The following is a 144,179-nucleotide window of genomic DNA, read 5'->3' as shown; positions in this document are numbered from 1 at the left end:
AAAGAAAAAGCCAGAAGTGGCGCTGTGGCTCAAGTGGTAGAGTGCTAGCCTTGAGCTGAAGAGCTGAGGGACAGCGCCCAGGCCCAGAGTTCAGGCCCCACGACAGGACCAAAAAAAAAAAAAATACTAAGAGAAAAAAGTGAAAAAATATGTGAAAAAATGTTCGTATGTTTGTATTTTACAGCCTGTTAGGTTACAGTGAGAGAATTAACTTTTCCCAAAAAACATTATTTATACTGAGGATGTGCTTCAAAAGGTAGGAGCTCCTGTCTAGTAAAGAAAATTATTCATAAAAATGGAAAGTGAAAGGAAAAGTACACAGAATCCTTTCTCCTGTGTTCTGGATCCATTTGTGTTACCTGCTTCAAGGCAGTTAGGTCTGTAACATGTCAGAAGGCTTTGCCCAATGTGATTAGAACATTCTTCCCATTTATGCAGCTGTTGAAGTATGGATTCCGAACCCTTACTCCTCCTTGAGCTGGTAAAGAGGGAATGTGGTATACTTCTTTACAAGAATATTTTGGCATATATAATAGCACAGTGATTTAAATCCTTGCTATAGGTGCTACGATATTAAGAGCCCCTGAAGAGCCTTGAGCTTTTGTGGAAGCAAAGTCTCTATAAATAGTAATGAGGTCAATTCCCTCATATTTTGAAGGGCATGAGTGAAGGTTTATAGAATGAGATGGAGCAAAGGGAGCCTAGACCTGGATGTAGTGATTTTCAAGTGTTTACAACACTTCTGCTCCTGAGACAGAGCAAGGTTAAACTTACAGTCCCTTTAAAATATGAGACACACATTTATTATTACCATAGTGGGTATACTCTCTCATTCTTTTACTATTCCCTGAAACCATTTCTACAGTTTATAGGTGGGCTTGCAATATTTTAAAAACAAAAAGAAAGAAACAAAAAGTAAGTCAGTGAAAGCAACAATTGAAATAGGTAACACAATTGTTATTTTGATGCAACTATGCTGTCATAGAAGAAATGTAGAACAATTTGGGACTTTAAAAAATCTTTCACTACTAGTTGGAGACCTAAAATAATGAGTACATAAGTAAGATACCTACTACTTGTGTGTCACAATTTGGGTTCTATGGCTTCAAACATAGTAATTTCAAAGGAAAACACTAGAAATCCAAAAAAAGGCAGTAAAAGATGTATCCAGATGCTTCTCCGAAAAACTTCATTTTACTAACATAATTCAAAATGGGTGTCAAGCCAGGTGCCAGTGGCTCATGCCTGTAATCCTAGCTACTCAGGAGGCTCTGAGGATCACCATTCAAAGCCAGCCCAGGCAGGAAAGTCTGTGAGACTCTTATCTCTAATTAACCACCAGAAAACCAGAACATGCTGTGGCTCAAGTGGTAGAGCACTAGCCTTGTGCTGAAGAGCTCAGGGACAGTCCACAGGCCCAGAGTTCAAACCTCACAACCAACCAAAAAAAATGGGTGTCAATCTCACTAATCATCAAAGATATGGCATACTTTTTTCCCCATGTAAATAGCCACTTTTTAATTTTTAATGAGCCTACTTAATTTTACAGGTGTATCAGGAGAGGCAACTTTTCGTTGTTGATGGGCTTGAGAATTGTTAAGTATTCTGGAAAGAAATTTGGAACTAATTTCAGAAAAAATGATCAATTAGTTATTTTTCAGGCAATTTATTCCATAGGAATAATCAAAATTTAGACAAAGATTTATACTAAAAATATGCATTATTGTCAATACTAGTGGCTTACACGTGTAATCTTGCCTGCTCAGAAGGTTGAAATCTAAAAGGATTGCAGTTTGAAGCCAGTCCAAGAAGGAAAAGTCCTTGAGAGTTTTATCTCCAATTAAGCACCAAAAATAAAACAAAACAAACAAATAAAAAAAAACAAGTAGAAATGTGGTTCAGTTGGTAGAGTGCAAGCCTTGAGCATAATAGCTCAGGGACAGTGCCCAGGCATTGAGTTCAAACCTCAGTACTGGCAGAAAAATAATTACTGTTAGGTGCTATAGCTATAACAAAAGAAATATGAAAGAACTTAAATTGGTCTTACCTTTGTAGCACTGTGCAAGGAACACATAGGAGAATAGCACAGTTGAAAGCATTACGACCACTTACTTTAATTCATCAAATTTGTAGGGGGGAAAAAAAGAAACTTGTACCTTGACATTAACTGTTAACCAAAATTTATTGCAACCTTTATTTTAACTACAGGTATAGTTTCAATGTTGAATGGCTCTTTTCATCAAACAAAAAGTCAGTGAAAATACCTTCTAATTCCAGTGTTAAAAATGTTCTATAAATACAATTAAATTCCTCCAATTTTATCCAAAGTCAGCTAGGACGTAATATATGCCTTTGAACCTCTATATGATTTGTATAACTTAAAAAATACAGCTAATTAACTAGTAACGAATATAGTAGTTACCTTTATTGAGTGCCTATGTTGTGCTAGGCACTAGCCTAGATATTCTACACACATAATTCATTCATACTTTCTCTCTTTCAAATATTTATTCAGTAGAGTATGTGACACCATTCATACTTCACACTGAGAATATGAGAATATGACAATGAGTAAGTCAGAACCACCTTTCAATAAGTGTCTCAGACTTTACTTAATTGCCACAGTCAACTCACTGTTGTCACCATTTTTAAAGAGGAAAATAGCCCAGAGAGATTAAATAATTTTCTTAAGGTCATACAGCTGACAAAGCATCTGACTAAAACTTTCTAAGTCTTTGCATTTGACTATACTGCCTCATATTAAATCATTGACTAGGGAAAGTGAGACATATTTATAGCCAGGAGAGCACTGTTGAGAAGCTGATAATCACTGATAATCCATGCCAGGGCCTTCTCATATATATTAGTTCCTTAATCCATTTATTATAAATGCAGGTTACTTACCAGAAAGCAATGCTCTTATTGAAACCAATATTTCCTAAACCACTTAAACAACACTTTGGAATTTGCCATTGGATTATCACTGGATTGGAATCTAAAAGACTCTGTGGTCAATATAAACAATTTTCCAGATGTTCTATCCAAAGTGAATGTAGCAATTTTATTAAATCACATTAGGCTGATTTTGTCTTCCTTTTAATTCCTTTGCATAAAAACCAGTGCCTATTATGTGCCTTAACCATTTTCTAAGTGCTTGGATAAAGGAATGAAAAAAATTGTACTCCAAGGACATTCCTATTAATATATATTAAGTCAAATGGTAAGAAATACAACAGAGAATAATGGTATGGAAGAGGATAAGGAATATAAAGAAACAGGATTTATCATTTTAAATAGAAACTCAAGGAAGGTATTATCTTCTCCCCAATGTTCTTATATTGGAATTTAATCCCCAGTATGCCAGTATTAAGAGGAAGAACCGTTGGGAAGTGACTGTCTCCAAGGTTCAATCTTCAAATATGGGTTTGCACCCTTAGGGAATACCTTGTTTGTCCCTCTGCCATGTAAAGATGCAGCAGCAAAGTGTCATGTATGAAGAATAGGCTCTCATAAGACATTAAATATCCAGGCTCCTTGGTCTGGGACTTTCCAGTCTCCAGAACTGGAGTCTTCCTCTCTACTTCCTATGTATTCTTTTATTTTGTAATAAATTTACTTTATTGGTATTATCAAGGTGATGTACACAGGGACTACAATTACATGTGTCAGATAATGAGGGCATTTCCTTTCTTCTGTTGCCTCACTCTCGCCCAGTCCTCCCCTCCCATCTCCGCTCATGAGTGGTATATATCACCTTCATCAGTATCTACTGAGTTCCCTTGCTGCACTTTTTCACCCTCTTAAGCATTTTGTTATAGCAGCCTAAATGAACTGCAACAAGTTTCATTGAAAAGGTGAATTTTAGCCAGGTGCAGTGATTCACCCCTCTAATCCAAGCAATTTGAAGGGTAGAAATCAAGAGAATTGAAATTTAAGATCAGTATAGGCAAAAAGTTAGTGAGATCCTTCATCTCCTCAATAAGCTAGGCATGGCTGTATGTGTCTGATAACCTTGTTATATAAGAGGCATAAATAGGAGAATCACAGTCTGAGGCCAGAACCAGGCAAACATGCAAATACTATCAGAAGAAACAACAACAATTTTGGGCCAGAAGGATGGCTCAACATGAGATCCTAAACTAAAATACTAGTACCTCCAAGGCAAAAACAATTTTTTAGCAATTTCTTCAAAGAATTGACCAAACAAGCCATATAGATATCCAAGCAAAAGACACATCAAGTTCAATATTGCTAAGGTAAATATATTGAAGCTATCAGAGGAATCATGATCAGAGAACTATCAGGCATCAGAGTATGTAGGTTCTACTAGGCATTGTGAGAAATTTGGATTTTATTCTCAGATACAAAGAAGTCATTGGAAAGTCTGAATGATTAAACTCTATTATCTGACTTGATTGCTTGAAGGATCCCTTGCTATTGTGTAGGAAATAGACCATAAAAATAGATAGGGTAGATACATGGAGATGAGATGGACTTGGTGGAAGATGTCTATTCCCATCAGAGTTAAAGGGATCATATGTGGGGATATGTGTTTATTGTAGAGTCAATGGTTTCTTCTAGCAGATTGGGTGTGAGATTTGAGAGAAAGAAGAACTCAAAGATGACAGTCAGGGCCTCACACTGTTGTTCTGGTTTGGTTTAGTTTTGTCTTGCATATAGCTGACACTCTGTCACTTAAGGGACACTTCCAGTCCAAGAATAACAAATCTATATGTCGATGGAAATGCCTCCCCCAAATTTCACGTGTTGAGAACGTAATCCTCAAACTCATCTGTTGATGGTAACTTGGATGTGGGGCCCTTTTGAAGTCATAATGGTTAGATAAGGCTATGAAGATGGGGGGGGGGGCGTCCCACGATGGCACCAGTGGTCTTATAAGGAGGTAGAGGGACTCAATGGGAGTCAACACTTGTGCTGTCTCTTCATGTGGTATCCTCTGTCATGCTACATTATGATATAGCTGGGAAGTCTTCCCAATATTCACACTTGGACATTTCAGCCTCCAGAACAATGAACTAAATAAACTATTCTTTATAAATCATGCCACTGTGGTATTCAATTACAACAACAGAAAACAGACCTGAGATACTTAGCCTGCAAGAAATCTTCCCAGGGAGAGAATACTGAAAGGGGCAACATTGATCAAGATGAACTGTATTAGCTGGGCACGGGTGGCTCACGCCTGTAATCCTAGCTACTCAGGTGGCTGAGATCTGAGGATCACGGTTCAAAGCCAGCCAGGGCAGAAAACTCCATGAGACTCTTATCTCCAATAAGCCACTAGAAAACTGGAAGAGATGCTGTGGCTTAAGTGGTAGAGCACTCGCCTTGAGCTGAAGAGCTCAGGGACAGCACCCAAACCCAGAGTTCAAGCCCCACAACCGACAAAAAAAAAAAAAAAAAAAAAAAAGATGCACTGTATTCATAAACTACTTTGTATAACTATTTAAAGATAATAAAAAATTCAAAGAATCCTCCCAATTTGCTTTCTTATTGACTTCTTGCCTCTCTGATAACTCCCCCTGTTACCAACTCATCCCCTAATTTCATTTCTCTGTATCTCCTTTCCAAGTTATTCACTAGAAATCTAAGTGGCTGTACACTTCAATTATTCTTCTGCAATGTTTCCTATCAATTTTATTTCTTCTTACTCCTATGTAACAAATTCTCAGTAGACTACAGCATCTCCATGGGAAGGTTCCAGAATTTTCTCAAGATGCCATTGCAAATAGGAAACCAAAATCATTCGTTAGCTTTGGCATTTGTAACATTTCTGGCAGTTCTTTGGCTTGTTTCCTCCATGTTTGGTGAATTTCTCCCAACTTCTTATTTCCCTTTATGCAGATGACAGAACACTCTGGGTCTTGGAATGCAATTGCTTTCTCTTTCATTCTGGCCTCTGTGTTGCTATGACTACCCATCTAGACTATTACATCTCAGGTGAACCTGCATTGGTGCAGCTGACTTCTAAGAGAGATCCTGTTTTCAATCTCTCCTGAGTCTAAGTCATTCTGTATAACCAAATACCTGGATAATGTCACTGACATGTAGATTTAATCATGCGATTGCTCTAGTAGCATGTCTTAAAATACAGTGCAAATCTTTAGCAATATGTTCAAATTTCTCCACCACCTGAGATTTTATAGGTTTAGTTTTACTTGTTCCATTGTGTCTGCATTCGATACTCATATAACATATGTCAAGCGTTTTCCTTTCCTTAGTATATACTTTTTTTCTCTCTCTCTTTTGATATTCTTTTACTGTCTACCTTCTTGGGAAATCATTACTATCAACATTTTTTTCACAACCAGGATTTGGATACACACACACACACACACACACACACACACATATTACACAAACTTGTCCTGCAATTACCTTTCCCCTACTCTATTAAGTTTAAATCTGAAGATGCAAGTCTTAAGTACAAGCAAATCTGAGGCATTGAAGCTTTCATAATGGCAGAAGTTATGATAAAGACCTGAAATCCAGACACAAGTAGAAAAAATTGTTTCAAGATTACCTTAAAAAAACACTAAAATAAAAAATAAAATACCTGTAAACATTAACTTTAGCCAATGTGAGTTACCAAGTTTGATATTTCTTTAAATAAAACTATTGGTAATGACAAACATCACAGATGGTTATTTTGTTCTGAGTACTTCACAAGAACATTCCAAACTTAAAAAAATATTTTAAAAGCATATGAATTATATTTTCAGTCTCAGAAATATAGCTAATAAGCTTATTTTTAATCAGGAAATATTTCTCACAGCTTCACAAAGCAAAGTATGTAAGATTATATCCACAAGCCTTGGGTAATCACTAATCTATTCATTTGCCATTTCTTCTATACAATTTTATGAAATCGATGCTAATGTGAGATTCTTCAGCCCCTCCCTCTGCCAGATGTCTTACTGCTAGGTAGGATCTACAAGTTCTGAGAGCAGCAGGCAGAGTGTTAGGTCCCCTCTGTAAGCACTGTGGCTTGCAATGGTTTACTAATCCAGAAAGTCTCCTATAAATGTAGTTTCAAAGTTATTAAAATTTCATCACTGTTACAAAAATATGCTTCAGTAGTTGGGAGCATAGCTCAAGTGATAGATAGTTAGCAAGTTAAAGGCTCTGAGTTCAAACTCCGGTGCTAACAGACAGACAGATTCCATAAAACAATGATCATGGAGCTATTTTTTTTTGTCAGTCATGGAGCTTGAACTCTGTACCTGGGTGCTGTCCCTCAGCTCTTCAGCTCAAGGCGAGCATTCTACCACCTGAAGATTCATGAAGATTTTTAAGGATAAGGTTCTAATGTCAGAGAAGTTTAACAAGTACTGTTTATCATCCTTCTTCTGGAAGAACCTGGCAGGGGGGAGGAGGGCAGGAATTCTACTTAACTTTGTCTAAAGAAACATTTTTCAAACTTATTTGACTGTGAAACACTTTCTTCCACTACTGTTTAGTTATACTCTGCAGTTTATTTGTTTATTTTGGCATCCATCAGGCCCATACAACACAATTAGCACAAATGATGAATGGAAAAAAGAATGTGAGCAAATACAGTCATTATATTCAATGTGCAAATGTGAAAAACAACAACAACAGGAAAATTGATGAGTTGGGCCAGGAAGAGGTAGGTGGGAGGAAAGGAATAATGGAGCAGGTGACTATCTTCCGGATGCACATAAGTGGACATATGGAAATAAAAAACCTAGTACAACTATTTGAAGATACTGAAAATCTTTAAATTAAACATGTCTGATGAAAACCCAGAGAAGCTGAGTACAGGGTACAGAGAAGATTCAAGGACCAGCATTTCTAAGGAATCAATAAGAAAGCAAAGCCCACTGGCTTCTACAAGTTCCTGATCCACAATATCAAGTTGCTGAAAATGTTGCAAATGTGATACTAATCCTGTGCAGAGCCAACTCCATGCTTCCTCCGAGAACAAACACAGCCGCCCCGCTGGCCATCAGTCACCAATCCCAGTGTTAGGCCGCTCAATAAACAATATGGTAGGTGGCGAATGTGCACATTGTATCTGTGTTTAAATAAAACCATAAATGGGCGGCGGGGAATGGTGGAGTAAATACAGTGATCCTCAGTGGTTAGGATATTAATACTAAGTCCCTATGTTTACTATGCATATTCACCTCTTTGCTAAGAAATCTGTCTTGTACTATAGTTTAAACAGTTCTAGTAAGTATATACTTCAAAAACCATTGTTTTCTTTTGTTTACAAGATCTAATGTATTCTCAATAAATACAGTAGCAAAGACATAGCATTCACTCATGGACAAGGATTAGTCTGTACTAAAATAGTTTCTTTACCACATAAACTATTTTGTTTTTTGTTTCTTATGTACTCCAGCAGACAGCACACTGTAAAGCCAACTGTGTTTACTAAATTTTTAAAATTTGAAATAAAATCCACTTTTTGTGTGTCTTCTACACCAGAAAGACAAAAAGTGATGCATTTTGTATTATGGATACACACATTCAAACAGCTTTTGTGAGCTGGTTATTTTCTAATAATCAGCGAAAAGTAATTCTAAAAAGAAGTATATGCATAAAGCTATTGTCAACTTAGGCTTCTCCTTACCATAGCTTCTCAGCTTTTAAAAAAATACCATGTTTCAATATAACTTAAGATCCAGAAGTTGCTTTTTATAAAAGGCAAGAGCCATGGTTGTTCTCTATAAAATAGTGTAGAGGTTGAATTGTGAACCAAACTATCTGCAGGGACTTAGACTCGCTATTCAAAGCTTACAGTCAGTCCTTAGCCATCCAACTGCTGGTGAAATAGAAAGATCCATCCAGGGAGCCTTGATTATAATAAATTATGGCTGGTTGTTTGGCACCATGTTGATGGCATCTGCACTGCAGCCCTGAGAAAAGCATTTTGAGCCAGAAAAACAGGAAAGGAGGGTGCAGGGGAAGAGGAGAAATGCACATTCTAAACTAAAAATGGAAACATAGATGCTGATGCTAACAAAGCTTCCTCAAGGAGAGTCCTAGGTAACGCATGCATAACTTTGAAGTGACCCACAAACATCCCCCTTTGAAGAACATTCCCTTTGCACCCAGATTGTATTTCCCATAATGAGAAATAGAAACCCTTGGGTTCTGCTCAAGTGAATAATATGCCACAGTCACAACACCACAAATCTAAATATTCCTAGCAAGCTCCTGCATTCCTTGAAGTCTGATTTTAGGGGTATTTTCTTTTTCAAACTTCACTTGGAAGGATGATAGAAATATAACCTGAAGCCCAAGTCCGGGTTTTCTTGAGCTCAGAATAGTATTTAAACATAAACTGTTCTGTTAATTGAATACCTTATTTACAGCCACAAAGAAAAAGAGTTATCACATACAAAACCATTTTCTAAAAGACTATCTCAAGCACTTACTGGTTTTTCACTAAATCTCAGGGACTACCATTCCATCTTAATCCCCTCCCATTTTCTAACTTCTAATATTGTTTTCAAATATGTTTGATTAACAACATTATCTTAAATATCTAATTCAGATTTATTATTTTTACGTATGACACACTACTCTGTGCACTCTCTGTAAATATGTGTACACACATAGACTAGCACATAAGCATTCATACAGTAATGATAAGCACCACTTGGGGGTGTCTAAATATCCTTCTTATCACTGTGTCACACAGACAGCACAAATAACAAATAAAGGAGAAAAAAACCAAAGGAGGCTCAATAACATGGGCATTAAGAGAATGTCACATCTGGAAAAGATACCGTATGTTTTGGAACTTCAATGTCTTCAGCTTTGAGACGGAGATAGAATAATACTAGAATCCACAAGATATATGAAACTGTTGGTCGACACTTTTGATGTTTCTACTACCATTATTATGAAAGCCCTTAAAATTGAAATTATTTTAAGATTGTTTTTCAAAAGAAATGTTACCAGTACTAAGCACAGAGAAGTAAAGGAACATTGCTAATATCACAGCCTAAATTACAGCCTAAATTAGAGCTTACCAGAAAGTATTCAGATTTCTGAGACTATTTTGTGTGTGTGTGTGAAAATACCATACAGAAGGGTTACAATCACATGGGCAAGGTAATGAGTGCATTTCTTATCAAGCATTGCTGCCTCCTCCTTTGTTTCCCCTTCCCTCCCTTCTCATCTCCCCCTACCCCACCCCCATCCCCCAGGCCAAAGTTGTAAAGTTCGTTTTTTGACATAACTTCTTGTACATCTCATTGTTGCAATGGGTCCACCTATATCCCTATTTAAACAATTTGTTTTTTCCCTTCCCCTCCACAAATTATACCAACATCAAATACAGTGAAAACAGGGGTTATACCGTGGGAGAGTGACACACAAAGCAACAAAGAAATAATCTTATAAATGTGTTAGAAACAATCACGTGAAAGAAAAGAACATTTGAATACATATCTTAGGGTTCATTTCCCTAACATCAACTTATCTGACCGTTTCTGCTTGTCTCTGAGACTATTCTTTTCTGATCATTTCTTAGAACTTAGCCAAAACCAAAAAGGCAACACTTCTAGAAGAAGTTAAAGAGTTTACCAACAAGTAGCTCCACAAACTTCCTGGTAGCCAAAGTTATGTGAGTCGTTATAAATATATGTACTGGATATATGCATCCCTTTAATTTAAACTTGCTTGTTCACTTTTAAAATTCTTTTAAAAATAAAAAGTGTTTCATTTATTAAAGATGTAACACATTACAAACATTCACTGTATATTAGTGTGACCCATAAGCAGAAAAAAAAACTAAAGAAAAAGGAAGAAAACAATAAATATGTATGTATATATGTGTGTGTGTGTATATATATATATGTATATATACATATATATATATATATGTATATATACATATATATATATATATTCCCAAAGTGATTTTTGCTTTGGTCTACTACATGTTTAGAAAATCAGTACTTAAAAATATCAATAATATTCCTGTCTTAAAAGTGTCATTTTTCATTCATTATCTATAGTTTCTGGGATGTGGAAAAAAATTCCCACAATTATTTCAGTAAAAGAAAAACAAAGAGCTTTTTGAGAAGCTTTAACTTGTATTTCATATTCAATGGATTTTTCCCCCTAAGACATTAAGCCAAATTTCAGATCTTCCATTTTTTATACAAACCTAGTAAACAGTAAATTATTGAGATATTTATTAACTAAAAGATTATCATTTATTATGAAAATATCTTGCCTACACAAAACTGGCTCTTATAACTAATGATTGTTAAATCTGAATGTTATTCTTTACCAAATTTACTGCACTAAACTATAATAAAAGTATGATAGCTTCTTTATAAGTCAAGTAGAAAAGCTATTAGAGTTGCGTCTAATTTTATTTATATTGTAATGGAAAGGTTTATAAGTGCTCTACGTAGCCTCAAGAGTAAATCAGAGTAAGTGCATCTAAGAGTGACTCTTCAGCGCAGGATAGTGAATATATATCCACTCCAACTTCACAGTAATCTTGTGCTGAACAGGCCTTGAGCCATAGGTCAGAATATGAAGAGTAATATTGCTTACTTCCTATTACATATAATAATTTCTTTTGGCTAGAGAAAAGCTATCTCAAATACATTTTAACAAAAAAAGATATATCAAGACAGTGATCATGTACTATGATTTACATTTTGCCTATTCTGGTTATAAGGCTTGAACTCAGGGCCTCAATACTATCGCTGAGCTTCTTTTGCTCACAGCTAGTGCTCTACCACTTGAGCCACAGCTCTACTCCTGGCTTTTTGGTAGTTTATTGGCGGTAAGAGTCTCAAGGACTTTTCCTATCTGGGCTTATTGAACCATGATCCTCAGATCTCAGCCTCCTGAGTAGCTAAGATTACAGGCATGAGCCACTGGTGCCCAACAGTGACTTACATTTTATTAGATTGTCTTGCTTGTTTTGTTTGCAAAAGTTACTCTTTTGAAGTGTAAAATGTGCCGACCAAATGATGAACACTTGTTGAAAATCAAGCAGTACTGGATACAAATAGAGGGTAAGACATTGTTAAAAAAAAAAAGAATGGATAAGGGACAAAAATACAAAGAAAAATTGCAGAACTGTGATGAAACCCAGCAGAGAGAACAAGCAAAAGGTAAACAAATATCTGACTAAGAATCAATATCAGAAAGCTTAGGTGTTATTTTGAACTTCAGAGTTATATTGGTTCCCTACATGCTATGCTTGTCTAATTATGGTTTACCTTATTCTCAATTAGCAGGCAGAGTGAATTACAAAAAAATTCTTGATGAAGTCCCTCAAGAGTTGGTTGTGTGTGTGTGTGTGTACTGGGGCCTTTTGCTTTCAGATGGCTGTTGTGCTCAAAGCTGGCATTCTACCACTTGAGTCACTCCTCCACTTTCCAGAATAAATGTTTAAATGAATAAATCCATGGTTCTCAATCTTTTACTAAGAATTATCCTATTGCCTAATATGTGGTCAATTCTTAACAAGTGACAACATGAAGAATGCAGTCTGGGGAACATCATCAAATGTATGCATATCTGCAAAAACATATTTATCAGACAGTGCATTATTATCATCATTATTGCATTATCAAAGGGCAAGGATTATATATGATATTCTGTGTCATAGTATTTCAAAGCTAATCAAAGGACAAATCTTCAACAAACATCTAAATTTGGAGAGAGCCAAAACTCAGATATTCAAATCCTCATCTTTGATTTAATAGTTTGAGTTAATTAAATGCATGGATAATATGAAGCTTGGACGCTTTACTTACTTGATCAACAGAGCACCCTTTCTCATCTTAAGCAGAGCAGTTAATGAGAACTATAGTAACAATATTAACTGATCATTTGTATGAACTCAGAAGTAGCAAACAATGGGATTAAAAGGTGAACTCCATGGAAACCAGGTTTTTTTGCCCAAAATAAGATTTCTGTTTGCTAAGGTAAGCTAAGAGGTAGGACACTAACCTGTCTTGCAGGGAGATCCCCATTCTTTCACATCACTGTAATAAGTACCTCTCTCTCTCTCTCTCTCTCTCTCTCTCACACACACACACACACACACACACACACACACACACACTGGACATCATTTACATGGAAAACAAAAATTTGTACTCTAAGTAAATACTTAACATACCTCATTAATGTTTTTTAAAATTTCAGGTGAATTTGAGCAAACATTGACAAAAGGTTTGAAACCTTGGAGGAGCAGAAGAAGAAGAGGAGGAAGAGAGAAGGGAAAGGGAAGAGGAAGAAGGAAAGGAAGAGGAAGAAGAGGAGAAGAGGAAGAGGAGGAGAAAAGGAAGAGGAGGGGGAAATTCTTGTCCAAAAACAACTTTGCATAATAGATTTTTTGAGTGGTCACCAAAAAAAATGTGTTGAATGACCATCTACCTTGAAACACTGATTAATTTCCAGCATTATTTTAAAATATTTAACAGTAGGTCAGAACTGTGGCTCCATTTATTTATCCTTTTGAAATAAAATCACACTTTCAAAAAGTTTAACATTAGTAGGATTTAAACTAGGGCCCTGACTGAACTAAAAATTGGAACAAATTAAAGCACAAAGTCCCTCTTGCACAATTTGGAAATCTAACCTTTAATTTACCAGACGTTTTGGTTTCTAAGCCAAAAGGTAAATACATATGGTAGTGGGGCCAAGATAGGGAGGCAAAGCCAGGCAGTGGTTCACACCTGTAAACCCACCTACTTGGAAGGTAGAGGTAAGAGGATCTTGGTGTGAGGCCAACTGGGGAAATTAGTGTGAGACTGTCTCAAAACCAAATGAAGCCAGGCACTGGTGGCTCACACTTGTAACTCCAGCTACTCCAGAAGTTATGATGTCAACCCAGGCAGAAAAGACTTTGAGATTCTTATTTCCAGGTAATCAGCAAAAAGCCAGAAGTAGAAGTGTATCTCAGAGGTAGATTGCCAGCCTTGACTAAAAAAAGCTAAGGGGGAGTGCTCTGGCCCTGAATCCAAGTCTCACTACCAGTACAAAGAAGAAGAAAAAACAAAGGAAGGGAAGCAAGGGAAGGAAGGAAGGGAAAACAGAAAAAGAAAGAAAGATGGAAGAGAAAAAGCAAAAAGCCTGGGAACATGGCTCAAGTAGGGCAGACCTAGCAAGCATGTGAGGCCTTGAGATCAACCCTCAGAAATAAATATGTAAATAAATAAATATGTGGGGGCCAGTTCCTAGGAGATCTTTGAGCATGGACTGTCCATTTCAAATCACATAATGGTCACGATGGTAAAGATGGCTTCGGTTTCCCCTTTTTTTGGTTCAAAATGTTTATTTCTCTATGTTGCCCATAAAATAAAAAAAGACTTATTCAGAGACAAATTTTCTGTATTAAAAATGAAAATTTTTGACATAAGCAGAAATGTTCAGGGTCAGATTTCTGGCTATGTAATTTTACCCTGTGTTTTTAGCAAGAAATTAAGAATTTTCTTTTCCAAACTCAAATTTTATTAGTATATGATCATTTTTAATGTGACAGAAATTTGAAGGACTAACATTTGAGAGAAGGAAAATTAAAACATCGTTTTCAAAAAGTCAGGATTGCCATGAAGTATTTCTGAGGACTTTAGAAAAGTAGTTCAATGACTACTATTTTGCCAGATCATTTGCCAAAATGTTGACATGAGAGTTTCCTGAAAACTTTGTATAAGGTTTCCAAAAGTTTCAGTAGGGAAATTGCTAAAAGAATAAACAATCGCTTCAATTGCATACAGTGAAGAATAAAGTCTACAGCCAATGTGCATATTCTCTGTTTATAGCTAGGAAGAATTTAAACTACTTTCCTAGCATTCCTTTTTTTTTTCCTTTTCAAGTATAAACTAACTCAAAAATTAACTAAAAATTGATGATCTAGCAGTGTTTCTCTGGCTGCCATACAGTATGGGCAATGAGTTCTAGACTCCAATTTATTGGTTTGTCAGAAAGTTTGGTTATTTTCATCAATTTAGCTTTACATTTCACATTCCTCTGCTTAATTGAAACCATGCAGACACATTTGGTTAGCATCCACATTCCTACAATAGTAAAAAGGGTACTTTGTTTCAAATTCTGCACAGTTTACCAGTAAGTTATATTTTCTTGCATTAACAATTAAATATACTGTCACACTTAATGGCAAGCCCTCCCTGATCTCCATTATCAATGGGTACAATTCAGTTTTGACAAATATGCAGTCAGCTAATGGGGGAAAGAACATTATCATAACTTTCTTGTTATAATTGAATAAATGGATTGCTGGAGACTAATTATAAGATTTTAAAATACGTTCTTTGGAAAGTTATGACCATTTTAGAGACATGTTTAATTCCCTCTATTTCTTACCCTCTGGGATTCTGAACCTAAGTGCCTACAGAAGATTGAGATCTGAAGGGCAAACCATAAATGCTACAATTGGTTGCTGTCTGTCCTTCCTTTTCAATCTCAATGTGGAAAGCAACTTGGAATGAGTTTTTGAAGTAAGAAACAGGATTTACCAAGAAACAAGATTTTTTTTTTAATTTTATTTTATTTTATTTGAGAACATACTGTACAGAGGGGTTACAATTACATGGGCAGGATAATGCATACATTTCTTACCAAGCATTGCAGCCTCCTCCTTTGTTTACCCTTCACCTCCCTTCCCAGCCTCCCCCCTACCCCCACCCAATCATACCCCCCCCCCCCACCGACATTGTAAAGCTGGTTTTGACATGACATTTTGTACTTCTCATTGTTGCAACAGGTCCACCTGAATCCTTAAACGACTTGTTTGTCCCCATCTCCTCCACATGTTATACTGACATCAAATATAGTGAAAGCGCGGGTTACACTGTGGGGGAGGGACATACAAAGCAACAAAGAAATAATCTTATAAATGCGTTAGAAACACATGCATGAAAGAAACAAAAACATTAAAATACATATTTGAGGGTTCGTTTTCCTAACATCACATTCTCTGACTTTTTCCGCTTGACTCATACCTATACTAGATATTGCAAATAAGGGAAACCATGGGACCTAAAGAAACAAGATTTTTATTTTCTTGCTTTAGTAAAGCAATTCCAAATAAGAATAAAGAGCAAATTTTTAAAAGCTTCTCTCTTTAAAATATGGTATTTTCCAAATTAATACCAAAACAATAGCCTATCTCCTTTCTCTGTGTGAAAAACATGCAAAGAATCAAGTAAAGGATAATCAAAATGGACCCAGCTTATCCATACGATCTGTAAAAGCTAGAATTGCCACTGCTAGGGACAGGTTACTCATGCCTTCGCAAATACCCTATTACTCTAGGCACGATTGCCACACTCTTGCCATTGCTATAACCACAGATAGGTGACATGAGTAGAACCTTGCATTGTTCTGCTGCATTCCAGTCACCCACTCACTTTCCTTGTCTTCCTTGCATGCCAGTATGGTCGAGCAATGAAGCCAGAGCAACTTTACTATGCTTGTCAAGCAAGAGCAAGGAGACCACACCAGTCATGGAAGAAAGATTGAGTGGCTATGTATCTCAAGAGAAGGTCTGCTTTCAAGCAGTGAGGAAGAGTCAGGAAAGACACCACACCAAGGACAAGACAAGACAGATATAGGTCACCAAGCTAACTGTTCTTCCTGGAGGATTCATGGGCTTGCTTGCCCTCTTGCCTTTTCACAAACCTACAGACCTCCCAGGATGTACGTATTAATCTCTCAGCCTAAAATGTTTTAAGTGACTACCCTAAGACTAAAATAAATAGGTGAGATCTTTCTCACCTCTTGTTGCCTTCCAGGTTATGGTTGCAACTCTTTTCCCATGCTGTTCCCTCTGAGAAGAGTAAGCTCTTATTCTCTGGGGTCCTCCTACTTCCTTTCCTAAAGCTGCTACACTTCCAGGTCTTAATTTAAAAGTTGCTTCTTCAAGATGGCACTCACTAATTCCTAAATCAGAACTCTTAGAGGGCAGACCTACCTTCAGTGCTTCCTTGAAACATTAACTGGATCATAATTTCTGCATTTTTTTTGGTCGGTCGTGGGGCCTGAACCCTGGGCCTGGGCATTTTCCCTCAACTCTTCAGCTCAAGGCTAGTGCTCTACCACGAGCCACAGCACCACTTTCAGTTTTTTCTGCTTATGTGGTGCTGAGGAATCGAACCGAGGGCCGCATGTATGCAAAGCAAGCACTCTACCACTAAGCCATCTCCCCAGCCCCAAGAAACTGCATCTTCAGCATGTTTTCCACATATTCCAAGGCACAGTCATTTCAGAAACATTCAGATTCTGAGATTATGATCTATATTTATCGTAACATATATTAAAAACTCCATACAGGGATGGGAAGGTGGCTCAGTGGTAGAGTGCTTGCCCTGCATGCATGCAGCCCTGGCTTTGATTCCTCAGCACCACATAAGCAGAAAAGGCTGGGAGTGGTGCTGTGGCTCAAGTGATAGAGCACTAGCCTTGAGGTGAAGGGCTGAGGGACAGCACCCAGGCCCAGAGTTCAAGCCCCAGGACCGACACACACAAAAAGACATACCATGCAATGAGCCATAGGCATTATGACCAAACATTAAGACCAAGCAAAGGGAATTCCATCAATCTCTGATGTGCATGAGCATGTGTTCATGGGTACTAACAACAGTCAGTTACCCCCATGCTGTGTCCTTCCTCCAGGATGAAATATTACGGTTAAAATTTACTGGGTATTTCCTTTATAATGATGTTGTCATTGCTTTTTTAAATCACCTCAATTAACCTTCAGAGACAATCCTATAAAATTGGCGCTATTATCTTCATTTTGAAGACAGCAAAACTGAACAGAGATATTAAGTGACACTCAAAGTCACATACCAGTATGTGCAGTATACATTGTATCTAGCATTGTGTGTCTCAGATGTAAACAATCAGAGTGGCAAACAGGCTTTCCCACTAAACTGTAGTCATCATTGGGGCAAACATGGTCCATAACAGGATCTCAGCAAACATTTGGAGAATGAATGAGGTCACAGTAAATCAGTTTATGACCAACAATTACAAAGCATTAGGAGGCTTATTGCCTACACTATGTCCTAGGATTCTGACGCTGTCTGTTAAAGAATTTCAAAGTTACAGAGCAAGGGAGATGTAGCAAATGTCAGAAGCCATTGAAATCTATGCACCTAAAAGTGTTAGCTTTTCTGCTTCAATAATTTTTTTTTTAGAAAGAGGTGATGAAAGCAAAACTGACATGCATGCTTTTGGCCAATGTAGTCATATACCCAAAAGATTAGAATCAACAGTGAGATAACAAGCCTCCATAAACCATAACCCATTAATTGCTTAGAAAAAGCTTTCCGTAGTAGAGGTTCCTCAAAAGACTCCACATAGAGCTCCCCTATGACCCAGCAATCCCACTTTTGGGCATTTACCCAAAAGTTTACAAACAAGACCACACTAAAGCTACCAGCACAACTATGTTTATTGCAGCACTATTTACTACAGCTAAGATATGGAACCAACCCAGATGCCCCTCAGTAGATGAATGAATCCAGAAAATGTGGTATATATACACCATGGAATTCTATGCCTCCATCAGAAAGAATGACATTGCCCCATTTGTTAGGAAATGGAAAGGCTTGGAAAAAATTATTTGAAGTGAAGTAAGCCAAGCCCAAAGAAACATAGGTCCCATGGTTTCCCTTATTTGCAATATCTAGTATATGTCTGAGTCAAGCAGAAAAGGTCAGATAAGGTGATGTTAGGGAAATGAACCCTAAGATATGTATTCGAATGTTTTTTTTTCTTTCATGCGATTGTTTCTAATGCATTTATAAGATTATTTCTTTGTTGCTTTGTATGTCCCTCCCCCATAGTATAACCCCTGCTTTCACTGTATTTGATGTCGGTATAATTTGTGGAGGGGAAGGGGAATAACAAGTCGTTTAAATAGGGATACAGGTGGATCCATTGCAACAATGAGATGTATAAGTCGTTACTTCGAAAACGAACTTTACAACTTTGATGCAGAGGGGGGGAAGAGGGGGGGGGGCCAGGGGAGCGGGGAGGATTAGGGGGACGGGGGAAGATGGGAAGGGATGGGAAGGGGAAACAAAGGAGGAGGCTACAATGCTTGAAATGTACTCATTTTCTTGCCCGTGTAATTGTAACCCCTCTGTACAGTATTTTCACAATAAAAAAATAAAAAATAAAAATATCTTCCCATGCATGATAGTGGACCAAGTTATAGCCCACAGCTTCAATACTGAAACCATCCATGTAACACAGACCCACTTACCACACAAGATAAATATCCACCTTTCTCCTCAATATCAAGTTGGCAGCTTCTTTCAGTTTGGACTGCAGTGGTTGTCCCTAATCATAGCTGTGATCATTCTTAAACATGAACCCCTCTTGAACTTCTTTTTTTTTTTTTTTTTTTGGGTCTGGTCGTGGGGCCTGAACTCTGGGCCTGGGAGCTGTCCCTCAGCTCTTCAGCTCAAGGCTAGCGCTCTACACCTGAGCCACAGCACCAATTCCAGCTTTTTTCTTTTTTTTTTTTTTTTTGCTTATGTGGTAGCTGAGGAATTGAACCCAGGGCCTCTGGCATGCAAGGCAAGCGCTCTACCACTGAGCCACCTTCCCAGCCCCCCCTCTTGAACTTCTTGTAACTGCTGAAACAGCATTCCCCACATACTATCTTCTTCCTGTCTTACTGTCAGGCCTACTTGCATTTCTGCTCAAGACCTTCCTAACTCCAGTTTTGTTGTTGTACAAGCCAAACTGTGAAAGCTCTCTGTAGGGTGAATATAGTACAGGGGTAAAAACTTTGGCTATACGTCATAGGGTCTCAGGCTGGCCCTGAAAATTAAATTTCCATAAGACAAAATTAATAGGAGTAAAGCATATAGATTATTTGCATATACATTGGGACCCCCCTGTCCCCATTAGAAAATGAGGAGACAGGCTAGGAAGGTAGCTCAGTGGTAGAGGACTTGCCTTGCATGCATGAGGTCCTGGGTTTGATTGCTCAGTACCACATAAGCAGAAAAAGCTGTAAGTGGTCCTGTGGCTCAAGTGATAGAGCACTAGCCTTGAGCTGAAGAGCTCAGGGACAGCACCCAGAGTTCAGGCCCTGTGACTGACAATAAATAAATATATATAAATAAATAAATAAATAAATGAGTCAAAAAAGTAACAAGTGCATAGGTACTAGGTTGAACCAAGAGAAGCAATTGTTCTAAAATATATGGAGGGTAAAGAGGAGATAAGAGTTATGTTAACGAGGTCTGTACATGCAGAATCTCTCAGCTACAGATTCTACGAATGTTTCCTTTGAAAATATTTTTCCCTTCCCCTTGGAAATTTTGTCTCCTGCTTTTAGGGAGAAAAGGTATGGTTAAAGCCCCCCCCCCCTTTTTTTTTGTCGGTCGTGGGGCTAGAACTCTGGGTTTGGGTGCTGTCCCTGCCTCTTCAGCTTAAAGCGAGCACTCTACCACTTGAGCCACAGCAGCACTTCCCATTTTCTAATGGTTTATTGGAGATAAGAGTCTCACAGACTTTCCTGCCCAGGCTGGCTTTGAACCATGATCCTCAGATCTCAGTCTCTTGAGTAGCTAGCATTACAGGCATGAGCCACTGGCATCCGGCTAAAAGCCACCTTCTTGAATCTAGTATTTTCAGGTGCTTTCAGCTCAAAATAATGCTTTGACAAAGTGGTATATTTGAGAGTGGAATAGTCTGCTAACCTTTACCTCCTTTCATCATGATACTGTACTTTAAAAGTAACTCTAAGCCAGGCACCAGTGGCTCATACCAGTAATCCTAGCTACTCAGGAGGCTGAGATCTGAAGACTGCAGTACAAAGCCAGACCAGGCAGGAAAGTCTGTGAGACTCTTATCTCCAATGAACCACCAGAAAACCACAAATGGTGCTGTGGCTCAAAGTGGTAAGTGCCAGCCTTGAGCCAAAATGCTCAGGGACAGAATCCAGGCCCTGAGTTCAAGCCCCACAACTGACCAAAAAAAATGTCAATCCAAAATACTCTGAATATAAATTTTGAACTCCTCATAATGCCTTGCAAATTCTACATAACTTCTTCATATGTGTCAGTCCAATTACTTCCCAAGACTCCCAATATAAACATCTTTATGATCTCCCTTGATCCAATTTCTCTGCTCTAAGGGAAGACAAATGTTTCACACCCAATATCTATTTCTTCTCTCTGTATATCCCAGGATCCATTTAGTGATCTCTCTTCCACATATTGTGGAAGAGTAGTCATGGCCACCGTAGCCTATGGAGCTCTCTCTCTTTACTGAATTTCCATATTGATTGTGAATATAGTCTACACTGACTTGTAGCTGAGTTTCCTAACTTCAGCACACAGTATGCATTACAACTCTGTCCACTATTTCAATCAGTTATTTTTTCATAGGAGAACAAAGATAAATTGAAATTTAGGTAATAAAATTTATGAATTTCCATAAAATTTCTCTCAATGGCCTAAATTCTTAAAATTTACTGTTACCTAGTGAACCAGGAAAACTAAAACCTGGTTGAAGGAACAGTCAATAAAAGTCACAAACAAGTAGGTCATAGTGGCAACTCCAGCATTCAGGAGCTAAAATGGTAGGAACATGAATTCAGGTCTAGCACAAGCTACAGAGAGACCTTGTTCCAAAAACAAAAAGAAAATCTGGAAGCAAGAAAGGGGTAACACTGTTCAAAATGTAATATATTCTTTACCTGTCTTATGTAACTGTAACCCCTTTGTACATCACTTTTATAATAATAAAAAATAAGAAATAAAAGCATCACACAAATGCCACGTTAGCTCCCAGGAACTTGTCCATTTCTCTCTTCTACCATCCAGAAGTTACATCTCAAAATATTCCTTTGCTTCTGTGTTTAGCTCCTTCCAGAAGATAATTTATTTCTTATATTCACTGAATATTTATATATGCCCTTTAAAAAACAAATTTTTATAATGAGAAACATACCTTCAAGAAGTATTTCCACAACTCATATTTCACCTAGCTAGGGGTTGCTGACATTGATAAACCACTCAACTCCTGCTTTTTAATGTATAAGATCATCAGGCAAGTTCAATGAACTACAATCTATGTGTACATTGGGGCACATTTGGCGACCCTTATATTTGGTCTATAATTAGACTTCTCCAAAGTAGTATTTTACATTTATTAAAGACTTTACTCCCCAGAGTCTTTCCAATTATATTACCCACTTACATGAGGGAAAACTGGACAGTTCATCATTGTCAATAGATTTTTCTAATAGAACAACTTTAGAGAAAACAATATCACATATTTTTTGTTAGTAACTTGATTTCATTATCACAATATCAGATGGATTAGGATTTCTAAATTTTCATATTAAATAAAGATGTAATTCAGATTTTTGTCAATTTGAAAATCCTAAAAGAAAAAGTAAATAAGATTATAAAAAATCTAAAATAAACATCTAATTAATTTATTTAAAACATGACATATACATTATTTCCACAGCCAGTATACATTCATAGGTAGCAATTTCCCTAAAGCATTGCCTTCTATATCTTGTTTATATTTTTAGCCACTTCACTTTTTATAGTCAGATACCAGTATATTTAAAATGCTATCTTAAAATTGTAACTTTCTTTGAGGAGTTTAGTATGATTTTCTTGAACTCTTGCTTTCATAGATGTTTCATAAGGGTTATAACCAGAAGTGAAGTCTTGGAACTTTAGTAATCAACCCATTTTTCATAACACAATATAACTAACTCCCTTAGCAATATGGTGCTAAGATCAGCAAAGTAAACTTTCCTCCATTGTCTTTGGCTGTTACTCTGAGTTTCCTTTCAAAGAGACCACAAAGTAGGGACCGGCCTTTTAATAAGCCCCATAGAAATAGAGTTTGTAAAAGTTATGAGAACAGAGAGACTGGGGGGGAAAAAAAGCAGAATGGTGGGAAAGGAAGCCGACACACAGAGGTAGATAGTCACCAGAATCAATTTTGCACTAGTTTATGAACCAGGATATTGGAGAAGGAGAGTGAGGCTCAAGAATTGGAGCTAGGAGAAGGGATTGTTTTTAATATAGTGTTTTTGCTTTGGTTTCCACTTTTAATCCTGCAGTGTTGAAAGCACAGCTTTCACAAAGACAATCCTATAGTCAACATTATAAATCACTCTCCTAGCCTCATAAGCTGACGGTCTGCAATGAAGATTTGAAATCAACACTGTGCCCCATTTTTATAGCCAGTGATAGTGGGATAGAGAAAAAGGAAGAGGGAGGAGAAGGAAAAGGAAAAGGCGGGGGAAGAAGAGGACAAGGGAAAGAAGAAAGGATAGAAGGGAAAGGGGAAAAGAAGGAGGGAGGGAGGGAGAGAAAAACCTCTAAATCTTTATGGTTAGCTATAGAAGAAAAAAACAAAAACAAGATACAGTGCTTTTTTCTCAGAAAAAAATATATATAACAATACTATTTGAAGCTATTATTTATTGAGTGAGAGTTCAATATCTTGGCCATGAATCTCTATTGACCTTTTCTAAAATTAACAAATGTAGGAAACAAAGTAATTTAAAATGTTTTTAAAATTTTGGGTAAAAATTGGCTTACCACTTCAATTTTTTTGGTTTGTTTGTTTGTTTTCGTCATGGGGCTTGAACTCTGGTTTGGGCCTGGACTATGTCCCTGAGCTCTTCAGCTCAAGGCTAGCACTGTACCACTTGAGCCACAGTGCCACTTCCAGTTTTCTGGTGATTCACTGGAGATAAGAGTTTCACAGACTTTCCTGCGTGAGCCACCGGCACACAACATCACTTCACGTTTTAAAAAACTAATAAGTCTGCTTTAAAAATTCTAATAAGGCCAGGTGCCGGTGGCTCACACCTATAATCCTAGCTACTCAGGAGGCTGAGATCTGAGGATTGAGGTTCAAAGCCAGCCTGGGCAGCAAAGTCCGTGAGACTCTTATCTCCAATAAACCACCAGAAAACCAGAAGTGGTGCTCTGGCTCAAGTGGTAGAGCAATCGTCTTGAGCTGAAGAGCTGAGGGACAGCACCCAGGCCCAGAGTTCAAGCCCCACAACCGACAAAAACAAAGAAAAGTTCCAATCAATATAGAGTGTTCCCAGTTATCTTGAAATTTTCTTGTACGAAGCATTCACATAGATCAGCACTTCAACGGTTCTTTACATATCACACTAACATTCACATAGGTCCATGTATGGAATCCAGGCTCCTACCAATCTGTAGAACAAAGTATAAAAACCCAAGGACCAGAAAAGGGCCAACACTGCCTTAAAAATCAGTAAGAACATATATTGCAAAAATACATTGCATGTTTACAGATTTAGGTCACTTTCAGTGTTTTTTTTTTAATTTTGTATACATTGTATTGCTAGATTACTGTAACTATATCCAGATACTATATTTTAAGTGAATGATACAAAATAAGAAAATGTCTAATTGTAGATCATTGGGTTAGAAGTCTTGAACTATGAAGAAAAAGTTGAAAAAAGTAATTTCTGAGACATTTTGAGGTAGAAAATGTAAAGTCAGGATATAATACTATATGTCAAGGATTGAAAGAGCAAGATTAGTTTCTGCTGCTTCAGAAAACTTAACCAGTCAGTTTTGCTAACATATTTTACTCTATCTGGAGCAAAAAAGAAATGGCAAAAAGAATAAAGGGGACCAAAAATACTCCATACTCCTTGGAATTTTCAAACAGGAATTGTCTGATCATATACTAAGAAGAATGATACAAAGATGCTTAGCTTTTAACTCAATGCTATGATTTTGTACATATAAATGCATGCTCCTTTGCCAAACATAGCTTTTTGTTTTAAAAATTTAGAAATCAGAAAACAAAAAATTCTTTTTAAAATTTTAGTCTAATATATGACAATGCTACATATCCATCCTTTATTCTTAATTTTATTCTGAGCTTATGACAGGTTACTGCACATTGGATGTTGTTATGAATCATATAAGGAAAGGCAATAAAGTTAAACACCATTTATGTTACTAAACATGTTCATAATAGCTCAGAAATAATATTTTTAGCAGGTAAAAACTATGTTATAGTCAGCATGATATCAGAAGTGTGTGTGTGTGTGTGTGTGTGTGTGTGTGTGTGCACAGTTCCTTGAGTTTAAACTCCAGCCTGGGTGCTGTCCCTCAGCTTTTGTCAAGATTAGCGCTCTACCACTTGTGCCATAGCTCCACTTGGCTTTTTTGGTAGTTAAATGCAGCTAAGAGTCTCAACCCTGAGCTGTCTTCAAACAATGGTCCTAGATTTCAGTTTTCCAAATAGGTAGGATTACAGAGGTGAGCCACCAGGACCCAGCTGAAAATATTTTAAAATATGAATATTTTTAAATATGAACGGTAATATCAGAATTTGAGGTTGGAAAGGTTTATGCTATCATTAACATTTCACAGATTTCCATATGCCATTTCTTTTTTTTTTGGGGGGGGGGGGTCCAGTCATGGGGCCTGAACTCTGGGCCTGGGCGCTGTCCCTCAGCTCTTCAGCTCAAGGCTAGCATTCTACCATTTGAGCCACAGCGCCACTTCCAGCTTTTTTCTTTTTGCTTATGTGGTGCTGAGGAATCGAACCCAGGGCCTCAGGCATGCAAGGCAAGCGCTCTACCACTGAGCCACCTTCCCAGCCCTGATATGCCATTTCTATATGTAAAAGAAGGCCATGCATTTAAGTTGGACCACATCATAGAGACATAATTCAGATTCCTTTGTTCCTAAAACTGTCTTTTCTGTGTCACTAATTAATCCATCTAACCATTATTTTAAATGTAGAATTAATGTCCTTACTATAGACATTTTAATACATGTTTAAATACATCTCCATACATTACATGTGCTTTAATTGGACTAACATCCTACTATACAACCTATCATTTAAATATTTCTGTGTTGTACGTAAGGAATTATTTAGTGGAGATTGATTAGATTTTAAGGTTTTTTTTATGAATGATTTGTATTGCCTAATTCCCTCCTTTCTTTCACTAGTGATTGTATTTGTATTTCCTCATTTTCACATAGTAACTAGTAACTGCTCCTAGAGTTAGAGGCATACTGAAAATAATCCATGTCTAGAATCTAAAATGCATTTCCTATTTTCTTCCATCCCTTTTCTTTTTTCACTTTACTTTATTGTTATTTTAAAGGTGATATACAGGGGGATTATAATTACATAAGTCAGGTAATGACTTTCCATAAAGTGTTTTCCCTTCCCACACTCTCTCCCAGTCCCTCCCTCCTGTCTCTACCCATGAGTTGTGTATAATTCACCTTTATTAGTGTCCAGTGGGCTCCACTACTGCACATTTTGATCCTTTTTCCTTTGAGTTATGTACTCTCCCTCCACCCTCCCGAAGATATTCGCACATATACACCATACCTAACGAAGACAGGATCATCAAAAAATAGAAAAAAATTAAAAAGAGATTTCTTGTTTCCATCTGATCTCTTGTTCTCTTTGATATGCAGAAATTAGATCTAAAATACACTAGGATATGATAAATTATACAGGATTCTAGATACTCACACACAGTGAGACCAAAAGAGGAAACTCTTAGGAGAGAAACACAAAGGTGCAATCATTATGTGCCTCCATCCCGTTTCTTTGGTTAATTTTTTTTCATAGCATTTAACACTCCCTGACATTAACAGGTCTACATCCCTTTAGGATCAGTTCTATTTCAGAATTCAGCTTTTCAGGAATTTTTATTAAACTTCATGGAACACTTCTATCAGAGTTTGTAACAACTGGGCTTCGTGGTTCTAAGATCAATATTAGTACTTCCATAATCAAATATTAGTACTTCTTTAAATCTTTGCATTGATATTCCCACTTAAATAAAGACTACAAATTGCTTCACCTTTCTTTTTTTTTAGTATATACTTTTTATTGTAAAGATACTGTACAGAGGGGTTACAGTTACATGAGTAAGGTAATGAATACATTTCCTATTGTACATTGTTACTTCCTCCTTTGTTTTTCCCTACAGTCCCTTCCCACTCCATCTCCCCAAGTCCTCCCTCCCCTAACCCCATCACCCTACTCCCCACTGCCCAAGTTGTAAAGTTTGTTTTCAACATAGTGTCTTGTACATCTCATTGTTACAATGGGTCAACCTGTATCCTTATTTCAGCATTTTGTTATTTCCCTTCCCCTTCCCAAATTAAAAAAATGTATATACAAAATGCAGGGCATAGGAATCAAATACAGAGAAAACAGGGGTTATATCATGGAGGAAGAACATACAAAAGAAACAAAATAATCACATAGTACATTAAAAATGCCTTAGAAACAACTTGCTTCACCTTTCTTCAGGTCAGATTTCACTGCCAGATGAGTTCATTTCAGGTCAGTTTTGCTGCCAAATGAGTCAGGAAATACCTTTCAGTTTGAAAGCTTTTGAATTTCAAAATCATAGACATGGGATTGTAAATCTGTAAACATTTGTTCTGTTTTCTATTTATTTCTCCACCTAAGATTTAAGAATTATGGATTTATATTTGGTCTATCTTTATTTACTGTGCCTCCAAAGTCAAGAATAATATGACATATTTCCAATAAATACCTGTAGAGTGGATGAATGAATGAGAGCTGCCAACAGAGTTGTGCCAAATAAGGGTAATCGATCATTTATGCTAGAAACTTTAGCTTAAATAGTAAAATCAAGAGTAGAGTACAGGCTACGGATTGATGCAGAAACTAAAAAAAAAAAGACAAAGTTACATATGGAAAGAAAAGTGCAGACACAAAACATTTATGTAAGAAGATACCATGAGATAAAAGTTACAGAACTAGTTGCTCCTACATAAGCAGTATTTATTTTTACAAAATGTACATGAAACATTATTGAAATCCCATTGCCCTCTGCATATGAGTTGAGTTTGTTCATTTGTAAAGATTTGTCCATATTCTTGATAGTCACTTGATTTCTAATCAAAATGAAGATCTTCTAGGGAAAATAATGATATTTTCCCACTGTGAAACATTAATCATAAGCTAACTCTTAAAAAAAAATAAGTAAACTCATTTTAAATATTTTCTCACAGACACAGAGACAAGCTTCACAAAACAGAAATTTTAGTATTCTTGTTTCCTTTGGACTTAATTGTTTTAGGTACTTTCTAGCAGGCTGAAATCTTTAATTTCAAATGCCATGACATAGACAATCTAAGTCCAGTTGGATTTGAAGACCTAACCAAGGTGTTTACTTCCCTGGAAGTAAGTCTTATGGAACAAAAACTTGACAGAGTAATTTTCATTACTCTTACCAGTACAAGAGAAAAGCTTCGCTACTTTTTGATACTGAGCTCAAGATTATATTTAGAAAAAATATTTAGAATATGAAAGACTGTAAAAGTAATCTGAGAAAGTCTACAACCACCAAATAAACAGACTAACTTCGTAACAATTATACTTCAAAGAGAGTAGATGCCATCATTCACTTACAAAAACAAAAAATAGAGGTAAATCACTGTAAGTCCCTGTGATTCCATGAAAAATATGTTTTAAAAAAGTTTAAGTAATAATTGTAACCCCTCTGTACAGTATTTTCACAATAAAAAACTTATTAACAAAAAGTTTAAGTACCAAATGGAGCCTAGGCAAAGCTACTCACCCAGCTTTCCTAACAAAAGGAAAATTGCTGTCGGGGTCTAGGTAATTGATCCATGATTATTATCACATATATACACATGATGTGACATAGTATATAAAGTACTGAAAGTGAACATCTGGATCTTCTGATGTTCTTCCTGAAAGGAACAATGGAACCCTAAAGACTTAAGTATGTATGGTACCTGAGTCAGTTTGCGGAGGGGGTTGGGGGAAAAGGGAAAGGAAAGAATAAAAGGCTAATAGTGGCGTTTTCCCCCTAAAGCCATTTGTTAAGCTAAAAGTACTCTGCCTCAAGGCTGGCATTTAACAGGTTTGCCAGGAAGCCACATTTATCACACCAAGAAAAAAAAAACAAAACACCACGAAGGAGACAGCATGATAAATACTTTGTTTCAGGATCCATGGATAGAATGTCCAGGAACAAGGATAAGAATTTATCTCCTTAAAACCTGGGACCTGGTTCAACTAAAATCTTAGCAGTTTGCTTCTGAACACCCAACCTAGTCATTGATCTAAGACATTAAATATATTTAATTACATGATGCTTCATCACATTCTTAAAAGGCTGATAGAGTTGTTCACTGATCCAGGACACACATGCTAGTTATTTGTTATGGTGATTACTTGCTTCACAGAGTCCCTACCCTTGACCCAGCCCCATAGATCAATGTCAGGGCAGGGGAGATCACCAGCAACGGACAGCATGAACCCTCTCTTCAAGGTTAGGCTTTGGAAGCTAATAGCTAATCCTACATTCTGAGATCAGATTGGCCTGGCTTTGAATTTTATCTCCAAACACAAAGTTGTGTGACCTTTCGTGACTTAACCTCTGGAAACCTCAATTTCCTCACACATAAAATGAAACTAATTATAAAGTATGCCCCAAAGGATGTTTGTGAGTTGAATATGTGGTACACGTGAATGTATATAGTACATAGTAAGTGTTCAAGAACTAGTACTATTTCTATACTACTATTTTATAGAACTTTCCTTTTAAACTGATGTCAGATTAATTTGCACTCTACTCATTGCCTCTGTTAAACATGTAGACTGATACCTGCAGAATTCTAAATGCTCTCAACAACAGACTGCATCATAGAAGGTCCATACAATGTTATTCCTAACAGTTGAGTTTTATGCCAAACAAATGTCCATAAGTTTGTACCTAATCTGTTATAATAGTTGTAATTGTTATCCAACTTTTGCAATTCAATAACTAATAACTAAAACTAAAGAGCTTGCTGGGAAACTCAGTTAAATATATTTAAAAGTTTAAGTATAAAAATGATTTCTGCCAAACAAATGACAAAACAATAAAAAAAAGGATTATAATCTAAGAAGTACTGCAATTAAATTGACTCATGGGTACTTTAAAAATCTTTACACATTTTAAATAAACTACAAATGGAAATTGTAAAAGGTGTCTTTTAGATATTACTAATGGAAGTAACATCTAATGATCATTGAAAGTCCCAGCTGAAACAGAGAAAAACATTTCTAATAGCTGAAGAAATACTGTTAAAGTCATTAACCACTCAGGAGAACTTTTGGTCAGTAGACACATTCAGTGTCACAGAAAATACACTTAGAAACATATTCTAGATTTTTAGAGCTCTTGAGTGTAGATTTATATATATTCTCACAACAAAAAGGAGCATGAGATATAATATGTATGTTAATTAGCTCAGCCTAACCATTCTACAATGTGTACATACACGAAAACATCATAAATACGCACAATATTAGCTTATCAAATAAAAATAAATGTGTGAATTTTTTAATAAATGTTAATAGGTTAAGGAGAAGGAATTACTTTAGCAATCGTGGGAGGACTTGTTTTTCTGTGATTACTCACAACCATATTTACTCACACTAATGATAGAGGACAGAGTAAAAGTTCTCAATAAGCCATGCTAATAACTGGTAAAATCACCTGGAGAGTTTTGCCATAAGTATAGATTCCTAAGACTGTGTTCAGTAGTGTGATTTAGTAGGTGTGAGGGAGGGCTCAAGAAACGGGGGGAGGGTAGATGCACCTGATGGATAACTAGGTAGGAAAAATAATGACATGGAGCAGTTCTGCCTAATCAAAACATAATGTGAAGCACAGATAAGATTCACATTTTCTAGAAGCCTCATTTTAAGTGAAGTCTCTTAATACATTGTAACTTCATAATAATATACTTTTTCAAATTAATTTTGAAAAAAACTCCAAATAGTATTATTTCAATGTGTTGTCAAGTTAAAAATTATTAATGAGCCAGGTACCAGTGGCTCATGATTAAATAATAGGTTACTGGCTACTCAGAAGGCAGAGACCTGAGGATTTTAGGTCCAAGCCTAGGCAGACAAATCTAGAAACTCTTATCTCCAATTAACCAGCAATAAGCTGGAAGTAGGAGTATAACTCAAAAGGTAGAACTTCAATCATGAGTGAAAAAGCTGAGCAAGAGTTCAAGACCTGACATTCAAGCCCTAGTAACAGCAAACACACACAAAAAAGAAAGTAAGCCAGACACCAGTCGTTCATGCCTATAATCTTAGCTACTCAGGAAATTGAGATCTGAGGATCGAACTTTAAGGACAGCCAGGGCAGGAAGTCTGTGAAACTCTTATCTTCAATTAATCACAGAAAAGGCCGGAAGTGGAGCCGTGGCTCAAGCATTAAGAGTACTAGCCTTGAGCAAAGGAGTTCAAGACAGCACCTAGGCCCAGAGTTCAAGCACCAGTACTGCAAAATTAAAAAAAAAAAAAATTAAAATAAGTTATATCGCATTGTCTTAACTTGTACCCAGGCTTGGAAATCCAAGGTATGTTTACATTTGCAGCACTTCTCAATTTGTACTTGCCCCTTTCTAAGTATTCAGCTGCCATATAGAGTGCTGGCTACCATCTTGTGAAGGGAACATACTAAAAAAAGGTAAACCATCTTAGTGACGTTGGTACCTTCATAATAGTACTGTATATTTTTGTAAGTAATATTTTTAATTTATGTTTTTATTATTCATATTTTATTTATTTTTTAAAATTATATTCTTCTTATCTTTAGTTGTACAAAGGGCTTATCATTCAACAGTACTATAGTTTAAAGGTTTATCATAATTAAGTGCTTCAGGAAAGGGGATGATAAATTTGGAAGGTTAAGTGGTGCTGTGGCTCAAGTGGTAGAACGCTAGCCTTGAGCTGAAGAGCTCAGGGACAGTGCCCAGGCCCAGAGTTCAAGCCCCACCACCAACCCAAAAAAAAAAAAATAGAGATAAATTTAGAAGGTTAAAAAAGACTGAGGGCTGGGAATATGTCTAAGTAGTAGACTACTTACCTAGCATGCATGAAGCCCCAGGTTCCATTCCTCAGTAAACAGAAAAGGCCACAAGAGGTGCTATGGCTCACGAGGTAGAGTTCTATCCTTGAGCAAAAAGAAGCTCAGGGACAGTGGGCCAGCCCTGAGTTCAAGCCCCAGGACTGGCGAGAGAGAGAGAGAGAGAGAGAGAGAGAGAAACTGAAAGAACATGGAAAGATCAGAGTGAATATCACTTAACTGCAGTTTTTGCACTGTGAATTGAAATACCTACGTAAGTATTTAAAGGAAAACAAATGAAACATAACTATGTACACCAAAATAGTTTATAAACTTTAAAGAGACAAGATTAAAAAGTTGTCTACTGCTAGGAATGTGACTTAGTAGTAGAGTGCTTGCCTAGCCATGCATGAAGCCCTGGGTTCAATTCCTCAGTACCAAATAAACAGAAAAAGCTGGAAGTAGCACTGTGGCTCAAGTAGTAGAGCATTAACCTTGGGCACAGAGAGGTTCAAGGACAGTGCCCAGGCCCTGAGTTCAAGCCCCAGGACCAGCAAAAAAAAAAAAAAAAAAAAAAAAAGTTGTCTGCCAAGCCAGGCACCAATGGCTCATACCTATAATCCTAGCAACTTACAAGGCTGAGGTCTGTGGATTGAGGTTCAAAGCCAGACCAGTTATAAAGAATTGTACTCATTACCTTGCTCATGTAACTATAACCCCTCTGTACAGTATTTTCACAATAAAAAATGTACCAAAAAAAAAAAAGCCAGACCAGACAGGAAAGTCTCTGTGAGACTCTTTTCAGCAATTTACCATTCAAAATCAGGAAGCTGGGCAGTAACTCAAGTGATAGAGCACTCGCCTTGAGCACAAAAAAGGAGGCTCAGTGCCTAGGTCCTGAGTTCAAGCCCCAGAACAGACAAAAAAGAAAAAAAAGTTTTTGCCATACTATTCTACTTTTAGGTCTAAAAAACAAATTTCCTGAAGAATTCTTGCTTATCTTTCAGAACTATTGAGATACCAGTGGCACAGAGGAGTATAGTGCTTTGTCTCATAGTGTCCAGTCCCTTCCAATGATATTGGAGAAAAAACAGGCTCTTGAACCTACACATGGATATTCCTACAATGTCTCAATGACCAACGATGCAGGGCACAGTCCTAGCTGTCTCTGAGATGTGAGTTAACCATATATGTTTAAGAAAATTTTGTTTACATTATCACCATTGAAGCCCTCTTGTATTATTAATATATACCAGTTATAAAATCATAAAAGGAAGAAAAGGAATGAGGGATAGAGTAAGGAAGAAGGAACAAAGAGGAAAAAGAAGGGAGTGGGAGAGAAAGGGAGGAGAGAAGGAAAGGCTAGAGGCATTATTCAAATGGTAGGGCATCTGCCAAGCAAGTTGAAAACAGTAGATTCAAGCCCCAGGGGGCTGGGAAGGTAGCTCAGTGGTAGAGCGCTTGCCTTGCATGCATGGGGCCCTGGGTTCGATTCCTCAGCATCATATAAGCAAAAAGAAAAAAGCCAAAAGTGGCGCTGTGGCTCAAGTAGTAGAGCGCTAGCCTTGAGCTGAAGAGCTGAGGGACAGCACCCAGGCCCAGAGTTCAGGCCCCACGACCGGACCCAAAAAAAAAAAGTTAAGATCAAGCCCCAGTACCACCAGAAGAAAAAGAGAGAGAGAAAGAGAAGGGGAGAGGAAGGAAAGGAAGAAGGGAGAGACAGAGAAAATAATGAGGTTAGGAAGAGAAATATCTTTATAGTCGACTGCCCAGTGTAAAAGCACACAGTAGATGCATTTCTAAATGTTCTACTGTATGCACGTACTTCTTGCGTTATCTCACAGTTATTATGTTAGTGAAAGTATATTTTGGAGGCTGAAATAAGTTTGAACAATGACTTTAATATAGAACTGATGCACATTCTCCTTTGAGAATTCAAATAATGCTATGTTTTGTTCTGTTTTGTTTTAATCTCAACAGTACAGTATTCTAGCCAGGAATATCACAGCCCATAATGCCGTAAATCAAACAAAATATTTGGGAAAGAAAGTTCCTTAATTCCTCACCCAACACTTACATCAATTTGAGAATGAAACAAATTCAATGTCAGAGGTTAATAGACATGTATGAAATATCATATTACAGACTTATTAAACAATATATAAAATTCTATAGAAACCTAGTTTTTCATCTCAAGATGTTCTTAAATTTACATATAAATCTATTATACTTTCTATGTGCTTTTTCTCATTTTTTCCCTCACCTGAAGAATACAGATGACTCAAAATTAATTTTTAAAGCAACTACAGAGATATTTATAAAATTATATTAATTCACTTTGAAAGTGAATTATTTAATATACTAATTCATGAATACATGAAGGTAATGGTAGAGATTGTCTACCTGAGATTACATTTGATACTTGTTTATCAAATAAAGGCACTAGATTTTTACTGATCTGTCACCTATACTTTCATTCTGGTTAAAATGTTCATGGAAAGTCAGGATCCAAATTCATAAGAAGTACCTTCACAATATGAAATTTGGTTTTACATTTATATATACAACTCATAACAGATATATATTTATGATTAACAATTTAATAAACTTTTGTAGCTTCTTTAGAGATAGATCCAAAGGTATTTCAAATTTTGCCAATTAGCTTTTAGTAATCAGATACTCAATATATGTTTTGAATAAAATTTGATAAGTACTATTATCAATTAATAGGACCAATCAAAGTGATAGTTAAATAAATGAATTACTTATACCAAGAACAAAGGTGTCAGTTTATAAAAGGACAGTAATTTTTATTTATTCCTTCGTCTAATACTTTTCAATATACAGCGTCCTTTGTTAACATGCATTAAGTTAAAACAAATCATTACAATAATTGGTTCTTCATGTTCAATAATACATACATGCAAACACAACTACAAGGTGAGTATACACATTTCATACCATATATTAAATACTGTGTTGCCCAGCTCCGGTGGCTTGCACCTCTTGTCCTAGCTACTCAGGAGGCTGAGATCTGAGGATAGCAATTCAAAGCCAGTTTGGGCAGGAAAGTCCATGAGGCTCTTATCTCCAATTAACCACCAGAATACCAGAAGTGGCGCTGTGGCTCAAATGGTAGATCACATGCCTTGAGCTGAAGAGCTGAGGGACAGTGCCCAGGCCCAGAGTTCAAGCCCCATGACCAACAAAAACAAAAACACTGTGTTGACTCCCTATGTGCTAAACCTGCTCCCTCCACAAGTACATATCAGTCTTCTCTGCCATTGTTCTGCCAATGGACAAATTACTTCTCAAATTCTGAGGCATCTAGGGTTGTGGGGGGTTTTTCTTTTCCTTCTGTCTATTTTGGGTTCCTCTGGCTGCATAAGCACCTCTTATTTATCCGTCACAGACTTCTTCCTTTTGAGAGATATTTCCTTAACACAGATGAACCGGTGGTTGCCTGTTTGTTAATCCTATACAACAAATAAACATCAGGCAAGAGTCATAAAACATATTAAATAAATGTGGCAATGAAGTGATATGAGGCCTGAAGATACAGATGCCAAGGAAACAGAAAAAAAAGAGAGTTACTATCGTCAGCTTTCTATAAACCTTGGGCGGCTGGAGCTTAATATTGCAGAAAGGGCATCATCCATCTGTAAACTTCCCCACAATGTTTCCTACTTCATTTTTCCATCCCATGATCAGCATGGATCAAGCATGGATTTAGACTATTTGACATCTAGTCTGCTTTATTCTCTGACTATTTGCAGATGTCTACTTTCAGTAAATGCACATGTTCTCTGCTGGGTACTTTACATTAGAACTTGGTCTCATATTTCTTTTTGTGTCTCTGTGCAAACTCTATAATCTCTCCTATCTTCTTTAGCTCCCACAGATCATATTCACTAGAATGTGTTCATATATCTGTGTTCGTATATCTAGCAGGAGAAGTATGGAGTACTCAAACTGGAATGAGGTTTAATGGGGGGGGAAAGACTGTTTACAAAAGGCAGTTTGGAGAAATGGTAAAGGATGCCGTTAAGTCCAAGGCCAACCAACAATACAAAAATGTTATTACATATGTAGCTATTAGTCACTGTCCTCTTGTTCTACAAAAGCTAGGTTAGAGAGCCCTGAGACTACGCACTCTCATGGCTATCTAATCAGCATAACATGCTGACTTTTTTTTCTTTTGCAGAGATGTTCTTTTCTGCTATTCTCACATGGAGTTGTGAGTCATGTTTTCATAGCCCTCACCTCCATGGCCACAGGGATTCGGCTGGAGATGAAGTAGTCACTAAAACTAGACTTCGAATGTTATCTTGCTCTAATTAGTCTCTGACTGAAGAGGGCTTATTAAAGTCCCTGCCTAGACATTTTGAATTTAAGCTGTACACTGGTGGCTCACACCTATAATCCTAGCTACTCAGGAGGCTGAGACCTGAGGATTGTGATTCAGAGCCAGCCTGGGTGGGAAAGTCCCTGAGACTCTTATCTCCAATAAACCACCAGAAAACCAAAAATAGCACTGTCAAGTGGTAGAATGCTTTCCTTGAACTGAAGAGCTCAGGGTTAGAACCCTGGCCCAGAGTCCAAGCCCCATGACCAACATAAATAAATAGATAGATAGATAGATAGATAGATAGATAGATAGATAGATAGATAGATAAATAGATAGATAAATAAAAATTTGAATCTAGGTGAACCATTCCATTACTTTCTAGTTATGACTGTGGAGAGCTGAGCATGGGAAAGCTTGGTGGCCCTGATTTGATCTGTCACAGAGGAGTCTAGGGTGAGGCAATAGGGCTTTTCATAGTCCCTTGTTTGCATCGTGCTCATGACTTTCACAGGCGTGATGTATTTCTCATTGCCTGAATCTTATTTTTCTCTCAACCTACTGAACTTTTCTTCTCCCTCTTTAATATTTCAGATCCAAAATTATTTTTTCAGAAAGCCTTCCATTACTTCTCTGTTTGTAAAAATGAAAATTATATTTTAGTAGAAGGAGGCAAAGATAAACTAATTATAAAATTAAAATTATGCTATTCCTCAACCCAAACATGCAGGTTCCCTTAATTATTCATTTTATACGTTGATGACACACTATCTAAAACTTCCTCTTTACAGTCTATATTAACCTTTGGAGTAATGTGCCATCTATTCAATATGCAAAGCAGCTTTCTTCCTTTTTAGTTATTTCATGAATAAACTAATTTGCAATGAGAAAATCACTATTTTATCAATCATTACCCTGTCACATTATTCAATTATCATCTTTCCGGAATCAAAAGTCCCATTTTAGTCTAACTATATTTAGCAGTGCAAATCATATCTGGAAATCCCCTGTACATGAAATATGACAAACATTCTTGTTAACATTCTCATTTGTGTGTGTGTGTGTGTGTGTGTGTGTGTGTGTGTGTGTACACAGAGCTTGAACTCAGAGACTCAAGCTCTTGCTTAGCTGGCATGCTACCACTTGAGCTACCCCCCTAGTATATGCTGTTTTGCTGACAGATTAGAGATAGAGTAGACTTTTCTGCCTGCCTGGCTCCAAACCATGATCTTTAGATCTCAGCCTTCTGAGTAACTAGGATTACGGGTTTATCACAAGTATCCAGCTGAACAACACCATTTAAATTTTTATTTTATTTTATTGTAAAGGTGATGTTCAGAGGGGTTCCAGCTACATAAGTCAGGTAATGAGTTCATTTCTCCTTGAACAGTGTCACCCCTCCCTCATTTTCTCCTAGATTTTCCCCTTCTGACCTCCTGACCCCTAAGTTGTATAGTTCATTTCCAACATAGTGTCTAGGGAGTATCACTGCTGAATTAGTTCACCCTTTTCCTACTGTTTCTGTATTTCCCCTTCCCCTCCCAAAATCAGATAAACACATATACAAGAGAAAGGGTACAGAGCCCAAAAACAGTGACAAAAGGGAATAAACCAAAGAAAATGAAAAAAAAGTCACAAAATAGTACAATAAAAAAAACACCTGTAGTTTCCATTTCTTGGAGTTCATTTTGACAAGCATTATTGTATATGATCATATGCACACAGCTATTGAGCCTTTGTGATCCTCTCCTAAGAATATCCTCCTTTGGTCTCACTGTTTGAATGTTTGCTGTTTAATTAATCATGTCAAAATGTAATTTTTTTTCTTACTGTCCATTGGGTTTTACTTTTAGATTTATAGGCACATTCTAATTGTTACAAAAGAAGGATTTTTAATCATTCTTTGAACAAAAGACTAATTGGGTTTGGTAGCTCATGCCTATAATCCTAACTAGAGGTTGAGATCTGAGCCAGCAAAAAAAATATGTAATCTCCAATTAACTAGCAAAAAGTTGGAGTAGAAGTATAGCCCAAGTAGTAGAAAACCAACCTTGAACAGAAAAGCCAAACTAGAGCATAAGGCCTTGTGTTCAAGCCCAAAGACTGGCACAAGAAAGAAAAACAGCACATTTTATGAACCATGGGAAAGGCATGTTAAGAAAGTATTCTCCTTGGAGTCTTGATAAGGTGGAAGGTATAGATGGAGGAGGAGAGTAATGGAAGGAGTGAGTCAAATTAAGATGCAATGTACACATAAATGGACATTTTAAGTTAAAACCTTTTACAACTAAATATAATTTCAAAAAAAGTTAAAAAAGAATGTTCATGCCAGGCACCAGTGGCTCACGCCTGTAATCCTAGCTACTAAGGAGGCTGAGATCTAAGGATCACAGTTCAAAGCCAGCCTGGGCAGGAAAGTCTGTGAAACTCTTATCTCCAATAAACCACCAGAAAACCAGAAATGGCGCTGTAGCTCAGGTGGTAGAATGCTCACCTTGAACTGAAATGCTGAGGGACAGCACTCAGGCTCAGAGTTCAAGTCCCACGACCAACAAAACAAAAGAAATTCACTATTTTGAAGGAAATCTTAATCAAATGTGCAATCTATAGGTTAATCTGGAATGGACAAATTAGGAGCCAGAAGAGATAAGAAAATGCAGAGAAAGAAAAACAAGAACAAAGAACTATACTGTCTGACCTCACTGCTCAGAAAACTAAATTGCAATAGAAAGAATATACAAAGAACCTAACTTCAAAGAATGAAGGTCACAGACTCAGACTGGAAATATTTAAGTAACAAAGAAAATTTACAGAAATAAAAAGTAAAATAACAAAGGAGGGGGTAACAATGCTCGACAAGAAATGTACTCATTATCTTACTTATGTGACTGTAATCTCTCTGTACAGCCCCTTTACGAGAAAATAAAATGTTTATACATTTTTATTGTAAAGAGGCTGTACAGAGGGGTTACAGTTTACCTCAGTAAGGTAATGAGTACATTTCCTATAGAGCATTATTACCCCTCCTTTGTTTTTCCCCTACTATCCCTTCCCTCCCACCACTCCAACTCCTCTCCTCCTCCCCTCCTACCCACCCCCCCACCCCACCCCACCCCCGCCGCAAAGTTGTAAAGTTTGTTTTCAAAGTAGGGTCTTATACATCTCATTGTTACAATGGGTCAACCTCTATCCTTATTTCAGTTTTTTGTTATTAAGAAAATAAATTTTTTAAAAAGTAAAATATCACATTAAGTACTGAGTATGCAAATAGTGAACAAAACTGAATTTTCTATTTGAAAAATGCTGTTCAGAGCACCAACAGCTCTAAATGGTCACAAGCAATGCTCTTAACGAGCATGTTATCTACAAAAGCACAAACCCACAGTGGAGAGCTGAAACCAAGAGCAGGAATCTGAACAGACACAAGGTCCCAGGGGGTAGAACAGTTTTCTATAATCTTTATAAATAATCTTTAGACCTGCTTCTATGGACCCCTTAGGACGGGGGCCCTAATAAAGTCCATGGACTCTGAAAGTTATTTATAAAACTTTTCTGAGAAGGTTATACAAATATATTGTCTCAAGTACTGTGTAACGAAAAGTTATAACCTATTCCTTAGGGGATATCTGAGTTTTAACAGATCTTAAAACTATCTTTATATAGGTTGATGTTTTACAAAAACAAGTAATCCAACTGTATTATTTGTGTGTGTTTGTATATATAAATATATATATATATATTGTGTATATACACAAACATGTATCTGCTACTACAATTCTATATAATAATAATAATAAACACTACAATTTATGTCCCAAATACTGGACTAAGCCCTTTATGTACTATATGACAATCCTCACAAAACATGATAAAACAACTATTATTTTTCCTATGCTAGAGAAAAATAATTGAGGTTTATATAATCTATTTCCATGTTGTCTCCCAAATACTAAATGGAAAAGCCAGGATTCACAACCAATCTCCTTTGACTATATATCAGTGTGCAGACATAGCTAAATGTAGGAAGGTAGGCACATTTGTATGTATATACCTATATTTGCATGTATATATGTATATAGAGACACCCACATGTGTGTGTGTGTGTATATATATATATATATATATACACACACACATATCTAAAGTATTTTTTATTTATTTTTTTGAGCCAGTACAAGGACTTGCACTCAGGACCTGGGCTCTGTCTCTTACCTTTTCTGCTCAAGACTAGTGCTCTACCACTTGAGCCACACCTCCATTTCTGGCATTTTACTAAGTAATCAGAGATAAAAGTCTCATGGGCTTTACTATCTAGGCTGAGTTGGAACCATGACCCTCAGATCTTAGTCTCCCAAGTAGCTAGGGTTACAGTGGTAAGCCACCAGCACTTAGTTACATTTGTTTTGGGCAGTCATGGGGCATAAACTCTAGGCCTGGACACTGTCCCTCAGCTCTTTAGCTCAAGGTTAAGGCTCTACCACTTGAGCCACAGCACCATTTGGGCTTTTTCTATTTATGTAGTGCTGAGGATTTGAACCCAGGGTCTCGTGCATGCAAGGCAAGCACTCTACTACTGAGCTATCTTCTCATCGCATACATTTTTATTTTTAAAGCCATTGCATTCTGTTCCTCAAGTTATCACTTTTCATATGGACTGATATGGAAACTATAGGAACCCTTACTAACCAATCTGATGCCCAGTGGTTAGCCTACAAATATCCCATTTTAAAGACCTTAGTATAGCAAAGAAATAAAAATGTTACTATTGTCTTTGTTCATCATGTCTGAATTTACCTAGTATATTTTAAAAGAAAAACAAAATAAGTTTTAAGATCAGATATGCCCTCCCCACTATTTGCGGAGCTCAGAAAAAACTCCTGGATGCATTATGATTAAACATCTATGGTTTTCATTTATTAATACTCACACTCAACTCATTATTACTGATACAGTAATCCTACCAATGATATATGTTGCCAAGTAGTAGACTAAATTTCAGGTTCACCTTTGATTTTCTGATGAGTCCATAAAAGCTATATTTATTCATTCAATAGCCTCAGATTTTAATGGAAAAAGACTTAGTGTATTAATAAAATGTTCTGTTTAGTACACACAGTCAAATATATATACTATAGAAGGACTACTTACTCAAAGTAGTATTTTAAAATCAATTATGGCCTGAAGTAAAATATATGCAGACATGAGAACATTAAATTTTAAAGTTAATTAAAGTTGTCGAGAGAAATCCATAGTTTAAAGGTAAAGTTAGGGAAATTATATCTAAACAAGACTTCTAAGAAGAGAGAATTATAAAATGAAGATAAAAACTAGAATGAAACTCTCCAATTTAAAAAAAATGTTCTGACTCTTTATTAATTAGGATAAATATCTAACATAGATGGGCATCAAGAAAAGTTATGTTTAGGCCTTGATTTTCTTGCTTAGTCAGTAAACTTTGTGTGTGTATGTGTGTGTGTGTGTGTGTTTTATTGTAAAAATGCTGTACAGAGGGGTTACAGTTACATGAGCAAGGTAATGAGTATACTTCCTGTTGAGCATTGTTGTCTCCTCCTTTGTTTTCCCCCACCATCCCTTCCCTCCCACCTCAACTATGCCCCTCCACCCCTGCCGAAGTTGTAAAGTTCGTTTTCAACATAGTGTTTTGTACATTTCACTGTTACAATGGGTCAACCTGTATCCCTATTTAAGCATTTTGTTTTTTCTCTTCTCCTGTCCAAATTAGAGAAGTGTATATACAAGATGTAGGGCACTGAATCAAATACAATGAAAATAGGGGTTATATCGTGGGGGGAGAACATACAAAGAAACAAAAAAATCACATGGTACATTATACATTAGAAACAATAGCAAGAAAGAAAAAAGGTATTTGTGTCCCTATCTTGGGGTTCTTTTCACTTAACATCATCTTATATGGTCATATGTACATAGATTTTGGCCTTTTCTGCTTGTTCTACACATGTACTAGTTACTGAAACTAAGGGAAACCATGGGACCTATGTTTCTTTGGGCCTTGCTTACTTCACTTAATATAATTTTTTTCCAAGTCTTTCCATTTCCTAAAAATGGGGCAATGTCATTCTTTCTGATAGAGGCATAAAATGCCATTGCATATATATATATCACATTTTCTTGATCCATTCATTTACTGAAGGGCATCTTGGTTGGTTCCATATCTCAGCTATGGTAAATAATGCTGCGATAAACATAGTTGTGCTGGTAGGCCTTGTTTGTGATCATTTCAAAAATTCATGTGGAACAATAAAAGACCCAAATAGCAAAAATGATCCTTAACAGAAACAACAGTGTGGGAGGAATATCAATACCAAATTTCAAACTCTACTACAAAGCCATAGTAATCAAAACAGCTTGGTACTGGCACAAGAACAGACCTGAAGACCAATGGAATAGAATTGAAAACCCAGAAATGAACCCACAGACCTATAGCCACCTAATCTTTGATAAGGGAGCTAAAAAAAATAGAATGGAAGAAAGACAGCCTCTTCAGTAAATGGTGCTGCCCAAATTGGTAATTCACCTGTAGAAAACTAAAGCTAAATCCTTATATATCACCCTGCACCATAATCAACTCCAAATGGATCAAACACCTCGAAGTCAAAGCAGACACCCTGAAAACATTACAGGAAGGAATAGGAGAAACCCTAGGTCTCCTTGGCACAGGCCAAAATTTTCTTAATAGAGACCCACAAACACAACAAATTAAAGAAAGGTTAGACAAATGGGATTGCATGAAGCTGCAGAGCTTCTGCATGGCAAAGGACATAGCCAGTAAGATCAATAGAAAACCCACAGATTGGGAGAAGATTTTAACTAGCCATACAACGGACCAGGGTCTCATATCTATTATATACTTGGAACTCAAAAAATTAAATCTCCAACAACAAATCCTCAAAGAAACAACTGCCCAATAAATAAGTGGGCTAAAGACTTAAAAAGAAACTTCTCTGAAGAGGAAATAAGAATGGCAATAGACACATGAAGAAATGCTCAACCTCCCTAGCCATAAAAGAAATGCAAATCATGGGGCTGGGAAGGTGGCTCAGTGGTAGAGCGCTTGCCTTGCATGCCTGAGGCCCTGGGTTCAATTCCTCAGCACCACATAAGCAAAAAGAAAAAAGCCGGAAGTGGTGCTGTGGCTCAAATGGTAGAGCACTAGCCTTGTGCTGAAGAGCTGAGGGACAGCGCCCAGGCCCAGAGTTCATGCCCCACAACCGAACCCAAAAAAAAAAAAGAAGAAGAAGAAGAAAAGAAAAAGAAATGCTAATCAAAACAACACTGAGATTCTACCTCATCCCAGTTAGAATGGCTAGAATCAAGAACTCTAATAACAGATGCTGGAGGGCATGTGGCCAGAAGAGAACCCTACTGCATTGTTGATGGGAGTGTAAACTTATTCGGCCACTTTGGAAAGCAGTATGGAGGTTCCTCAAAAGACTCCACACAGAGTTCCCCTATGACCCAGCAATCCCACTTTTGGGCATTTACCCAAACAATCAATAGTCAGTCAACTTTTATTTTCAAGGTATTCTTGCAGTGCTCTGTTCAGCTTAATGAAGGGAGCTAAAATGGATTACAAATTCTCTACAAAAAAAAAAAAAATGTAAATTTATTACAGCTCTACAAGGTGCTTTGGTGAAACACATTCCAGGTCTATGTTCCTTGGATATTGTCTATCAAGGAAAGGTTCAAAATTTAACTCCACAAAGGGCCTGGAGGCCCATGGATTTACCAATCTGTCATTTTTCTCTGTATCACTAATAACTGTAACAAACACATATCAATAGTTTGTACTCCTAAAGTGTTTCTGTTGATCTGCATTGTTAGTTTCTCATTTACTAATATTAATATCTCTTTAAAGTTTGAAACTGGCTGGGCACCGATGGCTCATGCCTATAATCCTAGCTACTCATAAGACTGAGATTTGAGGATCACAGTTCAAAGCCATCCTGGGGAAGGAAAGGCTGTGAAACTCTTATCTTCAATTAACCACCAGAAAACCATAACTGGCACTGTGGTTAAAGTGGTAGAGCACTTACCTTGAGCTGAAGAGCTCAGGGAGAGTGCCCAAGGCCAGAGTTCAAACCCCCTGACAAAAAAAAAAAAAAAAAAAGAAAGAAACTGAAACTGTCTATTGTTCTAAGAAAATTAATACTACTGCTATCAACACAGAGAGAGAGAGAGAGAGAGAGAGAGAGAGAAATATATTAACAATCCCACAGCTCTAAAACCAAGCATGCTTAGTTTTCTAAAGCCCATAAAAATCTCAACATCTGACCAATTTTGTTTTTACAGGAACAGGGCTATTACACTGGAAAATATGCATAAAAATGTGCAGCATTCAGAAGCACTGAACAGCTTTATTTCACATTTGTTTCCTATGTAGGAAGCACGCATTCCTATATCCTATGCACATGATAGCACCTGCTGCTATAACTCTATGCTCAGTCAGCTCCCAACCTTCCCATTTTAGAAAGGCTTCATATGAGCCTTTCTTGAACTGCTGTAGAAATGCTGCCATCTCCTGTTCATTGTATAAAATACAATGAAATTACCCCCTAAGAAGAATGAAACAAAATTTAAAAAATTTTTTTTCAAAATGACAGTCCTATGAGTTTTGTTTTAAATTTCGTATTTTTAATTATAATTATTTTGAGAGAATTTGTGGTTTATTTGAACATTAAATTGGTAGATTTGAGTTTTTGAATATTTTTGGTATTATCAAAATTTCAATCACCTATAAACATAAAGCATTAAAAATTAAAATCATGCAGAGAAGATAGCTAGCTCACGCCTATAATCTTAGCTATTCAGGAAGCTGAGATTTGAGATTCTTATTCAAAGACAACCCAGGCAGGAAACTCTGTGAGACGCTTGTCTCCAAATAAATACCAAAAAAGCTGGAAGTAGAGCTGTGGCTCAAGTGGTAGAGCACTAGCCTTGAGCAAAGAAGTTCAGGGACAGCTCCCAGGCCCCGAGCTGAAGGCCCAGGCTAAGCACAAAAAAATTAATAATTGTTAGTTATATTGGTTTGTAAGATTAAGATATTCTTAAGAAATAATTGTCTCTTTAACGATTCTAACTCTATAAACACCAACGTTAAGACTGAAGATCAAGGAAAATCTAACAACTGCACAAGTAGAAATTGGTGTCTTACCAAAGCAGATACAAAAAATAATAATGTTTCAACTATTCAAAATAGTTTTATTCAATAAATCACTCTTTCCTGGACAAACAGCTTCCCTGACTTCCTTTGTCATTAAATGTCTGACTGGCTATCTGTTGTGGACCTCTGTTCTGGAGATTTCACTGCTCAGAACACCTGCTGTGATCTGGATAATATCAGAGAGTACCACCCAGAAAACTTCAATGGACAGTACAGCGAATGGATAGCCCAGGAAAGATTGTGTTTCTACACTTACCTTTTGTATGAACGTTCTTTCAAATCTGTGCCTACCTTTTGTGGAAACAAAATGAATTATCAGCTTATTTATAGGGCTCATTCTTGGTATTCTTAACCAACATACACACAATCAACTGATGAAACATAAATGCCTACTATTATAATTTTCAATAAAATGACAAATACTATAATCAGTTTACTCACTGGTTCCCAGACTTCTTGAAGTCTTTCCTGACATCTGGGGCTCTATCTTCTCTAGTGAAAATTAATAGAATCAATTTCCATCACTTTTTCCATCTAGATTTTTTTCTCCCATCAGGCCTCTTCCTTCTTAAAGAGTGATTGTAACTGCAGGTAGAAATCATAAGAAGAAAATATTGTCATATTAGGCCCAAGTTCTTTCTAGACAATAGAGACCATCTCCAGAAACATCAGAAGAAATAAAGTTACATAATTATTTCTAGAAATAACAGCCAATAATGAAGGCAAGATGGCTATTCTCAGGTTGGGCTCAATGGTAGAGTGCTTGTCTTGTATGCATGAGGCCCAGGGTTCTATTACTCAGCACCACATAAGCACAAAAAGCTGAAAGTGGTACTGTGGCTCAAGTGGTAGACCCCTAGCCTTGAGCTGAGGAGCTCAGGGACAGCGTCCAGGCCCAGAGTTCAGGCACCACAAGGGACCAAAACAACAACAACAATAACAACAACAACAACAACAAAACAGATGGCTATTCTCAAAAAATAATTGACCAAAATTGCTATTTATACTTGCTTTAGGTGACAGTACTAAAGAATATCACATATCATTTTGAAACATAGTATAATAGTTTGCTTTAACTGTTTGAAATGTGTATCATATATCAATAAGCTAACTTTGAAGGGTGATTATAAAGCATATGATTAGAATCATATTATATATGCTTTTATTATCATACAGTGATTAGTCTTAAATAAAAACTATGATAACATGAGTAGTTTCCTTATAGTTTCTTCAAAACACTAAAACCGAACATGAAGCAAGTTAGGAGTTCCTTACATAGCAAAGTAAGTAAAAGACATGTCCTTTTTTTGATACATTTATACTTCAGTCTTCTTATCAAGACCATGACAGCAATCAAAAAAAAAAAAATCATGCAATTCCAGAATCGCAGACAAAGAAAAATAGGGATACAGGTGGACTCATTGCAACAATGAGATGTACAAGTCTTTATGTCAAAAACGAACTTTACAACATTGGTGGAGGGGGAGGATTGGGTGGGGGAGCAGGGGGAGGATAGGAAGGGATGGGAAGGGGAAACAAAGGAGGAGGCTACAATGCTTGATAAGAAATGTATTCATTATCTTGCCCATGTAATTGTAACCCCTCTGTACAGTATTTTCACAATAAAAAAAAAAACATGTAAAAAAAAAAAAAGGATAGTTTATAGGATTTCCCACTGAACTTCACAGGACTTGTTTTATTTATAAGTTCAAAGAATTTTTTTTTACCCTTTTCCAACTTAGGTAAAGCAATATACATATCAAATGAACTGTTTTCCTTAAATGCTTGGATTTCCTTAAATGCTTGTTTTGTAAATTTGGTTGACAAATAAATTGTGAGCTGTAAAAATGGTGAAGGACTAGCCCTGAGCAAAAAGCTCAGGGACAGTGTCCAAATACTGGGTCAAGCTCTGTGACTACAAAATTTAAAATTAAAATTAAATGCCATTTCAGTTGAGATTGTGATCACCAGGGGAAAAAACTAATGGAGTTCACCAAATAAAATAAAAGTAGAATTAGTCAGATAATAATAATTTACTTATTCTTTTTTTTCAACCTATGGTTTATAGCATCTAGTGACGGGTGACCTAAAATAAAAGGTGAATGCCGGCATGTTTTTTTGATCTAAGAAAAACATCTGTGGAGTAAAATAAGAAAATAACATTTTCATACTAATTTAGAATAACCTGTTGAGCACTGGTGGCTCACACCTGTAATCCTAGGTAGTCAGGAAGCTGAGATCTGAGAATCATGGTTCAAACAGCCCAGGTAGGAAAATCCATGAGATTCTTATCTCCAATAAAACAGCCAGAAGTGGAGCTCAAGTGCTAGGTTGCTAGTCTGGAGAAAAAAAAACAAAAAAACAAGCTTAATGATAGTTCCTAAATCCTGAATTCAAGCCCAATACACACACACACACACCACAGCTAATTTATAATAACCTGAGCTCTTCTCTCTTCTCTTTCCTCTTCCTACCTTCCTTCCCTTATACCACCACACACACACACACACACACACACACACACACACACACACACACACACACACACACACACACACACACTTTGCTCCTTCATCTGCCATTCTCTGCCTCTCTTCTCCCTCACAGGAATATTGCTTGCTTTTAAAAATGTTACAGTCACTAAAATAAACCCTAAGTAATTTAAAATTGTCATTATGTTAGTGGATACTGCATTCATTGGACAGGAAGTATCCAGTTCATTCAAAGTCCTGCTTGTTGACCATTGCTAACAGAAAAGCAACAGTTTAATCATTACACATTTTCCAAAAATGTCTCATGTATTACCTATTGGATTTTTACTACACTCCAATTGAACAGTTTCAAACCGTGATTGAATGTTAGTTTCACTGCTATCTGTCCTGTGTTGTCACCCAACATATCCAAACCAGATGGCAGTATGCAAAAACCCGAGATGTATTGAATCAGTGGCTTCACAAGGCAGCACTGGACAGCAGTAAAGGCAGTGATAAGGTTGTACCTTATGCCTGGACCAAGTTATTTAAAAATCTAAAAGAGTTAATTCAAATCCTGTCCTCTGCACACAAGGCTCTGAATTATGCTTTTGTTCCTTATACTGTTTTCATGTTATCACTTCTATTTATTTTAGAATACAATTTTCTAATTACTACATGACAGAAATTTAGAATATTTTGAACTGATAAAATTTTTTAAAATGTAGCTGGTGGAGGGAGAAAAGTCTTTAATTCCTTCTTTAAAAATATCTGTGTATTCCCTTCTGAAATAATAGCATAACTGCAACTCTTACTAGTCCAAGAGTGGTAAATACCTCCCAGAGAGACACAACATGTACCCATTTAGCAAAACCTCTGCTGACACTGGAATTTACCAAGTTTATCCAACATCAAATATAAAAGAGAAAACAGGATTTTAATTTGTACCATTTTGTATGTTAATATTTTACTTTCCCCTTATGAATATCATATGTATTTATTTTTATGTGCATTTTGCTCCATTTAACCTGATGGCAGCACTGTGAACTATCACAGCCCTTTCACTCTGTATTTCCCTAACAAGCCAACCAGGTACAAATGGTTTTTATATCCATTTGTAAATTTTAGTGAGTGGTGATTTTCTTGAGAGAAGGAAAATAAAAAGACAAACACTACATTTGTGTAATGTTTAATTTACATCACTTGTACAATCCTGTGTTGTTAGCATATGTCTCAATAAATAGGCTTCAAAAAGAAATTATTGCAGTGTAAAAATAGTTTCCCTGAATTCAAATGCTTTTTACTATTCCCAGGTCTCAAAATAGCTTTTAAAATTATTTTTTCAGACTTTTAGAGCCATGTACCTCATATTGTGATAGGATATGTTTCTCTGCCCTGATCCCTGGAGTAGAATTGGAGTGAAGAGAAGTTGAGACAGCTTGGCACCTTATTAGTCTGAAAGAGGCCTAACCTGATTCACCTTTGTTGCCAGAGAAAAGAATGTGAGAAAGTAAGGGTCAAAAAAAAAAAAAAAAACCAGCAGGGGCCAGGCGCCAGTGGCTCATGCCTATAATCCTAGCACTTAGGAAGCTAACATCTGAGGAACACGGTTCTAAGCCAGTTCCAGTAGGAAAGTTTGTGAGACTCTTATATCCAAATAACCACCAAAAAGCTGGAAGTAGAGTTATGACTCAAGTGGTAGAACACTAGCCTCAAGCACAAAAGCTCAAGGGACAGGACAGGCCTGAGTTTAAGCCCTAGAACAGTCACAAGAAAAAGGCTGGGGATATAAACCTTAGTGTAAAAGTGACAAAGAAATAAACTTGTAAACTCATCAAGCAAAATATACTGGAACACCTGCTATCCCAAGCACTGTTCTAGGCACAAGAGATATAGCAATAATACTCAGTGCTTCTATGAAAAAATTACAACCCTTGCTGTAGTATTCTCTAAACAATGCCCATTTCCCATAATGGGTCTTTTCTTGAACCTTTTGTTGTTCAGGCAACTTTAGCCTTAACTCAATACAATGAAAGAATAAAACCAACTTAAAAGACACAATCCACTCTTACCGATCACAATCCATTTCCTGCTTATATGTGAAATAATTGCAATACAACTAGGAATGTAGCTAGTTGAGTGGTAGAGCACTTGCCTAGCACATGGTTTGATCATCACCACAAAAAATAAAAACACATGACCGTGGTAACATGAGCTGTCAAGCTACCAAAGCACGTGCCAAACAAAATGCCACTCTCCACTGACTTCGCCATTTATGGATAGTGAGTTTTGCAATAAAGACTAAACCATTCAACCTGGAATTAAACCAGTCCTGGAATCAACCCCTAACACTCTTCCTTCTTGAAGACAAAGATTTAGAGAAAGGTATGATATTGTTTGTCACTAATCCCCACTAGGGGAGGCAAATATAGGAGGATCACTGTTCAAAGTCTGCCCAGAGAAAAAACACAAGACTGTACCTAACAACAAATTTTAAAAGACAAAAGATTTTTAAAAAAATTAAAAAAGAAGCACATGCCAGAGTTGTGGCTTGGGCATTCATTAAAAGCCAACATTTACATTTTTGTAATTTCTGATTTGTATTTCATATAGACATATTGCATAGAGCAAAATTGGTTTTGTTTTGTTGTTTTGGCTATACTGGAGTTTAAACTCTACTACTGAGCCATGCCTACAGAACAATTGATCAGTTGGTTTCTTAAAACTCTAATTGCTGTTAAGGTAACTTTATATTGTTAAGCTACTCAAAAATACAATTAAAATAGGCAACATTATACAAATTTTAAAATGTCGATGTCCTTTAAATTTTAATCATTTACTGGCAAGACTAATTAGACTTTTTTATTGTTAGTGTTTGTCAGTGTTGGAGACAGAATCTAGGGTCTTGTAGGCAAGCTTTCTACCAGTGAAATATAGATTTGACTCCTATTTAGGTCTATTTCAAGGTGGCAGTATTATTTTAGAAGTTTGACTAGTCTTTCCATTTCCTAACAAATGGGGCAATGTAATTCTTTCTGATGGAGGCATAGAATTCTATTGTGTATATATACCACATTTTTTTGATCCATTCATCTACTGAGGGGCATCTGGGTTGGTTCCATATCTTAGCCATGGTAAATAATGCAGCAATAGACTTAAGTGAAGTAAGCCAGGCCCAAAGAAACATAGATCCCATGGTTTCCCTTATTTGCAATAAGTAGTACATGTCTGAGACAAGCAGAAAAGGTCAGATAAGACGTTAGATGAAATGAACCCCAAGATAAGGACACAAGTGGTTTTTTTCTTGCTTGCTATTGTTTCTAACACATTTATAAGGTGATTTGTCACTTTGTATGTCCCTGTCCCACAGTATAACCCGTTCTCACTGTATTTGATGTTGGAATAATTTTGGGAGGGGAAGGGAAAAAACAAATTGTTTAAATAGGGATACAGGTTTACCCATTGCCACAATGAGATGTACAAGACACTATATGGAAAAATGAACTTTACAAATTTGGGGTGGGGGATGTAGTTGTGGAGATGGGAGGGCAGGGATGATAGGGGGAAAACAAAGGAGGAGGCAACAATGCTTGATACGAAATGTACTCATTACCTTGCTCATGAAATTGTAACCCCTCTATAAAAATCTTATTTAAAAAAGTTTTACTTCAACAGTAACATGATTATGTTGTTTTAAAAAACGCAACCAAAACTAGCAAACTAAAGTGCAACAATGCCCTCTATCCTCTTATCCTACAGCTAAAATTTCTTCAAAAGTGAAGGCTCTTCCTAAGAACTTTGAAAGTTAATACTTCATCTCATCTTTGTGTCATACTGCCCTCTGCTGGATATACATATGCATATACACATGTGGGTGCATGTGGGTGTGTGTAGACATATATCATATATATACAACTTTTTATATCCATTTCTTCTTTCCTTCTTTGTATGAATTTAGTCTTGTATTTGGCATAGTATTACACATGCTACATAAGCACTATACCTGTTGAGGCATGCCTCAGCTATTTGGTTTTGGGTTTGTTTTGGTTCCTACATGGAGTCTAATTGGATCTCCATTGGCCTTGAACTTCCATCTCTGCCTCCTTGAATAGCTGGGATTACAGGCAGGAACCACACCTGGCATTGAATTAAATTTTTTGTTTTTTTTAAGCACTGTATGTTTTGCAAAAGTAGTGGACACGTAGACAATGGTGCACAAAGTGTATCAATGGTGATACAATGGTGATACAAATTGTATCAATGATAAATTTAATTCTGCAAATGTACTACATCATGTCTAATAAAAGAAAAATGTCTTTAATCAGGATGGTGGTATATACCTTGAGCTTGGAAGCTGACTTTGGCTATCCAGTAAGACCTTGTCTTCAAAACATCCAAGTTTTCTTAGTATAAAAATAATGCATGTTGAAAAATAACATAAAAATAAACACATCCACATTTCCACAATCGTGAACCCGATTTTTGTCTTTCCTATTGCAGGCACTTTGTATTGCTTCTCCTTTGTTTTTTGAGAATGCTATCTTCATGTATATGTTGATACTGCTTTCAAAATATACACCATGCCTTATTACCGTAAACTTAGCTATTCAGGAAGCTGACGTCTGTGGATCAAGATTCAAGGCCAGTCCAGACATTTCTGTCCATGAGACTCCCAAAAAGACTGAAGTGGAGGTGTGACTCAAGTGGCAGAATGCAAGCCTTGAGAAAGCGCAAGGATATCCAGGACCTGGGTTCAAGCCCCAGGACCAGCACACACACTCAAAATTACAGGAGATGGGCACCACTGGGTCACTCATGCAATCCTACTACTCCGTATCACAGTTTGAAGGCAGACAAGGGAGTTTGAAGACAGGGCAGGGCAGGCCAGGAGACATCTCCAAAAACCCGCAAGAAGCTTGGAGATGTGGTTCGAGTGATGAGTACCAGCCAAGCAAGCAAGTTGACCATATTCAAACCTTTGTATTAAAAAAAATTAATATCTGCAATAAATATTTGCCTTGACAAACGTCCTCCCATAACATTTTTACAGCACCCTAATAGCCCAGCAGTATTCTATCTCATCATTCAACCAACAAAAGTGTTACTAATATCACTATGATACACACTTAAAACTATTCCTATTCTTTTCTAAAGTCAATGCCTAATAGTTTTCTTTCATCAAAAGGTGAAAAGTAATAGAATCTCATGACTTGCAAGGCCTCAGAGGGGTGCACTTTACAGGTTTCTTTTTTGTCAGTCATGGGGCTTGAACTCTGGGCCTGGGCGATGTCCCTCAGCTCTTCAGCTCAAGACCAGCGCTCTACCACTTGAGCTACAGCGCCACTTCCGGTTTTCTGGTGGTTTATTGGAGATAGGAGTCTCCCGGTCTCTCCTGCCCGGGCTGGCTTTGAACCGCGATCCTCAGATCTCAGCCTGAGTAGCTAGGATTACAGGTGTGAGCCATCAGCGCCCGGCTACTTTACAGGTTTTGAGTATCTCTGACATTATCTTTCCGAAAATGGAAATCAAATTAGCAATGTTATGATCAAAGAAATGAAAAATGCCCTTAACACGTTTTATATGAAAAGGGAAATTTTAAAACTCCCCCAATGTAGGTAACACAGCCTCTTCCTCTAAGCTTGCCCAAGCAAACTAGATTGTAATGCAACCTTAATTATATTAAAACAGAAAAACCTAACTCAAACATCTTGTAATGACAACAATTCAAATCTACAGGCGCTACTACAGTGAGACTGTAGTATGACAGTTGACTCATTTTTGCATTTGTCTCAACTCCAGTCCCTCTGAACTCTGTTGGTACTATCTTACAGAACCTAACACTCAGAATTCACTGAGCAGGCACTCCCATCACTTAAAATAACACCTCCAATTCTCCCTCTTTTGAAATGTAGACCTCCCTTAATCCCTATGCTTCAGTCACTGGAGAAAACTATGTCCTATCACTAACTCTATAGATGTGCCACCGCAGCCAGCTTCATGGCTAACTACTGTACTTTACCTAATGTGTTACTGCATCCAGCTTGAGTTTCATAGACTGCATGTATATTTTTGTGCTGCAATCCCAGTACTTCATCCATTTTAAGATTTTCAGTTTCTACTTCTGACTTTTCCATCCCTGGCACAAGGTACCAGCACAATGTTTATTACACTTCACCCAAGACTATCGAGAGAATGTGACCCTTCTGGCTTTCTCCCCACATCCATTAACTCATGCTGCCTTCTCACTTCACCTCGACAAGCACAGTGCAATGCCCATTTCAGCCACTCACCTCCCACCCTCTCCCCATGAAGTGGCCCCATTTTCCTTCCTTGGCCTCCCTACACTATGGGTTTCAGGGGTGTTTGCTATCAATTCTGCCTATGCTTTAAAGCTCAAAAATTCCAAGTTCTGCCAAAACCCATGGCTCTGGTCTCTAACCCTAAATACACGATACTGAGACATGAGGATCTTGAGCCAAAGTCAACTTGGGCAAAAAGTGGACAAGTGGAACTGTAACCAAATTGGTGGTGCCAGCCTTATATGAAAAACACAATGCCCTGAGTACTGGCACAGAAAATCAAATTCCATTTTAAAAGCTGACACTTAACAATCCAGTTAAGGCTGGTAAAATGGTGGCTTCAAACACATAGCAGCTTTAAACAGCCCTCGATGTTCTATGGCTCCTGATTATCATGTTAATTATGGTTTATATTGCCTTCAGTTGTAAAAAGGGGTTCCAATTCAACAGTATCAATTTATGTGTACAACTTATAGTGTTACCTCTTCCATACATTTTAATAAAATCAGCAACAGGCAAGACAAAGGAAATGGAAGACCAGAGGCTAAAGGCAATTATCAATTAAGGACTCCTCTTACTATTTGAATAAGCTTGTTCAAGCTTGAAAAGCACTGCTCAAGCTTACCACTCTCTTCATACTACTTAGTCCTTTAGTGTAAGACATATGGCTAACTTCTTTCCAGAGAACCAATTAAGTGCTTTCCATCTTTTAGCATCAGCCCATGCCAATCTCTGCCCTGGGATTCTAGTGTGCCAACACCCATTTCCTATCTCAGCCTACTAGATCTGAAGAATACCTAGCCAGCAATAAATGCCACTCCAAACACTTGGCAACCAAACACCTTAAGGCAGGTCTCTGACCATAGTTCCAATAGTTAACCAGTGGAATAAAGCAGGTCTCTTGCCCATGGTTACAATGCACAAGTTAACCGGTAGAATATTGCATTCATTTTGAAAAATCAAGTTCCTATTTCAGTTAATCCATTATTAGACTTTTCTCCAGATTGTTTTACAGCCCCAAATAACAAATCAGAGACAAAAAAAGTCAACTTTTTTTATTTGTTCATTTCTTGCATTTGAAGTACTCCTCGATGACATCCTTGGCCTGAGACTCTTTGCCATAGTCCTTCAAAAAAAGGTCACATGCAATATATTAATGTTTCGAAGCTGTATTTCAATTTTTAGCACTTTCTGTAATACAGTCTTACAGGTACTTAAATTTGTTGTAGCCATTCTCAGGGACCTTAATGACTTTGATTGTAATTAAGGCTCGTATCATGGCAGTATTATTGCCAGCTTCATCTAAATCTCTGCATATACACATTTGTTTAGATAAGCAGAGTCACTGACTGGCTTGCGTTAAGAGTATTTTTCTTCTAAGGAAATGCAGAATTTATGCTTACTAAAAACACTCTTCATTTTAAAATCCAATGCAACATGTATCGTTTAAATAGTGACTTACTTACCTTAACAACTACACAACTGCAACCAACCACTTTACGGGGTTTTCCCTCTCGATCAATTTTGCAGAGGCCTACCCACTCCCCTAGTTTTTTGTTATCATCGACCTGTAGGGGTTATTTACAAAAACAAAAAAGAGCATATTAGGTTAATAGACAATCACAGTACGAACAAATGAGTTAGATAACAAAGATAGCTGTGGTCAGAAGGGTGACATGGCAGTTTCCTCATAGCAATTCAGTAGAGGGAGCCAGTTGTCATCATGCACAGCAACAAACCAGTTAAGAACTTTCTAGGAAAACTAGTATTCATACATGTTTTATGTCAAGCACAAATGTATAACTACCTTCAACATAGTAGCCAGTGATGTATGGCCCAAGTAATGTATAAATCATATGCTTGGCTCTAAAATATACCTTGGTATGTAATCCTGGTATTACTGTGTAGCATTCACCTCTCTATATATAAGACACTGTATTAAGGCACTTCCCAACCCTTTTAGCAAATCTAATCAACTTACCTTAATAAGGTTGATTTGGTGCTCAGCACAAAGTGCCTCCACCAACTTGACATACATGGGCTCATTGCAGTTGGATGCAAGCACACAGAGGTGTGCTTGGCGCCTGCAACATAAAATGAGTGAAATAACAATTAGGCCAAAACTTGCAGGTACAAATACCCATTTCTCTACTAGTGTTTTTCATAATTGGCCACAATGGTCAAATATAATAAACATCTACTTATGTAACAGCTATAAAAATCTTTTTTAAGTCCACTTGAGTTCAATTATCTACAATGACTTAGTACCTATTTTCCATATATGAGTCTGTGTAGGGATATGCACAATTCTGTGTCCTACCAACAATAATTCCTTGACTTTCCTACACCTTCAAAGACTCTTAACTATGTTCACAAGATACATGTTTACCACTAAGCAGTAACTTACAACCCTGAAGATTACCAGGACCTGAACTAAACACTAGGAGTGCTATTCCTTAGATTTTCTGGCCAAATCACAGTGAAAAAACAGTGAATTGATGTAACAGAGAAGTCCTTATATTGCAAACTTAGCTGAATGTGTTAGAAAATACATTTCTGCCATTCATATTATCTGCCCCGAGTAACAGTAGAACAGGCTAAACGTTTACATGTCAAATAATTGTCCCTAGTAGCTATTTAGAAAATTCAGATAATGTACATCAGCTTAACACTTGATATTTTAAGTGCGAATCCCCACATATCCTCCAAGCAACGCTGATACTACAGGTTTGTCAGACTGTTGATTTTTCACCCATGAAAAAAGGTGAAGGGGTATCCGACAGTTTAAATCATCATTCAAACGCTGTAGTACTCGGCCTCTAAGAACCAACTGCCAAATCCCCAAGCTGAACAGCAACCCACGTTTACAGCCTCTCGCATTAGCCTAGGTGGGTCATAGAGATCTGAGTTTCGGGTACCTTTTCCTAGGTTTCCGGGTGAACGGATGTCATCCAGAACTTTTGTGCTAACATCATCAACTTCACGCTTTCTTCCCTTGGCTGCAGTTTTGTTCGGGCCGCACCAACCCAGAGTATTGAGACTGATACACGTACTTGTCTAGGGCTTTGGCGGCTTCGCGGATTCCACGTGCTAGGCCGTCGTGGATGAGGGCGGTCTTCAGCACCTCTTGTAAAGCAGTGTTGACGTCCATTACACCTCCAGCAGCAATGCTGCAACGCCAAGACACGCCGTCAGTCAGCGCTCCCCGTGCACCCGCGCGCGCCCCCGAGCCGCCGCGCGCCCCCGGCCGTGCCCACCCAGGCGGCAGCGGCGCCCGCCCCGGCCCGCCCCGGCCCGCGGCTCACCCTTCCTCGGCCATGGCGGTGGGTTACGGGGGAAGCCGAATCTTGAGCGCACTGTAACACCAGAGAGAAGAGACACTATTAATTCTGACTGATCACCGCACCACACGCGACGCGCGCTTCGGCCCAATACTCACCCCGAGCCTCCGCCTCCGCGCGGCTTGGCGGCGGCAGGGAAAGAGGCCGCCCGCGTCCGCCGGGCGATATTTAAGGGATCCGTAAGACCCCTACACGCATGTGCATTCCCTCCCACGGAAGAGGCTGGCTCTCTCAGTGCCGGGCCCTGAGACATTTCTGTTTCCGGTTTGAAAGGATTCGGGCACAAAAGTCCGTCATCCCCTGTGGGCGGCTTTGAGCGCTCGCAAACAGGCACGATACGGACAGTCTTCCCTGCCGGGGGCGTGGTCTGTGAAGGTCCCCGAGAGCGTCTCCTACGGAGCGCGAGAAGAACCAAAGCTTCCGGTCCGCGTGGGTGCTGCCCGCGGTTCGCGGGGCTCCCCGTCCATCCCTCGCGTCACCCGTGTTAACCCTTTCCACGACACTTCGCGGTTTCTTATTGGTTGCGCTCATTCGACTGTATCTTCTGGAGTGGCGTTGCTAACTCACGTGGAGGGGGTCATGTTCCAATCCCACTTTTCCGGTCAGTGGCGTGATACCGGAAGTCGGTTCAGCTCCTGGTACTGTAGCTTCCAGAAGGAGCCTTGTGGTTGCGAATTGCACCCGCAGTTCCGGGCCTCAAAGCTGGGTCCAGCCAGGTGCACCTGCAACCGAAGCCAGAAAAAAAAAGGAAGCTTAATGTTCATTCCTAGCTTTCCGACGCTTGGTTTCCGGGTGTTTGAGCCTGCTTCTCTCCTTTTTTTTTTTTTTTTTTTGTAGCTCAGACAAATGTCTTGCTTCTGCTTAAAAGGAAAGAAAAAAAAAAAAAGGTCTGGGTTTATTTGCATTTTCGAGATGAGATTAAGATTTGAATGGAAGAGCTGTGTACCTAAAATAGGATAACTCAAAATCCCATGGGCGATTTTAAAACACCCAACTGAGGCCTAGAAAGTTAGGGAGGTGTGACTGTTTGAAATGGTCTTGAAATAAGGAATTGCTAGAAGCAGGGATGAGTGTTGTAAAAGAAGAATGCGACCGGGCAAAACCCAAAGTGTCGCTGTGACTGCTTTGTGTATCTGAAGAGAGTAAGGCTTAAGTGGTAGGGCATTTATTTCCTAACGAAGTGGATGAGGCCCTGAGGTTGATACCAATAAGGCATGAGCAACAACGAAGTTGTCTGTTTGAGAACGTGTGGTAGGATTAATAGTATTTTAGTACTTTTCTCAGTATCTAGTGGTTAATATGCTAAGCATATTTGATTTTTTTTCCTCTAGAAATAAATTCTTCCAAAAGCAGGCAATTTGGTAAAGATATGGGAAGTGCAAGTGGGGAGAATCGTCACCAAATAAAACATTTATATCAAGGAAAGAAAATTAACTCTTCCTGGCTCTAGATTTTTGGGTTTTTTTTTTTTTTGTTTTTTTGTTTGTTTTCTTTTGTTTTGTTTTGTCCAGGGGCTTGAACTCAGAGCCTGGGCATTGTCCCTGAGCTTTTGCTCTAGGATAGCACTCTACCACTTGAGCCACAAGTGCCACTTCTGGCATTTTCTATGTGGTACTAAGGAATTGAACCTAGGGTTGCATGAATACCAGGCAAACAATCTATCACTAAGTCACATTTTCAGCCTACCCCACTCTAGATTAAAGTTCTGTCTTCTAGAAGCTCTGACATGAATCTGTTCTGTTGACATGAATAAATACTTCCGACATCTACCCTAAAATTCACCTAAATAAATATCCTTTCTATCAGCCACAAACTTCCTCCTTGCAAGTGGAGCTCTTTCCATTTCTTTTTTCTCTTTAATTTTTTATTTTTCCATTTTAGGTATTGGGATGGTAGGGAAAAAAATACAATGGCTCACACCTGTAACCCTACCTACTTAGAAGACTGATCTGTGGCTAGGAAGGTAGCTCAGTGACAGAGTGCTTGCCTTGCATGCATGAAGCCCTGGTTTTGATTCCTCAGCATACACATAAGCAGAAAAAGCTGGAAGTGGCGCTGTGGTTCAAGTGGTAGAGCACTAGCCTTGAGCTGTTTGTGCCCCGGCCCAGAGTTCAGGCCCATGGCCGACAAAAAAAAACTGTGATCTGAGGATCACTGTTCAAAGACAGGCTGCACAGGAAAGTCCATGAGACTTATTTCGAACTAACCACTAAAAAGCCAGAGGTGGGGTTGTAGCTCAAGTGCTAGAGTACTAGCCTTGAGAGAAAAAGAAGAAGAAAAAAACACTTAGAGATAGTGACCAGGCACTGAGTTCAAGCCCTAGGACCAGCACCAAAACAAAACTCACACAAACAGATTTTAACATTTACTTGTCTGAAATTGTACATAATATGTGGAGTTGTAATGTAGCTTAGGGGTAAGAGTACTTGACTACCATGCTAAAGGCTCTGGGTTTGATCCCCAACATTAAAACTTTAGTTACATGTAAAAAATAATAAAAAGCTTGAAATAGAGGTTTACTGTATCAAAAATAAGTTGGTAAAATTAAAACAAAAAAACATGAGGGCTGGGAATGCGGCTTAGTGGTAGTGTGCTTGCCTAGCATGCATGAAGCCCTGGGTTTGATTCCTCAGTACCACATAAACAGAAAATGCCAGAAGTGGCCTTGTGGCTCAACTGGCAGAGTGCTAGCCTTGAGCAAAAGAAGCTCAGGGACAGTGCTCAAGCCTGAGTTCAAGCCCCAGCACTGGCAAAATAATAACAACAATAAGAAGAAGAATATTGGCAGTTGTGTAGCTTATAAAATTGTTAGCCCTTTCATTGCAAAGCCCAGTTCATTAAGGAAAAATAAAGGTTGTGAAAGAATGGAACTAGATAATTGTGTAGCCAAATATGAAACCCATAGTAATAACTTACATATTTTAGGACTTTGTGTAATTGTCATGAAGTTTCATAAGTTTTGCTGATAGTAACTCAGCAAAATGAGCTCCCTTCCCATAGCTTAGTCCACTCCTTCCCTTCTCCACAGCATGCTTCCTTCCTAGGCAACACCAACTCGATGTAGTAAAGGCAGTAAATAATCAACTTCAATCCCCTTTACCTTTGGATGGCACTTCTCTGGGGCAGCTACTACCATGTAAGGCAACAAGAGCCCCTTAGAATGACCTTCAGGTCTGGGCAGCTGCAGGATGAGTTCTCTACTATTTGGATAGCAGCTATAAATCCTAGTCCAGGGGCTGGGAAGGTGGCTCAGTGGTAGAGTGCTTGCCTTGCATGCATGAGGCCCTGGGTTCGATTCCTCAGCACCACATAAGCAAAAAGAAAAAAGCTGGAAGTGGTGCTGTGGTTCAAGTGGTAGAGCGCTAGCCTTGAGCTCAAGAGCTGAGGGACAGCGCCTAGGCCCAGAGTTCAGGCCCCACGACCGGACCCAAAAAAAAAAAAACCCTAGTCCACCATGATAAAGCCCCTGGCCACATGTCCACACTGGGGGCTCCTCCTCATAGCCCCTCATAAACCTCCTAGGTTATACAGTCACCTCAGACAATAGCAGGGGCTTCTTCTCACCCCTTCCCTTATGAGAACGGGTCTTGCTGACCCCTTTTCCTGGCAGTAAACCTTTCTTTGTTCTCTGTACCTGGATGTCTGTGTGGTTGTCTGGCAAAGTCTAATCTTTCAGTAACCTTAAAAAAAAATCAGATACTGTTCTCCAAAGAAGAATGACTTGTATTTGCAAATAGCATAGCATTCCAAAGGGAATACACATAACCCAATAACCTAAGGGCATAGTCTTAACTAGTTGAGCCAAAGGGAAAATTGTAAATACAGAATGAAGATTATATCAGATGAATTGAAATAGTCATTTTCTTCAGTGATTAATGACAAGCAGTCTAAGGTTGAATAAAAAATTTCTGGGCATATGTCCTTGAAGAAGTACTTCTAATATAAGGCTGTGGTGACCTCTGTGTGAGTTTGTGGTTTCATAGTTTTGGTTGCTGCTGCTGCTGTTGTTCATGGGGCTTGAACTCAGGGCCTGGGTGCTGTCCCTGAGCTTTTCTGCCAAGGCCCAGTACTCTACCATTTTGAACCACAGCTCCACTTCCCAATGGTTAATTTGAAGTAACTGTCTTCAAGGACTTTTCTACTTGGGCCAGCTTTGAACAGTCATCCTCAGATGACTGATTATAGGCGTGAGTCACTGCCCAGTCCAATAGTCTATTTACTATCAGCCAATCAAGAGTAATAGCTTTTCTTACAAAACCCCTTGGCTTTATTTTTTTATTCAGGTTGACACAGACAACTCATTTTAGACCCTGACAACTTTTATATAAGGCACACACTAAAAAATGACATGTTTCTATTGCTTGTGATGCTACCCAGAACTATCCAAGTGTAGCTGCTCACTGCAGTGACAAATCAATTTATGAAAATGAAACATACTATGAAAGTTGTTTAGAAATAATATTTAGCATTCATTAATGAACTCAATAGAAATGATCTGACTTATAGTTTGCAACTGAAATTGAAAACAGTAGCCAAAAGAGCAAACCTTAAATTGACATAAAATTTATTCCCCTGGAATACAATGGGGACTTGAGTATATATACCTCCAGACCCAAAGCTGCTTCCTATAGAATACGGCTGTGACCTCTGTGACATATCTTTTAAAAATTAATTCAGAGGCATTAAAATGTATCTGATAACTGTACTTAGTAAAGGGTCATTGGAAGGAAGCCATTTGTTTCACTAACCTTAGAATTAGAACTATACCTTTTTATAAAGTCCTAGTTATAATTGATTCTAAATCCAAAAATGAATGTAAAGAGCAAATTGGTAGTAATTCAAGGATTTTATAAAATATAAAATCTCTACCGTTTTTTGACTCTCTAGTCTTAGTTAAAATACTTCCAGTCTCTAGGTCTTAGTAGTTCATCAGTAAAATAAATGACCTGCCCTGAGCACTTTGGGGGGTTAGACATTCTATACCTTTCTTTTCTTTTTTTTTTTTTTTTTTGGGTCCGGTCGTGGGACCTGAACTCTGGGCCTGGGCGCTGTCCCTCAGCTCTTCAGCTCAAGGCTAGCGCTCTACCACTTGAGCCACAGCACCACTTCTGGCTTTTTTCTTTTTGCTTATGTGGTGCTGAGGAATCAAACCCAGGGCCTCAGGCATGCAAGGCAAGCGCTCTACCACTGAGCTACCTTCCCAGCCCCTATGCCTTTATTTTCAAAACAAGTTAACTGTTAGTAAACGTTAACATCTCTGCTGTCTGCCATGAGTTTTCTGATCTCTCTTGACATTAAGCCCCCTGATGCTGAGCTGTCATTGATGCTGGCTTTGCATCCTACTCTCTACCTTAAGGATGTTCTCTTTATTTGTAAATGATAGTTATGTTTTTTAAATACTAAGACATATGACCATGCACTTCGTAGAACATGTGGTTGATATTACTTTGCTTATAGTTCCTTTCATATAACACAATGAATGAGCCGTGACTAACAGAAACAAAAGAAATATATTTATTTATAAAGCACTGAGTGATGGCTTCAGAGCAGTTGTGTCTTACTGAGCAGTTGAGCTGGGAAATGATGTATTAGGATTGTTTCTGGGATTCTGGTTACAGAAATTCATCAAAACCAGTTAACTGTCTAAGGAGTTTTCAAACAATCTATCATGCATGATTATTTTAATAAAATATGGCAAATATTAATCACTAGGAGTTTTGACAAGCCTACCTTCCTTGTAGATGACAAATGTAACTCTGAAAATGTTCCAAATAACTACACAAAGACATTGGAAGAGACAAAAAGCAGAATTGGGTAAAGAGGTGGGGGAATCACACAAGGAAGAAGATGGCACTGGCTGATTCCCCCGCCCCCTTTTTTTTTGTCAGTCCTGGGGCTTGAACTCTGGACCTGAGCATTGTCCCTAAGCTCTTCAGCTCAAGGCTAGTGCTCTACCACTTGAGCCACAGCACCACTTCCAGTTTTTCTGGTGGTTTATTGGAGATAAGAGTTTTGTAGTTTTTCCTGCCCAGGCTGGCTTTGAACTGCAATCCTCAAATCTCAGCCTCCTGAGTAGCTAAGCTTACATGCGTGAGCTACCGGTGCCTGCCTCTGACTTCCTATTTTTATGGGTTTTAGCAAGATAGCACCTCTGTCACTACCAATGAAGCAACTGATCATCAGAATTCCACAATCTTAGACCTTGAAAATCTGAGGGCAAAGTGTAGAGCTCATGTAATCAATGTCCAATTGAGAGAAGGAAGGGAAATCCAAGAAAGGACACACCCTTAGAATAAAGACCAAAATTCTGTGTACAGACTGTACCCACATCTCCTACTGACTCCTGAATTACACGTGCATGGTGTAGGTTCTCAGCAGCTCAAGAAAAACTAACTAACCTGCAGAAGAACTTTTAGCTGTTTTTTTTTTAAACAATCACTAGAGGAATAGATTGCAAATTTTGAAGGTGATCTCATTCATTACTAACATTTTTTTAAATCAGTATTATTTGGAAAAATATAATAAAATCCAGAATCCCTGCAATATATCATTAAGAATGTTCTTGAAGCTGATAGAAAGTGGCCTACACTTGTAATTCTAGCCACTCAGGAAGCTGAAATCTGAAGATAACTGTTCAAAGCCAGCCTAAGCAGGAATATTCATGAGGCTCGTGTATTTCCAATTAACCCCCAAAAAGCTGAAGGTAGAGGTGTGACTCAAGTGGTAGAGCACCAGCTTGGAGTGAAAATGTTCAGGGACAGTGGCCAGATCCTAACTTCAAGCCTACTGGTGCACAAGTAAGCACTTACATGCACACAGATATGCACACACACACACACACACACAGAGTGTCCTTGATAACATTCAAAATTATTAAATCTACTGTGAAATAGAATGATTCATACTTGAGGAAAGGCAATTTAAAGAAACTGATCTCAAGATGATCAAATGTTAGAATCAGAGAAAAAATTAGAGCAGTTATTGAAAGTATGATTATAAAAATTCCCATAATGAATGAACAGATAGGAATTTAGGGACTATAAAAAGAGCAAATAGAAATTTTAGAAAAGAAAGTAAAATATGATAAATAAGAAACTCACTGGAAGGTGTCAGTAGCAGGCTCGCAGTGATGGACCAGCGATCTTTTAGCTAGATCACTCAGAAGCTATCCAGCTGGAAAAACAGCAACAAAACAACAACAACAAAAACCTCAAAAATCAATTAAAACATGAATAGTTCAAGAGGGTGATACCTAAAGGATCTTGGTTTAAAGCTAACCCTGGCAGAAAAGTCCATGAGAATTAATCTCCAAAATAACAAGAAAAATTGGGCTGGAGGTATGGCTCAAAAAGTAAGGTGTCCACTTGGCAAGCAAGCCATGTAAGTATGAAGGCCTGTGTTCAAATCCTGATACTGGACAAACTGAGAAAACCTCAGATAATGAAAAAAAAATGAAGACATCCTAAGATCATCAAATACTAACCTACTAACAGAATTTATCACACGAAGACACATTCTTGAAGAACAGTTACTGGAAGTTATTCATTTTAAAGAGAAATGGTATCAGAAAGTTCAGATGTTCCAAAATGATGAGCACTGGAAATGATAGACATTTTTATTGAATTAGAAAGAAAACTGTCTTTTCCTCTTAAGTAAAACAAGCAAGCCTATGGCTGTTAAAAGTTATGCATAATGAATTTTCTGTCTTCATAATGCATAGACAATTGAAACACAAAAGATAGAAGAGATTGGACCCTAGAAACTAGTGGTTTATGCCTATAATCCTAGCTACTCAGGAAGCTGAGATCTGAGGATTGTGGTTCTAAACCAGCCTGGGCAGGAGAGTCCGTGAGACTCTTATCTCCAATTAACTACCAAAAAGCTGGAAGTAGGTCTGTGGCTCAAGTGGTAGAGCACTATCCTTGAGCATAAAACCTCAGGAACAGCAACCAGGCCCTGAGTTCAAGCCCCAAGATTGACACACACACACACACACACACAAATATTACAAACAAATCAAGGGCTGGCATTGTGGCTCAAATAGTAGAACCCACTCGCCTAGTAAGCACAAGGCCCTGAGTTCATACAGCAATACTGCCAAAACTTTATAACCACACACAAGAAAAGTTAAGAATGTGTATTGTGTTCCCTAAGCAACCACTGAATTAAACTGGAAGGTGTCAGTAGCAGACTGACAGTAGCTAATTAAACTAGACTTCCCTAAAAAGACAAATTAGACTTCTGTTTTTTTCGATTAAAAAATGGTCAGAAAAAAGAAACAAATGAACAGAAAATGAGATGATATAAAACAAATAATAAAATAGTAGACCTAGAGCCAGTCATGTCAATAATAAATATAAATAGGCTAGCTGCTCAAAAGAATATCAAAATGTATTTTTAAAAAATGAATTACATGGCTGGGAATGTGGCTTAGTGGTAGAGTACTTGCCTAGCATCTATGAGGCCCTGGGTTTGATTCCTTAGTACCACATAAACAAAAATAAAAAATAAACAATTTAAAAAAAAATGAACTAGAACTGGTCTCTGGTGGCAGGGAGATCCACAAGACCTCCAGTAAACTATTCAGAAAAAATGCTATGGCTCAAAGTGGTAAAGCACTAGCCTTTACCACTCAGGGACAGTGCCCAGGCTTGAGTTCAAGTTCCACAACAGACCAAAAAATAAAAATAAAAAGAATTTCAATCAGTTTACAAGAGATTTTTTTCCCTTCAGTACTGAGGGTAGAACCTTGGGTTTTGCATAACAAATGCAACCACCCAGGAATTTTTATGTAATCTTCAAAATCAACGGTAGCACTTCTTCCCAAGGTCATTCTGAACTCCTTTTATAGTATATAATCCTTTCAATATGCTTAAATTTGTAAAATATATTGCATTATAATAAAGCATTATTCAGGTCTGTTTTGCCTGCTACAAGGAGATACACTGCTGGAGAGCAGAGGTTAATTGGAATTCTTTCTGTCTCTTTTCAAATTAGTTTACATTTTCTAACTTAACCCTGTGTTGTACAGGAGAGCATTTCATTGTTGCAGTCCCACACATGTATATATTCCAATCAATCTGACTGTATGGCCCTCCCTCCCTCCCTCCCTCTTTCCCTTCCTTCCTTTCTAAACAATTTCAATAGGTTTCATTGTCCTATTTTCATAGTTATAAAAAATCTATTTCAACTGTGTTCAGCTTTTCCTTGTAGCTTCATTTCTCCTTAAATTCATAATGCCTGGCACAAGGTGGCAATTTAATAGTCTTTTGTTTCACTTTGGCAGCAAATCAAGACTAATTATTTATTTATTTATTGTGGTCGTGGAGCTTGAATTCTGGGGCTGGGTGCTTCCCTCAGCTTTTCAGCTCAAGGCTCACACTCTACCACTTGAGCCAAAGCCCCAGTACGGGCTTTCTGGGGGTTTATTGCAGAGTCTCATGGACCTTCCTGCCTGGGCTAGCTTTGAACTGCAATCCTCAGATCTCAGCCTCCTGAGTAACTAGGATTACAGGCGCGAGCCACCAGCACCCGGCTTTATTAAGACTTTTTAAAAGTCAAATTCCAGCCTTTTCAAATTGTGAAATAATATGAAGCCAAGTAAAGTCTATTTTCTGTGTGTGCTCACATATTGTATAAGAATAATAGTCACCAACACGCAGAGACACTCTACAGAAAAAGTACTTTAATCTCCGTTGTCCAGATAAGAAATCAGATTTGGTTCTCCAGTCATACAACAAGCAAGTTCCTCAGTGAAACCCAACCAACTCAGCCATCTGTTTCCAAAAGTGATCCTCAGAGTCTCTCACAATCACACCTTAACATCCATTATCATTTGTGTGTGTGTGTGTGTGTGTGTGTGTACTAGTACTAGGGCTTGAATTCAATGGCTTTGAATTCTTGCTTGGCTTTGTCTCTCAAGGTTGGCACTCTACCACTTAAGCCACACCCCCTCTTCAGGTGTTTTGGTGCTTAATTGGAGAAAAAGAGTTAGACTTTTTCTGCCTGGGCTGACTTTGAATCCCAATCCTCAGAATTCAGCTTCCTGAGTAGCGAGGATTATAGATACAAGCCACCAGCACCAATCACATTATTATTCTTGCTAATATTTTTCATCCAGTTTGCTTCACATGGCTTTAATTTATCAGCCATTGTAAACACTATCTCACAAGTGCAGGTGCAGCTCAAGTGGTAGAGGGGCCAGCCTTGAGCCAATAAAGCCAAGCATGAACTCAAAGCTTTGAGTTCAAGTCCCAATACCAGCACTCTCACCCCCCACAATAAAAAACCCACAAATACAATCTCATTTACACATGTGAAATATAATATGCAAAAACAATGAAATAAAAGACATGTAAAAGATAAAGTATAAGCCTCCTTTTCTATTTCTTTTTTTCTTTTGTCATTAAAATAGAAGAGGTCTGGCTTCTTTACACGGGGCGTGAAAAGGCACCTCATAAATTACAGCAGTTGAGGCCGTGAGTTAGTAGCAAATGTAGGTACAGGAAACTGGAACAGGGAAAGGAGACAGACAGGGATGGGATAGATGGACAAGAGGGGGAGAGAGATGGAAGGGGTGACACTGATCAAGATGCATTGTACACGTGAATAGACACCTTACACTGAGACCCTTAAAAAAAAGGGGGGTAAGAGGGGGATAGCCTAGCCCCGCCCCGCCCCCTCCGGCCCCGCCCCGTCCTCTCCGGCCCCGCCCCGTCCTCTCAGGCCCCGCCCCTCCCTCTCCGGCCCCGCCCCCTCGCCCACTCCGGCTTCGGAAGGTTTTGCAGAGCTGGCCGCTCACTGCCAGCCGGGAATGCAGGATGCCAGGCCGATGCCAGGCGGGGCCGCGGCCCTGGTCGACGAGCCTTGCACGCTGAATCCCGGGCCCCCCACAGGCCGAGGCCCGGGCCCGGGACTGGATGCCCCGCGCACGGACGACGCCGCGGGTTCCCCGACTCCTGGCGGGAGCGGAGGTGACCGAGCGCGCCGCGCGGGCGTCGGGCCTGTGTCTTTGACTATGGCGTTGGCGTAGTCAGTTTTTCTTTTTCCAGCTCGCTGGGATTCCCCGTGAGGTTCGCCAGGTCTCGGGGTCTGGGCCAGGGGTCGAGTGTGGGGTTGCCCACCTAGGGCAGCTCAGCTCAGTAGTTCGGATGCATTTAACTTAGGTGTGCCATTAGACCGGGGGCCCGGGGCAAGAAACAGCAGCTGTCTAGCGTCCACGCCCGCTCTCCTTTCCAACTTCCTCTCCTTTCCCTTCTCCGACTCCCAACATTTGTACCAAGGTTTATTTTTTTTCTTTTAACTTCCTCATCGAGCACTGATTTTTGGGTTTTTCTGGATTGTGATAGCAACCTCTGGAAAAAAATAAAGCAAAACAAATACATTATTTTCCCCCTCAGAACCATTTTGATTAAAAAAAATAAGGCTTGTGCTTAGATGTTTGAATCAGAGTAATTGATTGGGGATTTAAAAAAATGACAGGTTAGCCCTGTGAACAAACGTTTAATGAATTAATGTTAAAAAAAATAGTAAGCAGTATAAAAGAAATGACTGCTATAGCGATACGCAGGGCTCCTCTGCAGAATCAGACTATTGTGTTAAATTCACCCACTGAATGATTTAGTTTGTTTTTTCCTACTTATACTTCACTGAACCTAGAATTCCTAGTACATAGCTAATGCTGCATGCTTTAAACATTATTGAGCCTAGGTAATACATGAAGCCAATAGTCTGAGAAATCAGAGGTGTTACATTTCAGCAGTCTCTTTGGAGATCACCCTGCTTGCTGGCAGCCTTGAAGAAATTTATCAGTGACCAGGGAGATAGGCCTAATGGTAAAGGCAAAACAGACCTAGTTGATGCTTTCATAATTCCTGCATTGAAGTTCTCATAAGAAAAGGGTATACAGATGAAAATGATACCTTTTCTACATCACATTGAGGTTCCAGAGTGGTTTCCCATTCCTTTGGTTATGTGCTCGCTTGCTTGCTTTCTTCCTTCCTTCCTTTCTTTCTTTCTTTCTTTCTTTCTTTCTTTCTTTCTTTCTTTCTTTCTTTCTTTCTTTCTTTCTTTCTCTCTCTCTCTCTCTCTTTCTTTTTCTCTCTGTCTCTCCTTCCTTCCTTCCTTCCTTTCTTCCTTCCTTCTTTCTTTTTTATATCATATATGAGGCTTGAACTCAGGGCCTGGGCCCTGTCTCTGAGCTTTTTTTTGCTCAAGGCTAATGCTCTACCATTTGGAGCCACTTCTGTTTTTCTGATGGTTAATTAGAGATAAGAGTCATGGACTTTCCTGCCCGGGCTGGCTTTGAACTGCAGGCCTCAGATCTCAGCCTCCTGAGTTGCTAGTATTGCAAGCTTGACCCACTTGTACCCAGCGTGCTATATTTAGAATAGCTCTTAGTTCAACCCATATTTTTAGGATGCTTCATCTCTGCAAGAAATACCCATGTGTATTTTCATCCACAGTCTAAATTACACCCCTGTAATCACAATGCATTTTTATTCAAGGTGATGGCACTGAAGAAAGCGAGTCACCCAGGCGGCTTTCCAGAGAACAGATCTTTGTACTGATATCAGCAGCTTCCATGAACTTAGGGTCCATGATGGCCTATTCAATCCTAGGACCCTTTTTTCCCAAGGAGGTAAAACTTTTTTATATTCTTATAAATTAGAATGTTCTAAAGGCCTTTTGAGTTATTTCAAGGTCTGCTTACAAAATTGGTCTTATATATAATTTCAGTTAACAGAATGTTTCATGCAGAATATGTAGTACTGGAGATTTAGTGAGTAAAGCAAAACAGAAAGAACATTTTCTTAGGTAATAATTCACCTAAAGTATAATTGACTTTGTGTACATGACTTTGTTTATCATATAATATGATTAAACTTGGAGACTGCAATTGGGAAAAGGAGGCACATTGAATACTTTAGATTTAAATGCTGCTGAAGAAGTGTTTTGGTTTGCTCATATCTTGGAATTAGGAAATTGTAACCCAGTAAATTCTCTTCCTCACTCAAAGAAGCGATATTTGCACGAAGTTAAATCTAATGGTAGCCTTTTAGATGAAACAATAGGTACAGGCACAAATAGAATATCCCCAACAAAGTTGCATGGAATATGGACTAACTGGGGCATAATATAACAGGGTAAAGAGGACACCCATGGGGCAAGTGTCAACAATATGTCAGTGTATTTTATTTTTTGCTTTAAGCCAAAGCTTAGGGCTCATGATGAGCTGGCAACTTCTCAGTCTTCTAACATGTAATCCTCCACGGGCTACAAAATAAAGATAAAGTAGCTTTTCTGCTAGAAGAACAATGTGGCTCCTTACTCACAGAGCACACACTGTTTTCCATGCAGTTCTCATCCATTTACCCATTCCCACCCATTTAACCCATTTGGTGCTTCCAGCAACCCCATCCAGGAGGGTAGGATAGTATGAATTCCGTCATGATGCAATGAAGAAACAATCTCAGAAGTGAAGGGACTTCCCAGCCCAGTCCTATTCCCTAGAGGCTTAAGAAGTTCCTTTTGTGAAGTGTGCTAGTCATGGGATATGGTAGGGCAAAAGAAGGTCAGAAAAATGTCCATCTCGTGCCCGTTTGTGAGAAGTGAAAAGTGTGGAATAAGAAGAAAAAGAAAGGCTTCAGATGACTTGGAGATCCTGTAGCAATAATCACAACAATTTAAGAGGTTGTCCCGAAGTTATGAAATTCATGAGAAAGCTTAAGAGACACGAGAAAGGGAGGAGACCTGGAACAGAGCAGCAGTTAAATGGTGTGATGCTGAATGGGGCTCCAAAGGATAAATGTAAGGTGTGGCTTGAGGAATGCTGGTTTCTATGGTGAAAAGCAAAAGCAAGAACCCTCCAGATATGGTCAGGAGAAGAGTAAAGAGAACAGCTGGGGGACAGCAGACAGCTCCCCTGTGGCCTAAACCGAGGGTGGAATGAGCTTTGCTGAGGCCCTGAGAGGCAAGCTGCAGCTAAGTGCTTGTCAAGAAACTTAGTCACTGGGAGATCATTACAGACACTTGATTTGGGTTTTGTGGAAAAACTGTTGATGGCTTCGGAGATTATAGAAGGAAAAATCAACTGAGACCTATTGTCTCTTACTACACACTCAACACAGATCACTTTGGTAGCCTCCAAAAATAAGTAGTAAACAATTCCACAGGAGCAGACACCATCTGGGTATCCACTAATCCTAGTCAGTTCTGACATTCTCTACTTGGTGATAGCATCAGATTTTTACAAATTGAGGGGTCTGCTCCCAACACGGTCCACTCCCTCCTCTATTTTTCACTTGCCAGTCATATACCTCAGGTTGCTTTACTTCTGCTTCCACAATCCCATCCTTAATGTTGAGAATTTGCTTGAGTAGCCACAGAACTCAGGGAAACACTTCTGCGCACCAGTTTATTGTGAAGGCTACAGATGAGGGGATGCATTCGGTAAGGGACACAAACATAGTACTTCCATTCCCTCTGTCGATACAGTCCACCGGCTGCATCCAGGATGCACCTTCCTCCAGAAAACATGGGTAGCTACCCAGAAGTTCTCTGAATCCTGTGTTTTTTGGGTTGCTATAGAGATTTGTCTAGGTATGATTATTTAAACTGATTGTGGAAGCCCAGCAAGACCTTGAACTCTTTGCTCAGTCTTTTTGGAGCATGATCCCACTGGAAGGAGGAAGGTCCTCCTTCCAGAGATAAATGAGATAAACAAGGTCAGAGATTAAAGCCACAAGCCTTGGAGAAAAACAAATTTATATATACATATATATGTAGTTATATACTTATATCCCAATGAAGTATGATAGAAAAGAATTGAAGTAGGATTAAGCAGTTATGAGAGTATTTCTCAGCTCATCTGAGACTGAGCGCCATTGTTTGTTTTCTGTTAAGTTTGGTCTACATACAGCATAATCTTTTGCTAGGCTGTCATAAAAGTGTCTTAATAATGACATTTTTCTTGTTTACACCATTACCTCAAGTGGTAAAAAGGGAATGGCTGTTTTGGAAATCTATAGAATTACAGGTTCAGTTTTTAAGCAGTTACTGCAGTGCAGTATGTCTGCCTCTGTGACCTCACCCACCACTAAGGGCTTAGGCAGCCACTTATGAAGGTCTTCCTAGGAAAGGGGCCTTTCCTAATATTTACCTTAGAACAGTAAGTTCACAGCTAGGGGAGACCAAGACAGTAGGATCAAGAGTTCAAGACCAGCCTGGGCTACCTGGCGCATTCTAGGCCAATTTGGGCTATATACTGAAATCAAAAAAGAACACAACAAAAAAACATGTGCTAAGCCGGGTGCTTGTGGCTCACACCTGTAATCCTAGCAACTCAGGAGGCTGAGATCTGAGGATAGAGATTCAAAGCCAGCCTGGGCAGCAAAGTCTATGAGACTCTTATCTCCAATAAACCACCAGAAAACCAGAAGTGGCACTATGGCTCAAGTGGTAGAATGCTAGCCTTGAGCTGAAGAGCTGAGGGACAGCGTCCAGAGCCGAAGAGCTGAGGGACAGCGTCCAGACCCAGAGTTCAAGCCCCACAAACAAAAAACAAAAAACATGTGTTTTTCTATGGTAAAATGTTCTGTAGTCTGAAATGAAAAGAGCATCCTTGAAAATGGTTAAATATTAGATGACTATAGTATCTTGCATGAGAAGGGATGGAGAACATGTGTTTTTAAATTTGAAGACAGAAAATGTGGTGAAATGTAATTATGGCTAGTAGAATATGGATTGTAATGGATGTGTGTATATGCGTGCATGCATGTGCGTGCCTGTCTGTGCATGCTGCATTTCTGTATGAATGAATAAAATTATTCAAAGCTCAGGTGGAAGGATGAATCTAAGTAGACTCCTCTAACTATAGCCTGCTGGCATAATGCCTGATTGTGGAAGATGCTTTGTCAATGGCTGCTGACTGGGGGTCTAGATCTGTGCAAGTCAGACTTCAAGCTTCATAGTGTGCAGTGTTGCCAAGTTATCTTTGAAAAATTAGCCTCATTAAATTCTTACAGCTAATGTGCATAGGATCATATAAAATAATATTATTTTATGGAATGAACTCCAGGAAATGGAAACACGAGACATTTTTTAGTTGCTGTTGTTGCTGTTTTTTGTTTTCTTTTCCTTTTGTCTTGTTTGTCAGTCTTTGAGAGGATAAGGTGGGACACAAAAAGAAGAAAGGGTGAACAAATACAACAGCAGTACTCACTAGATGTTATTGTGGGTAGGACAGGAGGGAAAAACTGAGAGATGTAGGGAAGGTTAGACAAGGTCCAGAAAGAATTGCACTCATTACCTGACTCATGTAAGTGTAAGCCCTCTGTACCTCACCTCTGCAGTAACAATAAAATATTAAAAATAAATAGCCAGGAAAAAAATAAAATTTTAAAAAATTCCTCTAAGTAGAGGCCCTATAAATATGCAGCATTTTCAGTGGGTTAAAGAGTTTTCAACCTTGTCTCTATTTTTATACATGAATTCAGTTGTGTATCACCACTGTAGCATTTGAACTTCAAATGAATTAGATTTAGGATAACTGCTACTATAATGCTTGAGTTTGGGACCCCGAAAAAGACCACCAGAGACCAAGATCGATGTAATCAGCAGTGAGGTATTTATTGTGAGCTAGCTCGGTGCTCGCACACAGCAAGCAACTGGTGAAGCTGAGAGGCCCGAGCCTGGGGTTTGCAGCAGTTTTAGACACTCTTTGGGGAAGGCTGGGGCTTTGCACTCTTCACATCATTCCTTGACAAATCAACACACACTTCGGGAGAATCATAAAACATCTCTAAAACATGATTTGCATGTCCAATGGTGGGAAGGAATCTAGAAAGGATTATTGGTCAGATCAAGGGGTTGATGCACTTTACAATTACTGGCTAAAGTCACAAGGGTGGTGCAAGGGAGTACGTGCAGAAAGGCAGGACTTTCTGGTTAGATATTGGTCACCACTCCTAGGTGGGGGGCTGTCTAGAATCTCAGACAATTCGGCTTATCTTAGGTAAGCATCATCTGCAGTTTTCCAAGGACTGTTTGCACTTAGCTTTCTGTGGAATTTTCTGGCTTTAGGACTGCAGTAGGTCAGAGGCTGAATTCCAGAATAAAATGAGGTCCCAGGTAAATTATTGGTCAGGTCTTTCATGCCCCCATTTCTTCTTGGATACTTTGGAAGCCAATCATGGATTCCTCTGAGTAATTTTATAGGATTTGACTCTACTACTTTTGTCCAGGGGCTGGTACTGGGCTCGTAACACCATTAACTGGACTGTATTGATTCGTTCTTTTACAAAGACTCCCTTGCTTCATGAGAAGAAGTCCAGTCCCTGGGGATTTCAGAGAACTACCTCTGGCTACATCTAGGGGTACTGTTACACCATCTGTAGGAAATTTAGAGCTCCCTGCTGGAGCTCAGTGTGACTAGACTGAATGGGGCTAGATATGATCTCCATACCAGTTTAAGGAATTTCCTCTGCCTGCGGGGTTTTTTTTTTGGGGGGGGGGGCAGATGTTTTTGTTGCCATTCTTCTCCCCTCCCATCCCTTCTACCTCTCCCCCCTCCTTTTTCTCTTCACCAATTTCCCCTTTCCTCTCCTCTCTTCCCCTCTGTCTTCTCCTCTTTCCTTTATAGAGACTGCATCTCACTTTGTAGCCCATGTTTTTTTGTTTGTTTGTTTTTTGTCAGTGTGGGGCTTGAACTCTGGGCCTGGGTGCTGTACCTCAACTTTTCAGCTCAAGGCAAGAGCTCTACCACTTGAGCCACAGCACCACTTCCGGTTTTCTGGTAGTTAATTGGAGATAAAAGTCCCATGGATGTTACTGCCCAGGCTGGCTTTGAATTGTGATCCTCAGATCTCAGCTTCCTGAGTTGCTAGGATTACAGGTAGTGCCCAGTGGGAACAATTCTTTATAATCATGGTGAGTAAATTATTTTCATGTCAGAGACTAGCATTTTTACTATCTTAGTTTCTCTTCCTGGCCTATTCCACTTATTTTAAAATTAGAATCTTTGAAATTCTCCAATTTCTATTTCATTTATTGATGTTCTTTAACATTTGTAGAATCTTTGAAATTCTCCAATTTCTATTTCCTTTATTGATGTTCTTTAACATTTGTTCCATTCTTATTTTTCAAAGGCTGAAAAGAAGGGAGCCAGCAACACTATGATTGGTATGATCTTTGGGTCTTATGCCTTATTTGACTTGCTGGCATCTTTGATATTTGGAAAATATGTAAGTATTGAAGTTTATATACATTTTCTAATTTTTAAAAATTACATAATTTTATCCATGGATAAGGAATAGCCACCATTATAGTTTTATAAATTATGCCCCTGTTGACAGCCCTAGTCCTTAGAATTGTTTTATTTTTAAACTCTCTCCATATTTGTAATTAATATATACTATTCTTTCAAATTAATTAGTGTATTATTACACTAACTATAATTGAGGATTTGTTTATGCAAATATAGATGTGTTGAAGCAATCCACTTACCACTCTTTGACATTTATTATAGCTTGTATGTATTGGAGCAAAATTTATGTTCATAGCAGGAATATTTGTCTCAGGAGCAGTTACAGTTCTCTTTGGGTAAGTTACTTTCTGATATGTTTGGGAATTTGTTGAGCCTTTTTTTTTTTGGGTCCGTTTGTGGGGCCTGAACTCTGGGCTTGGGCGCTGTCCCTCAGCTCTTCAGCTCAAGGCTAGCATTCTACCACTTATACCACTTGAGATACAGTGCCACTTCTGGCTTTTTTCTTTTTGCCTATGTGGTACTGAGGAATCGAACCCAGGGCCTCAGGCATGCAAGGCAAGCGCTCTACCACTGAGCCACCTTCCCAGCCCATGTTTGGGAACTTGAGTAACTTTCATCATCTATCTTCAGTTATAGATGTTCATGTCTCTTTAAACACTGGTAATATTATAGTCTGCTGAATGTATGGTTTGTGACTAATGGTGAGAAGAGATGAGTGAATAGAAAGCAGTGTCTCCCCATGGAGCCCAGGCTGGCCTCGTACACTCCTTCCTCCTGCCTTGTGAATGGAAAGACTGGCAATAATATATCAAGGAAAGAGCCTTACTATTAAACTTATCACTAGGCCCAATGTGGTGATGTGCACCTGTAATCCTAGCACCCAAAAGGCTGAGGCAGGAGGATTTTGAGTTGGAGGCCAGCCTAAGCTATATAACAAGATCCTGTCATAAAAACACCACACAACACAATACAACACAGCACAATAGAACACAAAACTGGCTACTTCATCTCTTGTGACTGAGAGTTATAGAAACTTAACTTCTTAGTTTTCTGAAGTTATAGAAACTTGTTGACTTAATGAAATAATGAATTTCTTTCCAAATGGTTTGAGCACTATTATCCAAGTGCTAAAACAATTATCAGAAATCTTTTTCAGCTTCCTAGTTCTATTTCTTCTTCTTGTGCTATGTTCTTGGGCAAACTCTCTCTTTTGGTGACCAGAAGGTGTCAAAGCACCAGCAGGAAGAGAGTGCTGCTTTCCTAATAGTTCCATTAGAGTCATTGAAAGGAGTTCTTGCCTGATCTTTGTTGCCAGCCCATTCCTGCCTCAAGGCCTCTATAGACAAGACAAAAGAACCTTATTAGTTTTAGGAAGTGGGGAAGGGAAGAAAAGGAAAGTAATGGAGGAAGTGAGATCGGAATATAGTGTACGCGTAAGTAGAATGTCCCAATGAAATTCCTCCATGTATAACTAATGTATGCTAATTTAAAAAATGTTCTGAGCTAGGTGCCAGTGGCTCATGCATGTAGTACTAGCTACACAGGAGGCTGAGATCTGAGGATTGCATTTGGAAGCCAGCCAGGGCAGGAAAGTCTGTGAGACTCTTATCACCAATAAACTACTCCAAAAAAGGCGGAAATGGCACTGTAACTCAAGTGGTAGAGTGCTGGCCTTGAGCACAGAGAAGCTCAGGGTCAGCATCCAGGCCCAGAGTTAAAGTCCCAAGACTTGCAAAAATAAATAAATAAATAAATAAAATGTTCTGATTGACCAGGTCAGTTTAAGTGCTCATTTCTTTTTTTTTTCCTTTTCTTTTCTTTTTTTGTTTTTAGTCGTGGGGCTTGAACTCTGGGCTTTTGCGCTGTCCTTGTGCTCTTCAGCTCAAGGCGAGCTCTTGAGCCACAGTGCCACTTCCGGTTTTCTGGTGGTTTATTGGAGATAAGTGTCTCATGAACTTTTCTGCCCGGGCTGGCTTTGAACTGCGATCCTCAGATCTCAGTCTCCTGAGTAGCTAGGATTACAGGTGTGAGCCACCAGTGCCAGGCTTAAGTGCTCATTTCTGAACATGAAATAGAATTGTTTTCCCTTGGCTATTTCCAGGAAAAAAGAAAGAGTGCTAAAAGCAAAGTAGCTCTGAAAATTCTTAAGCTTAGAATCCTTAAACTAGCAGCAAAGTAACTAATAATAGGAAAGAGCTCATACAAGTGCCTGGGGAACAAAGATAAGAGTATGAGAAGATAAACTGAAGTAAAGCATGGAATGAAGTAGGTTTTCTTTTTTTTTTCTTCTTCTTCTTCTTTTTCTTCCTAGTCCTGGATCTTAAACTCTGGGCCTGGGCACTTTCCTTGGGCTGTTTTTGGTTCAAGACTAGCACTTTACCACTTAAGCCATGATGCCACTTCTGGCTTTTTTATTTTTCTGTGATTAATTGGAGATAAGAGTCTCAAGACTTTCCTGCCCAGGCTGGCTTCAAACCATATCCTCAGATCTCAACCTCCTGAGTAGCTAGCCACCAGTGCCCAGCTGCTGCTGCTGCTGCTTTCCTCCTCTTCCTCCTCCTCCTCCTCCTCCTCCTCCTCCTCTTCCTCCTCCTCCTCCTCCTCCTCCTCCTCCCCCCCTCCTCCTCCCCCCCCCCTCCTCCCCCCCCCTCCCCCCTCTCCTCCCCCTCCTCCTCCTCCCCCCTTCTTTTTTTTTGTCGGTCATGGGGCTTGAACTCTGGGCTTGGGTGCTGTCCATCAGCTCTGTAGCTTAAGGCAAGTGCTCTACCACTTGAGCCACTTCAGTTTTCTGGTGGTTTATTGGAGATAAGAGTCTCGTGAACTTTTCTTCCTGGACTAGCTTTGAACTGCAATCCTCAGATCTCATTCTCCCGAGTAGCTAGGATTACAGGTGTGAGCCACTGGCGCTTGGCAGCTTTTTCTTCTTTTGGTGAGATTATTTTCTGCATTCTTTTTCTTCCTTTTTTGATGGCTGGTTTGTTTGTTTGTTTGTTTGTTTTTGGTCCAGTCGTGGGGTCTGAATTCTGGGCCTGGATGCTGTCCCTTAGCGCTTCAGCTCAAGGCTAGTGCTCTACCACTTCAGCCACAGCACCACTTCTGTTTTTTTTCTTTTTTGCTTATGTGGTGCTGAGGAATCGAACCTAGGGCCTCATGCATGCAAGGCAAGAAGTAAGAAGATTTCCCTCATGTATAGGTATAGCCAGAGTGATTTCATACTCAACCTCAGTATCTCTAGGTTCTACGTCTGTTAGAAGCACATGCTGGTAGAAATATTTGAAAACAAAATGCATCTGTACTGAACTTTTTTTCTTGTCATCACTAAATAATCCATCATGACAATAACAACTATCTTCATAGCATTATGATTTAAGGAATCATCTAGAGATGATTTAAGGGAGACAGAAGGTGTGGCTTAGCAGTAAAATGCTTGTCCACCATGAGTGAGACCTTGTATTTCATCCTCAGCACAGCAAAAAATAAGTAAATGAATGAATGAATGTAAATCAAATAGTAGCAATGGTCGAAAGCACTTAGCTGGGTGTGTAATAGATTATATGCAAATACTAAGCCATTTTAGAATATTTTTTTTATGCTGGTACAGAGGCTGGAAATCAGGGCTTGAGGACTATCCCTTAGCTTTTTTCCCTCAAGGCTACCACTTGAGCCACAGCTTCACTTCTGACTTTTGGTAGTTAATAAGACAGAAGAGGCTCATGGACTTTCCTGGCCAGGCAGGCTTCAAACCGAGATCCTCAGATCTCAGTCTCCTGAGTAGTTAGACTTTATGTGTGAGTTACTGGTACCTGACTATGCATTTTGTATGAGGCATTTGAGTGTACTCCCATTTTTGATACCCAAAGGGGTTGGAACAATTTCCCTATGGCAACTGATGGATGATTATATTCTATAAGGGCCTATTTAGTATTTTTATCTAAGGAACCAATTCTGTCAGCAGAAAAAGAAAATTTGAGTTATTATGACTCAAATTTTAAACAATAAAGGCAATTTTCTGCTGAATGTTAAAAAATAAGTCTTAATCCCCCCTCCCACCCCCACCCCATGCAGCAAACTGGAGCCAGTGGCTCACATCTGTAATCTTAGATCTGAGGACCTGCAGTCTAAAGCCAGCCAGGGCAGGAAAGTCTTTGAAATTCTTATCTTCAATTAACTACCAGAGAAACTGGAAGTGGCATTGTGGCTCACAGTGGTAGAGCGAGCTAGCCTTGATCAAAGAGAGCTCAGGGAGATCACCCAGGTCCTGGTTTCAAGCCCAGGACCAACCAACAAACAACCCCAAACCCCAGCATATTCTTAAGAGAGAGATTGACTTTTTAACCATTATGCATAATAATCTACTCTTTTCCATGAATATAATCAAAGTGAAAAAGAAAACCACATACAGGTTGACATATGGGAATTGTCCTTTTCTTTTTTAGTGTCTTGGACCAACTTCCAGATGGACCGATATTTATTGCTATGTGTTTTCTCGTGAGAATAGTAGATGCAATAAGCTTTAGTGCAGCAATAACTGCATCAAATGCCATCCTGGCAAAGGCTTTTCCAAATAACTTGGCTACAGTATTGGTATGTATTTTATACATTTTCCTTTGCTCCAGGTCAGAATATTTGCTTGACCTTCCAAGCAAAAGCTGGACTCCATTCTTCTGAACCTACTTTTCTTGACTGTCCTCTGCTTTTGTTTCCTTATACCCTAATTTCTATTTCTAGCAACAAGACTATGCCATTGATGGTAGTTAGATGCTCTTCCTGATGTTTCTCAAACTGAATGGGCTGTTTCGCAGGTAGATGTGCTCCAAACCAACTATTACTTCACTACTTTTAGTAAAATCTTTTGAGTAGTATTTATTTAGCCCTCTCCCTGTAATCTAGGTCTTGACTGAGTTACCTGAAATAGTCCTCTACTTCAGAAAAGAGTGCCTGGTTATGAATACTTAGCTCATACCAGAGCTCTTCCTCCACTCTTCCCAGATGTTTAGAGGTCTGTATGGAGTCTGTAAGTGTTTCAGTAATGTTGGAGGAATGCAATCTTATTTGGGCATAAAAATCCAGAGCCTGCTGGCATCACACTGACAAAGGTTCTTACATATTGTCTAGATGTAAACCTAGTGGTAGTGACATTCCAGATGTCCTGTCCCACCCTGAGAATCTGCCTTTCTCACCCTGGTAGCTTCCTCTCAGGTTCCTGTATCCACCCCCTGTAGGACCCCAGGTTAGCATATCAGACCAAAAGCTACCTTTATTGTTTATATTTGTTTTCTAGACTTCAGAGTATGATCACCTTAGTACCAAAGACTCCCTTGATTTACTCATATAATACCATAGTTTGAATTTTTTTAAACTATCAAATGCACTTCTCTATATGTTTCTTTTATCTCTCCTTCCTTCCTTCCTCCCTCCCTTCTTCCTTCCTTTCTTCCTCTCTTTTTCTTCCTTCCTTCCTTCCTTCCTTCCTTCCTTCCTTCCTTCCTTCCTCCCTCCCTCCCTCCTTCTCTCCCTCCCTCCTTTCCTCTCTCTCTCTCTTTCTTTCTTTCTCTCTTTCTCTTTCTTTCTCTCTCTCTCTTTCTTTCTCTCTTTCTCTTTCTCTCTTTCTCTTCTTCTTTCTTTCTTTCTTTCTTTCTTTCTTTCTTTCTTTCTTTCTTTCTTTCTTTCTTTCTTTCTTTCTTTCTTTCTTTCTTTCTTTCTTCCTTTTTTCTTCCTTCCTTCCTTCTTTCTCCCCTCCCCTCCCCTTCCCTTCCTTTGCAAGGATAACCCTGCTGCACATTGATGGTTATTCCTGTTCTAGCTAAGAGCATGGGTGCATTTGCAATGTTAATAGTTTTCTAAATTGACCCCAGTTCTCACCCATCAACAATGTATAAGAAAGTTTCTATTTATGGATCTTGGCAGAAATTTGTGTTGATAAGTATTTAGTCAAAAGTTCATGTCTTGAGATTTAATCTCTTCTTTTAATGAGTGAGGGCAAGCTGCTGCCTGTTCAGAGAGTTATTTGTATTTCATGTGTCAGCAGTTTATACAATTTTCCCAGGAGACCATTTCATTTTTTTTTCTTACTGGCTATCTGAATGTCTTTGGGAAATTCGTTTTTTTGTTGTATTTTCTCTTATTTTTCATTTGTTCTTTGATATGCTTGCCATGCATAGTTTTGCATATTTTCATATTACCGGATTTATCAGTTATTTCTTTTATGTTTTGTGTTTTGTAATTTAAGTAGAAAATCTCCACCATGCTCACATATATTTTATTTTCCTAGTATCTTTATTATTTAAACATATGCATTTAAATTTTTGGTCTATCTTTGTGTGTAGATTGTGTGTATGTATGCAGATTGTGAAATACAATTTTTTTTTCAGATGGTGAACTGTTAATTCTTCAAGTACAATACATTAACTCAATTTTGTTTTTCCAATTTTAGGGAAGTCTTGAGGTGTTTTCTGGACTAGGATTCATTCTAGGTCCTCCTTTAGGTGGATTTTTGTATCAGTCCTTTGGCTATAGTATACCTTTCACTTTTCTGGGATGCATAGTTCTGTTGATGATACCACTCAACATATGCATTGTACCCAACTATGGTAAGTCCAAATTTATTTATTTCCAGAACCTTAATGTATCAGAATCTTGAGAAATGTAGGTAATTTACCTCCTATAAGAATGTCTTCATATCATAAAATCTTTCCAACATTTGAAATTAACCAATTATTGTATGCCAGAGCTCTTGAGTTGAATCACATATTTAGAACAGGAAGTTTCTATGGGTCATACATGGCCTCAATATTTCTAGAAGGCTGTGAGATATGAGTGTAAGGCCAGTTTTCCTGACCCATTGTGTCTCTCAGCATACCTGTGGCATAGACCATATGCAAAAATATAGGACCACATCAGGCAGTAACAAAAACCACTATGATTTCAAAGCTTTATACTGCATGGGAGACAACCTACCCTGTGTTAACTGTGTCAGTTTTTCTTTCAGATATGTTTTCCTTCTACATATCCATGAGGGATAGGGATATGTAGATTCAAAGAGGTATACATGTTCAGGAAGGCACAAAATATGGTGTCCTCATTAGGTACTTGTAGCTTATTTGTAAATCCTTCTATCCAGATGAAAGTGATCAGTCAGGGCTATTATTACTATTATTTTAAAATTGTTATTATTCTCCTTAATTAGCTGTACAAAAGGGTTTCAGTTCAACATGTCTATGGATACAATGCATCTTGGTCATTGTCATGCCTTTCATTATCCTCCCCATCTCTCCCATCCCCAGCCATCTCCTCAAGGTTGCCTAGTCATATATTGGACATTGTGCTCTTATCAAGTTACCAGTGGAACAAAATTAGATAGCTAACTTCTAGTTCAGTTTTCTAAACTGAAGGAAAAGGTTAAAGAACCAGAGAAGTAGTACCATACTAAATCATATGGTGGTGTGTGTCTTTTTTTTTCAGTGTTTCTTCAGTTAGATGCTTGGCTGATAATTAAGTAGTAGATGCCAATTCAGTCTCAAGAAGCAGGAGAAAAACTTGCTGACTCTTTATCATACAAGATAAAAGACTTTGCTGCTGGGCATCCATGGCTCACACCTGTAATCCTAGCTACTATGGAGGCTGAGATCTGAAGACTGGGGTTCAAACCTAGTCCCTGCAGAAAAGTCCCTGTGAGATTCTTACCTCCAATTAACCCCTCAAAAACTGGAAGTGGAGCTCTGGCTCAACATGGTTGAGTGTTAGCCTTGAGAGAAAGAGCTCAGGGATGAGCCCAGGCCCTGATTTCAAGCCCAATGACTTAAAAAAAAAAAAAAAAAAGAGAAAGACTTTGCTAACACAGACTAAATACTTAATAGCAGAGCTATTTAGAACTTCTAGGTCACTAGTCAAAGTCACTCCTGGAGATCTTGCTTCCCCTCCCCACTTGGTATTTTTTGCAACCTCCTCCACCACTTATTTATTTGGCACGTAGTTATCTTCATTTCTGTTATCAATTAAAATTTCTCTCTATCCTTATTAAACTTGAAGTCCTATGTGGTTATATTTCTATCAACTGAACAAAGCCAAGCCAAAACAAAACAAAAACCCAAAAAGTTTCAATGCAGTTTTTCACCTACTGTATATTTTTATTTAGATAAAAGAATTTTAAAAAAAGAAAGAAATCCAAACCAAAACTTGTGTTTGATGCTGTTAAGCCTATAAGTGTCCCTCAAAAAATTTCCAAATGCAAATCTGTGGTGATCTCTGGAGAGAAGCACTACAATTGCCTTCTACCTAGACACCCCCTGGGTCTGTAGCATCATGGAGCAATTGGCATTATGCTGTTTAATTGGAAATAAGAATGTCATGTATTTGTCTTCCCCGGCTGGCTTTGAACTAGGATCCTCAGATCTCAGTTTCTTTTATAGCTAGCATTACAGGTCTAAGCCTCTTGCTCCAGATAGGACATCTAAGTTTTTTGCATGAATCAGACCTAGAGTCAGGTCTTATGAACTTGAAGGGAAAAAAAGCAGGAAAAAATGAAAGGAGTTGTGCAATATGCCTGGAGGCTGGAATGAGGAAAGCACCATGCTTGGTATGGGAAGAAGTTGAATTAAGTGTTTGGGGAATTGTAGGAAATGAGACTTGATACTAACTCATCTTAAATGGTAGAAATAATTTGCATAGGATTCAATGGCCTCCCCTTTCAATCTAGTATTTGCTTTGCCGACAGAAAAAAATGTTTTCTTTTTTAAAAAATAAGCTCATATTTCTCTTTGAGCACACACACCTTATTCCTTTAGTAAATCATAAATGATGCTTTTCTCTGCATCCAATCACATTCTTGAATTCTCTATCCTGTCCAGAGAAAGCCTTCTTGGTTACAACCTAAACCCTAATACCTCTTCTTCCACTCACACTTGGATTCCAGTTAGTTCTTTTTGTATCTGAAAGAATATTTTTTTGAAGAAAATAAAATGTGGCCTTTACATTTGAATATCTTAAGAGATGCAAATGGAGATGATATTCATTTTGGGGGCAGAGTTGCTCTAGTTTATTCATTTATTTATTTTTTCATTTTAATCCTAGAGTCTGATCCCAGCGAACACTCCTTCTGGAAACTTGTCACTATCCCCAAGGTTGGCCTTGTAGCCTTTGTCATCATATCCTGCAGCTCTTGCCTGGGCTTCCTCGACCCTATTCTGTCTCTTTTTGTCTTGGAGAAGGTAAGAAGCTTGCTTGTCAAAGAGGGCTGCTTTGTATTAAGCAGTCATAATTGCTTGTCCTTGGGCCTTTCTTTGGGAAAAGACCTTTGAATGGCTTTGAGGAAGAAGAGATAAATTGGGAACTGCACACCAAGGTAGCTGGTTAAATATTAATACTCCCATTGGTATCAATCAAATTAATATTATTATCCTTTGTTTTAATACTAGGGGCCTCAAAGTACAGGTTGTGGACTGTCAGCATCATTATGAGCTTGGCACACATGCACATCCTCACAACTCTATTGTTCTTGTTTCAGAAACCTTAGGACTCAAATCAAAGACTGTCTCTTGATAAGCTTTCTAGGCAATTTTTTAAACTTGTGAAACACTATATAATTCATAGGACCTACATTATATGTTTGATATCAAATGTTACAAAACAAAGCATGTCTATCCTCTGCTCTCTAATTAGACATTGTTTTCTTCCCTGGTGAAAAAATAGGTCATTTACCAAAGTAAAGTTAAAATTAGGAAGAATACTGCGGTGGCCAATTTTGATTTTGAACTTGATTGGATTAAAAAGTACCAAAGGGATTAGTTAAGCAGAAGTCTAGGTGTGACTGAGAGTTTTTCCAGAAAGGATTAACTATGGAGAAAGTATTGAAGGCAATGTGTATTCTGAATGTCAGAAGCACCATTTTGGATGGAATAAAATGGAAAAAAATGGAAAGCCAGTTAGCACAGGCAGGTATGATTGCTCCCTTCCCTTCCCTTTCCTTCCCTCCCCTCCCCTCCCCACTACCTTCTCTCCTTCTCCCTTACTCCTTACTGTTGTCCTTCCTTCTCCCTCTTTCCTTTCCCTCCTTTCCTGGCCACCATGACATGAACAGCTTTGCTCTATCACACTCTTCCTGCCATGACATACTGAAACCATAAAAAATAATTCCTCCTTATAAGTTGTTCTGTAGGGCATATTGGTCACAGCTATAGAAAGCTAATGAATAGGAATGCTGCATGTATTTAGAAGAGTAGTAACAATATGTGTTGAAGGTACATGCTTATTATAAGAAATGCCTAACTATGTAACTTCAATGAAGGATTTCTTTTTCAGTTTCATTTGCCAGCTGGATATGTGGGATTGGTCTTCCTGGGTTTGGCACTGGCCTATGCCATTTCTTCACCGCTGCTTGGCATACTAAGTGATAAAATGCCAGTATGTACACTTGATGTTTACTTGAATTGTTTTTGTGTGCGTAGATCAGTTTTCTAACGGTTCCTCTTGCACTCTAAAGTTTCCTTTAGCACTCTAAAGGTCCATCGGTTAAAACTGGTGGACTGATGGAGAGTCTCCAATGTTTTCAACCTCAGCCATCACCCAGAGAAGATTCATTTTTAATTACTTCATATGGACAAAAAGGATTCTTAGCTGAGACTGTTAGAAATGATTAGTTTATACTTTCTTTTCAATTTCTTAAAAGAAGAAAATCTTCCTGTGCTGCCACAGATTCATCCTGAAAATGAATCTGTAAAAATTAGGAAGAATACTAGGGAGTATTATAATGGGACTTAATTAAATTGAGAAATTTGGCTTTAGGAAAATTCTGATTTACAAAGTGGGAGTTTTAAGCATCAGCCATGTAAATGCACATTGATTATCCATTTTCTTAGCAGAAAATCACTTCTGTTTTAATGTAGTCCAACCTATTCCTTCTAGATCCTTACTATACAAAACTGACCAGCCAAATCTTAAAGTTTTATGGCTTCTTCTATGACATTAGTGCTTAGTTTTTGTATTTTCTCTCCTCATTTGACTTGCATATATATTTCAGCACTTACATCATGTGGGAATATTGGGTAACCCAGATGGCAAAAAAACTAATGTCTTAAAAAAATGTTTGCAATTTAGGATTAACATAGTTGTGAGCCAGGCATGTTGGTATATACCAGTTATCCCAACACTTGGGAGACTAAGGCATGAGATGTCCAGTTTGAGGCTGCCTGGACTACATGGTAAAACCTTGTCTTGGAAAAAATAAATTCATACAGAAGGAAAGAAAGAAAGAGAAAGGAAGAAAGAAAGAGAGAAAGAAAGCCAAGAAAGAAAGAGAGAGAGAGAAAAAACAGCTAAGAAAGAAAGGAAGGAAGGAAGAAAGAGAATGAAAAAGAGAGAGAGGGAGGGAGGGGGGAGGAGGAAGGAAGGAAGCAAGGAGGGAAGGCTACTGCCTTACACAACAGAACAGATAATATATTGCTGTGATTTTTTTTTAGACTGAGTTTATAGAAGTTTATAAGGGATAATTTTACTGGACACTATTTTTGGCTATTTAGACTTCTATAACAAACATCATACTCTGAGGAATTAAAAAAAGAGTTTTTTTTTCATTTTTTAAAATTTACTTTTACTGTCCAGGTGATACACAGAGGGTTACAGTTACATACATAAGGTGGTGAGGACATTTCTTGTCAAACATTGTTGCCCCCTCCCTTGTTTTTCTCCCACTTTCCCTTCCCCCAAGTTGTTATAAAGTTCATTTCCAACATATCTTGTGAGTATCATTGAATTTTATATTGGTACCCTGTGTTTTGTATATATGTTGCTCTGAATGAGGGAAGAGAAGAGGAACAACAAATGAGACAAAGGACAAGGGGTGAACCAATGCAACAGCGATACTCTTCTATTCATTTCTTTATTCCCTTTATCCCATCTACCTATGTAGTAAAAGGAAACCAATATTTTTTTGAAATGGAAACATGCTCTTTATAGTTTTAGTTTTGTCTTTTGTTTTGAGACTAAGTTTCCTACTATATTTGCCTGGGCTATCCTTGAACTCTGCTTCCTGGTCCTCATTCTTGCTCTTACTGCTGAATCTTATTTCATTGTATTCTGTATTTGTACCATCATTTGTTTGTTCAATCGCTCTTTTCTTTTAGTTTTTTAAATGGTTTTATTGAGATTAAGTGATTACATAAATTTCGCAGTGTTGTGAGATAGTGATGCTTAGTTTAAGTCACGAACACATTTTAACCTTCACAAGGCAAATTCTCATTATTATGGTCTATAATGCTTGTGAATTGTATGAGCTTTGACAATGCAACTATTTCTTCCACATCAGGTGATATGTACATTTCTTTCCTTTTGTTTAGTGTCAGCTGTTCCCTCTTTCTCTCTCATATCCTCTTTCCCATCACTGCCCTTGAGTTGTTTAGTTCATTTTCATTTATGTCCAGTGCAGCTGCTGGGCCCCTCTGTTGTATATTTTCCTGTTTCCCTCTGATTTTGTGCTGAGGGCCAATTTTTGCTTGATGGATGGCTGATGGCTGTCTCTAGTGTCTCCTTTTTAGAAGAAGGGACAAGAGAACTCTCTGAGGATTCTCTGTAAGAGAGCTCCACCTTCAAGACCAAATCACCGTCCTAAAGCCTGCCTCCAGATACCATAATTAGGATTTAATATAGGAATTTGAGGGGAATATTCCCATTCTGTCTGTATTAAGGGCTTTTCAAAACCAGGCAATTCTGTGTGTGTGTCTTTGTGTGTGTCTGTGTGTCCTAGGGCTTGAATTCACTCCAGGCTAGCATTCAATCACTTGAGCCACAGCTTCACTTCTAATTTAATTAGATATAAGAGTCTCCCAGACTTTCCTTCTCTGGCTGACTTTGAACTGCAATCCTGGGATCTCAGCCTCCTGATGATAGGATCTGATGATAGGATCTCAGCCTCCTAGAATTATAGGCATGAGCCATGGGTGCCTAGCTATTAATGTGATTTTTTTACCTATTTTGACTAGTTGGTGGCTTCTGTATGGTGACTGTTTAGGAAACTCTTAGATATTTTGAATAGTTAACAATGTGCAAAATTCTATAACACACACCCTCCTAAGGAATCTATGTCCTTTGCTCATCCTTTACCTTGTGGTATATTGTCCTTCCTTTTGAGTTAACATCTATTTTTTCTTAAATGTAAAAGTTCTTTTCTTTTTTCAAGGCATTGGTAGTTTTGAGTTATCATGATTTGCGTTCTCTAATGGTTTTTAAGTATGTTTGCTTCTAGACGGTTCTTCTCTAAGCATTTCTCTGGGCTCTTTTTCTTTACCAGAATCAAAGGAAATGGCTTCTGGTGTTTGGCAATTTAATCACAGCAGGGTGTTACATTCTCTTAGGACCTGTCCCAATTTTTCACATTAAAAGGTAATTTTTCTCTTTCAGGGTTTTGACCAAATGACACTAATAATTATTTCAAAAAGAGTATTCTACTGATATGACTTAGTAATTTAAGCCTTAATGGTTAAATAATTCTTTTTATTTAGGTCTCTATTGAGTTATTTGCTAGTCTGATAGTATTTTATATTCCTAGACATTTGGGTCTAACAAACAAGACTGCTAAATCTTTATCAAATCAAAAAATGCTAAGTCTTCTGTTTCAACCCAATACTTGTTAGTGCTTGTTTTAAAATAGCATTTGTTTCTACTAACTTTTGCTTTATAGTTTTTAGAATGTATATGTATGTATGTGTGTATGCATATGTGCACATATATAAATAACAACGATTACTTTTTCTTGCTTAGTACTGGGATTTGAATACAGAACCTCAAGGGTTCTTTACAGTTTAAGCCACACTCCCAACCTTAGAATATATCTTTTTCTATTTTCACTCACTTCTTGAGTCTGGGACCACATTTGGGATGTTTGTAGCATCTAATAGTTTCTCACTAAAGCTTGTTAATTTTTTTTTCTGAAATAAAGTGAGCTTGTTAGATCTTTTAAGATACTTTTTGGAGAAGATGTGTTATGGGAAGAGAGATCTCAGTCTTTCAGACTTGGATTTGAGTTTTGACTATGTCACTTACTATGGTGTGAACTTGGGCAAATCAGTAAACTTCTAGGAGCCTTGTCTTATTATCTGCAAAAAAAAGGAGCACCTGTAATGTGAAAGCAGCCATACATAACACTTACTTACGGGAATGAGTGTGGCTGTGTTTCAGTACAGGTTTATTCTTTGACAGTGACATTTAAATTCTATATAATTTTACAATAAAGAGTCAAAATAATATTTATATCACAAATATTAAATGAGATAATATATGAAGTTCCTGCTGTCATGCTCAAAATAGAACAAATAATAGTTTCATCTCTTCTTTTACCCCTTCCTTTATTATTGCTTAGTTAGTGAGTTTCAAGGCTACATGATTCTAAATGAATAGAATTTGGAGAGAATTTTGTATAGTAAGGTTGTTGGCCCAAGATGCTTGCTACTTTATCCAAAGATATTATCAGATAGATGAACTGATTTTTTTCTTCACAAATACAAGGAGCTAATAGATGATCAGGCTTAATGGCAATAGAACTGGATAGGAATGACAATAAAACTAGTTACATAATCTGTTAAACTAACTTCTCTGAGCCAGGCACCAGTGCTCAAACCTGTAATCCTCGCTACTCAGGATGCACAGAGTTCTGAGGATCACAGTTCAAAGCCAGGAAAGTCTATGAGACTCTTATCTCTAATTATCCATCAACAAGCTAGAAGTGGAGCTGTGGCTCAAGTGGTAGAATTTAGCCTTGTGCAATAAAGCTCAAGAATAGAGTACAGGTCCTGCATTCAAGTCCCATGCCATCATAATCAAACAAAAATAAAACTAACTTCTCTGAGATCTTATCCTTTTCACCTTTAAGATGGTGTATCTTAAAATGCTAATGTTTTGTTTTTTATAAAACTCTCTTATAGTCAGCTGTGGCTGCTGGTGCTGGTATTAGTTATAATTGGCATCTCCGCTGGAATGAGCATAATTCCAACTTTCCCAGAGATCCTCAGTTGTGCATAGTAAGTGACTCCCATTGCTTGAACAGCTGCCTTGTGGCTAGCTTCCTCAAATCTCTTGGTTTTTGTCTGATGTTGAGTACCTTCCCCGATAGTAAATCTTCATGATCTCCTAGTCTGAAAATGTTATGATATAAATTCTATTAACACACAAATAGGTTTTAAAAAAAAGGATTAGTCATAGATGATTGGCTCGGTTTATACTTCAGCGTATACATCATTTTGCAAGGCCAAACAAATGGAAAGTCTTTGGCACTGTCCCTCTTTCATAGGAGATCCATACAGGAGCACAGGTACTTGGCCATTGGTCCTGGATAGGACAGGCCTTTCAATGAAAAATACCAAGTACAATGATAGTGCTGGGTCCAGTCTACACATCTCACAGAAGTATAGAACTCCCTCTGTGTTTCCTTAAAGCCACCCATTGTTCTGCTTGACTCATTTGGGAATCTCTTAGATGATTGTGATTTATAAGAATGTAATACAAAGGGGTTATAATTCTTTATATTGTACCATATATGTGATAAAATTATCTTCAGAAAAATTATGGAAATTCCTTCAAGTTACATGGATATATTTTATTTTACTTGTTGGTCTTAAAATGTTGTGTATACTAAGCATATTTTCCACCATTGAGTCATATTCCAAGGTTCCTCGATTTGCTCTTTTATGTTAGAGACCGAATGTTCTTGTTGTTGGTTTCCAGGTTATTCCTGGTTTATCTTAATCCCATGCAAGTTTTCCTGTTTTTGAAAATCAATGAACTTGGCGCTGGGAAGGTGGCTCAGTGGTAGAGTGCTTGTGCATGCATGAGACCCTGAGTTCGATTCCTCAGCACCACATAAGCAGAAAAAGCCAGAAGTGGCGCTGTGGCTCAAGTGGTAGAATGCTAGCCTTGAGCTGAAGAGCTGAGGGACAGCATCCAGGCCCAGAGTTCAGGGCCCATGACCAGCAAAAAAAAAAAAAATATGAACTTTTTTTTATTTATTATCTTTAAGTAGTTGCGTGTATAAAGGAGTTGCCATTTAACAAAGCAGTTTGTGAATACAGTGCATCTTGATCAATGTCACCCCTTTCAACATTCTCACCACCCCTCCCCTACCCATCCCTTTCCTCATTCTTCTTAAATTGGTAGGATATACTCGGATTCTTGTCTGCATGTTTCCTCTCTTCTCTTCTTCATATGCTTACCCTTTTCCTCTTGACCCCACTCCACCCCTTTTGAGTAGCCACTTGTAAGCATTATGCCCACCTGTGGTCCTCAGCTCCATTGAGACTTGAGCTCTTCCCTGCCCTGGATTTCCTACCTTACAGCTGCTCCTCCCTCTCTCCACCCAGACCCACCTGAACTCCCATCCATCTCACTTCCTAACCCCCAGACCCTGCTGCTACCTATAGTAGAGGCTGCCATGTGCTCTCTCTCTGGGGGAAATATGGATCCTCTAATAAACCTTGTAATCATCTTCCTCCTGGGCCTGCCTGCCTCCGTGTGGTCCCCTGGCATGGATGGGGAGGGTCCTTTCACCACTTCCTTGTATTTTATTTTGCTGAATTTAATTTTGGCTTTCTAAGGAATTACATTATTTGAGATCTCACTTGAATCTATGGTATTTCAGTTAATACAGTTATATACACTTGCATACCATCCAATGTATTTACTCACGAGTTTGTATGTAAGCTAAATCTAGTTTCCACATATAAAGGAAAACATGGGTCCTTTGTCTCCTGGGTCTGACTTACTTCATATACTCATGTCTCTCTTTGCAGTGAGAATGGATTTGAAGAAGGATTAAGTACACTGGGACTCGTTTCAGGTCTCTTTGGTGCCATGTGGTCAGTTGGGTGAGTAGTCATTGAATTTACTCAGACCTGAAAGACAGAAAATACTGTCTTTATTTTACGGATGAAAAATATTTAGACACCAAGAGGTCACATGAGTTTCTCAAAGACTAACAGTTTACACTGGGGAGAGCATGAGTCCTAATCTACATCTTCTGCCTTAGAATCCTAGTCTACCAGCAGACTGAATGCCAAATCAGAGTGGTCCCACTCTGTTTCAGTTGAATGATATTTGTGAAATTCCTTTAGCACATCACCCATTTCAAAAAATGTATTCCTTGGACTGGGAAGGTAGCTCTTTAGTAGAGTGCTTGCCTCCTATGCATGAGGCCCTGGGTTCACTTCCTCAGCACTACATAAACAGAAAAAGCTGAAAGTGGCGCTGTGGCTCAAGTGGTAGAGCACTCGCCTTGAGCTGAAGAGCTGAGGGACAGCGCCCAGGCCCAGAGTTCAAGCCCCACAACTGACCAAAAAAAAAAAGTATTCGTTTAGTGATGTATTTACTTAATTTTTAGCTTCTACTATGCCAAAGAGATAACTGTATCATAGCAGCATCACAGATAGTGAATAAAGATGTATTGAATGGATTCATATTAGATGCAAATACTGTAAGGAGAAGGAGTAAAGATTCTTTTGAACATGTCATACTTATAAAAGCTTTTTTTTAACATAAGCTGCCAACCTTTCAAAAATTGTTTAAATAAATTTAAAAACAGCATTTTGGTAGAATTTTCTTTCTTTTCTCTCCCTTCTCTTTTTGTGGTACTGAGGATCAAACACAGGGCCTCAGGACCTCACACACTATATTCTGCCATTGAGCTACACCCCCAGCCCTAGAATTATTTTCTTATAGCCATGCTTTGTCCAAGAACTGGCCTTTTTCTTCGGAATTTATATCTCCAGTAAAAGGAAGATGCATGCCTAATGTATCATGCACCTTACATAAAGTATTTTTGTGCACTATTTAATATTCATTCATTCTTCTTTCCATTGTTAGTGCTTTTATGGGACCAATGCTTGGTGGATTTCTGTATGAGAAAATTGGTTTTGAGTGGGCAGCAGCTATACAAGGCCTGTGGTCTCTCATAAGTGTAAGTAACCATCTTTTTCCCTCTTTTTTTGTCCATTTCTTTGTGATTTGAGGAAACTTAACTTAAAGGATTTAAATTAACTTTACCTTTTATTATGTTAAAGGGACTAGTGATGGGCTTATTTTATCTTCTGGAGTACTTCAGAAAGAAAAGGTATGCTTAACCTCAGGTCTTTTTTTTTCCCTCCCCATAAAAGCCAATTTATGGAGATGGGAAAGAAATACTGTCTTAGATTCATTCTTTTAGTCAGCAGATTTCTGGGTACCCTGAGGCTTATCACTTGGTGGACATTAGGAGCGTATCTGGAGCGGGCACCTGTGGCTCATGCCTGTAATCCTAATTCCTCAGGAGACTGAGATCTGAGGATCATGGTTCAAAGCCAACTTGGACAGGAAAGTCTGTGAGACCTTGATCTCCAATTAAGCACCAAAAGCACTTGAGCTGTGGCTCAAGTGGTAGAGTACTAACCTTGAGCAAAAAAGCTCAGGGACAATGCTCAGGCCTCTAGTTCAAGCCTCAGGACCAACCAGTACCTGCTGCCCCCCTCCCCCCACACACACCCAAGAACATGTTCAGGTGGAGATGTAGGTACTGTGAGTGTTTCTTTGTTTTTAAGATAAATAATACTGAGATTCCCCTATTGTTTTTTCCCTCCAATGTAGGTCTAAATCTCAAGACACTGATAGCATGGAAGATGAACAAACTGACCTTTTGTCTGGTGAAAGCTAGCCTCACAAGTCTTGTTACAAGATGGAGAGATGGGTTCTCCTGGCCTTGAACATCGCTGCTAGAAGTGTTTCTTAGGTGCACAAACAGAACTTGGTGGACCTCATATTTGCATTCTTGAGAGAGTCAACTTATATTTGGACAATTCTTTGTTGGACTAGACTTAACAGTTGTTTTGAAAAGTTAGCTTACTGAGCCAACTATATGAGAAAGGGAATGACAAATCAGCAAGTTTGTGGATTTTTTTTTTTCTATGCCAGTACTAGGGCTTGAACTCAGGGCCTCATGTTCTCATTTGGCTTCTATCATCAGAGCTGGTGCTCTACCAATTGTGCCACGCCTCCCATCTTGTGTTTTACTGGTTGGTTAGACATGTAGTCTCACAGACTTTTCTGTCTGGTTTAGTATCAGACTTCAATCCTCCAGGCCTCAGCCTTCTGAGTAGCGTGATTACAGGCCTAAGCCACTGGCACCCAGCTAAAGTTTGTATATTTTAGTCACCAATATTGGCTCTGGCTTTTTTTGTGTCTTCTGCTTACTATTTATTTAAGGCACTGTTTCTATGAATATATCTTTTCAGTCACTAAGAAAAAATGAGGTGATTTGTTTTGTACTATACATATAAAAATAACGCAAAATATAAGAATTATTGTGAAATCCATTTTAGAAAGATATATGCTGTCTGTGTGCTGAGGGTTTTGTTCTTGTTGAAAATTTAAATTTTTTGCCTGGAAAAACTCTGTAGCATTGCTTGGCCCTTAATTTTTCTTGCAAAAAATTTGTATTTGTGTAAGATGTTCGTTTTTGTGACATTTTCAATTAAGATCTAAATTTTTATAAACATTACGTGGTATCACATTAATTATTCATTTATCTTACTGTCTTTGTGTTTCACGTCTACCCTCTGATTTCTTTTTGCTTGCTTTGTGTGTGTGCACACTCTTACTTAAAATTACCCTTAGGTTTGCGAAGGGACTTCAGTTCAACTTCAGTTTCAATTTATGAGTGATAACTGTCACTCTTTCCATCACTCTTCCTCACCCTCATCTATGAATAGTTTTGGTGGATATATTCCATCCCTAGAGCAGAGTAGCACTCCTCTATACCCAGACAAGTTTATACGTTGTATATTAGGAACACTTCTAACGTCCTGTAAAATCTATGCTTATTTGACTGCTTTCATTGGACTGACATTTTACTGAGGTGCTAGGGATTTAGTTGTGATCATGATAAACATAATCTTTGCCTTCCTTGAAGGTAGTAAAGTATAACAGTGGAAAGAAATAAAGAGAGGTAGATAAAGTGAAGATGGGGAGAGAGAGAGGGAAAGAGAGAGAGAGAGAGAGAAAGTATGTTTTCTGTGAACAAATGTCTATTATTCCTTCATATTTTCCTTGGAAATTTATGTGGAAATTTGCCAGACTTTTTCTCAATTCTTTGGAAGGGTTTTGTGATTAAACAAAGCCTTTCTAATTTTAGTTTGTATATTTATTATAATACCGGTAACTCCTTCAAGGAGCCTCAGTTTGATATCCCAGGAAGACCAGAGTTGGTGACTTGCAATACTCCATTTGGAAGACTTGGCATTTCTGCATGCTTTGATAGACTTCCATGATGCCGGTGTTACCCTGGCAAATGATCTCCAAGTAGATACCATCTCATCCTGTTTCCCACTGCTTGGATAAATGTTTTGCCTCTTCTGTTAGTTACTGAATTTCATTCAGCTTGGGCAATGGGAATGAGAATGAGTCTTCTTGTGACCAACACACTTCATCTGAGCCTATATATAACAGATAACTCATGACCAGGTTATACTTCTAAATACAGAGCAATTAATTCTTCAGATAGGCTCTGTCTTAACTTTTTGCTTTGTATTGTAATTCCTCACTTGTTTGCTATCCTTTCACAAAAAGAAAGTAGTGCTTGATTGTAATATAATTATAGTCATAGTTATCTAAAACATTTATGTGTATTATTCTATGTTGTCATTACTACAGCTCTTCGTGATAGGTACTAAGATGTCCATTTACAAATTAGGAAACTGACACAGAAAGTGCAATTAACTTGACAAAGGCCATCCTCCTAGCAAGAGGGTAAGCAGGGACCTGAACAGGGATGTACTCTAAACTGCCAGAAGCAGACAAGAATATTTATATGCTGCTGTATTTCTAATTACTCTAAAAGTTAAAAGGAAATGTAGCTTAGACATACAAATATTTTCTTAGAGTTTCTGTTTGTCAGTTATTGCTTGCTTGAGAGCTCTATACTTCATCAAGTTTCTGGCTGGGGAGCAATCATCTGAACTCCTTAGTCTTCAGGAACACTCAGTTGCTTAGTGGCTTTTGACAGAGAGAACTTCATTTCTTTTTAATTTTTGAGTCATAAGACCTCATTATAAGTGTATCCCTATGACAGGGCACTACCTCAGAGCAAATGATGAAAGAAGGGTGAAAGACAGAGAGAGAACGAGAAACAGAGAAAGAGATGGAGGAGGAGGAGAAGGAGGAGGAGGAGGAGGAAGTTGAACTGCCATTTCTGACCAGTTATTACTACCATTACTTCATTAGAAGTGTGACACTTGGGCCAGGGTAGAGAATTAGATCCTCTCATTAGAAAAGACAATGTTGAGGAATGTTTGGACATATTTGCAAGTCACCACAGTGGGAAAAAGGGAAAATTGTACATTTCCTTCCTCAAACTATTATCTCTTGAACACCAAGATTTTTAGGCTTCTTTTAATCTTTAAAATTGCTAATAAATATTATTATATTCAAATTTCATTTAAAATGAGGCTAATAGACATCTAATCTCTTCTAAGAGAAGAGATTGTAACTAATGTGACTGCTGTGATCACAGGCTTAATTTTGATAAATTGACAAATGTGTATGTGTGTGTATATTGTTGTTTCCCATTCACATGGAATGCGCCACATTCTCCCAAGGTGTACCATTATGACACGGGAACACAGAGGGGAAAGATCCTTGTTGCAAAGGTGGATTCACATTCCTTAGTCTCTCCAGTTTTTCCAGCAGCTGTGAAATGGAGCTCCTGTGCTATAAATATCCATCTCTTCCCAGCATAAGACAAAAACGTGAGGGCCTTTGTTTTCTGGGATGGCTTCAACTTCACAGAACTTACTTGAAAGTGCAGAAACTCTTAGCAATTTGTCAAAAAAAGTTATGTTGTCATTTAAGCAAAAGAATGTTACAAAGAAAAAGGAAGAGAATGATGTCTGTTTTCTGGGAGTTTTTACAGGACTTTGTGGCCAATGGGAAAGAGCATATTGGCACATAATATTGGCTTCAGTCACAGGCAATAGTTTAGTGCAAGTAAATTCTAGGTTAACATTTCGTATTTATTCCAGGAAACCAAGTGCTCTCACTTGGCATGGCTTCATACAATATTACACACACACACACTCACACACAACATTAAAAAAAATTGAACCTGACCAAGATGCCTTCCAATTTGATATTGTGGTGATGTTCAACTACAAATGCTAACAATCTGAATGTGAACCTAGAAATGATTAGGAATACTATCTATACCTTAGTTCCTCCTCTTATCAGATGATAAGAGGACAAGTTGGGCTGATGTAATTTTTTTAAAACCAGAGACATTTGATTTCACTGGCTCAACTGCCTAATGCGAGAATGATTCACTTCCTTTCTTCAAGGTTCTTCCTCTGAAGTGCATTAACCTGACCATTCATGGCACACACTGGCGCCTGACTTTGTGACTGGGAGATGGCGGGGGGGGGGGGGGGGCTCGCCCCACCAGGGCCTGGCACCCAGCCAACTCAGAGAATGGCCACGACACAGTCTTGGGCATCAGACATTGGGTGGTCTCACTAAGCGCTTCCTGTCTCTTGCAGGACAGGCAGGAGAGGACTCTGCTACCGCAGCCACAGGCCCAGCTCATGCCCACTGTAGGACCAACAACCCCAGCTAGTCTGAGCCCTGAGCCTTGCCTTTTTGTTGATTTTTATCATCAAGATCTAGTTTCCAAGGGCCCCTAAACATCCTCACCACAGCTGGACATGAGAGCAACAGCTGGTGTTTAGGGACTTGCCTTCCGCTGTGCTTGGAGAGAATGACTAACATGGCCTTCCATAGTTTCTTTGTATTTCTCTTCAAGAGTTGCTTGACCTGACATCTTTGTGTCTGCTAGTAAATGAAATATGCATTTCAGTTAAGATCTGTAGTGAAGGACAAGGCCTTTTGGGAGCGTCACATGTAGGCAGGGCCAACCAGAGTGGAAGAAGCTAAGAGAATGTGCATCCAGTCTCAGTCTGCAGCGGCTTTCTGAACACATCATTGCGTGGCTTGTGCAGGACACTGCTGGGGTTGGGGAGAGGGAAGCAAGCACTAGCCTCTATGGTTGAGCTAATGACAACTTCTGAGAAGTCTCTCAGGACACACGGTGAACCAATTCAGCAGTGACACTCACTGGACACTACATTGGAAATGAACTATGCAACTTGAGAGGGAGGGAGCTTGGGAAGAAAAACCTGGGAGAAAATGAGGGAGGAGGTGACGCTGTTCAAGAAGAAATGTACTCATTACCTGACTTATGTAACTGTAACCCTTCTGTACATGATCTTTACGATAAAATAAAAAACTTTTAAAAAAGTAAATGTGTTGGCCGGGTGCTGGTGGCTCACGCCTGTAATCCTAGCTACTCAGGAGGCTGAGATCTGAGGATCGCAGTTCAAAGCCAGCCCAGGCAGGAGAGACCGTGAGACTCCTATCTCCAATAAACCACCAGAAAACCGGAAGTGGCGCTGTAGCTCATGTGGTAGAGCCCTCGCCTTGAGCTGATAGAGCTGAAGGACAGCTCCCAGGCCCAGAGTTCAAGCCCCACGACCGACAAAAAAAAAAAAAAAAAAAGTAAACGTGTTAAGGGAAGCAGACAACTCTGGAGGCCCAAACGCTTTCTTGTTCTTTGTGTTCACCCACCATCTGGAGGATGGTCTTCTTTGGGAGATGGTCACAGGCCTGGGACAGTCCTGTGGGGCTGCAGGCACATGGGAGCAGGGCTACCTTGTGCTGCTCCACATGGCAATGGAGCTGTGATTCAGTCCACGGGCCTGCAATGCTCTCGTCTGTAACCTGTGATGCAGCCATCCACTTCTTCCAGAAGTCATCCTGGTCTCCCAGGTGGTGTTCTGCAACTTCGATGTTCAACGGGTCATCAAAGTTCACAAGATTGGGCTGGAAAGGTGGCTCAGTGGTAGAGCGCTTGCCTTGCATGCATGAGGCCTTGGGTTCGATTCCTCAGCACCACATAAACAGAAAAAGCCAGAAGTGGTGCTGTGGCTCAAGTGGTAGAGTGCTAGCCTTGAGCTGAAGAGCTGAGGGGCAGCGCCCAGGCCCAGAGTTCAAGCCCTACGACCAAAAAAAAAAAAAGGTTCAGAAGATCAATAAATAAAAAAGTTTAATTCCCAAACATCCTTTACGGCCCAGCCGTGCCATGGATAGAATGCTCTCTCAATATCTTAGACACATTTCCCCCATTGCTGTGATGTGCGGGTGCCAGATCTTGCTCAGGCAATTCACTTTGGGAGGCTCCGTGTTGTACGCATCAAGGAACTTCCATTTCAAACTGAAATTCTCCACCCTGCAAGGATAACCCTCATCTGGGATCACAGATAGCAGAAAACAGAATCAGGAAAGTGCACTCTGCATGGACAAGGTAAATGAGCTTCAAGTGCTGCAAGCTCTGAGCACCCCGAGACAGGTGAGGCTGCCGGCACCCCAACACCATGCCCAGCTGGCTAAGGAGGCATCTCTGCAGGCTTAGCCTGAAGATACAATTCTTTTAGTGCGCTGGCTATGAGTTTGTGTTTTTTAAAGAAAAGAGGAAGGATAGAGAGGAGGGGGCTGGGGTAGTCAAAGTTAGTCATCCCTTCAGTACCTGTAAGAATGCTGTTGCCCCAAACCTCTACTCTGTTGACTCAGTGCCATTACCCAATACACCAAAAGTAATGGTTTAAGTCTAATTCCAAACTGACTTCTTTCTTTCAGTCTACTCACGATCCAGGAAGTAGTTTGCTTCTCAAATCATTCTCTATTTTCCAGAAAGCAAGTAACTAAGTAAGAGTTGACCATTTCTACTTCCAACCTCTGCTCCACTATGAAAAAGGAAGAAAGAAAGAAGGGAGGGAGGTGAAGGGAAGGAAGGAAGGAAGGAAGGAAGGAAGGAAAGAAGGAAGGAAGGAAGGGAGGGAGGGAGGGAAGGAGGGAGGGAGGGAGGGAGGGAAGAAAGAAATAACAACCAACACAATTCCCTTATGGAGAAAGAAATCTTTGCCTGGCTATGGTTAAAATCCAGTAGTTCTGGTATAAGTAACTGAGACAGAAGTCATAGCATTTTGTGTGAATCTGCTCCACACAGGGATGTACAATGCTGACAGGCCAAAGCCCTAATTCAACAACCTGTGGCAGGCCAGTAGAGACTGCTTCTACCATGTTTGAAATGTTCTCCCTCAGTGGTACATTTGGGAACAGACTATGTTTCTACTGAAGCACTACTTTGGTGTTTTTTGATTCTAAAATTCATTTGTCATCTGGGAAATTTGAGGAAAGAAGCTTGAAAGAGTTTTTTTTCCTCTGTTCTCTGGTGCCAAGCCACAGGGCCTAGAGTAGTTACTATATCAACTATCAGTTAACTTTTGGCTGTCATAAACTTCCTCAAAATGTAATGGCTTTGAACAATGAGCATTTATTTAACCTTGCTGTTGTGGTTTGGCATTCAACTGTGGTAACAAAGCTGTTTTTTTTCTTGAGATGGGTTCAGCTGATGTTGACTGGACTCCTCATATCTTTTAGCTGGGTTGGCTGGGGCAGATCAGATCAAGATGGAATTGCATTAGACAGCTGGGATAATCGCCTCCTATTTCTCACCACATGTAATTTGCTCATATTTTCATTGAGTCCCAGAGCATAAAAAGGAAAAGTCACAATAGACGAGTTCTTTGTATTGTTCTAGGGTGAGACCACTCAGTCTACAGTAAAAATGTAAAAGATATTATGGAGCAAAAGTACTGATGCGCCAGGACTGTACCTAGAGTCGGGATCCCAGGAAACGGTCCTGAGTGCCAGTCCACACTGGCTTTTAAGCACTTTTGGCTAGGGTAGGGAAAGGGAGAGGTTGGGTGTTGGTTTTAGCCAATGATTGTTACAAGAAATATGTACCTTAGCTGGGCGCTGGTGGCTCATGCCTGTAATCCTAGCTACTCAGGAGGCTGAGATCTGAGGATAGCGGTTCAAAGCCAACCCGGGCAGGAAAGTCTGTGAAACTCTTACCTCCAATTAACTACCGGAAAACTGGAAGTGGCTCTGTGGCTCAAGTGGTAGAGCACTAGCCTTGAGCTAAAGAGCTAAGGGACAGTGCTCAGGCCCAGAGTTCAAGCATCACAACAGACAGAAAGAAAGAAAGAAAGAAAGAAAGAAAGAAAGAAAGAAAGAAAGAAAGAAAGAAAGAAAGAAAGAAAGAAAGAAAGAAAGAAAGAAAGAAAGAAAGAAAGAAAGAAAGAAAGAAAGAAAGAAAGAAAGAAAGAAAGAAAGAAAGGAAGGAAGAAATTCACACCTTAAGTTTAAATTTCCAGCCAAGGTTTTTCTGGCAGGAGGCTCGGGAATAGTACAAAGGGTGGTGAAGGCTCAGCTGGGTTAGGGCACACATTGTCCAGAAAACAGCAGAAGCAGGGTTACAGAAGCTAAAATAGCTAAAATAGCTGTGGAGAAACCACGGTTGCATTTATATCTTAAAATAATTCATTATCCATTTTATACAATGCAAGTCAAATATTATATTCCATCCTTACTTCCTCTATCGTATCAGGATGTCCCTGCTTGCACATTTATGAAGATCTTATCAACCACAACAAGTCACAGAACAATGTATATGCAAGTTGTAGAGAAATAAATGATCCAGACTTCTCAATGGGAAGATCTATATAAAACCATATTACAAAAAAGTATGGAGAGGGCTGGGAATGTGGCTTAGTGGTAGAGTGCTTGCCTAGCATGCATGAAGCCCCAAATTCAATTCCTCAATACCACATAAACAGAAAAAGCAGGAAGTGGTGCTGTGTGTAGAGTGCTAGTCTTGAGCAAAAACAAGCTCAGGGACAGTGCCCAGGCTCTGAGTTCAAGCCCCAGGACTAGCAAAAAAAAAAAAAAAGTATGGATAAAGGAGAGGAGGGTTTTAGGTTTATTTTAAAATTTTATTTTGTTGTAAAGATGCTGTACAGAGGGGTTGCAGTTACATGAGTAAGGTAATGAGTACATTTCTTGTCCAACCTTGTTACCCACTCCTTTGTTTTTTCCCTACTATCTCTTCTCTCCCCTACCCTTCCCCATTTCTCTCCCCCTCTGAAGGTGTAAAGATCATTTCCAACATAGTATCTTGTGAGTATCATCGATTGTTGCAATGGGTCATCCTGTGTCCTTGTTTTAGCATTTTTTTATTTCCCTTCCCCTCCTCAAATTAGATATATACAAGATGCAAGGTACCAAAATTAGGCTTTTTAAAAAAAGTTTTAAACTTTATTTTTAAAATTAGATTTCTCCTTTGGACATGGTCAATGCTCACTCATTTCTTCAACATAAGTGAACTTGCTCCTTCTCGTTGATCTATGGTGTACAATTACATGGGATGAGCTCATTATCCAACTAATGCCTCCCTTTTGAGTTCCTTGCGATGTTTTGATTGGAACTAGGCAAACCTATTTCTCCTCTACTGGCTGTATTCCTAAATTATATCAATAGAAGGCGCTAAAACACCAAAGATTGGAAGAAGAAAGAGCCTTGCTCCGGTTTGCCTGTTTGCTTACTTCTCACCATTTTCCCATCAACAGTTGCTGTATCTGGTCTTAGGTCTTTGTTCCAGAGGCAGTTGGCGATTTTTGGGTCTTTCTTAAACACTCATAATCACATAAAGAAATACAGACAATAGTTGTCAATTTGTGAAGGTGTTTGATGAAGTAGAAAATAATCTGATGAGAGAGGAGAGGAAGGGAGTGGAAGGGGGAGAGAAAGGAAAAGAGAAAGAGAAAGAAGAGGAGAGCAGGAGGAAATCATGGGGGAGGGAAGAAGAAAAAGGCAAAGGGAAAGGAGAAGGGAGGTTGGAGGACAATGTGGGCTAACTGCACATAAACATTAAGAATTTAACCCAACTTAATAATACAATGTTAATATGGTTTAATATATAGTTTAATATATCTTAGCACAAAACTTTAGACTTTAAAGTTGCTAATCTGTCTATGATTACTGTCATTTTGAGTGGATACAAAATGCTCTGTTTACAAATAGCTTGTAGCTACAATCCTGATCCCTTATACCAGTACATTGCAAAGAGATATTAACCAAATTGGGTAACACAATGTTTGTTTTGTTAATTTCAACCTAGTAAAGAATTGGCACATTTCCTGGAATTGAGAGACTGGGAATATGCAGGGGAATTCCCAGCTGTTTACTTTTGTCTCTATGCAGAAAGTCTGGTGAGCCAGGATGAGTTAGAGTTTCAACCTGAAAGATAAGAACCTTTACCTCCTCATCATGGAGCAATTCACCTGTATTACATAGCTTCCTTCTCATTCTCAGATATTTGTCTTTGAATTAATTTATACATTATGGATGTCATTTGAATGCATTAGGATACTGGGGCCTGGGACACCTAGGGACTTGGAGTTACAAAACCAATCACAAAACCAACAAATTGGAAACCACAAATCTCCAAACTTGTTCCTCTAGATCAGACAAGGATTTGAAAGGATCCCTAGGGAAAGAATAAATGTCAATAATGCTGTAATCAGAGGTTTACACTTTAAAAGAATATTTAACCAACTTATAAACAAAGGGATTCAATGTAAAAGTGGGCCAGGAAATTGAATTTAACAAAGTAGAACATTTTCTCTGTATAGAGTTAATGAGTGGTAAATGTTTCTAATAAAATTAACAGATAATCTGTAGTGATTAAAATATGAATTGTTTATCTGCATATGTTACAACATCAGTCAGCTTGTTTATTCCTTACAGAGCACAGAACCAGCAATGAGCCCAATGTTTATGGTTCTTTAAATTTTTACATTGGCCAGGTGCTGGTGGCTCATGCCCGTAATCCTAGCTCCTCAGGAATCTGAGACCTGAGGATTCAGTTCAAAGCCAGCCTGGGCAGTAAAGTCTGTGAGACTGTTATCTCCAACAAACTACTAGAAAACCAGAAGTGGTGCTGTGGCTCAAGTGGTAGAGCACTAGCTGAAGAGCTCAGCACAGCACCTGGGCCCAGAGTTCAAGCCCCTCGATCAACATAAATAAATAACTAAATAAATAAATACATTCTTGCATTGAAACAGATATGGTGGTTCATTCAGCAGTAGGCAAGGGAATCATAAGTTTGAGGCTAACTTGGGCTATGTAAGTGAGACTCTATTTCAAAATAACAATAGCAACAACACAGCTTATTATGCTCAATCCTCATCCCCAACCTGATGGCATTAGGAGGCAGGGTCTAGGGGAGATTATTAGGTCACGAGGTTGGTGCCTTCAAGAATGAGAATAGTGCCCTGTATCAAAGAAACTTCAGAGACTTCTCTTTCTCCTTCTGCCAAATGAGGCCACAGCAAGGAGACAGATATCCATGAATGAAGAAGTAGTTCCTAAATAATGAGCACCAAACATTGAATCCTACAACACATTGAATTACTAGCTGACCACTGAATTGTGATAAATGAATTGCTGTGGTTTGCAGACTTCTCAACTTTGGGCATTTTGTTGTAGCAGCCTGAACAAACTAAAATAATACTCCTAGAGAACAAGTATTTTAAGTAATGGAATGCCACTGTCTGTTGTGAAGTTTAAAAGAAGCTGTGCTTGCATTAGTCAGGTCCCAGAGAAACCAAAGGACTCAACTCCAGGAGTACTAGCCATCAATGACTATGCCATCAAACATGGAATCCAAGAGAAGCTAGTTGGCTGATATCCTATACCAATGCAAAAACAGTACCCATCCTGTAGCATGTATGTGTCATTCATGTATAGCGAGCTCAATTTCTGCTTATGTCTGTGTTTTGTGCCTATCACAGCCACATACATACATTTTCAACAAATGGTTAGAGTGATAGTTTCCTTCTAGAACAGTCCACTATTGGCCTTCTTATGGAAAGATTGGTTACTAGGAAAATTATTTTATTAAAAATATCTGAAACAGGAATTAGTGTTTGGGATTGGGGTGGACTCATGGAGTTCTTGTCTTAATTCTACATTTAGAACTCAGTTGACATTGAATAGTGCCAACAACAGCCAAAGTCAGTGTGGTGATGTGTCTCTAATTGTCACTCATTGGTGTTGTAGGAAATGCTTTCTCAATACTGTGTTTCGTAAGATATTCATGAGGAAACAAACGTAGCTGATCCGTGGCAGTGATTTATTACGAATGTTTTCCCAGTGCTATACAATAGAAGAATCTTGAGTTTGCCTTTGAAAGATCACTTCATTTTAGTTATGATTCCATTCCATTTTCCAAAATATTTAGCAATTTTCACCCTCTTCTTCCAGACTCTGGGTGCACTGAATACTTTCAGGGCTGCAGTGTATGAACATGCTGTTATTTTACCAAACAAAACAGCAAATCCTGTTTCAAAAGAAGAAGCTTTGCTCCTGATGAATAAGAACATAGATGTTTTGGCAAAAGCAGTGAAGACGGCATCCAAGCAGGTACTGGCCTTTACATTCTGGCTGAGAAATTGTATGTTTGCAACTAGACAACAGTGTGGGTGTTTTGGAATTCATGAGGAACTTTTGTTTTTGTTTGGAGCAGGGTGCACATATCATTGTGACACCAGAGGATGGAATCTATGGTTGGGTCTTCTTTACCAGGGAGAGTATTTTCCCCTATCTGGAAGATATACCAGACCCTGAAGTGAACTGGATTCCTTGTAGAGATCCCCAGAGGTAATGTCATGCCATTAACTTTTGACTTTCCACAAAGAAGTTAGCATGTTGCAAATTGTCAATAGCTTGTCATTAAGCTTGTCTAGTAATTTTGCTAGTAACTGAATTTTTAAAATGTTTCATAATGTGTGCCATCTGGAGTGTCTCTTGTTTGGTAAATAACTTCAGATATTGATACTTAATTGGTTGCAGTTCTCTTTAATAAAGTAGATGTGTATATACGTGTGTGTGCGTGTGCGCATGCACATACTAGTCCTGGAGTGTGAACTCAGGGCCTAGGCACTTCTGTGCTCAAGACTAACGTTCTATCACTTGAGCCACAACTCCACTTCTTCCTTTTCTGGTTAATTGGAGATAAGAGTCTCATGGAATTTCTTGCCTTGCTTGGCTTTGAATCATGATCCTTAAATGTCAGCTTCCTGGGTAGATAGGATTATAGATTTATAGAACCCAGCTGTTAATGCAATTTTTATAAGTGTTTAATTGGATTTTAACAAAGTGAGGAAGTGGTAATATGTACGATCTATGTTCTCAGAAATAGATGAGCAGTTTCATTCTTGTAGGAATGCTAAAAGATGAATGATGAGTCTATGTTCCAAAGAGCTTTGCTATCTATCACCATAATTTACAAATAATCAGGAGGATGAATAAAATTGAATAAGATTTGAAACAAGAAGTACTTTTTCTGGATCCACATTTTACTAACTGCTAGTTGAGTAATATACGGTTTTATAACCTAAAATTTGACATTTCTGTTGCTTTATCTATAAAGAACAAGAGCACTAAGATTTCTCCTCTGCTTCTTTCAGCAAGATAATAGTGTCAAGTGAAGTAATATGGAATCTTACACTGGGATGACTTCTCCAATGTCAGCTCTCATTATAACATTTTTTTGGGTATGATATTTGAGTTGGAACTAATACCTTTGCATTTTCTCAGCAAATGCTCTATTCCTTGAGTCATTATCTCTTCCTTAAAAATTTTTTTTTTGTTTGTTAATTGTGGGCTTGAACTCAGGGCCTGGGTTCTCAAGGCTACCACTCTACCACTTTGAGCCACAGCACTACTTCTGGTTTCTGGGTGGTTAATTGGAGATAAGAGTCTCAGGGACTTTCTTGTCCAGGCTGGCTTTGAACCACAGTCTGCAGATCTCATCCTCCTGAATAGCTAGGATTACAGGCGTGAGCCACCTGTGCTGGCTTCCTTAGTCCTTTTTGCTTTTATTTTGCTTTTCAGATAGTATCTGTGCTTGTCCCTGAGGCTGATTTTCTTCCATGGTTTTCCTACTTCTGCCGCCCAAATATCTAGAATTATAGATTTATACACAATAATAAGAAGAAAGCCTAATGAAATTAATTTATTTTTGTTGGTTGCAGGGCTTGAACTCTGGCCCTTGGTGCTGCCCCTGAGCTCTTCAGCTCAAGGCTAGCTCTCTACCACTTGAGCCACTGCACCACTTCTGGTTTTCTGGTGTTTTAGTAGAGATAAGAGTCTCACAAACTTTCCTGCCGGGGCTGGCTTTGAACTGTGCTCCTCAGATGTCAGCCTCCTGAGTAGCTAGGATTACAGGCATGAGCCATGGATGCCCGGCTTGAAATTAATTATTTTACGTGAGTTCACTTACCTTTTAAAAACATTTTATTCAATTCCTTTAAATGGTCGAACATAAAGTAATTTGATTTGCTAATTTTGTATTTACATACATTTGTTCAGAATTACATCTATCACCTAAGAGAAGAAAATATTTTATTAGCTCATGCTGGCTCTCCAGCATTATGCCCAGCTTTGGCTCTCAGCTCCACCCGGACCTGAGCTCCTCCTAGCCCTGGAGTTCTGCCCTACAGCTGGTCCCTCCCTCTCTCCACCCAGACCCACCTGAGCTCCCACCTACCTCACTTCCTGCCCCCAGACCCCTCCTTCTACCTGGATAGGGACAGGTACCATGTGTTCCCTCTTGCGGAAAATATGGATCCTCTAATAAACCTTGTAATCATCTTCCTCCTGTGCCTGCCTGCCTCCGTGTGGTCCCCTGGCATGGATGTGAAGGATCCTTTCAAGGGGGAGGTATATTGTTATAATTCCACACGTTTACAATATGTTCCAATCAATCTCACCTCCAAAGAGGAAATTCTTTAACAATTTCGACTATATAAAATTAACTAGAAAGTGAAGTCCAATGCTGTGATATTTAAGATCAGCTGGTGTGTCATGACTCATCCTGGGATTTTCCCTTTTGGACAAATATTCTATTAAGGTTGCATGGTCTGTGTTTATAGAAACCACAGCTAATGACTAAGTGTCATGTAATTAGTAATCCTAGTGAGTCAGTCTCCTGGTTTGCAGACTTTTCCTAGAACTGGGAGGAATCATTATTTGATAGTTGCTTAGACTAAAATGCAGTGTGTGTGGATAGGCTGGTAAAACTGGCTTTTCTGGGGGATCCTGATGAGTTAAAGCCTTAAATGAATTCTATTGAGAAGGTAAATGACTGATGGAAACTTTAACATTGTTGAGTTTGACAAACACTTATTTGAATGAAACACTTCTGTTATAAACAGACAAAAAAAATCTAACTAGGCAAGACAGTGCATGCCTGTAAGCTCAGCAGTAAGGCTGGATAAATGAATATAAAAGGAGAAATCGGTATTCATGGAATGATAATATTAAAAAAGAAAGCCACCATTTCTTCCCTGGTAATGTTCAGCTTTAGAACGGGCACATGTTGCCATGGCCTTGTCACTGGACAGAGGTGAGGTTTAGTGAAGCTCCCCTTTAAATATAGGAACTCTTCACTTAGGGTCCTTGACTTCCATCGCAGAATAAGAATTTCTGGACAAGTCACAATGGTAAGAAAACTTGGCAGAGCTTTATTAAGTAAACAAGCAAGGAAACAGACAAAAAAAACCCAAAAACCAGACAAACAGAAGGTCAGGGCCACACCCCAGCAGAGTGTGGGTGCTCTCATAGGGACACAAAGACACAGACACAGACAAGAAGACACCTAGAGAGACACACAGTTCCTTGGGCTGTTGGGTATTTATAGGGTAAAGGTAAAGGGTCTGGCTTTAAGTTACGCAAACCTAGGTGCTTTGTCTTCACTTTAACTACACTTGGTGTTATTCTCTGAGTTTCCAGATAAGAATGCATCCTGCCATAAAACAGATCCTTATCCTTGAAACAAAGAGACACCCTGCTATCTGCATTTTGAGGCAACTTGTCAGGCAGTTGTGCATTCTTGGGTGAGAAATGCATCCCTTAGGAAAGAATGGATTCAGTTGCCTCTCTTTGAAGCAATGATAGCATTTCTAAGTTTCTAGATACCATATTTCTGAGTTACCTATCCCAGGCCTTAAGTTATCCTGCTTCAGCTTCATATTTGTGCATTTAAATCTACTGTTTAGGGGCTGGGAAGGTGGCTCAGTGGTAGAGCACTTGCCTTGCATGCATGAGGCCCTGGGTTCGATTCCTCAGCACCACATAAGCAAAAAGAAAAAAGCCAGAAGTGGCGCTGTGGTTCAAGTGGCAGAGCGCTAGCCTTAAGCTAAAGAGCTGAAGGACAGTGCCCAGGCCCAGAGTTCAGGCCCCACGACTGGACCAAAACAAACAAACAAACAAACCCTAAATCTACTGTTTATACATGTTGATATGTTAGACATTTCATTAGGCTTTTTTGCCAAAAAAAAATTAAACAAATTACACAGCAGGTTTAGTAAAGGGCCTTAATAAACGTGAACATAAATGGTATTTCCCAGTTTTTTCCTGCAGAAAAATAAAAGGTCTATATCAGTAGCTAAGTTATCCATTCCTTTTATTCAAAGATCAGCCCAGAGAGCTCACATGGTGATGCTGCTTGGCTTCCAGAAACAATGAAGCTGGCAGAGCAAGGCGGCTCATGTCTCTAATCCTAACATTTAGGAGGTTGAGGCTGAGAGATTGCAAGTTGGAGGTAACCTTAGGCTACCTCAAAAACTGAAAAAAAGTAACAAAGCAATTACTACATTAATTGTCTTCTCATAATTATAAAAATCCCTAATAACCACTATTTATGTTATGTGTTTATGTTAAGTTATGTTCTATCTTGAGCAATTAGTTGATCCCAGGAACTCACTTGATGTATTGTGCACATTCACTTTGTCATTGGTGACAGTAGGTATCACTATTTACATATTGTTTATGATACAAAAAGGCATCTATGACCTCATATTTAGTAGTTTTACTAAATGAAATTAAAACACAGCTGATTACATTAAGCCATGCTAACCATATGGACTCTTAAGGGTCTGGGTATACAATGTTACCCTGAAACACTCAATGTCTAGTGAATCTATTTATTCTCTAGCAATGCCCTAGTTACTAAACATTTCTAGTCTGCTTTTTTGCTGAAGTTTGTTTCCTTTTAATTTCTTGGTCGTTTCTTCCCCTCTTTCCTTTCTTTTCTTCTGCTGCTATTGGAGCTTGAAGTCAGGGCCTCGAGCTCTTACTTGGCTTGTTTGCTCACAGCTGGTGCTTGCAGTCTACCACTTGAGCCACAGATCCAATATAGCATTTTGATGGTTATTTAGAGAGAGAATTTTGAAATTTTTTTTCTTGCTGACTAAGCTTAGAACCATGAACATCTATATCTCAAGTCTTCTAGTAGCTAGGATTACTGGTGTGGGCCACCAGTGTCTAGTTTCCTTTTGCTTTTATTCTGCCTTCATGATTTGTTCTGTGTTTTCCTCATGATTTCTCATGAAGGCCCTATATGACAGATATTGTATGATACTTTTACTTTTGCTGTTTTTTTTTTTCTTTTTCTTTTTTTCCCTCAGTTCTGGGCTTGAACTCTAGGCCTGGGTACTGTTCCTAAGCTTCCTTTGTTCAAGGCAAGCACTCTACCACTAGAGCCATAGTGCCACTTCTAGCTTTTTGAGTAGTTTATTGGAGATAAAAGTCTCACAGACTTTCCAGCCTGGGCTGACTTTGAACCATGATCCTCAGACCTCAGCCTCCCAGGGAGGTAGTATTACAGGTGTGAGCTCTTAGTACCTGACCTGTATGTTGCTTTTGATTGATAGGAAATCGATGCCAGCTCTGTGAAGTATTTACTTACTTCCATTTCACTACACAATCTGTATTTGTTTGTATAACAGATGTTTAGCACAGAACTCACTATTTTCTGCCACCTGGTACTTGTGTTTCCAGTCACACCTAGATCAGCAAATTTGAAAGATATGACTTGGGTTATAGACAAGATCTTTCTCAAAAGTCTACAAAACTCTAAGCCCTTACTTAGCCTTCCTGGAAGTACTTTATAATATAGAGGCAGGATTGCTTCTCCATTTCTTCCTTTGTTTTTTCTGTACACCAGTCTGGTACTGCAGATCTGGAATCTGGCACATTGAAAGATTGCTTTCATGAAAAACACCATGTTACATGTGAGTTTTAAAACTTTTTCTGCTAATAATCGATCCCAAACTGATATTCTATAGGCAACAAAGTACCATAAATGGATAAAACAGAGTCAGCTGAAGCAGTGTCTATTGAATTAGGTTTGGCTACACACCAGTGCAGGAGAGACTCAGCTGCCTGGCCAAGGACAACTCTATTTACATTGTGGCAAATATGGGAGACAAGAAATCGTGCAACACCAGTGACCCTCAATGTCCCCCGGATGGCCATTACCAATACAACACTAATGTGGTGTTTGATTCTGAAGGTAAACTGGTGGCCCGCTACCACAAGGTAAAAATTACTTAGGTATTACTAAACTTGATTTACTGCTTGTGTTTGTTTGTGATATACATATATGGTTGTATGTTCCGTGCTGGAACATATATTATATTATATTATATTATAATTGCATAATGCAATAGTCATTTATTCCAGTAGAATAGGATTTAATTTGATTTAGACTCAAATAAGGATTTTGAGTTTGTATTGGTCATAAAATAGAATATGTCAGAATATTAAATTGTGATATTCTTTGAGAAAGAAAAGGAAATGATCTGTTTCATCCATAATTTAATGTCAGGGTTAACAGTTGGACTCCATTTGTTAATATTTTACACTAAGCTACCGGGTATTCTAACAGGACTTTTTGATTTCAAGGGAACATGATCTTTGTGGCAACTAGCTCTTTCAAAAAGAGAGGAATATCTTTGTTTATGTAGCTAAAGAGGGCTGGTACAGTTAGTTGTTTGGAGGGTTAAAAGATATTGTCTACTGTTCCAGCCCTCTTATCATTGGCTAACTGCCTTTTCTCATGGCAGTTCTCCTAGAAGCCATGATGGCTATAGCAACACAGAGTTCACATTCCTATGAGTAAAATCCACAGGAAGTGTGTATTTTTCTCACCTAGGAATCTTGCAGAAGCATTATCACTCCCTTATTCTAGTTTGGTCACATGCCTTCCTGAGCCATCAAACTCAGGATTCAGGGTGCACACACTAACACAAGCAAGCATTGTATTAAACAGTCTGAGTATCAGAGAGCTGATACCTGAGTCGACCTATGAACACATTGGACCAAACGAAAACCAGTCCCAAACATGTTGTACCTTAATCCTGTTAGGTAGTAAATAACTCATAATGTTATTTTTTCAGCCTGATCATTGCTCTAACAGTGCAAGTGTTGTACTGGTTACAGCCATCAAGGAGACACTGAAGGTCAAGAGTCCAGCCTATGCATATGATCAGCTTGAGGTAGTAGCTATTGAATTATGTTTCTCTACACCAGTGTAGGAGAGACATAGCTGCCTGGTCAAGGACAAGTCTATGTTGTGGCAAATATGGAGAGCAAGAAGTCATACACAGTGATCTTCAGCATCTCCCTGTTTGTTAGTGTGCAACACTGCACTGGTGAAGCTTCTGTCAAGCTGAAAAAGTAGAATTGTTAGTGGTTTGCTACCTAACAAGATCTAGTTTTGTTGTGGTTGTTGTTGTTGTTTTGTTGGTCGTGGGGCCTGAACTCTGGGCCTGGGTACTGTCCCTCAGCTCTTCAGCTCAAGGCTAGTGCTCTACTACTTGAGCCACAGCGCCACTTCCGGTTTTTTCTGCTTCCGTGGTGCTGAGGAATAGAAGTCAGGGCCTCATGCCTGAGAGGCAAGCACTCTACCACTGAGCTACCTTCCCAGCTCAAGATCTAGTTATTACATTGCTGAAACTAGTTTTAAGTCTGCTTCAATCGATTTATATAAACTTGGTAGTCTCACAGGGAATAACAAATAATGATATCATATATTTTGTTATCACCTATCAGACTTAATACTGGGAAGAGCTGTTCATCCTCAAAAAACATAGTGGAAATAATCTGAAAATTGTAAGTCTAATGATTTCATCCTGAGCTTTAAGGTAGAAATATTCACATCTTAAATACCATTTGTAGATAGAACCTTATTCATGGAGGAAAAGGAAAAGTTTTGATGAATATACTAAGAAAACTCATGGACAGTTGTCCATGATTTATGAAAATCTTTGCAGAACACTTTTATGCACATCAACATACATAGGAGGAAGTATCTAATTTTATTGTAAAAGAGGTTTGTTGTACAGAGGGATTACAGTTATGTAAATAAGGTATGAATACATTTCTTTTTGAATGGTATTACCCCTTTCCTCATTTTCTCCTAGTTTTCCCCTTCCTGATGCCCCTCATCCCCAAGTTGTACTATTCATTTCCAGCATAGTGTCTAGTGAGTATCACTGCTGAATTGGTTCACAATTTATCCCACCATTTTTGTGCTTCCCTTACCCCTCCCCAAATCAGATAAACTTATATACATGACAAAGGGTGTAGAAATAAAAAACAGTGAAAAAAAGGGAATAAACTGAAGGGAAAAAATAATAACTGCAAACAGTACAATAAGAAAACCCTCTTGTGGGCTGGGAAGGTGGCTCAGTGGTAGAGTGCTTGCCTTGCATGTGTGAGGCCCTGGGTTCAATTCCTCAGCACCACACAAGCAGAAAAAGCCAGAAGTGGCACTGTGGCTCAAGTGGTAGAGCACTAGCCTTGAACTGAAGAGCTGAGGGGCAGTGCCCAGGCCCAGACTTAGGTCACAAGACCGGACCCCCCCCCCAAAAAAAACAAAAAACAAAAAACAGAAAAAAACCCTCTTGTTTCCCTTTCTTGGAGTTCATTTCGGTAAGCATTGTTTATATCATCATATGCACATAGCAATTGAGCCCTTAGGAAGAAATATCTTATGGGTTTTGATCATATCTACTGGCAACCTGTTCTTTTACTAATTTTTTTCTTTGCTTTTTGTTAACAGTACAATCTTTTTGCACCAGAAATTCAATTTGATTTCCCCAAGGATTCAGAATTTGTGACTTTTGACACTCCGTTTGGAAAGTTTGGCATCTTCACTTGCTTTGACATTTTTTCTTATGACCCTGCTGTGGTGGTGGTGAATGACCATCAAGTTGACAGCGTTCTTTACCCCACTGCTTGGTACAACACGCTGCCCCTCCTCTCAGCTGTCCCCTTCCATTCAGCATGGGCCAGATCCATGAGAGTTAACTTGCTTGCTGCAAATACTCACCACACCAGGATGCACATGACAGGTAACTCGTGCCAGTTGAGCAATGATGGTCTCTGGAAGACTACTTACTAGCTTTCAAGGTTTGACTTTCTTTAAGGATTTAGTTATTAACGCCAGTATCATGAAAGTCACAACAGCATGAATTTCTGCCTAAGGAACTTGACTCTTGAGGGCAAAGGAAGCAAGCATTGTGGTAATTTTACATGGGGGGAAACGTTATAGAGAAATAAAATTATGTAAAAATGAAAAAGAATGAACGGATCTGGGCTACACAGTAAGCTCAAAGCCTACCTGGGTTACAAATGAAATGTTCTCTCAGAAAAACAGGTGAAACAAAACAAAAAAATTGAAGCCAAGATCTAAGGAATGTCCCAGTTAACATCTATTAGTTGTACTGTGATGTCTGTTGAGATAAAATAACTTTTTATTTTCATTGACTCAAATGAATAATCTCAAACACAGTAAATTGATCATTTAATTAATGCAAAAATATTCTTCATGTTTGTAAAATTTTCTAATTTCTTGTTAGATTAGAATGAATTAAATTAGATAAGTAAATTAGAATGGCTTGAAATGGAAGCTTAAATCAAGAAAAAGATCTGTTAAATCATAAGTTTAGGTAAGTAGTATCAGTATTAACAGAGAACGCACAGAATCAAATTGGAACTTAGGTGTAGCTCAAATGGTAGTGTACCTGCCTAGTAAGCACAAGATCGAAACCCAAGTATTGAAAAGAAAATGGAACTTAAGCCAAAATAACAGTGATTTCCTTAGTATTTGTATGCTTTAATGTCATTTTATTTTTTTCTATTGGGTGCAAGTCCTGTGGCTTAAACTCAGAGCCTGACACTGTCCCTGAGCTTTTGTGCTCAAGGTTAGTGTTATACAATTTGAACAACAGCTTCATGTGTGTGTGTGTGTGTTTAATTGGAAATAAGAGTCTCATGGACTTTTATGCCTGGGCTAACTTTGAATCATGATTCTTAGTTCTCAGCCTCCTGAGTAGCTAGGATTATTATACAGGCACGAGCCACTGACACCTGGCTTATCTTTTTATTTAATCGCATGTGGAAGCATTGCATTAGAGAGTTGCTATGAAAAATTTAAACTGGTATTTGCATTGATTTGTGTTGGCCCCAGGGAGTGGAATCTACAGCCCAGAAGCCATCAAGGTATATCACTATGACATGGAGACTGAGAGTGGTCAGCTGCTGCTGTCAGAATTAAAGTCTCGGCCTCGCAGTGAGCCCCACTACCCTGTGGCAGTGGACTGGAGCGCTTATGCTAGACGAGTCCAACCATTCTCCTCTGAGCAGGCAGACTTTCTAGGGATGATTTATTTTGATGAATTCACCTTCACCGAGCTTAAAGGAGACACAGGAAATTACACAGTGTGCCAGAAGGATCTGTGTTGTCACTTAACTTATAAAATGACTGAAAAGCGAGCAGATGAGGTTTACGTACTTGGTGCTTTCGATGGGCTTCATGTCGTAGAAGGCCAGTATTACTTACAGGTAAAAGTGCTTGTGGATGTTAGAATGACCTCGTTGTTAGCTTTGTTTCTAAGTCAGCATTGCCTTTTTAAAGATGTACCTTTCTTTAAAAAATTGTTCTGATTTCAGTCAATTGGTAGAAGGTTGCATTTTTTTCCACGTGTCTTTTTAACCCTAAAACACTTCATTTGTTCAGTCTTAGAAAGGACAGAATATTTTTCTTGGCTGCAAAGTAAAAAGATAAAGCATATTGACTAATTATCAGCACTCCAAGTTCAAGTTTAAATAACTGCAATTTCTGAGCATTTTCTTGTTTCCCCCAGGTTCTGCTGGTGCAATGGGAGATGGGGTGAGGGAGCTAACATTTTGATCCAGTGTAGTCATGAGTGTGAATGATTTAAAAAGAGATGTTCAATTGAAACAAATAATCCATATAAGAATCCATGGTAAAATTTTAGTCTATACTGTTTGGCTTTATTAAAAAAAAGATAATCCCAACCCACTAATTTGGAGATAAAATTCCCTAATAAGTTGTAACTTGGAGTATAAAAGAAGAAAAAAAGCAATACTTGAGAAGCAGGCTCAAGATTTTTCTACCTTTTAAAACTGTGTTATGTAGGTAAGAAATATGTCCAAGTGTTCTGATTATTTCACTGTTCTTTTTTTACTTAGATATGCACATTCCTGAAGTGCCAAACCCCTGATCTGAGTACTTGTGGGGAGCCGGTGGGGTCAGCTTTTACTACGTTTGGAGAATTCTCCCTCAGTGGCACATTTGGAACGAGTTATGTCTTCCCACAGATTGTCCTAAGTGGGAGTCAGCTTGCCTCTGAAAGACATTATGAGGTAGGAGATTTTCAAGATGATAAATTTCTTCAAATGGATAGGCTAGTCTAGCAAAATAAAAATCTTTATAACAATGGGACAGTTTCCAAATACTATCCTTGGCATCCTAGGAGAGACATATGGAATGTGGAAACTACAAGACAGAATACAACTTTTGGTTTTAGATTGTTGTTAGGCTGTGATAGAAAATTTGGGATTTATTTTGCTGTGAAAGAGTATGTTGGGTTCCAACACAACAATGAAGTCAGAGAAAGTAAAATTTCAATATTGATAATGACAATGAATGTCCTGTTCCTTTACATAGTGTAGAAGGTTTAAGTGAAATAATGTGTCTACAACTTATTTCATGGGTGTGTTATTTTGAGAAATCATTATAGTCATAGCTGTACTTCATATAGTTAAAAGTTCCTCCCACCAGGTGCTGAGTAGCCTCTAGCTACTCAGGAGGCTGAGATCTGAGGATCGAGGTTCAAAGCCAGCCTGGGCAAGAAAATCCATGAGACTCCTATCTCCAATAAACCACTAGAAAACCAGAAGTGGCACTGTGGCTCAAGTGGTGGAATGCTAGCCTTGAGCTGAAGAGCTGAGGGACAGTGCCCAGGCCCAGAGTTCAAGGCCCACGACTAACAAAAAAAGTTCCTCTACTACTAGATCTGAAACATAGACCTTCTGACACCAAATCCTGTGTGCTTCTCACAGTGCTTTTATATTGCTTTAGAATTGATGTGCTCTAGACAAGACTTCTGGGCTGAAAACAAGGTCCTGTCTTGGAGTTTATCCTTTGCTTTCTTTCCTTAGGTTTCAAGAGATGGACGCCTAAGGAGCCGAAGTGGAGCCCCTTTACCTGTCTTAGTTATGGCCCTGTATGGAAGGGTATTTGAAAAAGACCCTCCACGCTTAGGGCAGGGACCTGGGAAACCAAAATGAATGGGGGCAGGCAGGCAGAAAGGGAAAAATATACCCAAAGTAACCAGAAAACATTTTGTCAGTCATCCTTACCTTACCAACCATTATCCTAAAATAATTGTGGACCCAGTTGAAGCTACATTTTGGTACAGCAGCCAACAGCTCCCTCCTCAAGGATTTCACAACTCTACAGGTTATTCAGAGGCCTCACCTACATCTCACTACAGATGCAGTTTCATTCATCCATCTCCCTTCAGATACTCGTCTTGGCTCTGAAGTCATCTCATCAAATAAGCACTTCCTGTCCCATGGTTCTTGGAAATGTCTTTCCTTCCATGTCTCAGAATTTCTCACACCCATGTTCATGTCCTGAGCATGATCATTAAATCCTACCCACAAAAGTAACACCAGCAGCTTGAGGTACTTGCTGCTTGGCTGGGTTGTCTCTTTTCATCCTATCTGGAGAGTGTTTTCGCCTTTGCATTGGCACTTGACTTGTTTGGTCAAGCTCTCAGACTTGTCTCCAATGGGGATATACTTTCTCTTTGACTTCAATACATTTTGCTCTGTTTAAAACTCCTGTGTGCAGGGCACCGGTGGCTCATGCCTATAATCCTAGCTACTCAGGAAGCTGAGATCTGAGAATTGCAGATCAAAGCCAGCTGGTGCAGGAAGTCCTTGAGATCTTATCTCCAATAAAACTACCAGAAAACAGGAAGTGGCGCTGTGGCTCAAGTGGTAGAGCGCTAGCCTTGAGCTGAAGAGCTGAGGGACAGCACCCGGGCCCAGAGTTCAACCCCCACACTGACAAAAACAAAAACAAAAACTCCCATGTGCCCACCCCCAAAGTCTCTCTTTGGTGAAACCTAAGGGCTGCCACTCACTTCTGATGACAGCTTTATCAGGGTCTATCAGGGTAAGATAGGTAGGTAGAAGATAAATAGAGATTCCTTAGTGTCTAGAAGAAATTGATCTAATTTGCTGAACAACAAATAAATTTAAGAAGATTAAAAAGCCAATATATGTTATGTGCTGTAGTTTGAAAATGGTAATGCTGATAATTTAACTTACAGTAGCTGTTCTAATATATGCACTATTACATCCATCATGATGGTTAATTTTATGTGATAAAGTGATTGGACATGGTTATATACTATTTATGCATGTGTCTGTGAGGTCACTTCTGGAAGAGAGAGCAGTGTCAGAATTGGGCTGAGGAATTCAGAGAATCCTCTCATGCACTGTGGTTATAGAGGTCTGAATAGAACAAAAAAGCAGAGACGAGTTGAATTAATGTTATATATGTTTGATCTAGGACATAGATCATCTGCCTTCTGGTGATTAGAACCTTAGACTTGGAGGCTCTCAGCATTATTAGTTCATTCCCTAGAAGTCAGGCTTTCAAATTACACCAATGCTTTCCTCATCTCTGGCTTGGAGATATCAATCACAGGATTTCTGAATCTCTATAATAATGTTAACCAGTATATTATAATAGATACCTACCTGCCTACCTTTCTCCTACCTACCTGCCTACCTACCTACCTATCTTTCATGAGTTCTGTTGCTCTGGTGAATTTTGGCAAATATATATCCTTTAAATAGGCAGAAGGTATTTGATCCCAGTAACACAGGACTTAAACAAGGGAGTGCTCCAAATAGTCATGAGCAACTTTTTACCCAAGTAAGATATTATCATTATCTTTTCTTCTTTTTAAAAATTGTTATAACGAAGGTGATATACAGAGGTGTTACAGTTACATAAGTCACATAACAAATACAGTTACTTTTGGACAATGTCACTCCTTCCCTCGCTCTCTCCAGTTTTTCCCTTTTGTCCACACGCACAAGTTGTACAGTTCATTTTCAACATAGTGTCTAGTGAGTACCACTGCTGCATTTGTTCACCCTTTGTTCACCAGTTCTGTCCCCCGCCCCCCCATCCTCCCAAAGACAGATGAAGGAACAAAGAAAAAAATTTGTTTCCATTTCCTGGAATTCATTTTGATAAATATTATTTTATAAGATCAGATGCACATTGACCTTGTGCCTTTGTGTTCCTCCCCTAAAAATATCTTCATTTGCCATTCTTTTATCATAATTTCCTTGGCTGTTATAGTCTATTTGAAATTAGATACATGGAATAGAACTAATAAAGAAATAAATTATCTGCTTCAGGACACATCTTTTTTTCCTTCTTGATATAGTCTATCTTAAAGACTACTCAATTATGGCTAAGCCTTCAAGCTCAGGAATTAGTTCCCTCCTGTGCTAGGATATAAACTTCCTTAGAAAGGGCTACCCTGTCACCTTTCCCCTAGAGATCTTTGGCCCATTTTCCCTCCCCTTATCTTGACTGGTTATTGATTAACTCCAGAAAAAGACTGAACTGAGAGCTAGTGAGTGCTCTGGGTCTTGTGATGGCAGCTGAAGATCACTGAGTTCATAGACTTTTTTTTTTTTTTTTTGCCAGTCCTGGGGCTTGAACTCAGGCCCTAAGCACTGTCCCTGAGCCTCTTTGTGATCAAGGCTAGTGTTCTACCACTTGAGCTACAGTGCCACTTCTGGCTTTTTCTGAGTGGTTTATTGGAGATAAGAGAATTTTGTGGACTATTCTGCCCAGGCTGGCTTTGAACTGCAATCTTTAGATCTCAGCCTCTTGAGAAGCTAGGGTTACAGGTGTGAGTCACTGGTGCCTGCATAGACATCTTTTATTCCCACAAAATGTATGACAACTATACTCCTAAGCTTTTCCTGGTGCTTATTCCCACCTAAAATAATTTAATTCAGTACTAGAAAGCCAGAAACACTCTGGGCAGTAGAATATTCCTTTGGTGTCCCCATTTCCATGTCTCTTAGATTCTTTCTGCAGGAACTGTCATCTCAGATCTTAGATGGTAAGAGACTGTAACCAGAATTATTCTGGTCTTGAGGAGATAGGAAACAGCTAGCCCCCAGCAACAGAGAAGTAAAGGAAACTTAAGATCACATCGCTAAGAGAGAAAATTGTAATTAAACTTTTTTTTTTTTTACTAAGCAAACAATTTTATTAACCTTTGTTTCAACCTTTATTCCCAGACTTTATCAGCTTCATTAGCTGCAAAGAATGAATTTTGTATAAGCAAAAACTGAAAAGAGCTGCAGTGTCCAGGGGGCTTGGGCTTAAAATATTAATAGATCTAGATTTTATCAGACCCATAAACAGAAGAATTTTAAAAAGCAGTCATATTATAAAATAGCAGCTCCTGTGACTTCTTCAAGTTATATTTTCTTCAGAAGTTGACTCAGTTCAGTTTGCCTCATTCTTAGAAGCCTCATCAAAATTCCCCACAAGATCTGGAACTTCATCATCATCCTTGCCAGTAGCAAGTGGTGCTTTTCCATCCACAGATTGTTTGGGCAGAGCTTCAGCCAGTCGGACTGTCTGCACCAAGCTGGTTCAAGATGCTGGGAAGCATTTCTGTCAGCTGATTTGTCTCAGCATGGCCTGTAAGGGTGAAAGTATTTGCTGCCAAAGATGCCTGAACTTTAGGGTTGTTAAAGTGGATCACTGTTCCTTGGTTTGTAAACATATTCTCCTTCTCAATACCACAGATATTGTTCACTCCTAACTTATTTAAGGAGAAGTTTTTTGTCATCTGCTGTAGCTGTTCTATGAACCACCTTCTTCTTTCTACGAGCAGTTCCTTTCCCACCGACGCGCACTTGAGCCTGCAGTTTGGCGAGCTTTTCTTGGTTCATGATAGTTTCTTTCATCTTGTAGCGGAAATGGGGCCGCGCGGGGGATTAGGGTTGGCGCTCAGGGGGTCTCGGGCAGACCAGCTGAGATTAGGCGCACACACGCCGCAAGACGTCAGCTCCGTAGTTAAACTTTTAAACCTATCTATATGGCCCGCTAAGGTCACAGAATGCCCCAAGATTAGATTTGGTTGAGTATCTACTCACCTAAGGATTGATGATAGGCTTAATTTCAGCCTCTGATGGGACAACAAACAGTTCTATAGCAGATCTTCATCTTATCTACCCTGGCTCAATATATCATGCTTTAGAGGTAAAATGTAGTTCAGTCAATATCCTCAAACCTTGAGGTAGTGATTCTGCCAGTGGGCGGGTCCTGGGGAGGGCAGAGATTCAATAGCGTAAGTGTGCTGTGGTGAACGTCATTGTCAGTCTTACCCTAGAAAGGAGCAGCTCTCAGTTACAGAAAGTGTATTCCTTTCCCAATGGACTTTTCTACCACTTTCATGTGTGAGTGTGGCTTCAATTCTTCTCTTGAAAGGACCTTGTAAGGACGTCAGGACTTGCTGATAACATGGGCATCTTCCCTCTTTATGGTCTTCCTTCTCTCCCAGACAGCTATCTGGAGGCTGTTACCAAGCTTCCATATCAGCCCCTTCCTAAATCTTATCTAGGTAGACTTCTGCTCTGCTTTTATTACAGGAAACTTCAAAATCAATTATCACAGTCATCTCTTAGTACTTAATCTTTATGACAGAACAACAGAACTGATCTCTTGAAGTTGTTTTGCCCCTTATCTTTTAATACCTATACTTTTTATTTTTTATCTTTTTATTTTCTTATATCTTTTTATTTCTTATATTCTGGCCTTTCCTCCTTCCTTTCCTCACTCATGGTTTCAAATATATTTCTGACACTTCAGGGAATAGTTCACCAATTGCGTATGTATCTGTGTGTTGTGTGTATTTTTTTCTTTTTTTGCATGAGAGCCAGTTCAGGATACTAAATAAAAAACTATAAGAGGTTATTGTTTTGAATCAAAGTTCTGCACTGGGTCCTAAGAAACCTGGCTAAAAATAAAAATGGAGTCACTCATAATAAAGTTCCAAGGCACCACGCAGAAACAACGTTGTTTATCAGATCCTCAGGGAAATCAGAATTGGAGAGATAATTGAATGCCCAGAACAGCCTGTTTTCCTTGGTATGATAATGAAATTCTCTCCACTTTGACCCTACTGCAAAGAACATGAAATAATTGGAAATAATTATTCTATTGTCTATCCCACCCCACCCTCTTTACATGGAAAATAACATATAGGAAGGATCAATCCACTTTTTGTTCTATGATTTCTTTCATTACTTCCTCTGTCTATAGTAGCAGTGGGGAAAGTTTTTGGCCTAAGGAAGTTTTCTAGCCTGTTCCTAGCAAGGCAACCAAAGGCACAACTTGAAATTCAAGAAATTGAGATTTCCTCATTGCAACAAAAACAAAAGCACCAGCACACTCCCTGTTAAAGCCATCACATCAGGGGTGAGTTAATGTTTGTGACCACATCTTTTGAGGCTCATTTTTAAGTTGCTAGTTTTGTATGGCCCCAATCATGTCATAAATATCTTGAGTAGAAACAACTGTCCTGATATAGAAACATTATTATTGTTGTTATGTGTTTGCTGGTACTAGGGCTTGAACTGACAGCCTTGTGCTCACACTAGGGCTTTTTCTCCCACAAAAATGTCCCAAACTTGGGATGTGACTGTACTTGGGCTAGTCTTGGGGAGGAATTTAATGTTCCAAACCCCACATAACTCAATGAAACCTTGTTCTGGGGTAATACTAACCATTCTCACCATGGGGATGACCTGCTTGCAGTCTATTGAAAGTGTATTCCTTTCCTAATAAAGAGTTTTAGTTCAACATGTCGGTTTATGAGCACAGGAAATCTTGACAAATGATGCTCCTTCTATTGTTTGCCATCTCTCCAAACCCCACCCATCCTCTAGTTACCTGGTTCCATTTTCACCTATGTACCTTGAATATTATTACTATTACTTTTATTATTGTATTATCTATAAGTAGATGGATAAAGGGGCCTGTCTGCTTATGAGTATAATCGATCTTGATCATTGTCATGCCTTTCATCATTCTTCCCATCTCTCCCAACCACACCCATCCCTCAATTTACCTAGCTCATTAGGAAAGGTTTTCACATATTTACACCGGATGTTATGACTACATTCATTCACTTTCCCCTCTCCATTCATCTGTTTCCCTTCCCTTGACTTCTTGTGCTCCTGACAACACAGGTTCCAGTTTCCTGGTATTCATTTTGTTAAACTGTAAGTTAGTTGTTCAAAGGAGTTACACCACTGGAATCCTCCCCTGTGTATACCATACTTTATCCAATTTGTTTGATTATATTTTCACATGACTAAATATTTTCATATGTTTATAATTTAGATCTAACTTTCCTATCAATTTTACTGTGGTGAAGTCTTGCTGAATTCTTCTCTGCAGTCAAGGATAGAGGTTGGTTAGCTGCACTACTTTATGGAATTCTTCTCTGACTGCAGTCAAGGATAGAGGTTGGTTAGCTGCACTAACTTTAGGGCAACAGTTTTTATTGAAAACTTTTCTCCTTTTTGAGCCCATCTTGTCAGTACAGCAACTCCAAATCCCTAGACGATCGGTTGGGGTAGGTACTGTAAGTGAGAGCCTCCCAAATCTAGGTAACTTTTGGGACTTCCTTTTACCAAAGACTTCCTTTTGCTAGACAGTCTTGTATTTTTTTCTGTCTCTCTGCATTTGAGACTTCCCAGCTTTTTACCCTTTGGAAGGAAAACGATGATAAATACAATCTCTTATGTCTCCTATTTTTGCAACTTGATATCTAAAAGAGTGCATTGTAGGAAAAGAGCTTGACTGCTTTTCTTCAGCTTATTTCTTGGTTTTAATTTCTGATATGATTAATAACATTTTTTTTGTTGGTCATGGGGCTTGAACTCTGTGCCTGGGCATTGTCCATGAGCTCTTCTGCTCAAGGCGAGTGCTCTACCACTTGAGCCATAGTGCCACTTCTGGATTTCTGGTGGTTCATTGGAGATATGAATCTCATGGATTTTCCTGCCAGGGCTGGCTTTGAACTGTGATCCTCAGATATCAGCCAGGTCCTGAGTAGCTAGGATTACAGGTGTGAGCCACCTGTACAGGCACCCAGCCTGATATTATTTTTGTTTAAAATAACATAATTTCCCTACTACATGGTTTATCTACAATAACTAGTGTATGTCTAGGACAAGCAGAAAAGGTCAAAAGCTATGTACATATGATTATATAAGATGATGCTAAGCAAAATGAACCCCAAGATAGGGATGCAAGAGGGTTTATCTTTCTTGCTGTTGTTTTTAATGTACTTATAATGTGCTATGTGATTTTTTATTTATTTCTTTTATATGTTCTCCCCCATGGTATAACCCCTGTTTTCACTGTATTTAATCCTGGTGCCCTGCATCTTTTCTAATTTGGGGAAGGGAAGGGAAATAACAAAATGCTGAAATAAGGATACAGGATGACCCCTTGTAACAACGAGATGTACAAGACACTATGTTGAAAACGAACTTTACTACTTGGGAGGGGGTGAGGGAGGAGTTGGGAAGGTGGGGAGGAAAGGGATGGTAGGAAAAAACAAAGGAGTGGGTAACAATGCTCGATAGGAAATGGATTCATTATCTTGCTCTCATAACTGTAACCCCACTGTACAGTATCTTTACCATAAAAAATATGAAAATAAAATAAAATAACAATTTCCCTAGCTATCCTATGTCAATATGGTGGCATACTCAAGAGTAAGGGAAATACCAAAGTTGAAGTTTTTCTTCTTCCAGGTAGATTAAGCTCTAATAAAAATACTTTTCCTTGAGTGTAGGTTTTCATTTAAAAAAAAAAATCAGTGTTAGCGAAATGAGTCCAGTCCCATAGCTTAGTCCACTCCTTCCCTTCTCCACAGCTTAGCAGGCTCCCTTCCTAGGCAGCACTAGGCCCATGTAGTAAAGGCAGTAAATAATCAACTTCCAACCCCCTTTACCTTGGGATGGGACTTCTCTGGGGCTGCTACCACCACATAGGCAACAAGAGCCCCTTAGAGTGACCTTCAGGACCAGTTATCTACTATTTGGATAGCAGCCATAGATCCTAGTCCACCATGATGAAGCTCCTGGCCCACATGTCCATACCAGGATCTCTGCTTCCTAGCCCCTTCTAGCCCCTCCTCAACCCCCTAGGTTGTATAGGTCACCCCAGACAATAGCCAGTGCTTCTTCTTCTCATTCCTCCCTCGTGAGAAGGAGTCTCGCCAGCCCGCCTCTTCCGGCAATAAACCTTTCTTTGTTCTATGTACCTGGATATCTTCGTAATTCTCTAGCAAAGTCTATTAATCTTAATTTTGCTAACAATCAGAATGGAATGCTCTGAACCATTTCAGAACCTCATTTGGTCTGGGAACCTGGGAGGTAGAGAACTGGCAGTCCTGGAGGTAAAACTATGAGGATTTCCTCATTGCCAGCATAGAGTTGTAGCCCTTAAGATTGGTGCACCAATGACTCAACTATAATCCTTGCTCCTCAAGAAGCTGAGATCTAAAGATGGTGGTTCAAAGCCACTAAGCTGGGCTTCCAGCAAAAATTCATCAACCACTGATCCAGTGATCCAGTCAGATTCCAACCCTGAACTCTGCTTGAACTATCATAAGCTTTCATCCTCTGTATTTCCCTTTTTCTCCTGTTTGGTGGGTGAGTTTGTCCTGGAACCTCCTACATTAAGACAAATCGTTGATGTTCCGTTGTTCAGCTTTCTTCCTGGGTTGTGATAAGATGACTGTTAAGCTTTTGTCAGATGGATAGATGACTCAGTGGGAGTTTCTTATTTAATACTCTTAAGCTAAGAAGGTCAAAGAAGTAATTTTTTAACTTCTTGGTAACTCATTCCAGCTTTAACTTTTATCTTAGAAACTCCTTTTGTAAACTGTTATGTAAAAACTGCATTTCTTTGCAAACTATGTAGTTTCCCAATCCATCTGGGTGGAGAAATACCACAAGAGCAGATAGCACAGCGGGATAGAACACTTAGGAGGTCTGCAACTCAAGTCATCACACAGAAATAGAATAATTTCAAAATTGTAAAGCTGGTTATTCCTCAGACTACCACATACTGCTATGTGTTAATCCAGTGTCTCAGGAAAGATCTCACTTGGAAGGGTTGGTTTAAGATCTAATAAATGTACAATCACACTGGTGTAACATGAGTACTGAATCTAAAACTGAGGTCCTAATAAAAAGAAATATTGAACAGAAACATGCAAATAGTGTGTTTATGAAGAGACTCAAGGAGAAGATCTTTTCTCTATAAAGCCCATGGGACAGTTCTGGAATGCTTTCTGTTGCTCACATTCCTGAAGTGGAGCCAACTTTGCCTGCATCTTCTATTACTATTCCTAACCTCCAGAGCTGTTACACAATACATCGTGCTGTTTACCCAACCTGTTTGTTTTGTGGTACTTTGTGAAGCAATCCTAGAGAACAAACACACAAGCATTTCTGGTTTTGCTTGTCCTGAATGTTTGCAAGAAGAGATGGTCTTTTGTTGTCTGAGAACGGTGAGTGTCAAGACACACTGTTTTCTCAAAGTAGCCTTTGTAATTTATTTTTCAGATACTACATTCTGGGAACCATGTGACCTATTTTCCTTCTATAAATAGCAAGGTGCGCTGTGCATTTTCAGCAGTCTTTGGACTTCAGCATGGTGATTGCTCGGTTGCTGGCTTATTTGGCGTTTTCAGTTTTCTGTGTCTTACCAGCCAGCTGCCTGGACACTTTCACTGCAGCTGTTTATGAGCATGCCGTAATACTGCCTAACTTCACCACAACACCAGTGTCTCGTGAAGAGGCACTGGTGTTAATGAATCAGAATCTAGACATTTTGGAAGAAGCAATCACATCAGCAGCAAAACAGGTATCCTCTCTCCCATCTCTTCAGTGTGCTAGATATTGCGGGGGGGGGGGGGGGGGGGGGGGAGGGGGGCAGGGAGGGAGTGTTAGGGGACCGGGCCACTGTAGTTAGAGATGTGTGATTGGCATGTGTATGAGAAAAGTCAACTTACTTTGTTTTACAATTAGAACTCTTCTTTCTTCTCTAAGCAAGAACATTAAATAGTGTTCTATACTAAGGGCAAAGTTGAAAAGCAACATCACTGAGGTGCAACAGAACCTTGAGGAACTAGCTGTAAATTTAGCATCTTTGCTCCTCATTTCTGCTACAGATAGAGGCTACAGAATAAATGTGGCAGATACATGTACTATTCTTATAATATTAATGGCCTCACTGTACATTTGCACTCTTAAGAGTTCAAAGATTTTCAGGTAAATTTATAATCTGAAAACTAACAGAAGTTGTGTATTACTTACCAGTGTGTATTCATACTGTACTTACCATTGTGTATATATACTTGATTCTAATTACAGGATAATACATATATGTATATATGCTAATGCATAATAAGGGCTTGCGTTAAATGAATGGTTAAGTTTAATGCAAAGCCTGCAGTATAAGTGTGTGATCTGGACAGATATGGTTTAAATAAGATATACATAGATCAAGTATAGATCAAGGATATATAAAGTGAAATATCCCAGCTTCACGGGGCCGGTGGGACTTGAACCCACAAGCAGCAAAAGGAGTTATCAACACTCAGTCAATAGGGGTAGGAATCATTTATTAGCCATGGTGGCTGACCTCCGCTATACAGACAGTGAAGACCAGCACTGAAGTCTTATAGCTCAGGGTATTTAAAGGCAAGGTCCATAGCTGGGGGCAGGGGATTGGGCACGTGTAAGTGGTCAGTGGGAGTATCATAAGCATCATAAATGGTGATTACAATTCCTGTAACCAAGGCAGTAACTTATCAAAGCAAACATCCTGGTACTTAGGCAGGAGATGGGGGCTATGCACCCACCTACAAGGCCTGGAGGTAAGGCCTTGAAGTGCAGATACCTGGTTGGTGGGGTGTGAGCGGAAGGCTCTGCTTTAGCTTTAGGAAAATATTACTCCACCCCCCCCCCCTCGCCCTCAACGTCCAAGAGGTGAGATAAGCCATCCTTAGACATGCAGATGCGAGCACAGCCATCCTGGTGCTTAACTACTTTACAAGAGCCTTTATCTTTGAAATTTCCTTTTAATGACTAACCTGGAGTTTTTCTCTATGAAGAGGTTCTGCCTTTTCTTTTTTTTTTTTTGGGTCAGTCGTGGGGCTTGAACTCCGGGCCTGGGTGCTGTCCCTCAGCATTTCAGCTCAAGGCGAGCGCTCTACCACTTGAGTTGCAGAGCCACTTCCAGTTTTCTAGTGGTTTATTGGAGATAAGAGTTTCACTGACTTTCCTGCCGGGCTGGGTTTGAACCGTGATCCCCCCATCTCAGCCTCCTGAGTAGCTAGGATTACAGGCGTGAGCCACGGGCACCTGACACCTTAAATGTTATGTCCTATTCTTAATAATCAATAGGTTTTTTTTTTTGTTTCTGATTTCACATTTTATATTCTTTTTTTGGGGGGGATCATCACATAAAATATGATGAGAGTCATGTATACATTCATATTACATGTATTATCATTACATTTCCAAGGTTATCAGGCTTTTCAATACTCTTCTTTATTCTTAGTCCATTTCCTCAAAAGACACAGCAACTTTCAAGGGGATTTTCCAATCTGATAGTGCCCAGGTTAGTTGTGGGAGGACTTCTAGGATTGGCATAGCTCGGGGAACCTGTGTGTGATTCTCCTTCTGAAGAGCAGGGATCAGGATACCATGCAGGCGAATCTTGGAACAGAAGAAGAGATAACAGAAAAATGGAAGCTAATGTTCAGAGAGGGGTTGATTTGGAGAAAAGGCTAGGTTTATAGCTAACAACTGGGAAGGGTGGCAGCACCCTGAATGTATAGAAACCTATTAATGTCTCAAAAAAAAGTGAAAAAGTTATGTAGTTATGTATAACTATGGGCTTTATATATGATAGGAGGATTAGAAATTTAAACTTCTTGGGAAAAGAAAATAAATGGCACCAATATGGAAGGTGGGTGAATAAGATTAAAAGGGATTTAAAAGCAGCTTCAAGTTTTGTCATTTTTCAGTTTCTCTTATGGCTCCATCCCAACTCTTCAGTTATTTGAGAAATGTTTAATGGCTACATCTCTTAACAGGGTGCACATATTATTGTGACTCCAGAAGATGGTGTTTATGGTGTGAATTTCAGCAGGGACACCATTTACCCATATTTAGAGGACATTCCAGACCCGGAAGTCAATTGGATCCCCTGTAATCATCCCAAAAGGTAAAGAACCAAAGTGTGAAAGATGCTATCTGAACATCAGTTTACTTGTTGGTAGACAACCGCATGGATCTCATGTTAGTCATATTTCTATCACATTAGTAAAATAACACAGTAAAGGAAGATTTATTTTGGACCATGGTTTCCAAGGCCCATGGTGACTTGCTTCTGTTGTTTTAGGCTTGTAGTGACATAGTATATCAAGGCAAGAATATATATGTAGGAGGCCTGTTGCCTCAAAGTAACTGAGAAGCAAAAAGAGAGAGAATGGAAGGAGCTAAGGTGCCAATACCCTTTTCAGGTTTATGTCCCCAATGATCTAACTTTGTTCCATGAGCCTCCCTCTCCCCCCAACCTTCTAAAAGTTCTACTACCTCCTGGGAGGTGGAGCTTAAAGGTAGCATATAGCATCTGTGAGGCTTTATGTTTGAGTCTCAGTACTACAGAACAAAATGTAAAAAGTGAAAACAAATCAACAAGCCAGAAAGCAAACAAAGCACCACCAAGTAACTGGAAGCATATACCCATTTAGGATTAGCAATTTTCTTTCTCACTAGTTAGATAGCTGATAAGATTCAAAACCCTTTAGCTTGTTAATCTATGAGGTGATGCAGCAAAAATGGTGGAAGTGGTCTAGACTAAAGAGACATGAAGTGAGATAAAAAGCCTTATTAACTTCAACATAAAGCAATCAGAGTCATGCAGAGAATCCCATCAGTTAACAGTCTTTTTCTGAATGCACCATGGCCAAAATCTTTTTGGGAATTCTACTTTTCAACTTGCTCTGAACACTCCACAGCTAACGAAGGCAACTGCAGACGGACACAATTTGATTTTGATAAAATTCAGTATCATTCATTCACTTTGTTGTCATTTCAGTGCTTAGAAGCAGTGATCAGTGAGGGATCAGAGTATATATTTCTTTCACATGGAGGATAGGAGCTTTATTGCATGAGGACTGTTCCAGAAACACACACACAACTGTCTCTTGCAAAGATTCTGGTGATGGATGGGTAGCCATGGTTAAGCATAGAGCTGAAATTGAAATGAATTTACCTGACTATAAATTTAAGCCGCTGAAGAGGCTTCCCCTGGAAGTTTCAAGCCTTTCAGAATTCCAAAGTAGTTTTATCAGACAGATACGTCCAGTGTAATTGTTGTCTAGGAGGCTGGGGGAGGGGAGCCAGATCTATTTCTATTTCTCTTTTGTCATTTATCCAAGATTCTCCTAGTTGTTAAGTTTTGGCACTCTCATTCAGAATATGACAATAACTCAATGTCTCCCTCTCTTTTCACCCCACCCCCTTTATTTGGATCAGGTCTGGAGTCAGTGAGAAGGATATACAATTGCCCCATAATATTTAGAGAAAGTTGTGCATATTCAAACATGAGCACATCAATGAGGCTGTGATTTCAGGTCATCATACACAGGATGGAGTTAAAAAATACACAGAGTAGACTCTTAGACCTAGAATAGATTCCTATATTGCATTCAGCATGTGTTTCCTATGGCCTCTCATGGCTACTGTTGTTTAGAATTCATCTTTGTGTGTCTCAAACAATAGATTCAGGCAATCATTACTCTATTTCATTGAAAGCTAACCTTGACTTATTAAAAAAGAAGAAAAGAAATCTGTCTTTCTTTTCCAATGAACATATACCAGGTTTGGCGATACTCAGATACAAGAAAGACTCAGCTGTCTGGCCAAGAGCAACTCTATCTATGTGGTGGCAAATATAGGAGACAAGAAGCCATGCAATGCCAGTGACCCTCGATGTCCCCCTGATGGTCGTTACCAATACAACACTAATGTGGTGTTTGATTCACAGGGAAAACTGGTAGCCCGCTACCACAAGGTAAAATTAATTTTGAAATCTGTTACTGGATGCTTAGTGACTTAAACTGGACATGAGGGAAGTATTATAGACAGTACTGCACATACTTTGAGGAGAAAAGACAAAATATAAATAGTATTGATTAGGTGTAGGCAGCAAGCTGCTGTAAAGAGATTGTAGGAGTGCACTGTGCATTTAAGAACACAGGCATAGCCAGGCACTGGTGGCTCACATCTGTAATCGTAGCTACTCAGGAAGCTGAGAGCTAAGGATCGCGGTTCAAAGCCAGCTTGGGCAGGAAAGTTCGTGAGACTCATCTCCAATTACCCACCAGAAAACTGGAAGTGGCGCTGTGGCTCAAGTGGTAGAGTGCTAGCCTTTAGCTGAAGAGCTGGGGGACAGTGCCCAGGCCCAGAGTTCAAGCTCCACAACTGACCAAAAAAAAAAGAGGGAGAGAGAACACAGGCTTGTGTCACCAAGAACTACCTGCATTGAAATGTAACATTGCCTTTTAAATTTCATCCTTTTAAAACTCTGCCCTGTTTCATACAGAGTAAAACTCTGTTAGACTAAGAGGAATGTTCTATCACAAGTTTCTGAACAGACTATAAATCTGCTTCAGAGCTAGTAGCAATAAATAGAAAATATAAATGCCCTAGGCATATGCAGCACAGAAGTCTAAGGAATAATATTGTAAAAATTTCTATCACTAAAGTAACTACCATGATCAACTTTTAACTTGGTTCATTCATAATTTTAACATTTTGTAACATTGAGTGGAGTTTGTTCTATTAAATGATGTTTCATACACACTTTTAATTTTCTAAAGAAAACATTATATTTTTCTATGGCCAAATGTTCAGTAACAATTAAATGTCCATTGCAATAAAGGATTTTTGAAAGTGCAGAAAAGAACAAAACAAAGACCTGTCTTGGCAACGAAAACCTCCTTAGTGGATGGACTTGGCCTTGAGGAGAAAGGAGGATATAAACTTCTTTGCCCAAAGGGAGTGGTTAGAGTTTTTGGCAAATAGAGCTTACCTATTTTATTTCTTAACCTGTGGCACTCAAGATGGTCTTAATATGTAAGGCTACCTGTATGCACATTTGTAAGGAAAAGATAGCCCAGCAGGTTTCCTTCCACTGGAATGAAAGCCCTCCTCTTTTCTGGAAAAGCAGTGGTCATAGATGAATACGCACTGTCAACTACATGTGAGTTCCACTTTTTATTTAGAGAATGTTGTGGGCACTTGAACAGGAGCACATCACTGAGTATGTGATTATTTCTCTTTACCTTTTGTTCATCACAGCAACATCTTTTCATGAGTGAATCTTTTTACTTCAATGCACCCAAAGATCCTGAGGTCATGACTTTCAATACTCCCTTTGGAAAATTTGGCATTTTTACATGCTTTGACATCCTCTTCTACGACCCTGCCATTACCCTGGTGAAAGATTTCCATGTGGACACTATCCTCTTCCCAACAGCTTGGATGGATGTTCTACCACACTTGTCAGCCATTGAATTCCACTCAGCTTGGGCTATGGGCATGGGAGTCAATTTACTTGCATCCAATTTACATCGCCCCCAGAACAGAATGACAGGTAATGTATCATCTTCAAGACTTAGTTAAAAAGAAATAATTTAAACGAACTCTAACATGTACCTATTAATTCAATATTTTTCCAACTCTGAATTTTTGAGCATCAATCTTCATCTAAATCGACTTTATACATGTAGTTCACTTTATTCAACTTGAATATACATTCTTTTTAAGAAGAAATCACCACTGTTTGCATGACTTCTTATCATATTCTTGTTTTTGTGTATGTTGGTCATGGTGCCTGAACTCTGAGCCTAGGCACTGTCCCTCAGCTCTTCAGCTCAAAGACAGCGCTTTAACACTTGAGCCACAGCACCACTTCTAGCTTTTTCTGCTTATGTGGTGCTGAGGAATTGAACCCAGGGCCTCATGCATGCGAGGCAAGCGCTCTACCACTGAGCCACCTTCCCAGCCCCTTCTTAGCATATTCTGTTGGATTGTCTTTCATTGTTCTGTCCTTTTATCAACGTACTTTTCTGACATTAACGAGATGTATAGCACAGATGAAGTAAAATAATATGAATTTCCAAATGACAATGACAACTATGAAATCTCTTACTTTCTTCTTGTGAATGGGATGGTGTTTCCAACTGAATGTCATCTCCAGGAAGTGGCATCTATGCACCTGATTCTCCAAGAGCTTTTCATTATGACAGGAAGACAGAAGAGGGAAAGCTCCTCCTCTCTCAGCTGGATTCCCACCCCTACAGCCCCGAAGTGAACTGGAGTTCTTATGCCAGCAGCATAGGAGCACTCTCAACTGGAAACCAAGAATTTAAGGGCAGTGCCTTTTACGATGAGTACACTTTTGTGGAGCTCACAGGAATCACAGGAAATTACACTGTTTGCCAGAAAGATCTCTGCTGTCATCTAAACTACCAGATGTCCGAGAAGAGATCCAATGAAATTTATGCTCTAGGGGCATTTGATGGACTGCACACAGTTGAAGGGTGTTACCATCTACAGGTATGTTTGATGTCAGAACCATTACAAGAGAAAATATAGACACACAGGTAATTAGAATGGCAGGTGAATATTTTTTTTAGTATAGTCTAAGTACATTCCACTTTAGGAAATACATCATGACTTAAACAACTGTTTATTTGAAGTTTAAATTTAGGTGAGAAGTTTGTATTCTTATTTGCTAACTCTTGAAATCTTGCTTATCAGACCAATCTTAAAGTGGTTGGAAAAGAAGTCAGAACATTTATAAATACAGTTCTCACATTACAGTCAATTAAATGCAAGTGGAGCTGTGTCTCAAATGCTGGCCTTGAGCAAAAGAGCTCAGGGGCAATGCCTAAACCCTGAGCTCAAGCCCCAGGTTCAGCATAAAAAAATAGCCATACAAATTAAGCCAGACATGGTGGCACATACCTGTAATTTCAGTTCTTTGGAAGCAAAGGCAGTCGAATTGTGAGTGCAAGGCCACTCTGGGCTACATGTCTCAAAAATAAGTTTTTTTTTTTACAGTCTGATAATTGAAATAGATAATAAAATATCTATTATATATCCTATGTAGACAAAGTTAAAGATTTTTTCCTCATATGTTCCATATAATGCCTGTCTTACTTTATGAAGAGCTTGATCTTTGTATAATATATACTTATCTTGCTTAATAATGAGTATGTACCAGAGATAAATGGAACTGACCTTTGAGATTGTTCAATAGAATGGTACACTGCTACAGATTTCGATATATCACAGCCTCCAACATAAAGAAGAAACTATTACAGTCTGATGAAATGCTGCTGCTCTTCTCTTCTTTGGTCTGGCCCCATTCTGTCTCTCTCAGCTCATTGTAATACCTTCTTCACAGGTTGTCTTGTTGACAATCTCAATCCAATCCATTCTTTACAATTTCAAAAACAACTAAAAAAGCCATTTTTGATCATATTGCTTTCTTGCTTAAAGTTCCTCACTGATAAATGAGGCATTAACATAAAAGACTCACAGTCTTGATGTATAGGCATTTCCTACTTTCTATCTTCTCCCCTTTTCTCACAGATGCTCTGGGCTTCAGCAATATGAAGCGATTTTCTTACCTCCAATTGGAAAGCATCTACAGGCCCTCTGGTTTGTTTCTTTATCCATAGGGACATGACCCCATTTTCCATAGTGCTGAGTTAGAGCTCTTTATCTTTATTGCCAGACACATTAGTTATTCATCAATAAACCAGATAATTCTAATGAGTTAGAGCAACAGTATTTTACTGATTAAATGGGCCTAGCCATTTTTTGAAAAAAAATCTATATCTTTATTAAGGTTAATTAACAAAATTGCACCTACTCCAACAGGTTTTGATTGATGTATAATTATGAAATAATGAATTACAAACGAATTAGGATCAAACCGATTACAGATGCATGGTGACTTTCTTTGGATGTCTTGATGTTATTGCTTCACTAGGTCTGCACTATGTTAAAGTGTAAAACCACTAACAGACACACCTGTGGTGCTTCAGTTGACACGGCTTCTACTAGGTTTGAAATGTTCTCCCTCAGTGGCACTTTTGGGACCCAGTATGTCTTTCCTGAGGTGTTGTTGAGTGAAGTTCGGCTCGCACCTGGAGAATTTAAGGTAACAACCTTTGCTTCATTTCCCCAGTTAATTGCATGTGAAAGGAAATACTGGTTTATTTCAAGAGCTACTGAAATCATACATATTTCCATTGGGAAAAGGGAAAGATTATCTTTGAGGATCAGGAAAGGCACCGTACATACAGAGTTTTGTGCTTGGAAGTTCTTTCTTTTTTTTTTTTTCACTCTTGGGGCTTGAACTCTGGGCCTGGGCTCTGTCCCTCAGCTCTTCAGCTCAAGGCTAGCGCTCTACCACTTGAGCCACAGCACCACTTCCCACTTTTTCTGCGTATATGAGCCACCTTCCCAGCCCCCCACAGTTTTCTTCCCTTACCCCAGCAGCTGTTTCTGTGTCAAGGTAAGTGAGGGCAGAACCTACAGGGAAAGCCACAAAAGAATGTAGCTGGGAAGAGCACACATGAGACAAACGATTGTTTGTCCTTTATCTTTTCCTCCACATCTTGTTCCTATAATTACACTAGGCCTTGACTCACTTCTGAACTGGGACAGGTACTGTCTTGTCCTCTTTCAATCTTCTTTCTACTTAAAAGACTGGAAGCAGCCTAGACTCCTTCTTATAACCTCTTTAATAAGACTGATTTCTTAATTCTTTAAGGACACTCTGAATCTTTTATTAAGAACTTCCAAGCAGGGGCTGGGAAGTTGGCTCAGTGGTAGAGCGCTTGCCTTGCATGCCTGAGGCCCTGGGTTTGACTCCTCAGCACCACATAAGCAAAAAGAAAAAAGCTGAAAGTGGCGTTGTGGCTCAAGTGGTAGAGCGTTAGCCTTGAGCTGAAGAGCTGAGGGACAGCGCCCAGGCCCAGAGTTCAGGCCCCAGGACCGGATCCCCCCAAAAAAATTAAAAAAAAAAAAAAGGAAAACTGTGGGAATGAGTGATGGTAGGGATGGGGGGGGGAGTAATTGACACTAAGTTTGGATCTTGGTCTATCATTGTGATCATTTGTTGGAGTCTTCATCAGCAATTTCTGATAATTAACCTTAATACAGGCTATTTTAAAAATTAATGAACTTACGTAATGCCAGCTACTCTAAAAAGAAGTCTTCAGGAAAACTATTGAAGTATTCTATTCTTAGAAAAATGGCTATGCCCTTTTAGTTGGTAAAATATTATTCCTTCCTTATTAAAGTCATTTGGTTTACTGAACAACTAATATACCTAGCAATTTGATGGAGTCTGAGAGTACTAGATTTCTCTCTTATGTACTTCTTCTAGATCCACTACTTCATGTCTATGAATCCATAGGATGTTTCTTCCAATAAATAAATTATATTTATTATAGATAGTTTGGTAAAAATGAACCAGTGCTACTTCTATAACTTCAATTTTTATTATGTTCTTCAATGCTTGAGATATTTCTAAAATTTCTTTTTTCTTTCCTTTTTTGTGGTGCCAGGGATCAAACTTTGCTTTGGGTATGCTAGGCAAGAATTCTACATGCCTGAGCTACATCCCCAGCCCTTCAAACATGCCTAATGAAACAAATATTTGTCCAGTATTATAATTTTTTATTGTTTCTTTTCCTTTCTTTCTTTCTTTTTTTGTGTGTCAGTTGTGGGGCTTGAACTCTGGGCCTGGGAGCTGTCCTTCAGCTCTTCAGCTCAAGGCTAACGTTCTACTACTTGAACCACAGCACCACTTCCGATTGTTTCTTTTGTTGTTGTATTTTTGTTTTTGTTTTGGTCTGTTTTTGAACTCTGGGCCTGGGTACTGTCCCAAAGACTTTTTGTGCTCAAGGCTAGGGTTCTACCACTTGAGCCACAGTGCCACTTCTGGCTTTTTCTGAGTGGTTCATTGATGATAAAAATCTCACAGCCTTTTCTGCCCTGGTTGGTTTTGCCCCATGATTCTCAGATCTCAGCCTCCTGAGTAGCTAGGATTATAGGCCTATCTTTACTATTTCTTCAACCAGTTATACTAAATGTTAAAATTATATTGTGGGACTGTATAACCTAAAGGTAGACCTTGTCTATTTTTCTGTTTTAATTAGGTGTCAAGTGATGGACGTTTGTTTAGTGTGAAGGCCACATCCGGACCTGTGTTGACAGTCTCTCTGTTTGGGAGGGTGTATGAGAAGGACCAGGCATCAAATGCTGCCTCAGCCCTCACAGCACAGGCACTGAGCATGATGCTAATAGTTGTGACACCTATGGTATATTATGTTGATAGAATATGTACATTTCTATTTAATTTAGGATGATTAAAAGATAGATGAGAAAAGCTTGGTCTGGACTTTTGTTTATGTCTGGCACAGTGAAAAATGACCGCATATTTCTCTTCAACACACTCATGTAGCAGACAATATAAGCCTAATACAGTATTGCTTTAGATAAATTTTCAAAAGTACCATAGACATTGAGCTGGTTATATCAAGTGAATATCATATATGTTTTACTCATTAATAAAAGTGATAGGGAAGAAACAAATTGAAAACAGTCATCATAAAATATACTTTGGGGGCTGGGAAGGTGGCTCAGTGGTAGAGTGCTTGCCTTGCATGCATGAGGCCCTGGGTTCGATTCCTCAGCACCACATAAGCAAAAAGAAAAAAGCCGGAAGTGGCGCTGTGGCTCAAGTGGTAGAGCGCTAGCCTTGAGCTGAAGAGCTGAGGGACAGTGCCCAGGCCCAGAGTTCAGGCCCCACGACTGGACCCCCCCAAAAAAATACTTTGAAGTATTATGAACCCATTACTAATTTTATTATAGCATACCTCTTAAATAGTTCTGCTTAAGATTTCCAAAGGTTTTCCTTGTTTGCTCTTCTGGTTATTCATCTAAACAATTCATTTCAGTTCTACAACGGGTTGAATAGTGTCCTCTCAGATTCATAAGTACTAACTGATGAACTGAAATCCTAACTCCTAATACTTGTGTGTCTGGTTTTGAAGATTACTTTCAAAAGACAAAATAAGGCCATTAAGGTGGATCAATTAATTTGACTGATGTCCTTAGAGCATAGACACACACACAGACACACACACAGACACACAGACACAAACACACACACACAGACACACACAGACACAGACACACACACACACACACACAGGAACAGACACACACACACACACACAGGCACAGACACACACAGACACACACACACACACACACACACACACACACACACACACACAAAGAAGACAATGCAATCACGCAGAAGAGATGGCCATCTACAAGACAAAGAAAGATGCCTGGAGAAACCACATCTGCCAGGTTGGTGTTAGCTTCTCATTCCCACAGTCATGGAGAAAATAAGTAATTTCTGTTGTTAAAGTCACTCAGTCTGCTCTACTTTGTTATAGCTACTCTTAGCAAATGCACACAAAGTCCTGTTCGTCCCCTTTAATGTGCTTCCCACCATTTTCACTATAAACTGAAATTGGGCACAAAATAGTTTATCAAGTAAGAATACCCAGCTATGCCCAGGTCCCTAAGACTTCACCTGACACGCTCTAAGGAGAAGGACTGTGCTACTCACAGTGAAACTACAAAATCATTGAATAGCCTCTGGAGTTAGGGAACTAGAAAGTTACCTTTGGAACTACATTTTTACTCTAGTCCAAATATTCTTTTTCAGCAGTAGTAGAATCTCTTCACAGGACACAACTCAGGGAACAAAGAACATCATTTAAATCTGAAGATTTCTCCTCTGGTCTACATATCACTAGTATTTGCCTCACAGATAAAACTCACCCTTCAGCAGAGGAGTGCAGACACTTGCAAGTATAGTTCATGCTAGTGGGACATCACTTTGCAATCAACCTTTTATTTTTTATAGCAGATGCTCTCCCTAGAACATGCTTATTATTCAAAACATATTTGAGTAGCCGCTTTTGAATGACATTAACTGATGAAGTTTCCCCTCCCCCCAAGGCCTAATAGAAAATAAGAACTTGGCTTCTGCACTTCGGAACAGATGTTTTCAAGCAGCCTCAAAACAATGGTAATTTAAAACAGGAACCATGCTGGTGTGTCGATCAAGGCTTGAAATATTAAGAGTGTCAAATCCAGAGAAGCATAGGTTGCATGGTTTCTTTCGTGTTTTGGTAGATAAAATGTGCCTATAAACCTGCAAGTAAACACACTGGGAGGTATGCAAGTGGTTACAAATGAATAATCTGAAGGTTAATAGACTCTATGGAGAGCTCAAATAGGAAGACTAAGTCAAAGCCTAACAAAGTAAGTACTGGAAATGGTACTTGCAAGAGGAAGAGTGGGGTTAAGGGGAGAGGGGTAGACAAATGAGGGGTGAAGGGGAAGAGAATGAAGTTAATAATTTATTGTATATGCCCAAAATTAAAAAATAAGGGAAGGTGTAGATCAAAGTGGGCGAAAATGTTGAAGGGGTGACACAGATCAAGATACATTGTATACATCTACTGCTTTGTTAAATAGCAAAAAACTATGAATATCCTACAAAGTTAAGAAAAGGGAAGGAAGGGACAAGATGGGAGGGTTGGGTGAAAATGTTGAAAGGGGTGACATTGATCAAGACATACTGTATTCATAAACTGCTTTGTTGAGTGGCAGCTCCTTTGTACAACTACTTAAAGACAATAAAAATATTAAAAGTTCTTTGGGACATAAAGGATGAGAATCTTTCAGACTTGTGAGACAAGTTTAGGAGGATCAATAAGCGGAAGGGAGATTTTCTAATCTTCTGCCTTGAAATTATTCTCTATGGTGAAACACAAAGCTCTTAGCAGCAGGAGCAGCTATTTAACCAATCATTCTGAAAGTACTGACATCATGCCAAGGCAAATACAGCCCATCTGTCAGTGTAGTGGTAAATTACCTGATACATAGTTAATATTTGGGCAATATGTATTATAGGCAGGTTAGTTGGGTAAAATTTGAATTGAGTAATAAAATACTAATATAAAATACTATTTTCACAGATTACAATGTTGGTTTAGTAAAATTAGTTGCAACCCAGATGATTCTTTTCTCTCCGCTACTGTTGAAAATTATCTTGCTCCAACAAAAACAATTAACCAAGGTTTATTTGTTATTGCAATGTGCGTAAAGATTAATTGAAAAGCCTTCTGTCAAGTGTACTTAGTGCTAAAAAACTAGTTGTTATAAAGATTGATTATAAAAGCATTGTCACAAGGAAAAAAAAATTTGAAGGTCTGAAAATTGCTTCCTACGTAACACAGATAACATTTTTTTTTGTAGGTCATGGGGTTTAAACTCTGGGCCTGAACACTGTCCCTCAGCAATCCAGCTCAAGGCTAGCACTCTACTACTTGAGCCACTGCACCACTTCTGGTTTCCTGAATGGCTTATTGGAGATAAGAATCACAGACTTTCCTGCCCAGGATGGCTTTGAACCATGATCCTCAGATCTCAGCCTCCTGAGAAGCTAGGATTACAGGCATGAGCCACCGGGGCCCAGCAGCTAACAATTTTAACAGAAAGAATGACGTGAAAATTATCTTCAGAGGCTGCTACAAAATATGTTTTTAAGGCATTGGGCCAATTATAAACATTATTGAAAATACTTGAAAAGTATAATTAGCATGTTCTCTCATCTTTCTAATATATAGTATAAGATTCCAGATGAGTATTGAGGTTGAACCTAAGTTTTTCCTATTTATATATTTGGAATATCTGTGGAGAAAATAGTTACAGAGAAAGAAGAACTTCCTTCCTTCCTTCCTTCCTTCCTTCCTTCCTTCCTTCCTTCCTTCCTTCCTTCCTTCCTTCCTTCCTTCCTTCCTTCCTTCCTTCCTTCCTTCCTTCCTTCTTTCTTCCCTTTCTTCCTTTTTTGACTCCTTCCCCATCCCACCCCCCTTTTGCTGTCCCTTAGGAGTAACTTGCCTAATTCTTGGTTCCTTCCTTGGTAAAGCAATGATTTTTTTTTTAAAGAAATGTAGCCAAGCGCCAGTGGCTCTTGCCTCTAATCCTAATCCTAACTACTCAGGAGGCTGAAATCTGAGGATTGAGTTTGGAAGCCAGCCTGGGCAGAAAAGTCAGTGAGATGAGACTCACCTCCAATTAACTATTCAGAGAAGGCCAAAAGTGGCACTGTGGCTCAAATGCTAGAGCACCTAGTCTTGAGCAGAAGCAGCTCAGGGGCAGCACCTGGGCACAGAATCCAAGCTCCAGGACTGGCACAAATAAAAAATGATCTATGATTCTATTATTTAAAGTCATCATGGGGATGAATTCAGGGTTTCACCGAAGGCTCTTAGACGAACTATCAGAACAGAGTCAGTAAAAGTTCCTAAGTGTTCTCTCCTCTTGCAGTTTCCTGCGGTCTCATCTTTCTCTCCTTGTGCTCCCATTTCTCTCCTCTATACTTGGTTCTTCTTCCTCCTCTTGTCTTTATGTTGCTTATCCTTCCTTCGCACTGTTACTGAGAACCTGTGCTCTGGCTGTGCCCCCCTCCGTAGGAAGTCTTCTCAGGTTCTTCCTTGGGGAGTTTCTGAGATGCAAAAAAGCCTGAATGCCACACAGACTTCAGGAAAGTTCACCACCATCAGTTGTTTTCCTAGTTTTCTCTAACCTTTTCCCTCCCACAGGGGCAGAAGGTGAGAGGGAGAGTTGATTCATAATGGTTCACTCCATTTTGGGACTCTGAAAGGAGGGAAGAGGAAACTAGGGCAAAAGACACTTTCTCATGATGAGAGAAAGAGGGAACGGCTGATGCTAAGCAAAAGGAAAGAAATGTATCACCTGATCTGGAAGAAATAGTTTTATTGTTTATGTTGGTAGAGTTCACAAGCTTTGTAGATTAGGATGATGGTGATTATCATTTAGAAGGTTAAAATGTGTTTGTGCCGTTGCTAAGTATAACTACACCACAGAAATCTTTGGGAGGTTGGGTAGGGGGGCGGGGAACACAAAATTAAGTGAGGAAAGGGGTGGGTTGGAAGAATGTGTGAGAATGTTGGAAGGGATGACACTGATCAAGGCATTCTGTATTCATAAATTGTCTCACTGAATGGCAACTCCTTTGTACAACTACTTAAAGATACTAAAATATTTAATGAAATGTTTGGAAGGGAAAAAAAGAAATTTACATTGCAGGTGTAGTTTTTGTTTTGTTCTGATGAGACATGTTCTCAGTATGTAGCTCGTTCTGGCCTCAAACTTGCAATCTTCCTGCCTTGTTTTCCCAAGTGTTGGGATTACAAGTAGGTGTTACTACACTCAATCTCAAAATATAGTTTCTAGAGGACTATTCAAATATTCTTCCTGAAATGTATAGGGCATTTGGCATGACTCAAGAGTGATGAATCAATTCTATCTTTATTTACATCGAAACAATTTTTAAAGATATACTTTGAAAATGACAATAACATAAGAAATGTACTCATTATCATGCCCATGTTTGTAACCCCTCTGTACAGTATGTTCACAAAAAAAAGAAAATGACAATAACATGCACACTAAAGCATGCCATTTATCAAAACATTATGTTATTCTCAGCAGAAACCAAGGCAATTTTACTCTTCACAAAAAAGACAGCTGGGAATCCATTGGATTCTTGGAATCCATTGCAATCTCTTGGAATCCATTGCTTCATTGAGCTTGGATCATGAGGATTAAGATATTTTCTCCTTTTTGGTATTTATTAGGGGCAAGTCTGTGTGTTTAATTGAAATATTTTCAATATGAAGGGTTGCTCCAAAAGGTTTTTATAGTAAAGGCTAGATCTCCAGCTTTTGGAGCTATATGAGCTAGATCTCCAGCTTTTGGAGCTATTTGAGAAGGTTCTGGAAATTTTAGGAGTCATATTTGGAAGACATAGCTCACTATCTATCTTCTCTGGGAGGGTATCTGTTAC

At 38.9% G+C, this 144,179-nt stretch overlaps 4 protein-coding genes, 1 long non-coding RNA gene, 3 other non-coding genes and 2 pseudogenes across 8 annotated transcripts; 5 read left to right on the top strand and 5 right to left on the bottom strand.

The window, feature by feature from the left end:
* Positions 1–47,724: 47,724 nt before the first annotated feature.
* On the top strand, positions 47,725–57,300 carry LOC122099728. Its single transcript, XR_006146001.1, has 3 exons — positions 47,725–47,735; positions 55,921–55,924; positions 56,964–57,300. It is a non-coding gene; the product is annotated as an uncharacterized LOC122099728 (long non-coding RNA).
* Rps12 (ribosomal protein S12) lies at positions 55,294–57,783 on the bottom strand. Its single transcript, XM_042670213.1, has 6 exons — positions 57,693–57,783; positions 57,559–57,609; positions 57,307–57,423; positions 56,235–56,337; positions 55,720–55,821; positions 55,294–55,379 (listed from the first exon to the last, which is right to left on the bottom strand). The coding sequence occupies exons 2-6, from the start codon at positions 57,570–57,572 to the stop codon at positions 55,317–55,319; spliced, it is 399 nt and encodes a 132-aa protein (XP_042526147.1). The 5' UTR covers positions 57,573–57,609; positions 57,693–57,783; the 3' UTR covers positions 55,294–55,316.
* On the bottom strand, positions 55,475–55,609 carry LOC122103532. The gene has a single exon (XR_006146776.1). It is a non-coding gene; the product is annotated as a small nucleolar RNA SNORA33 (small nucleolar RNA).
* LOC122103557 lies at positions 55,910–55,985 on the bottom strand. The gene has a single exon (XR_006146782.1). It is a non-coding gene; the product is annotated as a small nucleolar RNA SNORD100 (small nucleolar RNA).
* Positions 56,981–57,055, bottom strand: LOC122103499. Its single transcript, XR_006146767.1, has one exon. It is a non-coding gene; the product is annotated as a small nucleolar RNA SNORD101 (small nucleolar RNA).
* Positions 57,784–68,408: 10,625 nt separating the features above from the next.
* Positions 68,409–95,379, top strand: Slc18b1 (solute carrier family 18 member B1). Its single transcript, XM_042690417.1, has 14 exons — positions 68,409–68,567; positions 70,101–70,234; positions 75,741–75,836; positions 76,121–76,194; positions 80,296–80,443; positions 82,293–82,449; positions 84,929–85,065; positions 86,156–86,257; positions 89,139–89,230; positions 90,769–90,864; positions 92,629–92,703; positions 93,698–93,791; positions 93,895–93,944; positions 94,454–95,379. Exons 1-14 carry the CDS (start codon positions 68,426–68,428, stop codon positions 94,518–94,520), a joined length of 1,464 nt encoding a protein of 487 aa, XP_042546351.1. The 5' UTR covers positions 68,409–68,425; the 3' UTR covers positions 94,521–95,379.
* LOC122122671 lies at positions 94,734–98,535 on the top strand (annotated as a pseudogene).
* A 7,462-nt stretch (positions 98,536–105,997) lies between these two features.
* On the top strand, positions 105,998–118,361 carry LOC122117054 (vascular non-inflammatory molecule 3-like). Its single transcript, XM_042690682.1, has 7 exons — positions 105,998–106,234; positions 106,338–106,471; positions 112,003–112,195; positions 114,723–115,014; positions 116,133–116,506; positions 117,158–117,331; positions 118,130–118,361. Exons 1-7 carry the CDS (start codon positions 106,022–106,024, stop codon positions 118,256–118,258), a joined length of 1,509 nt encoding a protein of 502 aa, XP_042546616.1. The 5' UTR covers positions 105,998–106,021; the 3' UTR covers positions 118,259–118,361.
* Positions 118,362–121,268: 2,907 nt separating this feature from the next.
* On the bottom strand, positions 121,269–122,075 carry LOC122116964 (annotated as a pseudogene).
* Positions 122,076–127,591: 5,516 nt separating this feature from the next.
* On the top strand, positions 127,592–138,601 carry LOC122116881 (pantetheinase-like). Its single transcript, XM_042690491.1, has 7 exons — positions 127,592–127,979; positions 130,219–130,349; positions 132,011–132,203; positions 133,493–133,787; positions 134,394–134,752; positions 136,197–136,367; positions 138,376–138,601. The coding sequence occupies exons 1-7, from the start codon at positions 127,767–127,769 to the stop codon at positions 138,583–138,585; spliced, it is 1,572 nt and encodes a 523-aa protein (XP_042546425.1). The 5' UTR covers positions 127,592–127,766; the 3' UTR covers positions 138,586–138,601.
* Positions 138,602–144,179: the final 5,578 nt, after the last annotated feature.

This window comes from Dipodomys spectabilis, unplaced genomic scaffold (genome assembly GCF_019054845.1).
Source record: "Dipodomys spectabilis isolate Male_0828 unplaced genomic scaffold, ASM1905484v1 ptg000001l, whole genome shotgun sequence".
In the NCBI taxonomy this organism is placed as follows: domain Eukaryota; kingdom Metazoa; phylum Chordata; class Mammalia; order Rodentia; family Heteromyidae; genus Dipodomys; species Dipodomys spectabilis.
This window is presented reverse-complemented; position numbering and strand designations above follow the sequence as displayed.

Coding starts and splice junctions, on each gene's coding strand:
- Rps12 (XM_042670213.1), bottom strand. Junction 56,338..57,306: donor GCCGCCAAAGCCCTAGACAA/GTACGTGTATCA, acceptor TTTATGTTGCAG/GCGCCAAGCACACCTCTGTG. Junction 55,822..56,234: donor ACCAAATCAACCTTATTAAG/GTAAGTTGATTA, acceptor TAACCCCTACAG/GTCGATGATAACAAAAAACT.
- Slc18b1 (XM_042690417.1), top strand. CDS start 68,426: ATGCCAGGCGGGGCCGCGGCCCTGGTCGACGAGCCTTGCACGCTGAAT. Junction 86,258..89,138: donor TACTAAGTGATAAAATGCCA/GTATGTACACTT, acceptor TTTCTTTACCAG/AATCAAAGGAAATGGCTTCT. Junction 93,945..94,453: donor GAGTACTTCAGAAAGAAAAG/GTATGCTTAACC, acceptor CCTCCAATGTAG/GTCTAAATCTCAAGACACTG.
- LOC122117054 (XM_042690682.1), top strand. CDS start 106,022: ATGATTCCATTCCATTTTCCAAAATATTTAGCAATTTTCACCCTCTTC. Junction 116,507..117,157: donor AAGGCCAGTATTACTTACAG/GTAAAAGTGCTT, acceptor TTTTTTACTTAG/ATATGCACATTCCTGAAGTG. Junction 117,332..118,129: donor CCTCTGAAAGACATTATGAG/GTAGGAGATTTT, acceptor TTCTTTCCTTAG/GTTTCAAGAGATGGACGCCT.
- LOC122116881 (XM_042690491.1), top strand. CDS start 127,767: ATGGTGATTGCTCGGTTGCTGGCTTATTTGGCGTTTTCAGTTTTCTGT. Junction 132,204..133,492: donor TGGTAGCCCGCTACCACAAG/GTAAAATTAATT, acceptor TGTTCATCACAG/CAACATCTTTTCATGAGTGA. Junction 136,368..138,375: donor TCGCACCTGGAGAATTTAAG/GTAACAACCTTT, acceptor TGTTTTAATTAG/GTGTCAAGTGATGGACGTTT.